The sequence below is a fragment of the Lissotriton vulgaris genome, chromosome 3_1 (assembly GCF_964263255.1).
Source record: "Lissotriton vulgaris chromosome 3_1, aLisVul1.2, whole genome shotgun sequence".
Lineage (NCBI taxonomy): Eukaryota > Metazoa > Chordata > Amphibia > Caudata > Salamandridae > Lissotriton > Lissotriton vulgaris.
The window spans coordinates 1,906,618,854-1,906,763,032 of NC_141689.1; positions in this window are offsets into that span (position 1 = coordinate 1,906,618,854).

Genomic DNA, 144,179 nt, shown 5'->3' on the forward strand with positions numbered 1-144,179 from the left:
CTCGCCCTCTGCTTCCCGCCGCTGCTCCCAGCTCCCTGCGGCCCGCCCCCGCCATTCCCATTCGCCACCCCGCTCCTGCCTCCCTGCTGCTCCTCCCTCCCTCAGCCCCTCATATGAAGGCCGCACGGCGAACGCGCAGCGGACGCGTGCAGCGGGCGTGCCGATTGTGCGCCATAGGCATGCCAAAGGCAAGCCCGTCTACGCCCGTCCGCTCCTGGACCGCACCCAGCACCAGGACCCCTGGCCCCCGCCGACGCCAGACCACACAACAGACCTACGGCGCCGTTACCCTCCACGCACTTAACACCGGCCGGAACCCCGCCTGCTACCGAGCCACCCGAGACGTACCCACAGACCCGTCACCTGCCAAGCCTGCCAATTCGCCTGCCTCCGAACCTGCTCCGCGCCCGCCAAACCGAGCACCAGCAACAACCACCTCAAGTGCATCCTGCTCAAAACCAGCTCCGTCCGCAGACACGTCGTCGAACTCTGGAACCTGCTCGACACAACATCACCTGACGTCGCCTTCCTCACAGAAACCTGGATGAACGCCTCCTCAGCGCCTGACATCGCCATAGCCATCCTGGACGGATAGAAGATCACCCGGAAGGACCGCGTCAACCAGACTGGAGGAGGCATTGCCATTGTACACAAGAACACCATCCGAAACACGACCAACCCCGACGACACCTTCACCGCCGCCGAACACCTCCACTTCCAGATACACACCGACCCCAAGACCACCCTCAGAGGCACCCTCATCTACAGACCCCTGGGACCACGCACCCAATTCAGCAAAGACATTGCTGACTTCATCAGCCCGCACGCCCTCCCCTCCGCCGACTACATCCTCCTTGGGGACCTCAACTTCCACCTGGAGAACAACAAGGACCGCAACACCGCCACCCTGCTGGACAACCTCGCCAACCTCGGACTCAAGCAACTGGTGAACACCCCCACCCACAACGCAGGCCACACGCTTGACCCCGTCTTCTCCTCCAGCAAGCACATCTCCTTCAGCGACTCCACCGGACTCCATTGGACTGACCACAGCTGCATCCACTTCAGCTTCAGAAAAACCACGACCCACCACCACCCGCAACAGGTTCCTCACAGGAGCTGGAACAAGATCACCGCCGAGCAGCTCACCACCTCCCTCCGTCAGAACCCTCCCGCCAGCACAATGAACCCCAATGAAGCAGCCAGCAACCTCATACAGTGGCTCACCAACTGCGCAGATGACCTGTCACCACTGAAGGACCCTCCCAGCATACCCGGAAGCAAGAAAGCCCCCTGGTTCACCAACGAACTCAAGACCTCCAAGAAGAACTGCCGCACTCTCGAGAAAGTCTGGCGCCACGACCAGACCATGGACAACATGACGGCCCTCAAGCACGCCACCCGCAAACACCACCAGCTGATCCACACCACCAAGAAGACAGCATTCAAAGAACGACTGGACAACAACACCCACAACAGCAAGGAACTCTTCAGCTTTGTTAAAGAGTTCTCCAACTCCAGCGCCAGAAACAACGACATCACTCCCTCGCTAAACCTTTGCTACTCACTCGCCTCGTTCTTCCACCGCAAGATCGCCGATATGCACAACAGCTTCAGCGCACAAACCACGCACCCAACCACCGAACCAAAGCCCCCCACCACCACCCTCTGCGCCTGGACCCCGATAAGCACAGAAGACACCACCCGCATGATGAATACCATTCACTCCGGATCACCAACCGACCCCTGCCCCCACCACATCTTCAACAAGGTCGACTCCATCGTCACACCCCATCTCCGGGACATCATCAACACCTCCTTCAACACCGCCACCTTCCTGGAGACCTGGAAGCACGCCAAGCTCAGCGCCCTCCTGAAGAAACCTACAGCGGACCCCACCGACCTCAAGAACTACCGCCCCATCTCGCTCCTCCCTTTTCCTGCCAAAGTCATCGAAAAGACCGTCAACAGACAGCTTGCCGCCTTCCTCGAGACGAACGGATCCCTCGACCATTCGCAGTCCGGTTTCGGAGCCCACCACAGCTCCGAGACCGCCCTCATTGCAGCCACTGATGACATCAGATCTCTGCTCGACAATGGAGAAACAGCGGCCCTCATCCTCCTGGACCTCTCGGCAGCGTTCGACACTGTCTGCCACCGCACCCTAGTACAGCGCCTCAGCATCATAAAATCCGAGAGAAGGCACTGGAGTGGATCATCTCGCTCCTCGCCAGAAGAACCCAGAGAGTCCACCTCCCCCCGTTCAGATCCGAGGCCACAAAGTCATCTGCAGCGTACCACAAGGGTCATCTCTCAGCCCTACCCTCTTCAACGTCCACATGAGCCCTCTCGCAGCCATCGCACGCAAACACAACCTCAACATCATCTCCTACGCCGACGACACCCAGTTAATCCTCTACCTCACCAATGACCCCGCTAGAACCAGCCTACACGAAGGGATGAAAGATGTCACCGAATGGATGAAGAACAGCCGCCTGAAACTGAACTCAAAAAAGACGGAAGTCCTCATCTTGGGATCATCGCCCTCCGCCTGGGATGACTCCTGGTGGCCCCCTGCCCTGGGGACCACCCCCAAACCAACGGACCATGCACGCAACCATGGCTTCATCCTGGACTCCTCCCTCTCGATGACCAGACAAGTCAACGCCGTCTCGTCATCATGCTTCAACACCCTGCGCATGCTCCGTAAGATCTTCCGATGGATCCCCACCGAAACCAGGAAGACGGTCACCCAGGCACTCATCACCAGCCTACTGGACTACGGAAACACCCTCTACGCCGGAACCACAGCCAAACTTCAGAAAAGACTCCAGCGCATCCAGAACGCCTCCGCACGACTCATCCTGGACATCCCCCGACACAGCCACATCTCCGGCCACCTGAGAGACCCGCACTGGCTCCCCGTCAGCAAGAGGATAACGTTCAGGCTCCTAACCCACGCACACAAAGCCTTCCATGACCTGGGCCCCAAGTACCTCAACAACCGCCTGACCTTCTACGCACCCACCCACCAGCTACGATCGACCAGCCTCACGCTTGCCGCCATACCACGCATCCGCAAAGCCACCGCCGGGGGAAGATCCTTCTCCTACCTGGTAGCCAAGACATGAAACTCCCTCCCGATCCACCTCCGGCTGACCCAGGATCATCTCTCCTTCAGGAAGCTCCTCAACACCTGGCTCTTTGAGCAGTAGCGGACTCCTCCCCCCCAGCGCCTTGAGACCCGTCCGAATGAGTAGCACACTTTACAAATGCCTATGATTGATTGATTGATTGATTGAGAGCCACGGTTTTTATCTGTTTGGCTTGCAGGCTCTGCACTGATGCAATTAATTTGTCAAGGCCACCAAACTAATTAAGAACTGTCTGACATGTCATCAGATACATTATCATTGTTGGACTCTACATTGTTGGTGTGTCCTGCGTACAGAAGAAGTTATGTTCCTGCTTTGTGTATGTTGCTCATCTCTTTCCTTAAAGTCTGGGAGTGTGTCAGGCTTGCTCTCCTAGTAGTTGGAATAGGAGAGATGGACATAGGACTAGCAACTGTACTGTCCCCTCTTTTTCCACTTGTGTGTTTCAATCCCTTTATCAGTCTCAATGGTTTAATACATGTTCTGGGTATGATCTGCGGAAATGTATGTTATATTCTTGAAAATGTAATTTGTCTTTTTGACATGAAGATTATAGACATATACATGTTGTTTAGCCTCGACACACAGTACACTTTGTAACTTAGTTGTAACACAACTTCCATAGTGCATTGCCAAATTAAAGTAAACACGGCTAAATTGAGTTTTGTTAGCTAAGATATTGTGCTTGAAGACCTACAAACAAAATGTTATGGAAAGTGTAATACAAGACAATAATTTACCTTGGCCAAAGCATGCAGGATTGAAGGTGTCAATGTCTGATATTCTCACCACACTTTTTCAGGTTCAAGTGTCCCATCAATAAGTGATTCCATTGGAGTAGGAGAAGGATGTTTGGCGGAGCCACCATCTGTGCCATGAGCCTCAGCCATCCTCTGGCCACCTTCCTTTTGGTACGGGAGCTTAGGTCATGCCAGCTTTTCCTTATTTCAGGTGTGGTCCTCTGGGCGGCACGAAAAACGTTTTGTTTTTATACAGGATGTTGTTCCAAATTTTGGGTTTCTGGGCATTAAGTACAGAAAATGATAATTTGATAAACAGATGGTCTATGTGTGCCCCACATCCTTGAGTCAACAGCTCTAGCTCTTATTAGAAAATGTAACTTTCCTCTTACTGATGCCAAGGTCCTTATCTCCATCATCAATTGACATGGTGTTGCAGTGAAAGGTGAATGTTACTACCAGTAGGCGCACAGGAAAACCCCTTCTTACCAGTACCTTCCTAATCTTTTAGATTGGTAGGCATGCCCTGTATTTAAAAACTTTCAGCTTCTTACATCATTATTCTGCCTCCAAAATGTGACTTTTCCTAACTGCATTTTCTTATTTCGAAATCACATCAATGCAATTTTCAAACAGAGAATTTCGTAATTCAGATAACAAATTTGTGGGAATCACTAATAGTGGAATACTCCCCTAAGTACATCTAATTGTGAAACTTCCAAATAGCAATTTTCTTAAATCGTTATTTGGAAATCGCAAACAATAGCTTTCGTACATATGGTCATAGGTTAGAATGTGGAAATCTTAAGTGTGACTTCATCCAGCGGCTCCACAACAGCAACGCCTCCTCTTGGTTGCACCGCCTAAAACCTTGCACTCACTGAATTTCTACCTTCTCAGAGATTTTTTGCTGGAATTTCTTCTTAGTCCGAAGGTAAGCATTGACCGGTTCTAAACCACTTTAATTCAGACCCGTGCTACAGTGCGTTCGGCCATATTTTTCAAATTTGACCCAGTCTCGGGCGACTCGATATCCGTGTTGGCACTTTGATCTTTTCGGTAGTAGTATGTAACTTAAACAGGGGTTGTGGATGCTGCTTGAGCAGGGTTATTATCCCTTCAACCATCAACCCAATTTCTCACAGGACACAACAATAGGCAAGATACTAGAGCTACGCTAATCAGACATGTAAAAGAGGTTCACCTCTTCTGCAAGTAAACATGGAAAGGACTGAGACTTATCTACATGTAGGACTGATAAACAACAACTACTATCTTGTTGTTCAAGGTCCATCACAACAGCTAATCCCACACCATGTACACCCCCCTATAACAACTGAAATAAGCTGAAATTCCATCCCAAACTTCAGTTATAGATAGCAAATCACTTCTAATGTTCTCAATTCCGGTGATGTGACTTTCTACATTACTGAGATAAAGATTGTGAGTTTTGAGAGACTAATTGTTCTGTAATATTAGAAATTGACTCCAATGACTATGTAGACTGAATGCATCTCTTTTTCCTCTGCGCAGCCTGAATAATGCCACTTATCCTCCAATTATTTATTTCTAAATGAATTGCATTAATGGTGTATGTAAGTGCTGGATATGTTGCAGTTTTCCAGTGAAAGATGGTGATTTTAAACTGTAGTCAGTGGTGTGGACAAAAAGCTTATGAACTATACTTCATGTTACTTAGATAGTCATTTTTAGGTCTTGGCCTCACACTGCTTTAGCTGTTTGTTGGCAAAAACTATTGTTTCCAATGAATCATATGTTTTTTCTGGGTTACATGTTTTCTGGTTAGCGAAGGACTTAGCCTGGCAGTCCAGTCTCTACTGTTCCAACTCAAGCAGGGTGAAGGCTGATTTGCATATGGCTGGGTGCATACTAAGGTGGCATGGTGGGCAAAAAGCGATGGTTTGGGATGCTGCCCAAGTGATCGCCAGTGGCTAAGATTAATTCAAACATTCCATCCATTATTATGTTTTTTGATACCCCAAGTGTGACGGGTATGCCCAGACGTGGGTCCTGTTCTCATTGTACCACTGGATTCAAGCCTGATGAGTCCATAATAAGAGCATAACCAATCCTAGGTTGCTTGTTTTCTATGCAGGGAGGACCTGATCTGATAATTCAGGCAGTACTATTCCCATTGGAGCAGGGTAAAGGATGATTTGCATGGGTGGTTCCAAACTGAAGTGACATGGTGGGAGAATAATTATGGATTGGGATGCTACTCTGGGCAATCACCAGTGGCTGAGATTAATTCAAGCATTCCATTGATCACTTTGTTTCATGATGCCCTGTCACCAGAGGTGCATGCAAACTGAAAGGAATAGGTTAGAAAATCATGTTTTCTTCCCAGTTATACATTATCCTAATGATGCTAAAAAGGGTTCATTTGGGTAGAAATTCAATCTTATTAGTAAAGTCATTCCCAACCACACTTTAAGTTTTAAATCCTAAGTTTCTTCTAAAATATACTGAGTACTAGTATTGATATCATGTGCCTCATATACTTTGTAGTCCTCTTTGTCCTATGTAACATTTCCTCAACACTGATTTGCACATGTATGATTGTTTTTGTTTAATATGTGTGAGAGGTACAGTGTTCTACCACCCTACAATGGTATGTGTAGCAAAATGAAATAAATGAAATATGCGGGAACATTGTTGCACCAGGTGCCACCAGCAACGAGGCTGGCCCTGAATAACAGTAAGTAACTTCACCAATGTCAGGGTTGTTTATAGTATTCAGATAAATGGTGTTTGTCACTGCCTATGACTGCATCAATTATTCACCACACCACCCCCAATGTTAAAAACTCAGACTCCTGCTGACTATGTCCATACACTTTTTAGCTTCTGCAGGTAACAGGGGGATATAGCAATGGCTGGAGTGTCACAAAGTGCATTTTCTTGATTTTCAGACATCATAGTTGGCAAACTGAATCCATATGTTTTTCCCAAACACTATCCAAAATATATATACAACACACAAGCTAATGTTTTATCATTTAGAACAGTTTCCAAACCTTATTGGTTTGTTGATGGCACACATAATGCCATATGTTTCCCCTCTGCAAAGGATTATATTTATAGAAAAAGGAAAAATACCCATTCACTCAATGTACAGGTAGTGTGTGATGCGTCATGCATCATAAATGACCTTGTAGCCAGGTTTCCAGGCAGCACACAGGATTCCTTTCAATCATGGGCATTTATGTTCCTACACAGTGAAATACATAACCATCTGGCTCTGGAAACATAAATGTATTTTCAGTTTTTTACAAATTCACAAACATTTCCTGGAGTACTCTTGAAAGCACACTTGAATATTCATGTACACACATATAGCGGCTTATTCAAAAAGGTTAGTTATGTTTCAAATTTACATTTATGACTGAATTAATCTTTTTTTTACAAAGGTATTCTTTGAAGGTAACTATATTTAAGGATATGTAGCACTACCCCATAAGTGTTGAGATCTCTACAGCTATTAAGCCTACTCAAGGGGTGGGAAAGGGGACATGCCAAGGCATTATTTGCATTAGCAATTTGAGAACGACCACAAACATATTCTCTTGAAAGCATTCTCATACTCTGACCCATCGCCCACAACCACACCTGACTATAGGTTGGAAATTAACTCACAGCGCAGGGCACATGTAAATACTCTTCCCATTGAACCCCCCTCAGATTTGATGGAAGTGTAAGGATAGGGCTTTCAGCGTGCCCCAAAGAGAAAATAAATTAAACACTGGAGATCATATTTATCTTTGCTGCACTGCATAAAAGGCCAGAACTTTACTGTATCTATTACGATATGGCATATTCCTCCTCTCTCCTTGTGCTTGGGCTCTTTCGGCTGCCTAGAGCACCATGGTAAAAGGGAGCCTTATTTGCAGACAGGATTGTTGTGTGCAATCCTTTAAAGCTGTTTTTTCTTTCTACTTGTGCTGCAGGATGCAGCATATGTAGAAAGAGTTATACGACCAGGAGAAACAAATATATTCATCTTCTTTGCTCCTCCTCGGAGAAGGCATAGCATTTTGACACATTCCATGTTCCACTACTCATAATAAATCTGGGAGTGGAACAAGATCCAAGGCAGCAACTTGCCCTACCTTCTGTTACTTCAGATTTAGCAAGCACTGCTGAGCCACAGAAGATGTCTCTGCGTGGCTTGGTAAATCTCACCTAGGTTTTGTGTTGCCATTCCATTACCTTGCACAGCTCAAAATGCCCCCCAGTATGTGTGTTGGTACTACAATACTACTACTAACGTATTAACAAAATCAAATTCCCTAGCCTAGGAGTGGAAATCTCCACCCCTCCTATCTCATCCACCCTGATTGCGGAGATTTCAGGGCACGTATGCCTATATTTTAGTAGTATATGTGATATTGACAGGAGGAAAGACTAGAAAATATGTCTACGTACTACAAAATGTGAGGAGTTAAGGGATTAGTTAGGAGTGGTCTAGTAAGAGTCTGAAGGAGGGAGATGTACTCAAAAGAATATGCACATTGCTTTTCACAAACTGGACTTCTAAAGTTGCTGCAGTCAAAGAGGATAAGAAATATTCATAAATGTACTGTAGTTCAGACCTGAAGTAAGCCCAATGCCCCATGTTGCTAAACGCTGGTACTGCAACACCCACATATAGAAAATAATGAAGATAAGGAATTAAAACAAAACCCAACAGGAAATAATGACAAAATAAATTATTTATTTTTACTTTTTTAAAATACATAAAAATGCAATTTCACGTAAAATATTTATGAAGAAAAAAGAAATATTAGTTGACTTGATACACTTCTCTAATTTTAGCATAACTTTATATTGGTTAAATACTTAAATTAAGCAAAATGATTTTGATACATAACAATACAATTTTTAAATGGGGATTTTTATTACATTTTAAATTAAAATGAACATTTATTTTTTGGTGTTTGTTAAATACATCTTTAAAAACTATTTTAAATTAGTTCAATAGTTGTAAAATACGTGTTTTATTTAAAAGTAAGTGAAAAGTGCTGCTTTTTTTTAATTTTGTTTTAAATTTAAATATAAATATATAAAGTATATTTCCTTTAATTTATAACACACATAAATATTTTTTAAGTTCAATGAACATTTTATAATTTCCCACCAGTGATCTCCACCCAAGTAGCAGTGACCTCCATTTACTGTGACATACGTGTGAAAAGTTACTAGTTGTAATGTTACACTCATAATATAGGCTAAACCCCCTGATTTTTTTGGGGGGGGGGGCGGAGACATGCAAGTCTACACTTTGTGGTGGGTTTGTACTCATAAATAGTGAAAAGCCAAAAGTTAGAAATGCATGCAGATTTCGAGGTTGGGAGCCCGTTGCGGGACCCCAGGAAGTTGGGGGTTTGGGGGGCACATTGGGGGTACCTATGGTACACCCCTACAAGTGCATGCAACTCCTCCCTTGTGGCAGGCGCATCCTAGTGTCACCCACGGGACCACCGCACATATGGCGGACGGTCCCTTTCACCGTCAGGATGGTGGGCGCACAAAGTCTGCCCACCATCCTAATCATGCCCTAAGTATTTTCAGCAACCTTACATCTACTTCAAGAGTTCACAATATAAGGTGTCCATAGCACAACTGAAATGGGGAATATAGAAAAAATGTGTATTATACATCCAGTGTACATGAAATGTTTTTATCTATAAAGAACTGCATTCTTAGGGGTCTTGTACAACATTTTCATGTATAGATTATTGTACTCTACAACAGAGTTAACAATCAAGCTCTTAAACTGTAAATTTAGTAGTTTACCTTAAAGTATGCCTGCATGAAAAATATTGTTTCCAAAATGGTTGATAATACAGATTTACACAAGAGATTATTAGTAGTACATTGCTCAATTCTCGGTGTTGGGGATCCAAACGACAGAGAGGACATATCCTAATGAATTGACCTGATGAAATCAACAACTCACTACTGCAAACATCTACATTTCCAAATCATTCACTCTTTTCTTTAGTTGGCTCTTCAACTCAATATTCATAATGACAGCACATTAACATCCGAATATCAAATTGCAAAACCTCTTTGTGCGTCAGGGAACGGAATGAGAATCCTTTAATATGCACTAAGAACCTCCAGCTATTTTCAACACTTAGGCTATCATGTTATCAGCACAGATTCTAGAGTATTCTGTTTGATCATACACTCCATATAATTCTATCTGATTATATAATCTCCAGCTTCATCTTGAAAGCAGTCCTAAGTTACAAAATATATAGTAATGTTGACCCTCTGGGCCTTTGCTCGAAATTCGTTATAAAGTCAAATCAGATCCAATCAAGCTTTGTTTGGCTAATCAGAAATTACAATTGAAGCATAATAAATAATACATACCATAAAAAGAGCCAAATATATGTACATGCAATTAGGAGAGGGAATTGCATTACAGCTTTACAGACTGAATATGGGTTTGCCTTTTTAAAAGAAAATTCAATAAAAAAATAAAATAAAGGAAATTGGCAAGTAAGGATCATAAAATTGTAACTTAATATGATTACGATAGTGTACAGCGGATTTTTAACTGGCATACATTTGAGAGACACTGCAAGAAACATAAAACTTTTATCCATAGATAAAAACCTTGCAATTTGAAAACTGGCTTTAAATATCACTTATTGAACTGCTTGTTGTGCCCACAGAAAAATACAAAGTGCAACAGAGTCTGAATTGAATATTCATTACAAGCACAGGTTAAATAGAAGAATCATATTGACCCAACGTAAAATATAAAAACAACCTTGCTCTGCTGAGCTAAAATCTCGTCAGGAGGATTCTCTCCCTAATTTTATTAACCTGGTGAACTTAAGACTCATTTGAGGGGGGAGAGTGAATATTAACAAAATCTCTTAATGAGGGTTTCATAAGTTCAACACTCTCTCTATCACATTTTCTCCTCTCTCAGTAATATTTAGTCACCCATTTTTAGGTTGAGCTTAGATATTGCTTGTGCTGTTGCTTAGCAACCTATTGTATGTCTTTGCAGAGTTAAACTTCGCCTTTTGCTCGCCATTGCTTTTTGTTTGTCTACGTCTGTGTCCTTTAAAAATCCTTTCTTGCTAGTGGTCAGTCCTGCCTCTTTGTCCCTCCTTGTTCTCTTCTGTTCCTCCCATGGTGCAGGGGCTTAATATGGTATCAATACACTATAGTTATTAATCTCTTCTTTGGAGGCTATTTTATTTCTTGATTTCCTGCTTTGTTACTGTTTGCCTGTGCTTGCATGGTAATGCAGCATTTGTTGAGACTCCTGTCAGACTCAAACCCTATTCTCCAACTTCAACACCTTCCCCTGCTCCATTCTATATACATCCGCCATCCGTACTTGTTTTTGTACTCTTTTTGCAATTTTTGAAGTTGATCGTTAGTTGGGCTTTTTTAGTAGGGTATTGGTTTGGGGTTGGGCTTTCTTTTAAGAGGGTTGGGCTTGTTTTGCTTTGACACTGATATCGCCCATCGCCTCCCAAAAGCATGCCACTTACAGTAGCGCATGTATGAGTTGCATTACATTATTTATATTTGATTTGTTTTTATTTCTGATGTCCCTGCATCCATCAGGCTGTAGTATTGCGTAGCGATGAGGGCATGGTGAGGGGTGGTCCTGTGCTTGACATGAACCACAGTGTTTCCGCTTATACTGAGAGCACCTGTTACATCCCCCAGTGAGATGCTAAATAAACAACAATGGTGCATTTGTAAAATGCATGTTGACACAAATCTCCCTTCCAATAAAAACAAATGGAAACATAAGCTCAGCTGCAGTCTTTCTCTTTATAACTACATTAAGGATGCAGTACATTATGTGGCTAATAGAGGTACCTTTACAACTCCACAAAGACACCTAGTAACAGCCTGTGGTATTGCACCCTTTCCTTGCTTTGTGCTTTTTCTTTTATTACTTATGCTACTGATGGGGCTTTTTTTGACAAAAAAATCTAACAATCATTATCATTTACACCGCCATAGTTCAAACTTTCACTAATGCAAGACCTGTTGCATTGCAAATGCTTGTTTCTCCCTATTGGTCATTTTTTCAGGTACAAGAAGAGTCTTCTAGCTCAGCTGTCAACTGTTTAATAAAGTTCACCCTACGTATGATAACTATAGGCACAAATCCAACAACCCCTATGGAGGATGAATTTTCTGTTAGTCGAGACTAATAATCAGAGCCTTAACTGTGCCAGCATAATGTGATGTGTGACATAATTAAGCCCCAACTCTTAAATGATAATAAAATGGGAGCTACAGAGGAGTAGCCCTCACAATCTTCAGCAAAGCCTCTTTTCCTTGATGAAATCCAATTGAGCATCAACCCCAAATTTGTGTCTCATATGTCAGAATAGGGAGGCACATGTGTATATATATTTCCAACAAGACAGGAACAGGCTTAGATCCAATTCTATTGGCAGGTTGAAAAACAGCCCGGTCTAATACTAGATGGGCACTTACCCACTGCCCTATAATGTGTTTTGGAAAAATATGTATACAAATTTCGACCATCCATGAATTACACAAACTTATCAATATGATTTTCTAGGCCAGCAGGAGTCCGTGCAATCAAAACAACATCATCGGCATTCAAAAAAGCTGCCACAGGTCAATTCTTAATTTTAAGAGGGTCTCAACCATGGGACGTAAAATATTCATGCAACATATTCAGTTTTAAAAGAAATAAAATAGGGGCAAGCACACAGCGTTGCCTCATACCTCCATCCAGACCAAAAAAGTGTATTCACTGTGACCCAGGACCATATCTATCAGAAGCTGATTTTTCAACAGAAAATGTAGCAAATCAGTCATTTTGAAATGTGAGCCTGTAGCCATGACAATAAATACAACTATTCTTCCTTCTAGCAAATTCCCTCAGATGAGCAGTGTCTATTATCGCCTGTTATTACAGCAGCATGTTAAATAGAACAATTAGTTGTCTGCTTTGCTTTGATTTTTGTATGGCTGTATCTATTCTTTTAAACCTTGTCTTACAGATTAGGCTATGATGTTGTTACTAAAATGCAATGTGGGTATGTTTAAAACACTGTCTTCTACCTTGAATACATACTATTCTGCAATTTGAACTCTAGTGTGCACAAATCTAAATCAAAAGGGATAAACAAAACCTAATTAATCCAAAGAAAGCCCAGTGATTGGAGCCTCACACAATAGGTATCACTACACACAAATAACACCAATCAATTCCACATTTTGAAGACAAATTGCTGAGGACACCATTTCATAGTACTAATCAAATGCTCCCAATTGTAGTGAACAGCTGATTTTATTCTGCTTTCTTTTTTTCATAGGACCATGTTATTCAACAAGTAGGATTTCAATATGTTTCCAATATTACTAACCATATTTTTCTTACTGGTCCAGCATTGCACAGTACATTTTTTAAGGGCAGGCTAGCATGTGCTTCATGACTACTGCAGCAATTATGGGCGGACTCTTAGCATTAAAGGGAAGATCTGTACAGATTTGCATAAGGCGGGCCTTTGTGTAGAGAGGCATGGTGGGAGCCAGGTAATTTCCAGTGGCTGAAGATAATTCAGCATTCCATTACCTTGTTGTTATTGCATTTGATGCATATTTGAAGCACTGTGCTCACTGTGACATAGGAGATAATTTACACTGAGCCCCAAATATGGCAAAACCAGTTCAGGATTGCTTGTGGTCCCTTCTGGGGGGTCTCGTCTGGCTGTTTGGGACTGTTCTCTTGAGAAGCAGTGTGGGTACTAATTTGCAAATGGCAAGACTATGTCTTAAGTAGCATGGTAGGTGGCTTCGTAAGATCATTTGGATGCTTCCTGCCTTAACCCAACGCACAGTAGTCAAGGCACTCATCACCTCTCCCCTTGATTACGGCAATGTTCTCTATCTCGGTAGCTGCCAAATGGTACGGAGAAAGCTACAGGTAGTTCAGAACTCTGCAGTACGCCTCCTTCGTCAAGTTCCTAGACAGGCTACCATCTCGCCGTATTGACGTGACCTTCACTGGCTTCGAATTGATCAAAGAATTACATTTAAAACCCTGTCTTACATCTTTAAAATCAAACAAGGTGTGGCACCAGCGTATCTGCAAGAGCTCATCCATCCTTACATTCCTTCTCGTCCCCTGCGCTCTACAGCCCGCGGAGACTTTGTGATTCCCAGATTTAAACTTGCAAGAATGGGAGGCCGTTCCTTTTCTTGTCCTTGCCCCAAAATCTGGAATTCTCATCCGGTGTCCTTTAACCACATTGCTGCGGCGGTAATTTTTCCGCTGTGCGTCAATTTACAAAAATCCGCGTTACATGACGAGCTCAGCTCGTCATCAGCACACGACCACCGTGGCTGATGACGAGCTGAGCTCGTCATCAGCAGCAAAGGGGTTAAGAATGACCCGTCCTATCTCAGCTTTTGAAGAAATCTTAAAACGTAACTTTTTTAGTAGCAAATGGTTCTTGACTGCTCCTTTTCCAGCAATGTGTGTGCTAGGCGCCGGGAAACCCTTTTTGGGTAGGTGCGCTTGTTACAAAACTAATTTAATAATAATAATTTTCATAATGGTTGGTGAAAAACAATGGTCTTGAAATAGGCCCACAGTGATAGCCTGTGGCTGAGATTAATTCAAGCAGTCCATCCATCACTTTCTTGTTTTTGCAGCTGATGCCTTACGTGATCCTGGCCCGGGTTTGCTGATGGCCCTTTTTGTAGAGGCCCCTCCTAGCAGTTTAGGATAGACAGTTCCCATAAGGAGCAGGGCCAATGCCAATTTGCATATGGCAGGGTGTATTCTAGAGTGGTAAGGTGTATGAAAAACAATGGACTTCAATGTGGATCCAAGTGCTTGCCAGTAGCTGAGATTAATTTGAGCATTCGATCAATTACCCTGTTGTTATTGCAGTTAATGCTCTAAATGTGACGGTTACACCCAGATGTCAGTCATGTGCCCAATGTGCCATAACACTGTATTCCTACTAATGAGCCCCAAGCAGAGTGAAACTGGATTGGGGTTTCCTATCCTCCCTTCTGGAGGGGGCCTTGCTCGGCAGTTAGGTGCATGCTGTTTCCATGAGTAGCAGGGTCAGTACCGATTTCAAGATGGGCCTTTTCTAGACTGGTAAAGTGTGTAAAATATAATTGACTGGAATGGGACCTTACTGATTGCCAGCAGCTAATATTAATTTAAGCATTTCATCTATCACCTTGTTGTTGTTGCAATCTTTATGCTTTAGGCCCCATCATTCTTGTGCCTCTATCCGGTAGTGCAGTCCATTTCAAGAACCACTCCATCAGTCCCTCAATGCAGCTTCAAATGTGCTTAGTCAGCAACATACAATTGGAACATGGCTATCAGCAAGCTAGTGCTAGTTTCTATAATTTATTTTTATTTATTTATTTTATTTATTTTATTTATATAGTGCGTAATCACCCCGGGGTCTCTAAGCGCTTTACCAGGCATATACCAACCAAGTTCTACAGCCGATCATCAAATTACAGCACACCCCATGCTTGCTGAAAAAGCACTGTTTTTATTTTTTTCCGAAAAGGCAACAAGTTGGATTCTTTGCGCAGTTCGGTAGGTAAATTATTCCAGACAGCTGGGAAGATGTTAGAAAAGGTACGACCACCCAGGGTGGATAATTTGAAACGCGGTTGAGTTAGCAAGGTGGCATCTGAAGAGCGCAGCCGTCTACCAGGTTTGTGTGGGGCCAGACGGGCTTTGATGTAGCTTGGCGCCTTTCCAAACAGGACTTTATGCGTGATGCAGAGCCCTTTGAACAAAACCCTCTGTTTGACCGGTAGCCAGTGGAGTTCACGCAATAGAGGAGAAGCATGCGTTCTCCGAGGTTTCTTGAAAATCAATCTAGCAGCATCGTTCATAACAATTTGCAGAAGGTTCCGATGTTTTTGAGGGAGCCCTGCATAAAGTGAGTTACCATAGTCCATCCTGGCTAGGATCATGGCAGAAACAGCACGTCTTAGGGTGGCAAAGGACAGGAGTGAGGACATTTTCCTGAGTTGTCAAAGGAGGCCTACACAGGTGCCCACCACCCCAGAGACTTGCCTTTGCATCGTCAGACTCCCATCTAAGGAGATGCCCAGGCATTTCACTACTGCTGCAGGTTCTGGAGGCGCTCCTAGTTCTAATGGCCAGAACAGATCATTCCAGGGGTTCCCCGTGATGGTAATTGGCAACACCTCTGTCTTGTCTGGATTGATTTTCAACGAGTTCAGAGACATCCAATTAGCAGTGTATCTTAGGATGTTCTGAATTCTTGCGTGTGCATCCGAACAATCCTCCATTTGGATGACAATTTGGGTGTTGTCAGCATAGTTGTAGATTTGACAGTCCATCTGGTTAAGGGCCGAAATCAGGGGTTGGAAATAAACAATAAATAAAAGAGGGGAAAGGGCAGAGCCTTGTGGTACACCACAGGTGATTGGCACTGTGGTTAAAGATAGGTCCGGCAGTTGAATTTTTTGAAATTTTTGAATTTAGGAGCAAAGTATGAAATTTTAAGTTCACTTGAGTTGACACAAAACACAGAATGCATTTTTACCTTTCTTTGTAACCATGATTCAAAACTTTGAGATTGATTTAGAGTTTGGTGGACGGGTTATCCTATATCACTTACAATATGGTGAACGAGATATCCTCACACTAGTAACAAAGTACCCATCAAAGAACTCTAAAATAGGCCCTATGTTTTTAGCCAATTTCTGCCATTTCAAATGGAAATCACAGTCCTGGCTTCAACCCAACCTGTGACCAACAACCTTTCAAAAATAACTTTGTCTATGAGGATAATACAAAATATCTGGCGAGAAGTAAACAACAAACTTGGCCCAGATGCCTACATAAACTGGTTTAGCTCCTGGAGGTATTGTTAATCCAAATTATACATAATATTAAGGAAAAGTACATTCATGGAATAACAATTCTGAGAAACCATTTCACTTGAACTTATTACCTGCTGTGTAAGAAATTATTGTAATTTGCTTTTACATACTTACTTGAAATTATGGAAAAATTACATATAAGTATGCGAAATGGAAAACTATCACTCCACGCTATATTTTAGGGCAAAATGTGTCCACGCTTCAATAGATGGCACAAAGCCACATTAAATTAGAGAGCCTTGAACAACTCTTTATATTGTTCCCATACATTTGGAGGTGCACAGTCTAAATTTCGACCTACAGTAATATCGAGTTGGAAATATCAAAGGCGAAGAATATCAAGATCAAGAATATCGTTGGACAGAATATCGACCCTAGGGTAAGTAATATCAATTTTTTTTATATCGATGTAAGTATTATCGAAGTTAGTAATATCGATATCAAATATATAGATGTTACTAACTCTGATGTTACTAATATCGATATTGGTTTATTGTTATGTATTTTATAATGCATTTTGTATGTATTTGTTATATGTTTTTTGTTAAGTATTGTATTTGTTTTAAATTATATGTGTACTATTTTTTATATATTAATAATGTTATTTTTAAGTTATTTTTATGTTTTAGTAGTGGAGCTGGTTGTGGGTTATAGGGGAATAGGGTGGGAAGTAATTTAATTATAGTAAGTTAATCATTAATTTTTAGTGATTGTAAATTAATTTAAATTAATTTTTGCTTTTAAGTTCTGTAGCGGGTTGTGGGTTTATAGGGGAATTGGGTGAGAAGTAATTTAATTGTAATTAAGTAACAATTTTTTTAATTGGTATTGATAAATATTTTATTTTTAATTAATTATTAATTGGTAATTAATTATTTTATTTGGTAATTAACTTTTGTTATTGGTAATTAATGTTTATAATTGCTAATTACATTTTTTAATTGGCAATTAATTTTCTAATCATTGATTACATTTTTTTAATTGGCAATTAAGATTTTTTATTGTTAATTACTTTTTATTATTTGGAAATTATTTTTTATTAATTGGTAATTATTGTTTCATAAAAATATTTTCGGATTTAAAAATAAATGTATTTTGTACTATATTTTATTTGTTAATTCGTTTTTAATTATTAATAAGTTTTTTGTTTTGAAAAATATGTTAGTGTTCATTATTTATTATTTGGTAACTAATATTTATTAATTATTATGTATTGGTATTTATTGTTAATTTATTGTTAATTAAATATTTAATTATAATTGTGTTTTTAGATTTGAAAAATATTGTAGTGTTCAATATGTATTTGGTAATTAATATTTATTAATTAATATTTATTAGCATTTATTGTTATTCAATTGTAATTATGTGTTTAATAATTATTAATGGGTATTTGCAAATGATGTAGAGTTATTTAAAAATGTAATTATTAATTATTTTATTTACAACAATTATTTATAAGTATGTTATATTTAACTTCTACGCTATCCAACACTTTCCCTACTGTTGCACTCTCTGGAGTTGGAATAGTAATTTTTACCCCTAGCTATCAAATGCTTTCCCTACTGTTGCAATCTCTGGAGTTGGAATAGTAATTTTTACCCCTACGCTATCAAACGCTTTCCATACTGTTGCACTCTCTGGAGTGGGAATAGTAATTTTTACATCTACGCTATCCAACGCTTTTCCTACTGCTGCACTCTCTAGAGTTGGAATGGTAATTGTTACCCCTAAGCTATGCAACGCTTTCCCTACTGTTGCACTCTCTGGAGTTAGAATAGTAATTTCTACCCCTACGCTATCCAACGCTTTCCCTACTGTTGCACTCTCTGGAGTGGGAATTGTAATTTTTACCCCTACGCTATCCAAAGCTTTCCCTACTGTTGCACTCTGGAGTTAGAATAGTAATTTGTACCCCTACGCTATCCAAAGCTTTCTCTACTGTTGCACTCTGGAGTTAGAATAGTAATTTTTACCCCTACGCTATCCAGCGCTTTCCCTTCTGTTGCACACTCTGGAGTTAGAATAGTAATTTTTACCCCTACGCTATCCAACGCTTTCCCTACTGTTGCACTCTCTGGAGTGGGAATAGTAATTTTGACCCCAACGCTATCCAACACTTTCCCTACTTTTGCACTCTCTGGAGTTAGAATAGTAATTTTTACCCCTACGCATTCCAACGCTTTCCCTATTGTTGCACTCTCTGGAGTGGGAATAGTAATTTTTACCCCTACACTATCCAACGCTTTCCCTACTGTTGCACCCTCTGGAGTCGGAATAGTAATGTTTACCTCTACGCTATCCAATGGTTTCTCTACTGTTGCGCTCTCTGGAGTGGGAATGGTAATTTCAAGTTCAACATGTTTATTACTGTATTTTTTTTGTTATGGGTGTTGAATAATATTTTTATTTATTTAGCTATTTAATATTGTTTGCATAATTTTTTATAATGCAGCAAATAATTAATTTTAAAAATATTAAAAATATATTTAATTTTTTTAATGTATGAATAATAATGATTTACTTTTTATTTATGTTTTTGTTTTATGTTTGTACTGTATTTGTGATTCATATTATGTGTTATTAATTTATAAATTATTAAAATATTTATTAAAACGTATTGTTAAGTAAGTATATATTATATAATATATATTGTCTGTATATGTTTATTTAATTGAATTATTATGATATATGTATTATTTATTCATTTTAAACATTATTAGATATTTTTAACTATGTTTATTTTATTTATTAGTGTTATTTACTTTATCATTTATATTTTTACAGAAAAAAACACTATTTTTAACATCATTATTTTTAACATCTATATTTTTATTTCGATATTTTTGTACTTACCATGTTGCAGATGGTATGTCGATATTCTTGCCTTCGATATTTCAGCATCGATGTTTCTGTAGGTCGATATTTTCTAGGTCAATATTTTGTCAGTGATTCACATTTGGAGTAAAGTTTTACAGTGAATTTGACTGAAATGTTTTTATTGCAAAAGGCGCATAACACACACAAATGACATGATGACTTAATTTGAGGATTTTCGTAAAAGAAGTGTTTAGTGATATTCCTGGATTACATGCATTACATCAGCAGAATTTTAATTTCACCCAAGCCTACTATTTATTCAAATTGATCAGAAACCACTTTATAAAAAGTCTTTTCTTTCCAGGTTTCACATGCATGTTTTAAAGCGCAAATTACATTAATCCTGAAAATGACTTCTCTCTTTTGTTTTTTCTTAAAGATTTACATATGCACGTTTCTCTTTAAATACCCTTCTCACATCATGGTCTTATTATAAAGTTCTGTTATTGTAATGTAAGTTACATTAATATGCAATAATGTCCCATTATTTAAATTAGGATTATAGGTCATGTTAGCATGACTTTTATTAATTGAAAGTCACTTAATCAATGCTTTTTAAAGTTTGTGTTAGGATTCATGTTACAAAACGTTGATTTTTATTTTAAATATATTCAAATTAATTCAATAACATTTTCAATTTAGCCATGTTAACTGATAATATAAATTAATGCACTTAAAATGAAACTGCATGTGAAAAAATATTTGTAGGACTTTTGGGGTGCCACTGGGTTATAATAAGTTGATAATTCATTGAATATAATTTAGAGGTATTACATGAATGAATGTAATCAAATAAAAGTGAATGCCATTCCATGTATGCATTTAAATGCAAATATTTAAAGGGATTGAGATAGGTTTAGCATTAGGAATATAATGAGCACACAGTTTGTTTTTATTTTTTGCAATTTGATTTATTAAAAAGGATAAAGAAAATCATTACTTTATTAAAATAAGAAATAGTCGTATTTCATATAATTAGTTCTAGATTGTGGAGAAGGTCCGTCATAAACTAATGTACACTATTATTTTAGCTCCTTTTAAATAAATACATTTAATTAAATTACAATTAGGGTTATCATATGTACAGTATGTGTTACAAAAACAGGGAAAAGATTTGCATTTTGGTTACATTTTGAATTAATAATGGGGACAAAGTAAACTTAACACAAAACAAAGTTGCCAAGTTAAAGGCCATTTCACTGTATGGGATAAGTAAAACACGAGCGAAAAAATGCAGGTAAAGTAACAGTATCAGAGGAAGAGGCAGCTGAACTATTGAAGTAATGACACGCTTCTGAAATAGGTCAGTACCTTGAAATGATATAACTCCCTCAAAACACAAACCTGTTTGGTCTATCCAGGAGTGAAATCTAGCTGTGTTTATTCCCTCATTTGCCATTCCATATCAAGCGTGTTATAACAGGATAAAAAGCTTGACAAAAACAGTTCCTTTGAAAGTTATCAAAAAATACTTGTTTCATGGTCGCTGTAGTAAATGAATTGTATCATCTCAATTACAATGACAATCTTATACAGTATATTGGAATTTTGTCATCACCTCTACACTTGTCAGATGAGTGTTGGAGGTATAAGGAGTCTAATACTAGTAATTGAAATGTATCCAGAGAACGGCATTCTCCTGAATCGCAATGGCCTTGAAGTCGTAGGTATTATCTGCTAGGACAGCTGCATAATTAATACTAAAATTAGACATGATGCAAAAGAATCTTGGTCACCAATTCTTTGCCAGATAAGATAAATCATCCTGGGTTGGTAGCAGTTGATTTATAGATATTTGAAAGGAGATAACATATAAGCAAATCGTTAAATGGTGCAAGTAAGAGCCTTAATTTCTTCCTACTTAATCTTTTTTCTAGATTTTTTTAATCTGTTTTGTAAAGAGCTTTACATTTGGGTTCCTTAAGAGCAGTGAGGGTCAAATGAACAGTTCAGGTACAGGAGGGTACATTGAAGCCAATTTGGGGGGTACAGCAGTGGGTGTTGAAAATTGTATCAGGTATTTTTCATGTCAATCCGTCTTCCGTTAAAAGCAAATCAGTACAGTTAATTTTTCAGGAGTTTTTAGTTCCAATTGTGCTCAGATCCCAAGCTCAAATTCAGCTTATTCCAAAGTCTGAAACCATGAGCTCCCAAGAGGGGGGATGATAGCTAGCCAAAGCAGCTGCTACTGCATGAAGGATTCTGGCTGAGTTGGAGTGATTCCCATTTATTCAAATATTCTGGGTCTTTACCCCAATAGGCTGTATGATTGAGGTAGCAAAAATTTAATTTTAAAGAAGCATCTAGCAGAATCCAAAAGAGAGCTTCAGTGAATGTTTAATTTCAATTTTATGAATAAAGAGTATAGGAATAGATAACACCCCTTGAGTGAACATCCTAGATTGTACATTTGCACAGAGGAAACTAGATTTTCGCAAACAGCTTATTTTATTTCGCATTACATCATTCTCATGCTACATACAATTTTCCAAGCAATATTGTATGTATAGGCATAGCACCAGTGCAAGTGTTTCCAGCTGTTCTCTCAGCTCTTCCTCAGGGTTCTACATGTAGGAATGATGTGAAAGGACCTGCATGAAAAACAACTTTATCAAATATTTAATTTCTAAACAATTTTTTTTGTAGTGTTTAAAGATACTTACAATTTCTCATAGATTGCCGGGCAGATCATTGTATATAAACCATTTGATATACATCTAATTTATTAGATCACAATGTCCCTTTTTTGATAATATCTCTCTTCCTAGTAGATATCACTAGAAATTCCATGATTACTATTTTCAAACTGATAAGATTCTGTCAAATACTCGGCACTGTCATAATGAGGATGTCAAGACCAATCCCTCTCTTTTCCTCTCTGAGGTTGTATCATCCACTCTAAATAGGTCAAGGCTGGTAATGAAGATCCAGGATAAGGGGAAAGAGGGCAAGAGATGGAGAGCGAGAGACTCATGTAGGTTATTAGCTGGAAGATCTAGATAGATTCCTTTGGAAAAGTGTCTCAAGTGCAAAAGTAAGAAGGCTAGGTACCTACCTGTGGCCAAGAGAACACAATTATTATTAAGTTAAACCACAAGAGAGAGGTAAGACATACAACTACCCAGTGCAAGCATATGGTAGGTTCTAACGAGCCCTCAGTGTATCATGACACCAACACTGGAGTCAAAGATAAAGACCACTGCAGAACTGGGAAGAAGGAATACTGAAAGGAGAATAAAACTCAACAAAAGGGTTAGAAGGCAGGCAAAATGTCATAGTAATATTAAGAGTGGCTGAGGGGCACCAAATGGGGAAAAAACGAAAAGGTGATTTAAAAATTACCAAACTTTAATAATTTTTCTAATTGTTTCCCAAAGGAAATCTTCACCAAGGAGGTTGACAGCTCTGGTGATGTGTGAAAAGTTTCAATTAGGAACATTACCACTCCTAAATGTGGCTCTTGGTTTTAGGTTCAAAGTACATTTACATTTGGAAATGGTAAATAGTAGAACATTTACTCCAAGGTGTAGGAGTAAATTTACATGTGTAGATTTACTCATGTTTAAATATAATTTTGTGATTTAAACATATCTCAGTGTGCTGATCCTCTAGTGGCTTTTGATGTGACTCTGGGAAATGTAGTTTCTGAGTGAAATTGTAATTTCAACAATTTTGTGTGCCTTTTCTTATGCCTCAATGTGCCATGTAACATGGCACATTAAATCTACTCAATTTGCATGCTGTAATGTTTAGTACGTGTAGCACTTTGATTCAGAGAGGTCCTACAATAGTTCAGACTCTCCTTAGTGCAAATGTATATATTTCCTGCTTGTCCTACTAGCATTAAGTTTACTTCCCTAACAAAGTTGATTATTAGTAATGAACTGTACCCAAAAGCAAATGATCTTCATTCAATCTAAATGAATGCCAAAACTTCCATCACATCTATGTAGCAAATAATTACACATGTTTGACTATTAAGTTTTATTGTTTTAAAAGCAGAGTCTATGGTTTTACATAGTTTTTTTCAGAGTAAATAGCAACTGATAAAAATAGCCTACTCTTTGTGAGTGCCATGTTTTCTTTAGTAGAATTTTAATAGAGGCTTTCAGTCCGTCATACCGAGCTCAGCTCACTTATGCACTCTTGATTCAACTTAGAAAAAAAGGAGGTTATCTCAAAACTACAATTCATTCTGCTTAGGATTTTCAAGTAAAACCGATACAACCTTTTTTATTTAAATTGTCTCTATTTATCCCTGTTTAATAACTTTGTCCAACTTGTAAATTGACTGTTGGTTGTGAATCTGAGTTAGTTTACGGAGTCATAATGTGAGTATGGCTGATGAGTGTGAGAGGTTCTTGTGGGGTGAGTCAATGTATTTTATAGAAGAACTTTTGAATCTTATGTACTGAATTTCTTGTTCAAAGTGGATTTGTTGTATAAATAATGACTTTTTATAATTGGATAATGATTGCTAACAATTGATTTGTAAATAAAATGTGTGTCAAAAATTGAACCACATTAGTTTTTGAGCAGCTAATATGGGTTTTGTGGGTTTTTTCTGTTTGTGCTTGTAGAAAATGTATTGTCTGTCTCCACTTGTTGGAAACAAATTGTAGGATATTCTTGATGTTGCACTTAGAGTACTGCTTCATTACCATTATCTGCAGTCTTTTGTGTCCACAGGCACACCTGCACTACCACCTATGCCTTCTCTAGGTGACCCTAAGCTCCTGCTACATGTATGCCTTCTTCTCTCTAAGATTTTAACAGTCCACACTTATTCAGTGCCTTTAATAACAGCACTTTCTGCAAGATGCATTCTGTCATTCTTACCTACAGGTGTCCTAAACCGCTTGCCTTGAGCTAGAAATGTGTCAGTCATCCTCAACAGCTACAATAGACAATCGTCCTTCAACATATCAATGGATACAACAATCCGATTCCACCCCTTCTAAATCTGCAGGATAAAACATTATCAACCCAATAGTTCTGAGCAAATGTTTCTATTGAAATAGCATCATCATCAGATTTTCAGATTATTCATCCACCCCTCCTTGACAATTTACCATTTTCATGACATGCATGCGCCTCTGACTTTGACTATCATCACCAGGTTGGCTTGTTCTTAGCATATACAACTCTGTTTACATTACTTTCTACATACTCACAGCATTCCAGAAATTCTCAGCCATTATTTATTTTTGTGTGATAGACTTGGACACCTCTACAGGGTCACCCCCAAACTTTTTGCCTTCACCCTTCCTGTTTTCTGAATTTTGTTTCTATGTACTTTACTACTGCTAACCAGAGCTAAAGTGCTTGTGCTCTGCCTCAAGCATGTAAAATTACCTTCCATTTGATTAGCATATTTAATTCACTCATAAGTCTGTAGTATATATTGTACTACATGTACCCATGGCCTTTAAATTAAATACTTTGAGTGGATTGTGAGCCTATAGCAATCATTGTGCTACAGGCTCACAATGGGTGCACTCATTGTGCACCCATTTCAGCCCTGTAGGGCAGTTTAAAAACTGTGTTTCTACCTGGCAAAGTAACCATTTGCCAGGCCTAGTCCGTTCTTTTTAATACACATACATCACTCCTATGGTAGGCCCTAAAAGCCCATGGTGCAGGGTGCATTGTGTTTACAAAGTAGAACAGGTGTTTTTTTAAGTTTTACATATCCTGATAGTGAAAATCTCGCACATTTGTTTTTTATTTAATTCAATTCAATTCAAATATTCTTTATTTCGATCATAAAAGATCATAAAAGAGTACAAATAAATGCCACCATTAAAATCATTAAGAAATAAACTCAGGGTTTTAAGACAAACAATTCATAATTACAGTCTAATTAAAATAGATGAATTTTGATTTAAGATCCAGGAGTTCATACAGCATTAGAGTCCCTTATAATTCTTGCACGTAATCTCCACATTGCCTCCAGAAATTTCACCATTACAAACACAGTTGGGGCTGTTAAGTCTGTTTTGAGTACTCTATAAGCTGGGGCATAAGTTCGGAAACCCAGGTTCCTTAAATAGGGGACCAGCCAATAGCTCCTGATTTTTCTGTAAGCTCTGCAAAACAGGACCACGTGAAGATCACTTTCCAGTTTATAGTTACATGCTGGACAGTTCCCCGAGTCCAAGTTGCCGTCCCAAGATTTAGTAAGGGACCTCAGGGGAAGAGAACCGTACCTCCATTGCATGAAGATCTTCCTAACAAACACTGGCGTCATGCCCTCTAAGACGTACTCAGGACTGTAGGAGTCTTTTGCCTTGGTAAATGTATCGGTTAAGGATCCTTCCCAGATAGAACTCAAAGATTTCTGGAGCATAAAGCTGTAAAACACTTTGGAGAGTTCTTTCCTCGTGAGCCTTACGGACATTGCTTCCGGATTGGACCATAGCTCTGGGACTCCGAGGGTCGTGCACATGTCCCTGATATACTTTAGCCATTGGATTTTAGCCACGTGGATTCATCTGAGAAGCTACTGCAGTTCACTTCTATAGTGTACCAGATCCTGGCTGCTCCACAAACGCCTCCAGTAAGTCAAGGGATTAAGGCCCAGTTCCTCCGTAATTGGTCGTAATGCAAAGTCCATTCTTAAAGGGAGAAGGGGAGTGCTCGGTGGAAGAGCTGCCAATTGTCTAATGAAGTTGTTTTCTGCAACCTGTATGGTCTGTAGCGGTGTGTGTCCCCATAACTCTGCCCCATAAATAATACCTCCCCGAGCCTGTGCTTTATAGATATTTATGGCAGGAACCAGTGGGCGAAGAGGAGATTTTCTGGCGATTCTTGTAATGGCACCAGCCCTCTGAATTAGTTTTGTGGTTGGTTTTGTTTTGTGTGGCAACCAGGTCAGATTCTGATTGAGGGTTATGCCAAGATACTCAATTACATAGACTCTTTCTAGGAGTGTGGATCCCAGGCGGGGATTTGGGCAGCTTTTGGGTTTGTGATTGAGAATCATGAACTTGGTCTTGGAGGGGTTTATTTCTAATCCCCTTTCATTGCAGAACCCCAAGAACCCATTCAAGACTCTCTGCAGCCCCATTGGTGTTTTTGACAGCAGCAGGGTGTCATCCGCGAACATAATCGCTGGCACCCTGCTGCTGTTCAGTTGTGGCGCGTCGATGTTAGGGATCCTGCTCAAGTGCTCTATCACCCCATTCGTGAATAGGCAGGACAGGGTCGGCGCCAACACACAGCCCTGCCTTACCCCTCTTCGGACAGGGAACCTATCTGTCAGCCTACCGCCCTTTCCATATCTTACTCGGGCGTAGTTGTCTGTGTGTAGCCTGATTAGAATCTGGAGGATATCTCCGGGGACACCCAGATCAACCAGCACCGCCCACAATTTGGCCCTAGGGACCAAATCGAAGGCGGCGCGAAGGTCCACGAAGACCGCATACAGTGACCCACCTTCTAGATGCACCGTCTTCCAGTACAAAATTTTCAATCTGAGTATTTGGTCGACTGTTGAGACTCCTTTTCTGAATCCCGCCTGAAGAGGGCTTAAAATATCAGTCTCCTCCATCCAGTTTTGGAGCCTATCAAGAATTAATCTACCAAACAGCTTCTGGGATATATCAATGAGGCTGATTGGGCAATAGTTGGCGGGGAGCAGGGGCGACCCCTTTTTAAATATCGAGACCACCTCCGCTCCCAGCCAAGTATCCGGTATTTTCATTCCCCCCAGCACTGCATTGAATAAGACCATGAAGTAAAGTGCCCAAATCCCGGGTTCCTGCTTGAATAGGTCGCCCGGCACCCCATCCAAGCCCGGCGCCTTTCCAGAGGAAAGCCAGCTATTGCCACCCTGATGTCTTTTATGGTAAATAGGTCAGAGGTATGTGTGTCATAAATAGTGGGTAGTGTTGGTTCTGTCTCCTCATTTTCGGGGGAATATAGCTGCTGGAAGTGTTCTTGCCAGACATTTGCGGCAATGTTGGGTTCAATTGCCGTGGGAAGGTCCCCGCTTCCATGGTTAATTATTCTCCAGAATCTACGGGAGTCCCATTAGCTAGGGACTCCGATAGATTCTCCCAGTGCTGTACATCCCACTCTATTTTAGCATTCGCTATAAGTTTTTTGTAAGCCCTCCTTTTAGAGCCGATCTCTTCCCTAGGGCCTCCTTCTTTTATGGTGGATAGGAGGTCTCGTTTTGCCTGTCGACAAGTTCTATTAAACCAAGTGTTTTTGGTCGGTCCCTGGGTTCTAGGTCGTCTGGTGCTAAAGAGATCAACTTCAAGCTTCCTGATTAGGTGTTTGTGTTCGTGTGCTAAATCCTCGCTAGTATCTTTTAGGGAGTCTAGATTCCATAGGCCAAAGGCCTCCTTGAGGATAGGGGTAATTCCAGCATAGAGAGAGGCTAGCTTCTCTTCACTTGAGGCAAGCCTTTCCCATCTTATCCTCCTGCTGTTGTTATCCAAGAGGTGTCCCTCTCAAAATTCTAGCTCACTTGAACCATTCACCTCCGAGCAAGGGATAGCGTACTCTAATTCCAAAGCGTTGTGGTCACTGTCCTGCCTAGGTATTATTTTAAAATCCACTACCCTTTTCCATACCTGCATCTGTACCAGGAAGTAATCTAACCTTGATTCCCTCCCTACTTTGTTAAATGTACATTTACTCGGGATGTCTGACCTAGTGCGGCCGTTACAGGCTCTCAAACCGTAGGTGAGATTTAGTGTGTTTATTTGAACGGCCAGCGGTGTCCATGCTCTAGGAGGGGGTGCTTCTGTTGGAGGAACCTGCCAACTTGAATCCTCTCCTAGAGAGGGTCCATCAAGTAGTCCAGGTAAAGGTTCAAAATGTGAGTTGAAGTCCCCCCCTATTAGGTATGACATATCCCCTGGGATGGTTTCTAGGAGTCGGGACAGTGCCTCTATGGTTTTAGAAGTAGTCGCTATTGGGACTGGCCTGGAGTAAATATTTATAACTAGTAATTTGAAGGGGCCCGGCCATTCGAGTAGAACGGCCAGTATATCTTCCGAGTCTACTATATATCGTGAAGCTAGACAGCCTAAGTCAGAAGCCACCCAGGTTGCCAAGCCTCCGGATGGTCGGCCTCTCCCCCCCCAGGTAGCTGGAATTGAGAATGTCTGGAAACCCCTGAAGGAGGTCTCGTCCCTTGTCCAAGTCTCTTGAAGGAGACAAACGCTTTTTGGATGTATTAGCTCGGCCCATAAGTCCGAGTCTATTTTATTGGCCAGGCCTGCCACATCGCAAGAAAGCAATTTTAAGGTTTGTGGGACAGTCTGCGTGCCAGATTGATTAACCGTTTGACTTGTGTGGGCTGATCGTAATGCCCTATCAGTATGCCCTTCAGCCATGAGTGGACCCTCTACAATAGTTTCCTTTTCTTTTGCCTCTTGGGGTGGATCTAGATTCCCAGTAATAGATATATCCTCCCTAGAATTAAGGGTGTCAAAGTTGCCTTCATCAAACCCTAGTGTTAGCCCGTATACCCCTTCTTCGGCGGCCAGATGTCAGTCCACCATTTCAAGGCAGTCATATCGGTTTGACAGCGGTAGAAATGGTGGCTGATAGAATCTTGGGGGCCATGGCACCTCTCTTTCAAATCCACCCATTCCCATTCCTCTTCTCTTAACAGTCTCCCAGCCCTGGAAGTTGTTGTATATAATCGGATGGTCAGGGGGTATTCGCATTGGGTTAAAGGGGAGTCTCCTCCTTCCCTGTTTACCCTCCCAATTTCCCTGTGAGTACTGGTGGTATCCTCGTCTCTGGTCATTGGTTGTATGTTCGTTTGCTGGGTAAAAGAACGAGAGCGGGACTGGGTAGATGGTACTCCTCTCGTCCTCCAGTGAGGAACTACAGATAAATGAGACTGTTCCTGGTTCTTTAAAACTCACCAGTATACAGTCACCACTAATTGTTTTAGGTCTCTTACCTACCCACGAGACTCTTCTTACCATGCGAATGTCGCTGGTCATACCTCTGGAAAGAGGTCTGTATGTTGAAAGCCAATTGATCACTTTGTTTTTTAGTGACTCCCCTGTCTCATTTGTATTCGATTTTAATTCAGGAACTCCAACTAGAATAACTGTGTATGGAGCTACCTCAGGCGGGAGATTAACAGTAACTGTTATTTGTGGTTTTGCCGCTAGATTATTGAGGTCTTGAACATTTTGGTTGATGATCGAGGGGGGTTTGGGAGGGCTTTTGGGTTATGAATTGAGCTGCGTATTATCATTAACTAAAGATGATTGCTGTTGTGCCGTAGGAGGATGCTTTTTAAGGGCATCTGCAGTAGTCGCTGTCATTGATAATTTAGCTTTTGGGTTTGGTGGTTGGTTACTATGTGATTTGGCGTTTTTAGCACCCGATGAAATTGTTACGGCCTCAGTATTTTTTACGAGTTTTAGAGGATCAGGGTTGTTTTTATGTTTTGGAACAGTGTTAGAGAGTGTGGGGTCGGAAGCCCCAGGTTTCCAACAGTCCATAAACTGTAATGCGGTTTTCTCAATTTTAATTAGTCTCGCCTCCATTTTCATCAGGCGGGCTTCCAGGGGGCTTAAGATTGACTTAAAGAGATTTCCTATGTCAGCTAATCTTATGTCCTCTTCAGCTGACTCAGAATTGTGTTCAGTAGTGGGAGGTGGTATGTCAGTGAGCGTGTCACTGGGTGTTTCCTGGGAATGGTCAATCGATATTACGGGTGAAATTCTATTCTGGATAGTATGGTCTGTACTGGGTGTGTTATGTGCTGCCCCTGTCTTTTGCCTCACTATTTTGCCTTCCTTTCCTTGTTGCTCTGTTTCCCTATTTTCCTTTTTTGTATGGCACCCTCCCTTAGACCCAGATCTACATTAGATGGCCCTGCTAGGTTTGGGGTGTCAATTGTTGAGGGAGGTTCTTCCCTCGGTGGAATAGGGCTTTGGGTGATTAGATCAGTATCCTCTCCCATATTTGTTGTATTTGGTGGTTGAGTGATTTGTGTCAATGGCAGTGAGAGAAGGCTCATGTCCTCTAGATCACTTAGAGTTCCCTGAGAGAGGTCTATGCTAGTGGATTGTTGGGCCCCACCACAGGCACCGAGCTGTGAACTATCTATATTCCGCCTATCCTCGGGAGTTTTTGCCATCGCTATAACGCCCATCGATGACCTCCTGACCCACTCTATTTCTTGCGAAATACATCTTTCTAAAAGAGTGATATCATCTATCAAGAGGGATCCTGCCTTCAAAAAAAAGTTGTCAATTATACCTTGTTTAGGGGCGGTTGTCGTAGGTCCATTAGCTGCCGAATTGGCTTTGCTCCTCGTCTCCATTTTGCTCATAATGAGTAATATGGCTAGAGGATGCCGGGACAGGACAGATAGCCTAGTAGAAATGAAAGGGGGAAATTTCTGATGTTAGTGGGGTGGCCCAGTCCAGTCTCTAACGTTCTCGAACGGCCTCAAACGGCCCGCTCTTTGCCCGGTCTTCGCCCCGAGCTTCGCCCCCGCGTGCGTCCCGCGTGCGCGGGCTTCTATGATGTTATATAGGCAGGGGGAGGAGAGAGGAGAGAGGGCGTGAAGAGTCGCAGGTGCGCTGGTGGCAGGAGCGCTACTCCTGCTGGGACTCGCAGTCCCGCCCTCGTTTACCGGCACAGGCTTGAGCTACTCCCCAAACGATGATCCGTGCTTAGAGGAAAAATCCGCCTTTACTCGCGTTGTTTCCGGCAGTCCAAAGTCCAAAGTAACCAGGGAATCCACGTGCAGTGGCAGCTGCGAGCGGCTCCCGCGGAGCGGGGGCCGCGAGCTGTCTTAAAGCAGCAGGGGGAGGAGAGAGGGCGTGAAGAGTCGCAGGTGCGCTGGTGGCAGGAGCGCTACTCCTGCTGGGACTCGCAGTCCCGCCCTCGTTTACCGGCACAGGCTTGAGCTACTCCCCAAACGATGATCCGTGCTTAGAGGAACAATCCGCCTTTACTCGCGTTGTTTCCAGCAGTCCAAAGTCCAAAGTAACCAGGGAATCCATGTGCAGTGTTTTTTAGTACTGCAAGGCTTATCTCTCAAATTTAATAATATTGGGTTACCTAATTACATTGAATAAGTGCCAACTTTTGATTTAGAGCAGGGAGGAATTTCATGTTTGAATTAAATGAATGGTAAAGTCAGATTTCAAATCACATTTCTGTAATTGTGATTGATTGATTAAGCTTTATTTCGATATAAAAACATATCATAAAAGCTGCACTTCACAATGATAAAAAACAAAATTTAGCACATGCAATACAGTAAACAACATATTTCGCAATATACAGTATAAAAGACAATCCAATTAGCCAAATGATTTTTTTAAAAGGGGGGAAAGAGGAGGGGGAAAGCATACTACTGTATCAACAGTTTTTTTGCAGTTCTTAAGCGCCAGGCCCAGCCTAAGAATTTTGCCAGACAGCAGGCAAAAAAGGGTCTTGCGTCAGTGCACAATATGCGCAGGGCTTCTAAATGAGATCTTGTTCCCAAACTCCTACATAATGGTCTCAACCACAGCTTCCTAGGTGTTACATAGGTGTTACATTCGAACAACAAGTGTGCAACAGATTCAACCCTCATTTCGCAAAAGGGACAGAACGGCACAGTTTGTAGAGGCGGTTTCCAGGTTGAGGTAAATTGACCAAGAGGGAGTACACCTAACCTGAATTTAATGTACAGTGCTCTGTCACCAGAGTTGTGGATAGAGTCCAAATAGGGTTCCCTAAAAGGGAGTTCTTTAATTAACAAGAACTGGGCGACAGATTTACAGTGACTAGAATTACACATTCTTTCGTTGTCCACCCACGACCAGAAGGCTTTTTTTATTACTTGTTTTGAGGGAGCTGTTTTACTATCCCAAGCATCACCTAGCCCCAGTTTGTAGAGAAGGGACTTAACATCCCTAAGCCAGGTAATCTTGTGGCATCCTGGAAGGGACAGAAGATCTTCCAGAGCATCGGCGTAGCTGTGGAGTTCAGGGACGTTCCAGATTCTAGACCATAATAAAAGAGGGCGTAGTTTTGCTTGGTCACATATTGAGCGGGAACCCGCATCTAGCAAAATGGGGATTGTAGGAGTGCTGTGGGGCAGCCTCAAGAGATCTTTATGAAAATTATTATCAAGGGAGGCCAAGGTATCAATTTTCTGTGAGCCCCACAGTTCCGCGCCGTATAATGCTGCGCTTACAACCCTAGCCCTGTAGATATCTAGGACTGCCCCGATGGGTTTCAATGGCGATGCTCGCTGTTGTTTGAGCAGGGCTCCAGCTACCCTCTTGTGAGCAAGAAACACCTTCTGATGGTGTGCCCTCCAGCTCATAGAGTCGGATAGCCGTATACCCAGATAGTCAAATTCCTTGACTCTCTCTAGATGAACAGAGTCTAGAACGGGGGAAACAACTGTTTTTTTGGGGGGGTTAAGGACAAGGAACTTGGTCTTTCCTATATTTATGGCCAAGCCTTTATCATCACAAAAGGACTTGAAGCTAGATAGCAATTTTTGGATGCCCACTGGAGTCTTAGAAATTAGAAGGGTGTCATCCGCGAACAGGAGCGTCGGAATTTTCTTCCCCGCCAGGGTCGGCGCATCAGATGGATCTTGTGAAAGATGCTCCACCACTCCGTTAACATAGAGAGAGAACAGAGTGGGGGCAAGCACACAACCCTGGCGGACGCCCCTGTTCACCGGAATGCGAGGTGTTTTTTCGCCCTGTGAACCCCATCTAATTTGGGCGAAATTGCTATCGTGGAATGTTATCAGTAAGGCTAACAGGTAGGGTGGTAAGCCTAACTCATTAAGAACATTCCACAATAAAGCTCGTGGGACCAGATCGAACGCTGTGCGTAGGTCAATAAAGACCAAGTACAAACTGCCCCCCCCCAACACCACAACTTTCCAATAGAGCATAAGGAGGCAAAATGTCTGCTCAATAGTGCCAGTCCCCGTTCTGAAGCCTGCTTGGAGGTTGGACAGTATCTGATTTTCCTCTGCCCACTGCAATATCCTGGTCAGAACAACTTTGCCCGCCACCTTTTGAGTTGAGTCCAGCAGGCTGATGGGGCGATAATTTGCCGGATCGTCTCTGGAGCCCCTCTTAAAGATAGGGACCACTTCCGCTCCCCTCCAGGAATCAGGAAAAGAGCCTCCTAGCAGTGCCTCATTTAGGAGGGAAGTGATCAGTCTGCTCCACCACGCCGGGTAGGTTTTTAGCAAATCGCCCGGGATCCCATCAGGGCCAGCAGCTTTGTTGGAAACAATACCCTTAATTGCCTTTTCTACCTCCTGTCTAGAAAGTGGACCATCACTGCTCATGAGGACAGTTGTAGGGCAAGGTAAAGGAGCCAAGATATGATGGCAAGCCCCCAGTGGGATGGAATACAGCTTGGAGAAATGTTCCAACCATACAGCTCCGGAGATGTTACAGGTTATTTGCCGATCAATGGGCTTTTCCCTGGCTCTTAGCAGATCCCAAAACTCCTTAGCGTTTTTCTTTTTACTTGCTTCGGCCACGTCCCGCCAGAAGTTTAGATCATATGCCTCCTTTGCTTCGATCACAACTTTTTTATAAGTCTTCCTTGCAGCCCTTACATTATCTGGCTCATTATTTTTTACTGCCAAGATAAGAGCCCCCTTCGCTGCCCGGCATTTCGAGGAGTACCACTTGGTTCTGGACGTGGAAGCACCTTTTGGGGCCACCTTGGTGCTCGGTTGAGAGATAATAAACAAATCACTCAAAGCCTCTATGGTCTTTGTAAACAAATGTAGGGTCTTGTTACCCGTTGGGCTTAGTGTGTCGAGCTTGGAATCAGCCTCTAGCAGAATAGACCCAGCTTGTAATAGCCTCTCTTCGTCCGCCGAGACTCTTGCCCACTTTAAGCGCCTACTACAGTTAGATGGAGCGATTTCACGTGAGGTTTTCCACTTGTGGTCTGAGCTAGCATAGGTCCCATCTTGCCATGGACTGGTGATCGAAAGAGAAAGTGGATTGTGATCACTGTCACTGGATACAATAACCTCCATATCTTGGTGGAAAGTCCACAGATTAAAATTGAGCATGACAAAGTCAATTCTGGAAGTTCGCCCAGTCCTGTTATATGTATGGGCTCCCATAGGGTCCGATTTGGATCGGCCGTTGGCTGGTCGCAGATTATGTTCCAGACAAAGGGCATTGAGATCTATTGCGCTTTGTGTCCATTTGGGAATCGGATCGATGGTTAGGATAGGGATACCTCTCCTTGAGTCCTCTTCAAAGGTATCCAGAATGTCCTCCCTAGACAATGGCTCAAAGCAACAGTTAAAATCACCCGCAAGAAGGACATAAGAATCAATGTTGCAAGAGGCTAGTTCATTGCTTAGGCCTGTTGATGATAAGCGTGAAGGCCCACCATTGGAGCCCCTCAGATAAATGTTAAAGACTTCTAGGGTCCTCCCTCCATTGTGGTGCAGTGATAACCATTGTAGGTCAGGAGATTTAGTAGACCTTTGGGTAACACCTAGCCTTAAGGCAATACTAATCCAAATCAATAGACCGCCTGAAGGGCGACCTTTAGAGCCAGGTTGTTGTACGGCTGGAACAAAGTAGGTCGTGAACCCCACTCTGTGCCTTGGTTCTTGGCACCAGGTTTCCTGTAAAAGGCAGATACTATAGGGTTCTAGGAGGGCAATCCAATCTGGATTCTCAAGATTGCGGACAAGCCCAGCCACATTCCAGCTCAGGATCTTTATTAACGGTGTGCCAGAGGTGTACTGTGAGAAGGAATAGATAGGTGGAGTAATTTCGGGTGCAGCCTCTCTGAAAGCATTTACACAGGAGTCAGAATGCTGCGGTGAAGGAGCCTTGGTTGTATCAATCCTGTTCGCCTCTGCTGCGCCCCCTTGGATTAATGGTTGGGGAGTCGTAGTAGGTGAAACTGAGCAGCCTTCCGAGACAAGTGGGTCAGAAATAACAGGGGACATCAACCCTTCCTTAGTGTCTAAGCCATTTGTAGATCCCACTAGGTCCATTGGGAGATCTGGGGGTACGTGCTCAGGTGGACTTCGGGTGTGCGGGGAAAAAGATCTTTCAGGGTTATGTTGAGTGTGTTGGCTAGAAAGTCAATCCACCTCCTCCAGGCCACCATATCTGTTTGAGGTAGGAAAGCCGTTCCAAAGTGGTTGGAATAGGTTATAGGCTTTAGGGTGGCTCTTCCAAGGTTGGTGCTGAACTAAGGACCAATCATCCACCGGGGTATGCTGGACACGGGGTGGATAAAAGAAAGACAGAGGTCTGGGTATGACCGGGGACCCTTCAGAACCAGGCCAGGAGCAGATGAATTGTGCCGTATGCGGGTCCTCAAAGGTCACCACTATACAGTCCCCTGGACTGGATTTCTTTGTTGGGCCCACCCAGCGAGTTCTTCGAACCATCAGGACTCTGCTTCTCCGGCCATTGGGGATAGGTCTATTAATATTTAACCAATACATTATTTTATTTTTCAACGACCAGTGGTTCTCATGCTGGTCTACACCAATCTGGGGAACACCCGTTAGTACCACCACATAGTCGTTGGCCTCGGGGGGAAGGTCAATGTACCCCCCTCTGAAGTTGTCCTTTGAAGGAGGATCCTGTACGGTACTCAGACTAGGTTTGGACTGGGCGCCAGGTTTAGGCTTTCCTAATTGGGAATTTGGGGCTCGTTGGGGAGCCTTAGGTTTAGCAGCAAGGGGAATTTGGTTCACCGCCACAGACCTTGGCTTGGGTATCGGCCGTGAGGGGGCTGGGGCTGAGGGTGGGACATCCTGCCGTGAAGTGGCGAGGGTTGAGGGTGGAACATCCTGCACTTGAATGGTGGGAGTTGGTGGTGTTATATCTGGCGCAGGGTGCCCCTGGTTTTCAAGAGTTCTCAAACCAAGAGTGGCCAGAGCAATAATACTTTTTTCCATCTCGAGCAAGTTGTTCTCTACTCTCGAGAGTCTAAGGTCAAGAGGGGAAAGAAGTTTCTTTAGGGATGACCAGACCAGATCTATAAATTCCCTTTCATTATTGCCCAACCCTTCAGTCTGCAAGCCCTCGATCTTTTGGTCGATACTAGGTGGGGTGACGTCGGAATCCACTCTACCTCCCTCCCTCGGGAGTTGAGACCCCGTGCTTTTTTCTTGAATCACATTAGGTGACACGTTGGGTGACGGTGCTCTTGTGGAGGTTAGGTTTTGGGGAAGCACAATTTTCGCTTTTTTGCGTGCGTAAGCAGTGCCTGTTCGACGCTTCCTTTTAGGTGGTTTACCAGTAGTGGGGTTTGAGGATAACTGAGGGATAGGGGTCGGGTTCTGGGCGCAAAATGCAACTGGGAGGTTGGCTTCATCTACGTTGGAATATCGCTCTAGCGATGGAGAGGGGTTGGAGTTGGTAGAGATCCGATGGACATCAGCCTGTGTAACTACACATTGAGGGATGGCAGGGCGTTCCGGAGTAACCGAAGTGGCTATGTGGCCTAGGGAGGATTTTTTTGAGAGCGCTATCACTTGTGACAGTCTTCTGGCAGCACCCAGTTCTAAGGACACCCGGGTTTGTAGTTTGGATATTTCATTATCAATGGCCATGTTAGTACGGGTGATAAAATCGTCCATGGGGCCGCTGATTTGCGCGGCTGCCTTGGAGGTCTTGCTCCGAGTTGCCCTGGTACTCATATCTTATGGAACAAGGGATGTTTGCCTGTAAGGAAAAAGCGATGGAGGGTAGGCCAGTCCAGTCCTCTCCGTCCTCGAACGGCCTCAAACGGTCACGCCCTTGTCCCGGGCTTCTCCCGGCGCCCTCCCGCGCGCTCCCGCGCAGCGGATACACTGCCTTGAGATATAGGGTAGGGCAGTGGGCGTTGCCGGCAGGGAGAGCGGCCACAGGTGTTGCACGCAGGGACTCCTGGGCAATGGAGTCCCTGCTCGCCTGCTCGCAGCCCTGCCGGTGTCCGAGATGCCTGGTGGGTTGAGGCTCCCCCGCAGAGTGACCTTCTCCACAGCGGGACCCGCGCAGCGGGTCCGGCAAGACGTGGGGTGAAGGTCCCAAGCCTGTTCCTGACTTTCAAAGTCGCCTCCTGCAATCCTCCAAGTCCGATGACAGGAAAAGGTATCCCACTTTAGCACGGGAAACGCTGCAGTTTTGAGCCGCTGTCAGGGGGCGTTGCCGGCAGGGAGAGCGGCCACAGGTGTTGCACGCAGGGACTCCTGGGCAATGGAGTCCCTGCTCGCCTGCTCGCAGCCCTGCCGGTGTCCGAGATGCCTGGTGGGTTGAGGCTCCCCCGCAGAGTGACCTTCTCTGCAGCGGGACCCGCGCAGCGGGTCCAGCAAGACGTGGGGTGAAGGTCCCAAGCCTGTTCCTGACTTTCAAAGTCGCCTCCTGCAATCCTCCAAGTCCGATGACAGGAAAAGGTATCCTGTAATTGTAAGCTTTAGAAAGTTGGCATTTTCCTGCCCTAACTGTTTGGGGCATGCAGTCAGTGTCCTGGATCACATGATGTAGAATAGTTTAGCTGCCGGTCTTTGTGTATTCCTCCTAGACAGTTGACAGGATAGGCCACCCTTCAAGGATGGTGGGGGTGGAGCTGTTACCTGCCAGAAGCTTACAATTCAAAAGGACTGCCTCCAGCAAACACAACAGAACCTGATGCTAGTTTTTTGTCAACTGAGACTCCTTGAAGTCTTGGTAGTGGAAGGTAAGATTTTTCCAGAACCAGTTGTGGGGGTAGCCAGGATACCCGCCACTTCTAATAAGAACAACTCTTCAATACACTCCTGGGTGGTTTGGAAAAATTCATAAGTGCTCCCTAGACCCCCAGAGACTGCCCTGCTGCTTGCGGCCTGCTGGGTTCTCCAGAGGACTGCCATTCTGCTGCCAGATCACTGCCCTGCTGCTTGAGGTCTGCCTTGCTTCCCAGAGGACTATCCTGCTACTGGAGACCTGATTTGCCGCTTGAACCCAGGACTACAAGAGTGATTCCGGATGCTAGTTTGCTGGACTCTTCTGTGAGCTACAGGGACATAAGAGGCTCCAGAAACTCTGAACACTGGACCTGGCCTTAGTTGAAATTAGCCCTAACCCCCTAAATGGTGCCTGCCAAGTCGTGTTAGAGAACTCCTACCTAACCTTAAATGCTGGTGCTTAAGAGGTTTCAACCAAAAATGCCTGAAGAACCAATATAAGGTCTGTATCTATCTGCCAGCCTATCCGCCTATGGTGCATCACCATTTGGCCTTACTTTGTGATAGCTAAGTTCTTCTATATAGCAGCAAATCCTTTTCTGAACAATGGTATCTAGCCTCATGGAACCCTCTTTGGCTACAGCTTGTAGCTTTGTCCTGCTGGAAGTTTTCATCAAGACCTCATCCAGAGCTTCACAATGAGAATGAATTGGCTCCTACTCCAGCACAGCTTGCTGCCTTGCGCCACTGAACTCTAGCTTTCCTTCTGTTGTGTTGTCACTTTATTACTGTTTCAATACCGTATAAATACTTTACACTTTGTCTCTAAGTTAAGCCTGACTGCTTTTGTGGCAAGCTACAAATGGGTTAGGCCCAGGTTAATTTAATGACTTTTGTGGTCCAACCTGACAAAGATTGTGGTTGTTGCTTGAGTAGGGTTCTCACTCCACTCAATTAATAAGCTATTCTTTACAATGTGCTTATAAATGTTGCTACAACTACTCTCTTATACTAAAAGCTTTACTTGCACATAATATGTAATATATATACCACTAACTTCATTTGTAACTTTATTAACCTTCACTTTATATATAAAGTGTATTCTTCTGATGTGTAAAGACTTAGTAAATTTGTACTGTTCACAAAAGCTTTGCAGACCAATAACCTAGTTTATGTCTGATAAAATCCATTAAAAATGTAATGAGACCTCAAGGGCCTCTTTCCAACATGCCTGATAATATTCAGCAAAATTAATTTAATGAAAGGGCAGTGCATCCATCAAATATCCTTTCTATTAATTTCCTCCTCTTCTAAAGTCACGATTTGCTTACCTACTCAGTTCAACTTTATGCTTGCAAAATACATATGTGGGTATGGAAACAGGATGAGGTACTGTTGATAAGAAATGTCTAATTCACAGTAGCATTCTCAAGGGGGTGACCTTTGAGACACCATTTTTTAGTGAGGCAGTTCTACATATCTGTTTTATTTTCAAGTGTTCGTCTTGCTTGAATTGCCTCATTTTTCTTAGGTACTGTTGAAGTGTCTCTCTTGTAGGTGTACTCTCCTCTTTAATGATGACGTCAGTTTTTAAGGTATTATTTAAAAAATGGCACTTTTAGAAAGTTTGAACTTTTCTGCCTAAACCTTTCTGCTAGTGCTTTGTGTTACATCACTATGAATGACTGTACAGTTGTGGGTTGTGCATTGCTTCCAGACAGTGAGACAAAGGAAGCCTATGTATGAGAGGGAATGCCTTTTTGACAGAGTTTCTGGGGAGGAGCTATGCCCTGCCCTGATTACACTTCAAAGTTACCTGCCTGCACTCACTCACACTTACATATCTGACCTGCCCTTGCCGTCGTCACCCAAGCAGTTTGGAGCAAATTCCCTGGTAAGGAGAAATTATTACAACTGGTTTGGGGTAGGTCAGGGAATTCCCCCACACAAAATCTGGCAACAGGTGTAAAAGTGTGACATTCATAACCTCTCATCAGACCACTACTGGACCTGGCAAAGATTCAGAAAAATGTCTGCTCTGTTGTATGAGGAAGAGAGACTACCCTGCTCAATGAAGAAGGATTGAACGAGCTAGATGGACACTCCATGCTCCCAAAGGCCCCTCTGCAACTACCCAGCTGACCAGCACCAACCTGATCTGCCTGGTTGTGCCTGAGCCCTACAGTTAGACTCAGCTGGTGGGAGTCCTGAGGTGCCCTCTTTATGCTGGGCCTTCGGCTGGCATCAGTGCCAACTCCTCATCAAGAAAAGGTTTAAGATGGGTAGGGTTCTTCGCAAGCACCAAGCAACCTCTTTGCAATGAGAATCGACCATCCATGATGTCTGTCAACATGAAGCTCCAGCAGAACCAACTCTTCTTGCTGACATTAATGGGCCAAGACGACCGACGACACGAGACCTGCACTTCATGCTGACAACAACTATATGCAATGATTAACCAACGCTATGCTTCCTTGATGATCAGCTCCTTGTGCTACAGCAACAACCTTCCGGAGCAATCGACCTGCTCCTCGCACCAACAGCCTCTACTTGGTGGCACCCACAAATACGATAGGCCATTTAGCCCAGACTTGAAGAGGCAACCCTTCAGCTGGACTAATCTTGACCCTGCATACGACCCCCGGTTGATCAAGGTGGGGCTGAACTTGTGGCATTCCCCAGAGGAGTGGACTCAGATAAGTGCAAGTGGCACTTTGTGCTTCTTGCCTATGTGTTCATCTTAAACACTAAACAATCATATCTCTAGTTCTACTGATTGGATTTTGACCTTTTTTGTGTAATTGTATTTGTTAAAGAAACTCCATTTTTTAAATGGGTTTATAATTTTTCTATTGCTTTGGTTCACTTTATTTCTGTTTGTGTACTGCATAAATACTTTACACATTGACTCTAAGTTAAGCCTGACTGCTTTGTACCTAGATACCAGAGAGTTTCCACCAATCTCTACTAACAATCCACTTTTCTTACAGGCATGTCATGTGTGATGTCATCAATATTGTGTCACGAGGAGGACATGACAGGAGTGTGGATTATAGTTGCCAGTTTACCTAACAATAACTGCACTTTACCAGTGTTTTACAATGCAGTCTTCTCACTATACTTGAAGTAACAGTATTGTGCCTAACTTGGAAAGATGAATTGGTAGAGATAAATAGCCACAATGATGAAAAACAAATTAGTGGTACTGTCAGTGATATTGGAACCTTTGTTACTACTGGTTGTGTGACATTGTTGACAATGAAAAATATTAACTCTAGGAAAACTAGCTCCCTATGGATCACACTGCTTTGTAAGTGAAAGGTCTGCTGAAACTGCTCCCGGGGGCTAGAGCTTGCCACCAGGAGCAAAATTAGCCCAGGAGTGTCCAGAATGGCCCAGAGGGCCCACATAAAGTCATTCTGAAAATTTGCAACCTCAGACCCCCATTACCGAGTGCCACGAGCAGCTCAGCTGTTTCTAAAACGAACCCCATTGTGGGCCACGCCTGTACTTCACTTTGTCAGGGAAAGGACATGCATGAGGCTCCCTTCTTAACCGCATCGCTGCTGCAGTGATTTTTGCGCTGTGCGGCTTTTTTTGCAAAACCTTTTTACATGACGAGCTCAGCTCGTCATCAGCACACGCCACCCGTGGCTGATGACGAGCTGAGCTCGTCATCAGCATCGAAGGGGTTAAACTCTTTACTTTGGCCTGGGTCATATTTGTAAAGGAGGGACTGGGACTCCATCCTGCAACCTGAATGCCAAGTAGGAGGGAGGAGTGCTGTTGTGCCCTCCTTGTAGTGGTGGACCTACCCCACTTCCTGTGCCTGTGTCTTGGGGAGCTGGCCACCACAAGAACAAGGGAGCACCCAGCCTGCAGCAGCAGCCTGGAAAAGAAAAGCTGCCAAAACCTGCAGCAGCATGCAGAAATGCCAACAGGGCAGCGAGGGGTGAGCCCCCTCATCTGCTCCCAATGTTGTGGAGGCATGGGGGAGACTAGGTGGGACCAGGCCCACCCAAAACAAAAGAAAAAAGGAGGAAAAGCCTTGCGGTTCGAGGCCACACACCAATGAAAAAGCAACAGCACCTCTCTCTAGTGCAGCGGGAGAGCCGCTCATCGAATATTCACTGCTCCAGCCTGGAGGGACCCATAATTGTCTGAGGGGCTTCCCAGTTAACATATTTTCATGCTTCTGGTGGCCTCAAATTAGACAAGGGACATCACCAATGTTAAAAAGGAGGCATGGGGTGGCTGCAGAAAAGCAGCAGCCCCACACCCCAAGAACTGTTTTAAAAAGGGCTGACCCTATTTTTTCAGGGACGTAGAAACCAGGATCCCTCGGGAAATTAAATGCTTCACAGGACTCCAAGGCTGGGGACTTGGCTCTACAGATGGGAGTGCAGCGCCCTCTAGCGACTTGCTTTGTGGTTGGATTCAATGTGGTCTGAAGGAATGTAAAGAATGTATACGTGGTGCAGTGCCCTGTAGGAGCTAACTCTATAGTTGCATGTTTTTTATCAAATTGTGATGCCCTCTAGGGTTTTTTTATGATTGCATTTTCATGCTTTGAAATTATATAAAAAACACACAGACACATGTTATCTTATTTTTCAAATGCTTTATAAATATAATAATGATGACAGTGGTTACTGATTGAAGTGCACTAAAACGGATTACTAATTGGTGCTCCGCCAAGCTAACTAAATGGTTCTTGAATAATATATAACACATTTAAGAACCATGAACAGACACATGAAAGTGTAAGGAATAAGAGTCCAATAAGGCTATATTACTGTACCCTAAAAAATCTATACGATCTGTAGTCAAGTTCTCTTGAAGCTATCTCCGTAGATAGGAAAAATGGTCTGTTCTATAAAAGATCTATTGACAACTTTGATGGACGTAGGTGACCCATGCTGAAAAGCAAGATTTGAAGAAAGTGGAAGATTTAGCAAATCATAAAATATTTGCTGCTTCTTTAGAGGACACCATTTAAATGTTTTAAAAAAATGTAAACCCACTCTTCTGGCCATCATATCCATTTCCTCAACAGATGGTGAGAGATGGCTATGAGGCCCAGGGCACATATAGAATGGCTATAGTAACTTTCTTCTTTAGTTTGGATGGGATTTAAGCCAACTTAAGAAGGCCTGGGTTCCTCCCTTCCTAAATAAAACCTTCTCTTGATACTTTATATTCGAAACACAAAGGGCCCGCTTCACAAAAGTAATCTGTGACAAAATCCTAACTTTGCGACTTTCGATATTCACAGAAGGCATTTATTTAGGAGTACTAAAGTTAGGATTTTGTCTCAGTTAAACTTAAGTTTTGGTTTTAAGTTACACTTAAGACAAACTTAAGTTTAACTGAGACAAAATCCTAGTCGGAAAGTTAGGATTTTGTCTCAGTTAAACTTACGTATGTCTTAAATAGAACTTAAGACCAAAATTTAAAATTAACTGAGACAACATTCTAACTTTAGTACTCCTAAATTCCTTCTGTGAATACCGAAAGTCGTAAAGTTAGGATTTTGTCTTAGATGACTTTTGTGAATAGGGCCCTACAGCCCTATCTTCAAAACCCTTAAAGTATTTTGTTGACAAGACAAATACTTTTCAGCTACAGGAGTTCTGGAAATATAATGGGGTCTAGGGGAATAGAAGTACAGATTTTTGCATTATAGGTTGCCTTCAACTGCCCTAATGGCTTCCAAAAGGTCTTGTTAAATATTTTTCAAAATAGCGATCCCATCTTGGTCTTGAAAACCTTAACTGCACCCCTTGTAGAAATTGGGGGAGGAATCGGTTGATTTGGATGATATTACCTGGATAATTTTTTAATTTTTCCCAGATTATTGAAAGACTAACATATACATCAGTGAATGGTGTCATAATAAATGTGGCATAAACTGCAGAATATGTGTTTAGACCACTGAAATCAGCTTATTTTTGCTTTTTTTCCAGACCTTTTCCTGCAAACAACTTTTGCATGTTGATTTGCCAGAATCTGTCAAAGGAAAACTGGGAAGATGTGATAACTGTCACATGAATCTGAGTTTAGCCCAGAACTTGAAATCAGGGTGTCAGCTTGGTATTGGCTGAATGTTTACCTAGTGATGATAACGTCAACGTGATTGCCATTATTGTTGGAAAATGGTCATCTCCGAAAGGGTCACCTCCTAGATTTTGCCTGCTTCTCCGTATTTTTCTGACTTTCTTTTTTTGGGTGATAGGACTGCTGACAAGTGCTAAAGTGCATGTGCTTCTCCCTTAAACATTGTCACATTGGTGTATACACAATTGGCATATTTAGTTCACTTGTAAATCCCTTGTAAAGGGGTACACCATATACTCAGGGCCTGTAACTTAAATGCTACAAGGGGGCTTGCAAGACTGATTGTGCCACCCACACACATAGCCTTTCAAACCTGTCTCCATACTGCCAATGCGGGGCCTTTGTGTGCAGTTGACTGCCACTTTGACTTAGCACAACTTGCCATACCTTAAATGAATGCCCCTATTATTACACATATGTCACTACTATGGTAGACCCTAGGTACCCCTTAGGGCAGGGTGCCATGTAATTAAAAGGTAGGACATGGACTGTTAAGTTTTGCATGTCCTGGTAGTGACAAACACCAAAATTCATTTTTCAGTAACGTGGGGCCTACTCTCTCATAGGCTGGCATTGGGAATTACTTAAGACACTTTAAAATTCCTGACCAGAAAGGAGTAGCTGCCTCGTGTTTTTTACATTTGTAATAGTAATGATGAATTCCCTTAAATTGTAAAGCTGAATTTCACATTAATATTTTAGAAATACCACTTTTAGAAAGTGAGCATTTCCCTGCTCTTACTGCTCTGTCTGCCTTGTAGCCTGTTTACAATTCACGTCTGACCAGAAGGTGACAGCTACACTTATGTACATTCTCTTTAGACAGCCACAAGCACAGGAAAGTTGGGTGTGACAGAGAACTCATTTGCATTCATGTGCATTCCTACAGCTGTTCCTGGGAAGGAAGAGGCGGGACCTGACACTTACACCTGACTAGGCAGCGTCCTATTGCCCACAGAAAGGGCTGATTGCCCCTTACTGACAGGCTGGAGCCTGGGCTGGTAAGAAAAGACATGTTTGCACTTCAAAGATGCTTCTTTGAATTCACCCCCACTTCAAAGCCACAAGTGGGTATTAGTATTGTGCCCCTGACACTACCAAGACAGTACACTACTGGAACTGTGAAGAACTCTGCCAGACTGCTGTGCTACAACGATTACTACTCTGCTCGATTGCTGCTTTTCTGTGCTGCCCTGCTGCCTGCTGGTCTCTGCCCTGCTGAGGATAAGGGCTTGACTCATCTCACTTGAACCCAGAGTAACTCCAAAGACTGGCTGGCTTGCCCTCTCTTCTGAAGTCCCAGGGAATCAAAGACTTTCTTCAAACCTGCAACAGCACCAAGACTCTGCCATCTGTGATTCCTGCCCTGCCAAGTGGTGCCCATCCAGTCCTAGGCCTTTTAAAGGTGGCTTCAGCTGTACAGAACAATCAAAATAGATGCAGTCACAGGTTTGAGCTGGTTGAAGCTATTTCCCTTTGAAGCAGGAGTTGATCGATGACAATTCTTTGACGTCCTATGCAGCTCGACAATGACAGGCAATGCAGCTCAATGATGAAACAGGGCCAGCATCATAAAGGTGTTTGTTTGTCGCTCAGTTAGGAATTTCCCTTGATAAAAAGAAAAGACAAGAGGGGTTTGCAAAACAGGACGTTGGGTTAATTAAATGCAGTAGTACGAAGAGCATCAACAGAGTCGCTTCTGAAGATTGTCTCAATGTACAGAAGTTTTGATTGATAATAAATGCAGTTTGTGAGGTGCAATAAACTGATTTTGCATTCTTATAGAGCATGTGGGTCCAGGTGTACTCATAAATAATAAATACTACAATCTGATAAAAGACACAGGTTGCTCTCTACCTCTGGGAGAGGTAGTGTGGGACAGTGTGTTTGCATCTTGAAGTCTGGCCTGTGGTGGTGTGTGATGTACATGCTGTGTCCTGATTGGCTGAGTGTTCATGACTACATGTGGTATCTTGCTTTGTGGTATTTTGGGAATATGTGCCTTTTGCCAAATGTGTTCTATTGGGCCAATTGTCTCTGGTCTGTTTGAAGTGCAACTGCCTATTTACGGGATCAATCAGGGTTTTCCCTGGTTGCGCATTTGTCTTCGGGCTGAGTGTAGCCCCACCTGTGACCTATCAATTGGTAGGCCTGGGTTTGGGTCACAGGGCCGGGCTGACCACCTATCTCTGATTCTGGGTTGATGGGGCGGTCATCTGGGTGAATTTGACAGCAATGATAAAAGTTTGTTATGGCATGTACATAGATCATGGCAGTCATTGATATATTTCTCATTATTATGCATCTCGAAGTCCGGCCTGTGGTGGTGTGTGATGTACATGCTATGTCCTGATTGGCTGAGTGTTCCTGACTACATGTGGTATCTTGCTTTGTGGTATTTTGGGAATGTGTGCCTTTTGCCAAATGTGCTCTATTGGGCCAATTTTCGCAGAATTTCAGTGTTTGCAATCGCAGTTTAGCCTAGTGCTATGTATGAAAGCACAACTGTCTCATAAATTAAGGAATCGCAAAATTTGGATTCCTTATTTTGCAAATACATTTACGGAATCGCAAATTGTGATTCCTTAAATGGAATGTATGAAGCACCCAAGTTGTGCGAATATGGCATAAGGAATCGCAAATTACCACCAACTACAGGTTGGTGGTAAATAGCGATTTCTTTTAAAAATGCAAATATTTTCATTTTTTAAAGTGACGAATGGCGCACACACATGCCTTTAGCGCAGGCATGTTTGCCACATGTACATCCATGCTCATTTCAGAGGGGCAACAAGGTGTCTTTTTGACACCCTGGCACTCTTGAAATTGCATTTTCAATTTGCGATTGTCTAATTGGGAATCACAAACTGAGAATGTCTTCCCATTCATTCCTATGGGCCTCTAGGCCCATAGGAGTGAATGGGGAGGTATTCCTTAATTGCAAATCACAATTTGCGATTCACAATCAAGGAATATGTAGGATTCGCAAAATTTATTGCAAATCCTGCACACATAGTGTTTTGCGATTCTCAAATAGCGATTCTCAAAAACTCTCTATTTGAGAATCTCAAAACCTAACATTGATACATATGGCCCAAAGACACAAATCCAATGATAAATATGGGCAGAGAGTGGGAGGGGCTGCTAGGGCATACCTTAATACAACATGCCTCGCAGAACAGGCAGCGCATGCGCACTGCAGTTAGGCTCGACCTAAAAAGACAGGTTTTCCCCATGAAACTCTTTTTCTGATGACCTGCAAACTACTGACCATGTCCTTCCGTTTAGGAAGCCTTTAGTCTAACATGTATTTAGGAATGATCTATTTCCCCATTACTTTACTATGAGGCCCCTCCAAGGTTAATGCTACAATATAAGCACTTGTGGTTAAAAGTCCGATTTTAGAGAACCTAATTTCCTCTAATGGGAAATGTATTACACAGTGCAAATTACGCTGGTGGTAATTCTATCAATGGCAGTATATGTGCAGTGATTTAATAGAGCCAATACGTCTGGAAAAAAAGGGATATTTTAATGATGGCAATATGCCACATTTACGGACAGTGGCTAAATGCAAATCTTTAAAGCATTAGAACTCTTCTAATCAAAATTCAGAGCTGCATCGGCTTTCTATTGTACATCTTGGGGCAGATTTATGATGCCCTTGCGCCGCAATTGCGTCACTTTATTTGACGCAACTGCGGCGCAAACAATGCGCCCTATTTACAACGTGACGCATCTAGGAGATGCGTCACGTTGTAAAGCCCTGCGCCATAAGGAGGCGTTCCTGCGCAGGGGGGGCGTTCCTGCGCAGGACCGCCTCCTGAAAGTGGCTGAGTGAAATCTATAAGATTTCACTCAGTCACTTTCTGGCCAATGCTGTGTCAAAACCCTGCGCCTGCTTGAAGCAGGCGTAGGTCTTGATGCAGCATTGTGTAGATGGGGCACCCCCGAGCCTTGCTGGAGCTGCGTCGCGCTTGCGACGTAACTCCAGCAATGCGTCACATTTCCGGCACAGATGCGTCACGCATCTGTGCTGTTTTTGCACCATTGTGCGCCGCTTTATAAATGCGGCGCACCATGGGTGGCGGAGCTGTGGCGCACTGTGGCGCACGTTAACTGGCGCATCCCTTGGGATGCGCCAGTTAACATAAATCTGCCCCCTTGTTTCTACCACCACCTAATGTAATCTCAGTATACCAATGGTACTATAACATCTTTTTGTAAGGATCCAATAGTGTGGTGTGTCGGTTTATAGAAAATAATCACTCTCTTGGAACACAAGAATTTGGACAGTAACAAATGCTAACTCATCTTTATTTAATCTTCTAGGCAAACTATTTGTCTTAAAGTAACAGAGCTGGCAATAATTATATTGAGCAAAACATCTCATCTCTTTGTAGAGCTAAATGCTGTCTTCTAATAGCTGTTGGGTCCTGAAGTAAAAGATGGCCTTGCAAATGATGATGAATGACCCATATGTAAGTGACATGATGTTATTTGCTGAAACACTTAGATGCACGAATTAGTTCAGTCAGCTTTAACTTTCTGCTTCCCACAGAGGCTTCGATTAATTTATTCTGGAACACAGTGGCTCACAGCAGAACATTGAGCAGATAGTTTTGTTTAGAAAGCAAGATATAATGTTTCAACCTTTAAGGGAGTTGTGATAATACAGAAAAATACATGTTTTGTCCAATTAAAGATGGGCAGAGGCCGGGCTAATTTGGTTGTGAATGGGTTGAGCTCTATCTTCTCTCTTCTTTCTCGGCTCTGCTTGTATCTGCAGGAGCATTTATGAATTACAATATCGTGCAGCTTCAAGATGTTTCTTGTGTTTTTCCTCTAAGTGAAGGAAAATGGACCTGTCAGCGGCATAGAAGTCAATATTGCCGAAGTATTTGACGAGGCTGCTTTTGCCCTCCATTAGGGATTGGATGGCGCCTCGGTGCATTGAGACAGCATTAGTAATTACCAGTGCTGTTTGAGTGATGATAATTGATCTATGGATTTTTAGAAGGCCCTCTAATTCGGCAGCTTGTGGCCTCATACAGAGAACTAATTAGAAATCCCATTCCTGGAGCCATGAATCTTGACAAGCATGTTGTGGCAGTCTGCCACCCAAAAACCTCTGTGTGTCACACATTCGAGGACCAGATGTGATGTGCAGGGGTTCAATCTTTGATAAACGAGTCCCGTGGGACCAATGATTCAAGGAGCGCTGTCACAGAGAAGACACAGGATTAACTCATTTGTCTGTCGAATAATGAATCCACGGGATTTTCTTTCACCGTGTTCTGTCTAGAAAATCTGAATTGCAAAATTACTTGAATGCAAAGTGCTGTTTTTTCACTTGTGTCGGTTTAGAAAAGCATACTTCTTTCTTCGAAGCATTTAATTAAAGTACAGGTTTAATTAGTTGCGGAAAAGAGACAGCAGCTTCAGATGAAATAATGAGGATTATAAAACACGTCTTTGAAAGGAAAGAGGCGTTTTAATGTAAAATATAAATATAAATACACAATTAAGCAACAGAGTTGTCACTCATACACCAAGCAAATACGTTAACTGAAAACGAGGATACAATACCATGCCACCCGAACTCATTAGCGTTGCCTTCATAGAATTCATAATCAGAAAGGCTCGCCAAATGATTTACATCAGCGATGGGCCCAGTCTCAATTGATTGCGAAGAATATGCACACTGATAAAATAGGCCCTTTTTGTATACCGAGAGATTCAGGCTACGGACAACAAATGAACATTAACTACCTTACACAAATAGTTGGATCGCGAATAGCTGGGGTTTGCAAGCCTTACACATTGTGTCCATTTGGGTGGTAGTACTGTGTAGTTCTTGTTGGCTAAAGTTCCCTAAACGTTTTGCTTTCCCCTTAGACTTTTTTCTGACCTAGTGTTGCCAACGTAGATGCTTGGGTCACTTTGCCACTGCTGACCAGTGTCAAAGTGCAAGTGCGCCCTGTGTAAAGTATAATGGTAATTGGTTGTCCATGATTGGTATGTTTGCCTTACAAGTAAAGTCCCTAGTAAAGTGCACTATGTGTGCCAGGGCAGGTAATGCAAATGCTACTAGTATGCCTGTAGCACTAATTGTGCTACCCACACGAGTAGCCTTCCTGAGAGAACTCAGGCCTGCCACTGCAGGGCCTGCGCGCAGTTTGGTAAACTGCCATGTTGTTCTGACAAGTGCACCCACTAACAAAGTAGATTGGTAGGACTCGCACAGCCCAAATACTCTGCTGTACTCTATAGTTATGATCTGTAGCGTGCTTCAGGGGAATCGCTGTCTAGTCCATACAGCGTAACAGTAACCACAACTATTGCAAAGCTACCCCAACATGGGGGAAGACTCCTCTGCGCACTGCTGTGATAGACGAAAAAAATGTTGGATTCAATCTTCCATAAAGTTAGCTGAGTTCAATAGTACTAATATCAAGTCTTGTTTTATTGATAAACTCATTATTTTCATGGTTGTATTCGATCAATCGATTATATCATAATTATTATCATCATGGTTTCGATTTCACCAATGTATAATCATCGCCGTTTTAATCATTCCTAATGCATTTCGGGCGCTATAAAGGCCCTTCATCAGGGGGTAACTCTACAAGTAAAGAAAGTAAGTGTCAATGACTGACTATTTCTGGTAGTCTTAATCCTAAAAAATGACATAGTGTAGTAAATCATGCAGTTACTAAATGTGTCAATATCATGCTATGGCATGAGCTGTGAATAATATTGTGGCTCCGGTTTCGGCATCATAATACATGCGAATGAAGTTGGAAGTCAGATCTATAGTCATGCTGAAGGTGCTCTCCTATATATCAATCGGCAGTGTTAAACGAATAGAGAATGGTGCTCGAGAAAGTGCGTGCTTCAAAGGTAAAGAATGCCATGCCCGTGTTAATTATTTACATCCGTGTGCTGGTTAATCTGTGCAAGTTACGTGGCGTATCTAAGTACTATACTCGTGGGCCAGACAGAGGTTCACTCACGTAAACTCTGGGTTAATCGGCAGCAAGCCTGAGGAAAAAAACAAGGTGAAACGCCTATCATTAAATGCCATAAGCGTTCACTACATAGTCGCCATTAGCGCGTCCTCATGCGGGGGTACTCACTGTGATAAAATGTTGCTACGCGAGGTATCCACGTGAATGTTAGTGCTTCCGCGTGTGTCCCGCAGTGTGTCGGAAGGTTAGCAAGAGAAAGACGTGTGGATTAAAGTCGGTGAGTGAAACGCTAGACAAAGAGGATGGACTATGAATTTGGTCGCCATCTTGGAGTGGTGAAGTCGGCCTGAAACGCTGGCAAATGAATGTGTAACTAAATTCCCAAACTATAGTTGGAGAACACATTGTGATGGATGTGAATTTCTACTGAGAACATATCATAAAATAAAATGCTGTAGACAATGAAAAATATAAATACAAATAGTGAGGATGAACTAGAAATATGCAGAATGCATGATATAAAACAGATGACTTAGTGGATCATGTAACCACTGAAGAGTATGTCATTTACAAGTAACATAGGAACTCCATCCTATCATTCAACCCGTTTGGTTGCATCGTTGCCATATACCGGATCCAATAGTTCTCCCTTTTCAAAAGAGTATTTTTATTGTTCCACATGGATAATAAATTATCCATGAAGGACCATGTAAACAACACCGTTGGCACCTGCTTTGGAATCATGCGAAGTCTACATAGAGTTTTCAAATGGATACCAAAGGAAGCACGCAGAATCCTAGTTCAGGGCCTTATAATAAATAGGTTAGATTATGGTAACTCTCTTCTGCTTGCCATAAATGAGTGCCATATCAGGAAATTACAAGTTGTTCAAAACACTGCTGCTCGTCTGATTCTGGGACTACCAAAACGATCTCCGTCCCTGCCATGCCTAAAAAGTCTACATTGGCTCCCAGTAAAAAAAAGAGCCATTTTTAAAACCATGTGTTTGGTTCATAAACATATGTACGGCACAGGACCAAAATACTGGAACCGGAAATTGACAGGGTACCAGACTGGTCGAGAATTGAGATCTAGCTCTAAGTTCCAGCTCACGCCATTTAGAGTTCAAACAGGTAGAAATGGCGGACGTGCTTTCTCCTACATGGCACCATCTTTATGGAACAAACTTCCTTTAAACATACGTACAACCATCGAACACATGAGTTTCCGAAAGTTGTTGAAAACATGGTTTTTTAGTTAGGCCTCCACTTCTAGGATCATTTACCTTCCTTTTCTGGAATTGCCCGCATGCGCCATGAGACTCCCTCTGGGGATGTGATATGTCTGCGCAATATAAATATCCGGACTAGACTAGACTAGACTTCCTGGTGGGTTTAATCTGCTCCAAAATGAGGAATTTCAACTGGGCTAAGGTGTGGTTCTTTTCCAAGAAATGTGCTGCAACAGTGGATTTGATGTTTTTAGTCCGAATGTTGCTCTTGTGCTCCAGTATGCGCACCTTGATTTACCTTTCGGTGTGTCCTATGTAGCACGAGCCACATGGGCACTTCAGCATGTAGATGACATTAGATGAATTGCAGGTGGCATTGACCTTGAGTTTGATTTGTTGGCCTTTCATGGGATGGTAGGTGTAATTCCCAGGTATTATGTTATGACAATTTCTGCAATTGTGACAAGGCATTAGTCCTTTGTAAGTAATTGTCTGTGGTGTGTCACTGCGTCTCGTAAGAATCTCTTTGAGATTGCGTCCTCTCGTGTATGCGAAGATCGGTTGTTGTGCAAATGCTCCTTGGAAGTCAGGTTCAGTGCTCAGAAGGGGCCAATCTTTCAAAATGATTCCTCTGAATTTATTGCTGATGGTCGTGTATTTGGACACAACCACCATGCGGGTGTTTTCCTTTTTTGGTTTATTGATCTTAATGCCTCTAGCTGCTGCTTTATCAAGTGTCTCTTGAGGATATCCGTGGTCTTTGAATCTTTTTTTAGCCACTGATTAGACTCTTGTTCACTCTCAGTGGCCGATGACACAATGCGCTTGACCCTTAATAGTTGGGTAAAAGGGTAGGTTCAATTTGAGACCTGGTCGGTGAAAACTATTAAAATGTAAAATAGAATTCCGATCTGTTGGTTTGCGAAAAATTGTAGTGGATGTTTTGCCTTCCTTTCTATGGATGGCTACATCCAAAAAGTGAATGCTGTGTTTGTCGTAACTCCAAGTAAATTGGATGCGATCGTTCATCTTGTTCCATTTGTTTAGAAACTCGAGGAGGTCTACGCTGGTACCTGACCATAAGATAAAAATGTCATCTATGAACCGTAGGTACAGTTTTCCATTAATCTGTCATGTTGGGTCATTCAAAATGTGTGTTTCCTCGAACATCTTCATGAACAAATTGGCATAAGATGGTGCTGCACAATTTCCCATGGAAGTTCCACATAGTTGGTGAAACCAGTTTTCATTGACGGTGAAATAGCTATGATACAATGTCAATATAATTAATTCCATCAATAGTACTTGCAGATCTGCTAAGTGTCTTTTCTATGGCTTCTATACCCATGTCATGGGGTATTGAAGTGTACAATGAGTTCACATTAACTGTGCATAGTAACAAGTCTTGGTCTTCCAACTGTTCTGTGCATGCGTTCAATTTCACAAAAAAATCGGTAGTGTCCCTGATGTAGGATCCAGATTCAGTAACAAAAGGCTAGAGATATTTGTCGATGAATTTGCCTGTAGTTTCATGTAAACTACCCTTAGTGGACACAATAGGTCGGAGAGGTAGTCTGGTCGGGTGTTTATGTACCTTGGGTACCATATACAATATCGGTGCAGATGGGTTATTCGGCACTAGATACCGCCTCGCTCTGTCTGTGATAGTGCCATTTTCAAATGCTTGGTTGACGATGTTGGTGAGTAAAGATGAGTATTCACGGGTGGGATCTGTAAGGAGTGGAGCATATGTGTTCTTATCCATTATATGGGCATTCACTAGTTCTTGATAGTATGAAACATCCATAATCACCAGTGCTCCACCATTATCAGCCGTGTGGCACACGATGGACTGGTTGTTGGCTAGTTTGCGTTGGATTTCTTCTCTTTTGTCGTGAGGTTCGCACGTTTTCAATGGTTGCTGGAATGGTAGGGTTGCTATCTCATGTGTTATTAGGTTTTCAAAAGTGTCTATGATTTTATGACTTTGTGGAGCATTGAAAGTACTTTTGGGACGGAGTCCTCTCAAGATATCATCCTCTCGCATGGGTGTTGGAACTACGTTTTAAAAGTAATGTCATAGACGAATGTTGCGGACCAGTTTAAAGGCACTGACTTCCAATTCCAGCGTGTTCGTTTGAGTCGTTGGGACAAAAGATTGTCCTTTTTGTAAAGTGCGTGTTTCCTCCTTTGACAGTTGGTAAGATGAGATGTTAATCACCAAGTTATTATGATCTGTTACTTCTTGCGAGTGCCTTTCTTGTTCTTGGGTTCTACTGGTGTTCTTTCTACCTCTGCGGGTTTTGCGCCGCCTAGGTCTAGTTGTTGTTCTTGGCCCGGCTCCAAAAAATTAACCACAGCCTTAGATGTGCTAGCCTGTTGATTTTCCGAGCGTGCTGTCCGAGATGTGGGCTGAGTTCTAGTGTCACCTTCCGATGACGATGTCTCGTTCTCCGAATATGGATTGTATGACCGGTTGGCGCGTCGGCGGGCATACACTTCTGCCCAAGTGTATACCTCGCCAAGCTTCTAGTCTATAGTGTCCCATTTAAATTTCCTGATTTTGCGCTCTTGGGTTTCCCGTGTATGTTTATCCAATTAAATATTGACATCTTCCAATATTTTGTCAAGTTCAGTGGCTTCCATGGCATTGGTCAGCTCCGTTTGAATGACCTTAATATCTACTGCCAGTTCCTCCAAGGTTTTAGACAGTTCTTTAATTATGAGCTTTCTTTACTTGTAGAGTTATTCCCTGATGAAGGGCCTTTATAGCGCCCGAAATGCATTGGGAATGATTAAAACGGCGATGATTATTCATTGGTGAAATCGAAACCATGATGATAATAATTATGATATAATCGATTGATCGAATACAACTATGAAAATAATGAGTTGATCAATAAAACAAGACTTGATATCAGTACTATTGAACTCAGCTAACTTTATGGAAGATTGAATCAGACGTTTTTTTCGTCTATCACAGCAGTGCACAGAGGAGTCTTCCCCCATGTTGGGGTAGCTTTGCAATAGAAGTGCACCCACTTGCCAGTCCTTACCCTTCTCATTCTATGCACATCAGCACCCCTTTGGCAGGCCCAACATCCCACTGGGCAGGGTGCATGTATGTAAAAGGTAGGACATGCACTAAGGTGTGTCCCATGTACTGACAGTGAAATAATCTCTATTTCGTTTTTCACTGTTGAGAGGCCATCCTGCCCATAGGACAGACTAGGGAATCTGTGTAATATGTTTTCCAGCCTATCTTCCCACAGGCTTAAGATGGAGAGGTGAAGTTTAGTATGCCTGAACTCACAATGTAATAACACAACTTTTTATAAGGGAGGTTTTTGCATTGTGTGTTTAGAAGCCACTCTTTTAGAAGTGGCTGGGTTTTTGTGCTCTAACGTTTCTGTTTGTCTATGCCTGGTTGTGGATTCACTGTCTGGATTTGAAAGCCATAGCACCTTGAGCTCCTGGGGGCCACAGTTGTTTTCACCAGCGCGCCGTGAGGGTAACGGCACTTCATCGCCATTCACGCCGTCAGCCACACCTCGGGGACCCGGGATCCTGCTTGCCTGCCTGCGCGGAGCACCGCGCCACCCCTGGGCAAAAACTACATTACGCAGCTGCCCCGGGCTGCAGACGCGAGCGTGAGGTCATCCACGCACCCGAAGGCACCTTAACAGAAGGGAGCGCCTTGAGCTTCTGGGGGCCACAGTTGTTTTCACCAGCGCGCTGTGAGGGTAACGGCACTTCATCGACATTTACGCCGTCAGCCAAACCTCGGGGACCCAGTACCCTGCTTGCCTGCCTGCACCGAGCACCGCGCCGCCGCTAGGCAAAACTACATTACCCAGCTGCCCCAGGCTGCAGGCGCGAGCGTGAGGTCATCCACGCGCCCGGAGGCGCCTCAACATGAGGGAGCGCCTCTCGCTCCTCGAGTCGCGTGCGGGAGCAGCCGGGAGAAGCCCGGGACAAGGGCGGGGCCATCTGTGGGCATCAGAGGGAAGAGGAGGCTGGGCTGGGCCAACTCCCTAAGAAGTCACAATGGGTAAGCGCAAACAGATGAGTAATGAGAGCCTTGGGGGAAAAGACGCAAAAGTAGCACGTAAGTCAGAGTCCATTATCTCTTACTTAACATCAGCAGTGGGGGCCATTAATCAAGAAATTGCCAATGACGAGAAAGAGTTGGGGCTAGAAAAGTTGGTTACAGAAGAGGCAACGGTCGGTCTGAACAATACGATCACACCTGATCCCCATCCAGCTCCCATAGAGGCACTGTTACATTGCCTACCCACGAGACTAACATGGCAGCAGAGCCCTTGAATACTCTGTCTTCTACTCCTCAGCCATTGTCAGAAGAGGTACCAGGCCCCAGCAGATCACAGTTTTCGGACAGGCGTAATAGCGCCAAGAAATGCGCACCCAAGGCTAAACAGTCCAACAAAGACCCAGCTCATGATATCGTAAATAACCTGGGGGACAAGATGGAAGAGTTGTTTAATGCACGTATTGAACCCTTGCTGGTTGGTATTGCCAATGACATTGTTGACTCTCTGAATACATGTGTGGCAGGTTTACTCAAAAGGTGCAAGACTATTGATGTGTTCATAAAGAATTACTGCAACCAAAATCAACATACTGTCCCACATTATAACACTGTTGATAATTGTGGTTGTAAGAACATGGAAACAGTGGAGTCCAATGCGCCCTCCATAACTCCTCAAATCATTGTGCCCCAGACCCAACCTCCATCAGCTGCTAACTCGGGGACATTGGAAAATAACATGGGGAAGGTTACATCACATTTTAGCCTGGCTGCCACTACCAAGAATTCTAATAAGAAACATGTTTTACAGGTTAATACGAGGAAAATCGCATCCTCACCTATTGATATTAAATTGAATCTTCCCCCAGAGGTTGCCCCTTTTGTAGCAGTATTGACAGGGGTTCCCCCTTTAGAATCTAACTGCAGCGAGTCCACTGAAGATTTGTTAGGCACAACCAGGAAATGGTGTATGCAGTATTCAAATGGGGTGGATGACATCTCACCCTTCATCAACATGGTTAGAAGGGTGGGCTGGGTAGGACAACATCCCAAAACCTTGACGGGGGACTGTATCATTGTAAATTTCAGCTAAAAGGATTCAGCTGATAGAATGTTTTGGGACGGGTCTGAGCTCAGAAATACCGTTAATAGACCTGTACCCTTGGGTTATTTCTACCCCCGAGAAACAACAACCAGGTAATTACTGTCCCCCCAGCCCGACGGGCCTCAGCAAGGAAAGTACACCTTAATTGGGGGCGCGGTGAATTCCTCGGGCACCGCCCGTCGGATTTCAGCACCTCTCATCACCTTCCTTTACAACATGGTGCCTGGCAGGGGCAGGAACTAGGGAATTCACAGAGTGGGGGTTTAAATCTGTCTTATCGTTTTTCCCCTCGGAGCTCTTTGGAGGAGATCGACTGACTAGACAAACCGAATGATATACAAGAGGTGATTGACTCCAACCCCCCCAAAGATAATATCTGCAGAATCCTTAGGTGGAACATCACTGGAATCAGATCTAAACTGCAAGATGAGAACTGGTTGGCCCTTGTTAAATCGTACGATATTATAGCATTCCAAGAAACCTGGGATACAATACATAGTTTTATCTTCGATGGATATGTCCATTTCAGTATCCTGGCTACTCCAGGATTGACAGGTAGACCAAAGGGAGGTTTGGCTCTTTTAGTGTCATTGAATATGAATGGAGTGTTAAAGCAGCTGGACTCAGGTTCCCAAAACTGTCTAATTGTAGAATTGTCAGTCATTAATTTCCCTACTGTGTTATTCATTATTTTTTATAATTCCCCTGATAGTTCTGGTCTAAATCAACACCTAGTGTCCCTTGAGGATTTCTTTGAAAATTACAGAAGTAAACAGAACATCTTTGAGGTTTTCCTCAGGGGCGACTTTAACATTCATCCCTGTAGTCTAGAGTGTACTCTGGAAAGACAGCGAGGGGCCCCACAACTCGCTATCAACACACTTCCAACACACGAAGCAAGGTGAAGCTCTGGAGGACCTCTTGGCCTCCCTGAATCTATATGAATCAGGATGTAGTGTTGGTGGACCAAGACCAATTACATTTAAGGGCGGTCATACAGGAACAGTCATTGACTATATTTTCTTGTCATCTTTAATTTTGTCAGAGGTTTTAAATTTTAGGGTAGTAGACACAGTTATTAGCGACCACAACCCTGTGACACTAGAGGTGGTTTCAGGGGGGTTTCTGAGTTTTAAAGACACGCACGTTCAAACGACAACGGATTTGTTACCTAAAGATCAGGGCAGAAGATTGAAATGGGCTAACTTGATTCCGCAAAATGATTTACATGACGTTCTGGGCAAGGTTGAATTGGAGGTGGAAATATGTTTGAACAATTTAGCGGCTAACACCGAGATAGTTGAAGCTTTTACTGGAATATGTCAACAAGTAAATAATGACTTGAGGGCTAAAAATAATAATGGTAGTCAAAGAGGTAAAAAATGGTTCGACCATAACTGTTCTAAAGCACACTCCGTCCTCCATAAAGCTCTGAAAGAAGTGCCCAGAGATAGAGCACAAATAGCAACACTACGGAAAATATATAAACAAGCTATTTATGCTCCTAAATGCCAAATTAAAAGTGAAGCCTGGACTGATTTGCTATCAGAAGAGGCCTTGCAGGATAGGGCTAAGTTCTGGGCCATTATTAATCAGCCTTTTTTTTAGGGGGGGGGGGGGAGAATCAAATTTTGGAATGTTCCATCCCAGATGAGTTTTGGCTCACCCACTTTGGCAGCATTTATTCCCAGCCGAGTCATGAGCCCCCCCAAGTGACCCAAGTGTCGTGTCAACTAGGGCCTATAATGGCTTTTGGGGAGGCAAATTGTTGAAAAAGCAATTAATGGAACACACCGGAACCAGACGGGGTCCCAGCGGACCTGTATAAGAGTGCCCCGAAATTCTGGGCCAAGATCCTTACAAATGTCTTCAATGCCTCTAGAGAAAATAATTTCCCGGAGTCTTGGGCTAAGTCTATTATAATACCAATCTTTAAAAAATGACAACGTGGAGAACCGGCCTGTTACAGGCCCATCTCCCTAATTGACTCTGCCGTCAAAATCTTAGGCAGAGTCATATTGGGCAGGCTCACAGACTGGCTAGAGGACAGTGGAATCATGTCTAATGCCCAGTACGGCTTTAGGGCCGGGAGAAGCACTGCCTGAATCTCCAACTTTTAATCAGCAAATATACAATTGCTAAGGAGGGGTCCTTATACATGCCTTTTATGGACCTCTCCTCAGCTTTCGATTTAGTCAATAGGTCAAAGCTGTGGAAGGTCCTCTTAGGAATAGGAATTGATCCTCCCTTAGTTGGATTTTTAGCCGACCTCCACTGTGGTCTCCTAGCCTCAGTCAGAGTTACCCAAGCGGGGAGGTGCACAAGTTACTTTAAGTCGGAGAGGGGGGTCAGACAAGGATGCATCCTGGCCCCCCTTCTCTTTACATTATACATAATTGCCTTAGAGCCAGCATTAGCAGAGGCCACTGTTGAAGTACCGCGTTTAGGAGTAACCAATATTCCGGTCCTCCTATACGCGGACGACGCAGTCCTTTTAGCCCGATCGGGCGTTGCCCTAGATAGACTGTTAGCCTCTTTTGGCGATTTTATGAGATCATTAGACTTGAAAATGAACGCCGCTAAATTCCAGGTTATGGTGGTGGGAGCCTGTAGCAGGAAAAGGAAATGTAGATCCTTCTTTTGTAAGGGGGAAGAAGTAAAGAGGGTTCCTATCTTTTCGTATTTGGGTGTCATCTTTGATGATAAAGGAACGCAGTAGCCAGGTCGTCTGCGGCCTTGTTGGAATTCGCCAAACGGCTGGGAGCCAGACCAATGGAGGCTATACTTAAAGTATATAAAGCCAAATGCTTGGCAATAGCCACCTACAGCTCTGCTATTTGGGGATATACAAATCAGGATAACATCCAGAAGGTGGAGAATACATTTTTAAGATCTCTCCTCTCCGTTCCACAGTCCACCCCCACCTTCTCAACTCATTCAGAGTTAGGGCTGGGTTTTGTTACAAGATCTATTGAAATCCGCCCCTGTAATCAGCTGGATTAAAACCTGGCTTAACCAGGAAATCTCCCTAAACCACCTGATTCTCAAGGATTGCCTTGCTCTGGATAAAGCTCATAAGATCCCCTGGCTGGCCTATATTAAGGTTATGCCCACGAAATTAGGCAGACCGGAGCTTTTTCATTCCCCAGGATGTATAAAAAGAGAAGATGTGAGGGAGATTAAAATTGTCCTGCTAAATTTATTTACTGTTGAGCGGGAGGCAAAGGAGATGGAGAAACCACTTGTAAGAAGAAACTATGCACCATTAACTGCCCCCGGTCTTGAACCCTATCTTATTCTGGTATCAAGACCATTCCACCGGTTTCTTTTAACTAGATTTCATTTTAATCTAATACATTTTATGCTTGGCTCCTTTCCTACTTGGGACACTCCAGATAAGGCTAAACCCTGTGACTGTGACAATTTCTCAACACAGGACACGCTACATTTCATGATGTTTTGTGACCACTATGCAGAAATTAGGAAAAAATATCTGTTGTCAATTCTGAGGGAGGCGGGTTTCATCCAGGTGAGGCCCGCTCTATTCTTTTTGCAACTCCTATCTAGCGCACGTGTCACTTTCCATGTAGCAAGTTACCTGGTAGCGTTTGTCCGTGTTAACAAAAGTCGTCACAGGTTTCAGGGCATTCCCCCCTAGCACATGAATTAATTGTACATTAGCTGTTTTTAAATGTAATACTGAGAAATATTTTAATTGTGTTTTAAAGTATGTGTTATTTATACTAATTGTAAATCAGTTTGTTGAGGCAAACGCACAGCTAATTTAGTTAATGTTTTTGAATTTGGTTTATTCAGGTTTAGGGTGCCACACAGGAAACGTCCAACGTCCCGGGACGTCAATATATAACTGAAATTCGTGTTTCTAGTGAATCACTAGACCCATCCCTGTAAGCACACCTTTGTTCCCCTCAGTGCAAAATGAGGGTTCCATCGCAGTTTTAGTTCAAGTTCTTCAGTGTTTTTATTTTTTCACACTTTTGATTATTTGAACATTATATTTAGTTTCATCCAGAATCATTTAATTTGCATATATGTAACATTCGACATTGTTAAATGATATATCCAATGCATTTCGGGCCATTTGTTTAGCCCTTAAGAACTTGAACTAAAACTGCGTTGGAACCCTCATTTTGCACTGAGGGGAACAAAGGTGTGCTTACAGGGATGGGTCTAGTGATTCACTAGAAACACGACTTTCAGTTATTTATACTAATGTCATATTTGTTCCCATTGGACTGCTGCTGTTTATTCCCTGTGATGTATTTGTATTCATATCTTTTTTTGATTTTTATTAATCGAATAAAAGTATTTTGACTGACTGACTGACTGAAAGCAATAGGATCTGAAGAATGTCTTGACCCAGGAGAGGAGGTGAGACAGCAACAGGCTGACCTGCATCTGGAGTGTAGGATGAGGAGTAGCCCCTAGAGGTGAAGAGGCCTTGGTTGCTGCCATAAAAGAATTGTCTCATCTCCTGCTGAGTGATGAGAATTCAGACCCCCACTAGTCAAAGGAAGAAGATGTCACTGGCAGGGAGGCACCCAGAACTGGTTTGAACAGGGGTCAGTCGCCGCCTGAACACAAAGACTTCAAAGAAATTTAGGGGTATAACTATGAGAGCTGAAGCCCCTGAAATTTGGAGAAATGGATTGATCAAGATTAAACAAGACTGAAGCTACTTCATGGTCAAGAGGAACCTTTGCCAAGGAAGAAACAACTGAAGACACTGAAGGAAAGGACTAGCCCTTGCTGTGTTTTCTGGGGCTGGCCTGCAGTTTGCTTTTTTAACCAAGGAGAGGGTAAATGGACGTTGCTGTTGTCTGTGTCCCCCTGCTTGAAAGGACTTTGCTGTGCTGTGTCCTGAAGTAATTTATCCCCAAGGGCCCGAGTTGAGCTGGCTCCCTGTTGCTGAAACTTAGGAACACAAATGTTTCCAGGAGAGTCTCAGCGATGCTGTGTGCATGTGCTTTGTGCAGCCCGAGACCCTATTAAGGAGTGCCCTGTGATCGTGGGAAACAGGAGTCCAAGCGAGGCCCAGCGACTCTATGTGTGTGTGCTTTTTGCAGCCTGAGCTCTTTGTGAGGATTGTCCTGTGATAGTGTGTACCGGAGTCCAAGTGAGTCTCAGCGATGCTATGTGCGTGTGCTTTGTGCAGCCTGAGACCTTCGTGAGGATTGCCTTGTTATTGTGCTCCCGGAATCCAAGTGAGTCTCAGCGATGCTGTGTGCTTCAAGCAGCCTGAGACCCTCATGTGGAGTGCCCTGTGATCATGCCCCTGAAGCTCAAGGTAGTCTCAGCGACGCTGTGTGTGTGTGCCCTGTGGCAGATAAGATCTTTGTATCAGTAGCGGCCGGGACGGGCAGCCCCAGAGGAGCTGAGCTGCCAGCCTGAGCTTGCCGTTGCCAGAGCAGGACCTCGAGCCAACCTAGTCGGGGGAGGGCCCGAGTCCCACTGCCCAGAATTCACAAAGATTGCATTGGAGGCCCAAGTCGCTGGAAGAGGAGAGGAGAGTGAGGTCACGCCTCCCCAGGTAACGTGTGTCAACACCTGGGGTGGGGTGCGGGTTCGGAGGCAGACGCTCTTGGCCTCTCTCATTCCAGCAGCCCGAGCCTCTGCTTCAGCTCGCATCGCGGCCTGTACTTGCCAAGGAAGTGGCAGTACCAGGGCTGGAGTGTGGAGCTGCACTTTTCATTACACCATACCCGTGTTAGGGGCAACTGTTGACAGAGGCCGACTGCGAGTCAGCAGGAGTAGCGGTGACCCCGCCTAAGGCACCGTGATCGGTGCTGGAGTGTATTAAGCATTGCATTATTCCTGTATAATGAAGTACCTGATTGTGGTATTACACATTGCATAATTTCTGCATGTAAACTACCTGATTAGTGTATTACGCATTGCATTATTCCTGCATAAAGGACTACCTGATTAGTGTATTACGCATTGCATTGTTTCTGCATAACAAACTACCTGATTAGCGCATTACGTATTGCATCATTCCTGCATAACAAACTACTTAATTAGTGTGTTAAGCATTGCATTATTCTTACATTGCAGAGTGCCTGATTGTTGCGTTACACATTGCATTATGCTTACATTGCAGAGTGCCTGGTTATTGCGTTACCCATTGCATTATTTTTACATTGCAATGTGCCTGATTCTAGCATTACAAACTGCATAACATTGTATTAGGACTACAGTGGAGTGTTTAGAAGTGCTCATTAATATCGCCAGAACTTATAAGGACGGGCTGGCCTAGCAATTGGCCAGGAGGAATATCACAAATATGCATAAACTGGATTTATATTGTGTGTTGGAATTATTTCATGTGGTCTTATCGTATATCTTTTATATCTTTTATATAAATGTATACTTGTTTTTATGAAACTCATGTGTAGTCCATTTGCAGTGTCATCATTGGGTTGCTGTGAGCGTGGTTGCATATACTTTACACATTTGCCTTAAAGATAAGCCTGGCTGCTCGTGGAAAGCTAACAAGGGGGCGAGCGGTGGCTATCTGAGAAGGTATCCTTCCTTTTCCTGACGTGGAAATGAGGGTCCCTATTTAGCCTAAGGTACCTACCTCAGCGAACCAGGGATCCCGGTTCTAACAAACTGCTTTCCTCCATTTTTCATTTTTGTTATGTTAATCATAAAGAGTGGTTGGCCAACATTAATGTGAATTACATTGATGTTGTGCTTTGTTTTCTCTTCCATGATTCTTCTGATGTTCAGAATAATTATACTATATTCTCATTGGTCAATATGCCCGATTTTCATTGAAGTCTGGTTATGCATTCCCACATTACTCTATATAGAGCTTTTGTACCGTTTGGTCATTGATTACCATTTCTTCTACAATACATTCACATATGTGGAAACATTACAGTGCCGCCAAATCACAACTACAGCTGAACATTCACATTCTCATCATAACTATGATAAAGTGTCCAATGTACCTCACCTCTCCCTCCACCACTTCCCTTTAACATGGCCCCGACTGCACATCCAAGTCTACCGGAGAGGCGAGGATGCTTAAAAGTTCAGCTTTCCATTGTGAACCGATTCCATTGAGTCCCAGTCAGCAAAAAGAAAATAACACTATAATCATTGGTTGGCCTTGTGACTGCAAAATCCTAGGAAAATCCTGAAAGCCACCAAACCTTAATCACATCTCCTTCTTACCCTCCTTGTGTGCAAACTTTAGGGTGAAAAATGTAGTCCGAGGTGGAATGCCACAATTTTTCATGTTTGAACCTGTCAGTTTATTGCCGTTGAAGACTGTGAATACAAAGAAACATGTCCCGAGCAATGTGAAATTTTAATTTGAAATGGGTAATTTGATTAAAAAAAGAAACAAAATATCCTAATAGCTTTATAACAGAGTGTTCTCATGGTAGAAAAATTACAAGCATTAGCATGGGTTTCTTCCCAAAAGGGGAAAAGAGTTTATTTCAAATAACAGATTCAAATTGTGCTGATTGTGGGCTAATTAAAGTAAAACTGGTACAAACAGCATAAAAGACTATTCATCTATGATATATTTTGCCTATATGTCTTTTGTTTTCTCCGGGAAGGTGAACATGGCAATTGAGATTAAACAAGGTGGTGAGTATATGGCTGATTCTGGCTTCATCTAGGTTGAAGATGTGGTGAAGGTATGGGTTGATTGGGGCCCCTGAGTAAACTGAGTTCATGATGGAGGTGGTGTCCTGTGGTGCAAGATGGCTCCATTCAGTTGGTCGGATGTCTGTTGTGGTGGAGGGGTTGTTGTGTTGCTTGAGAAAACTAGTGGCCTTGGGATGGGAATTGAAGTTTCAGTAGATGTTTGCGATCTTGTCATGGAAGAAGTTTGCAAGGTTGTGGCAGAGTCCCTGTGAGGTGGCACTGTTGATTGTTGCAGCTGAGGAGTTGTAGAATTCTTTGACAATGTTCTTTGCAGTTGCAAAGGCCTTTTTATTTGATTCTCTCAACTGTCTGTGGTAGAAGATGGAGCTGTCTTGAAGGCAGTCTTGACGTTCGTGTCCTTACTGGTGCACCATGTACAGCATGTACAGTTGTTGAAAATGTTGTTTAGCGGTTCTGAAGTCTTCAGTGTACCAGCTAGCTTGCTTGGTGGACCTTCTGTGGGTGTTGTTACTGATAGGAGTTATTATGTTGGCGCAGTTGGTGATCAAATTGTCTATGTTTCTGACATTCTGGTCTAGGTTGTTTGAGGATATGGGGAGGGCGGTGTTGACGGCATTGATCCATGTGTTCTTTGAGACTTTGCTCTAGCTACAGTGGGGGGCATTGGGTAGACTAGGGGTGGAAGTCCATGACATGGTGATGTAGAAGATAATGCTGGAGTGGTCGGTTCAGGTGAGTTCTGAAGAACCGGGTTTTAGAACCCAGCGGCGCCAGGGATAACGCCCGATGTCTTCGGATTCCCCTGCCTCGGCAAACAGAGACATGAGACACTTCTTGATGATGTCAAAGACCAAATCTATTGGCTGCAACCAGGAACAGAGGTCTATGAAGCACAACACGGGTGGTTCGCTAGAGACTGCACATATTCATGGAGCGGAGCATCGTCTTTTATGCTAAAAATCACATTCCTGGCTTGCATCAATTACATACTAACTGACCAATAGAAAGGTGACATTTCAAACATATCGCATGACGACAATCCTACTTTCCATTGTCCAGCCCACCAGAAGTTCAACATTCCTGTTCGAACGGGCCGGACAAACCCATCGTAAAGACCTCAACCCATATCAATAATTAAGCCATAAAGGAAGGAACAGAAGCAGATGAGAAGCAAGATAGAAGGGTGTGTGCATGTACCATAAACTCAGCAATGTCCTGCTCTTTGATCTCTATCTGACCAGCTGAATAACATGGAACTGGCTCAACGAGGTCAGCCTCAGGCAAGGGATTCAGTTCGGCCAGGTCACACAGAAGTCAGTTAAGGTGTACGTGTCCCAAGGACTCGTTCAGCCATAGTCATCGGCCTATGTGAGGGCAACCACACAAAATGGCTGCCACACACAAAATGGAACCCGAGGGTTCAAACAAAATCCCTGAATACGTAGTGTTCTCATTGATTGATTACGACGAAAACACTCATACACACTGAACTCATCATTTGCGGTCCGCTGACACCAAAATCGTATATATCCGACGACCTTCATTGAACGGGTTCAGAAACTCTGAACCACAGACCCTCAGAATCACAGAACCACAGACCTCCTTTTGCCCTTACATAGGCAACAAACCCAAACCCATGACAATCTGAATCCAAGTCTATATTCATCAGATCATCAAGATGTTGCTGTAGCATCATCCTAGTACTTAGCAACTCGCTCTGGACAGGTCTCCTCGCGCACAAAGTAGCACAGAGGCCACATATAGTAGGAGCACACTGTACACAGAGACAGGACAGGAAAAGGATAGCTAAGATCATCCCAACGACCATCAGAAACTTCCATCCCCACGTGGCTATCAATCCCCAGAACCATCCCATCAACGACCAATCTCACTTGTCTATATGTACAGACTCGGAGATCTTATGTAGCTTGGAAATGACCTGGAAGACTGTTGGAGCGTTGTCTGGAATGAAAACACAGCAGCTTGATTGAATCAGTTTACACACTCCACCTCTGTCTGCAAGTATGACATCAAGAGCAACTCTGTTCTGAAGTGTCATAAGTCGATCCGACTGGAGCTCAGCAGTCAAGTTACTAAGGGCACCGGCAGTTTCGACTATGGTGGACTCAACCACTCTCATCAACTGTCGAATGTTCCTGCTGTTAGCCATAGGTCCCCAGAACGGCAGAAAACCCTTAAAGAAATCTCCCAAGTCTTGCCCTGCGGTATCTTCCTTACTGAAGACACCTCTAGCAACTCTCGTCTTATGGTAATCTGCCGCAGCTGTAAAAGTGGGAGGCAACAGAAACGAAACAAAACATGTGCCCGAGAAGTCAGGGGGCAACCATGTGTACGCTTTGTCGTAACAGATGAAATAGGTACCCTTAGCTGCTAGGAACGCTGGGGAAGTCTGAGATGCAAATACGTAAGTCTCAGTGCAGACACTCTTCCCTAACTGAGCTCTCGGATTCTTGCCATTTCCTTGCAGACAATAATGACCCTGATGGGGCACTATCCAAATCGGTGGAGAACTTTTCGCTCGCTGGTTAACACTCAGACTAACTCCATATCCAGTAACGTTCCAACCTATGTATGCTTGTATCTCATCTCTCGGGATAGTCTCATAGGAACTAATTCCTCTAATCATGTCGACTATACCCTTGACCAGAGCACTAGTCTTCGGACTATCTTTCACGGAACGTTGGGGATAGACACCATGAGCATAAATGAACATCGTTCTGTATGCCCAAATAGAGCCATTGTAGCTGAAAGGCAAAACCAGGTAAGGAATACCTTTATCGGTCGTATGGGGCATTAGGCCACAAACCCAACAACTTGTTGTGTTCATAACTAGCTGGTGTTGGTGCAGGAGTTGAACAAAGGAATTGTTAGCAAATTCCAGTCTTCTAACGATTTCATGTTCGGGCAGAGGGTGAAAAGAATGGGAAGAAATAGTAGGAGGAGGTATAGGTTGCGTAGTGGGCATGAACGTCACTTGAAAAGAGAATGTCACATATCCAATTAAAAAAATCATTAAGCTAAGCAACCTAAATAAACACAATATTAAAAATCTTTTTCGGGTCATCAATTTACAGATTTTGCTCTTAAAGCTTATTCTTTTAACAGGTCTCTCTATCTCGAAAAACTCCATCCTCTCTAATTGCTGCTCGCGGTGGTAGGGTGTTCTATGCTAAGGAATGCTTCTGTCAGCCCAGGGCAACTCCCTTAGGCCAACCAGAACTGTCAACCTAACGTCTTCGGCTTGCACTCCAAAGACTTCGGCAACAGCGACCCTACAGCTGAACCCGGATGGCGGTTCGAAAAACAAAAATCAAAGTAGTTCCTCAGAGGAGAGTTAACCTGCAAAAATCAGAAAAAGAAAACTTTATCTTTTTATTTGTCCCGCGACTCTCGGTCGCAAATTATAACGCTCTTTGCCAGGCAATGTCTGTTCACGGAACAATAAGGCAGGTTCAACAGTGTTCAAATAGTTCAATGGAGGCACAGCTTCTTGGAGAAGATCATCACTTTCTTGCTCAGTGTTCGTTCCAATAAACGGGCATCGCTGAAAGGCAGAAAACGAGGCACAGTCTCAATCTCAGAATCAGGAACTCCTTTCTGGACCCACCGGTCGTACGGCAGAGGCAAAGGGGCCCTCTTACAATGTACACCGTGGATCCAGTTCTTTTTACCGTGCACTCGTACTGCAGAACGGGTAGATAACAACACTAGATATGGTCCTGTCCAGCGGGGCTGCTCATTCTTAGTTCGCTGAAAATTCTTCACGAGCACCCACGCGCCAGGTTCAATGGCGTGCCCTGGGTCTTCAGAAGCTTGTGGCAATGAATTGTGAACCTGTTGATGCAAAACACGCAATTTAGCCGTCAATTCATACAGGTAATCAAGCAACACAGGATGTTCTATTTCACTGAATTTTGTCAGCCTCGGCACTCCCCAAATGTTTGCCGGGCAACCAAACACGGTCCCATACGGACTCAAACCCATTCGTGAATGCACAGTCATTCTAGTGGACAAAAGGGCAAGAGGCAAGGCATCTGGCCATTGTAAACCAGAACTTGCTTGAATTTTCAGTTTTAGAGTACCATTGTAGCACTCGACTAGACCAGCTGATTGGGGGTGATTTGCAGCGTGAAACTTCCACCTGATACCTAACCCATCACATACTCTCTTCATCACTTGACCCACAAATTCACTCCCATTGTTCATCCAGATCATTCTCGGCAAACCGTACCTAGGGAAGAACTCCTTAATAAGGGCTTTCGCTGTGGACAAGGCAGTATTGTCCTTCAAAGGGTAAGCTTCCACCCATCTACAAAAGGAGCAAACAACCACTAACACATACTTTAGGTTGTTGCACCTCTCCATGTGCTTGAAATCTAGCTGCAAAGCCTCAAACGAATACGTTGGAGGAGCAAAATGACCAGCTGGAGTTGGATGTCCCTTGCCAGGATTGTACATCAAACACACCATACAGTTCTTAACCAGATTCTCTGCACACTTAGGAATTCCAGCATTCTGCCATACTGGAGCCAACAACTTGCAAATCCCTTTCACGCTAATGTGAGCCAAACCATGAGCCATTGTAACTACTGGAAGCACATACGCATAGGGTAACAACCATCTCTGATGCTCTGACAATCAATCCAACAACCATTCGAATCCAATTTACCCTTTGCTCTCTCTCCATTCATTCAACTCTTTCTCTGTAGCTTCAGCTTGAATGGATTTCACACTCTCAATCGTATCTTCACACATACTTCCATCTGGAATCCATCTCGCAGGACCTGCAACATAAATTCGACTCATCACATTTCTCGCAGTTTCTTTCGCAACTTCATCTGCAAATGTATTACCACGACCAACATCATCGGTAACTTTCTTATGCGCACTGCATTTCACAATCGCTACTTGCAACGGCAAAGTAAGTGATTCAAGAAGTTCATTCACCAATTGACCATGCTGGATCTTGGTCCCATGCGAAGTCAGGGACCCACGCTCTCTCCACAAACGTCCAAAACTATGAGCCACACAAATGCATACTGGCTGTCAGTATACACAGTCACTCGTTTTCCTTTCGCCAACACACACGCTCTTGTTAATGCAATCAACTCTGCTGCTTGCGCTGAATTATGTGGGATACGTGCAGCTTCAACAATCGTATGCAAAGTCGTAACAGCATATGCCGCAGTCGTATCACCATTCGGAAGCTTGAAGCACGAACCATCAACCCATAAGGTACCATCACATTCTGAAAGAGGAGTATCCCTAAGATCTATCCTCCCTTTCGTTTCTTCCTCAGTCCTAAGGAAACAATCATGTTGTTCGATATTGTCTGACTCAATTGAAATCGGCAACAACGTTGCTGGATTCAACGTGTTGCATCTCTTTATATGCATATGACTCGCTAACAAGGTCAATTCGTAACCTGACAACCGAACACTAGTTAAGTGCTGTGTCTTGGTACGGTTCAACAAGGTATCCACTGCATGTGGAACCATCACAATCAGTGTATTGTCCATCACCAAACCAGCAGACTGTCGAATCAAGACAGCCGCTGCCGCTGTAGCTCTCAAACAACTCGGCAATGCTCTAGCTACCGGGTCCAAAGTCGACGAAAAATAAGCACATGGACGCTGCTTATCGCCAAATTGTCAACACTGACAATGCACATCCCTCTCTCTCGTGGACATACAATGTGAAAGGCTTACTGTAGTCGGGGGTACCCAACACAGGAGCCAAACACAACGCATCGCGTAATTCTGAAAAGCTCTTCTCACATTCGTCAGTCCAAGGAATAGGATTAGGAGTATCCTTAACCGTAAGAGCTATCAAAGGCTTCGCAAGCAACGAAAAATTAGGGATCCACTGTCTACAGTTCGATGTAATACCTAAGAAAGCACGTACTTCTCTCTGTGTCGTAGGCACACTCATTTTCGCAATCGCTTGAATTCTTTCTGGGGTCAGTTTCCTTCCCTCCTTCGATAAGAGGAGACCTAAGTAGGTAACTTCTTGTCGACAATATTGCAACTTCGAAAGAGAAACCTTATGATGGAAATCAGACAAGTGACGTAACAACGACAAAGTATCCTCTCTACAGATCTCTTCATTGTCAGCAGCAACTAACAGATCGTAAACATACTGAATAAGAGCAGCACCATCAGGTAAAACCAACAAATCAAGTTGCATCTTCAAAGCCTGACTATAGATTGATGGACTCTCACAATAGCCTTGAGGAGCGCACTTAAAGCGGAAACTTCGTCCTCCTAAAGAGAAACCAAAAATATCTCTACTTTCCACGGCAATTAGGATGCTGAAAAAAGCATTCTTCATGTCCATCACCGAAAACCATGTGGCTGTAGCCGGGATCAAAGTCAGTAAAGCGGTGATATCAGGTACAACAGGAAATTGCGGAACTACGATCTTATTCACCTCGCGAAGATCGATCATGAACCTATATACAGGAGGCTGTGAAGAATCAGTTCTTTTCAGAACAGGCAAAACCGGACTATTGCACACATTACCTCTCGTTTCCTCAATCACGCCTTTCTCAATCAGATCATAGATGATCGCCAAAAGTGCTCTTTCACCATCACTTGAAATGCGATATTGCGAAATGTGTGGTAATCTAGCAATCGCTTTCAACGTCACAACATATGGTGGAATCTCTAAAAGACCCACATCGTTCAGCCCAGTAGCCCAAAGAGTAGCCCAAGGAGAATCAGGGAGAGAAGACAATTCAGGTGGAAGTTGATCTTTAGATAAATACATCGGAGAGATCACTCTCTTACCCAATGCAAGGTGTGACGGAGAACAATATAGCGTCGCATACAATCTCTTTAACAAATCCAACCCCAACAATTTCTCACCACAACCTGTCGTCAGAATAAGGGGTGCTTCGAATTCACAAGGTCCAACAGAAATAGACAACGGACTAGAAATCGGATTCGTAACCAGTGCGCCAAAAAAATCTACTGAAACATTCTTTAAGCCAGACAAAGGTGCGCCAGGGAGTTTAGAGTGCATAATATAACTCTTCGCAGCACCAGTATCCAACAGAAAAGGCTCTGACACTCCTGATGCAATCACTTCAACATAGGGTCCACTCTGATCTACTGGAACTGAAACAACTCCCTCTCTTTGTCCATGGCTGTCCTAGCAATCATTACCATCCACATCCTCACCTTCGGCATAGTAATCGTCCGCATAGTACTGTGGCGTCCTACCAGACGCACCATTCTGCTGATCAAAGCTATTCATAGAATTCTGTGGAGGCAAGGGACGCGCATTCTGACCACGACCTCTACCTCTAGTAGCTTGTTGAACACCTCGACCTCTCACACCAGAAGCACCATTCGTACGTTGTAACAGAACCGGACAACTACTCTTGAAATGACCCTTTTCTTTGCAATACGCACACTGATTAGGACCTACAGGAAAACGCTGTTGAGAAGACCCAAACCTTTGCGAGTTTCTCGGATATTGCTGAGGTTGCTGATAATCGCGCTGATTATTACGGGGTGGATAAGCTTGCTGTAGAAGAACTTTAGTCTTCAATTCCTTAGTCTTCCTATCCGCTTTCTCTATCTCATCCTTGTTTCTAGTCTCATAGAACTGGGCAGTAGCCAAAATCTGTGCTGACGTAGAAACAGCCCAAGCACTCTCAGAATCCTTCAACCTATTGCATGATTCTGGAAGCAAATTATGAACAAACTTGTCAACGAACAACCGTTGACCACCTTCTGTGCTCATGTCCTGACCACTGTGGTCTACAAATGTCTCTTCAAACCTAGTGAAAAAGTCGGACACAGTTTCGTCTTTCTTCTGCTAGCAAGCAGACAACTTGTCCCAATTAACACGCAAAGCTGGCATCAAATTCAATAATTCTACCAGGGAGTTCAGCAATCAAAGCCTCAGGTTTATCCCCACCTAGTTGTCTATCATCTGCAGCTCTAAGATTATTCCATGTCTCACCTAATTCCTGTGCATGATCCGTATGGCGAATCTTTCCCCAAATAGGCTGTGGAACAACATTCCCAAACAGCATATCTATGTCGGCTAGATTCATAATACATGAAACCGCTGTTTGAGATAGCTCCTTATAGTACCCTGCAGGATTTTTACGTGGATCAGGCAAAGTCTGCTTAAGGGCTAAAACTTCATCACGCTTCCATGGAACATGTACCCAAACTCGCTGAAAGTGTGGGGGAATAGCTGGATTAGCAGATGCATCACCAGGTCTCCAAACTGGAGGAACCTCTCGCATCGGATATTGACGTGCCTTTCTCCTAACCGACAAATCAGGCTCAAACAGTTGCTGAGAAGGAGATTCACTCCTAAATGACAACAACATTGCAACTGCTTTCTCAACCTCGAGACCCACAACAGTCCCTTTCGCAAACTCAGAACGTATACGGTACAACTCAGGCGGAGTTTGTACTACCTCACCATCTTCCCATTGTTCATGAAGGAAGGAACACATCATATCGAAAACATATCTTTGTTTCGGTGCTTCCCACTGATGGAAAACATCCATAACACCCTCAAGGTCATAGTGCGAAGGATACGTAACCCATTTACGTGCAAAGTGATCTAACACAGTCCGTTCATTAGCATCAAGCAATTGGCTACGCAATTGCTTACGCTCGACAACAGGAGATATACCCAAAGAACCCAACAGAGGAGAAAAGAGACTAGCAACAGCATCAGTCATTCTCTGTTGAGCAGAAGGAGAAGTTGACAAAAGAACAGGAGATGGAACAGAATGAGAAGAAACCAAAGTCGGAACGGTAACAGAAGAAACAGACAACACAGGTGTAGGAGTAGCAGACGAAGGAGGTAGCAAAGTTTGCGGCCCATGAGAAGGCTGCACCAAAGGAATAGGAGTCAACGGAAGAGGAGCTGGCTGTTGAGGAATCACAGGTGGCAAAGCAACTGGAGGTTGCGCAACCACAACTTGTGGCGGTGCCGTAGCACTCTGCACATAAGGGGGTGGCGAACTCAATAGATGCAACATTAAAGGATCTTTCACAAGATCTTTCTTCTCTTCTTGTTGTTGAGGTGGCAAAGCTGGATAGCACTTATCTACCGCTAGTTTACGCTGCGTAAGCATCTGTTTGCTTTCTTGTTCTTCTTCATTATCCCTAAACTGTATAGCAGCTTGCACCATTGACATACCTCGTTCTCGTTTATTTTTCTTCGCTAACTTAATTTCTTCCTGTTTGGCTTCCTTTCGCCATAAGCGGAAAGAGTCAAACATCGATGGCCGGGCTTTCTTCTTAAAGAGTTGAACTTCGAGATTGTCTAAAATCTCTGTTTCAAAGCTATCATAACAGGGCCACTGTAGGACACTGTCTTTCCTGGTATATTTAACCCATATTTCATTATACGCGATGTGGCCCACTCCATGTTTCACGTAGAACTCATAGGTCGGAGTTCCAAACGGAGGAACCGGACACGAATCCTCCAATCAGGAACTCCTAGTACAACCACAACCAAATATCTTTCCAAGTCTGCTAAGACCAGGCATCTTCGCTCACTAGTCTAGCTTCAAACTTCAAAGGGAAATCTCAAAACGATAGTCTCGTGAATACACGAGTCCCTCTGCTTTGGGGCCTGCTGGTACCAAATCAAAGCGATCCAAAAAGGGATACCAAAACAAAACTAAGGACTGGGAGACGCTCCACTCATACTTAACTGAAATGTCGATGGCGTCACCAGAAGACCCGTCTAGTGTCTTGCTCTACAAATCATCTAATGGCTCCAAGACAGGGCGACAGTCAGGGCAGCAGTCCTTCGTAGCCCTCGGAAAGCGGGGAACCTCGCAGCAAAGACTTTCGGACCACGTCGACATACAGGGTCGATGAAGTGGCAGGCCTTCCTACAGAATTTCCACACGAAGCTCCTCATGATCTTCGGGCTTGGACCGGTACAGCTGAAGTCGCCCCACGTTGGACCCCAACTTAAGAACCGGGTTTTAGAACCCAGCGGCACCAGGGATAACGCCCGATGTCTTCGGATTCCCCTGCTGCGGCAAACAGAGACACGGGACACTTCTTGATGACGTCAAAGAACAAATTTATTGGCTGCAACCAGGAACAGAGGTCTACGAAGCACAACACGGGTGGTTCGTTAGAGACTGCACAAATTCATGGAGCGGAGCATCGTCTTTTATGCTAAAAATCACAATCCTGGCTAGCATCAATTACATACAAACTGACCAATAGAAAGGTGACATTTCAAACATATCGCATGACGACAATCCCACTTTCCGTTGTCCAGCCCACCAGAAGTGACCAAGCTAAATTCAACATTCCTGTTTGAAAGGGCGGGACAAACCCATCGTAAAGACCTCAATCCATATCAATAATTAAGCCATAAAGGAAGGAACAGAAGCAGATGAGAAGCAAGATAGAAGGGTGTGTGCATGTACCATAAACTCAGCAATGTCCTGCTCTTTGATCTCTATCTGACCAGCTGCTTAACAAGGAACTGGCTCAACGAGGTCAGCCATGGGCAAGGGAGTCAGTTCGGCCAGGTCACACAGAAGTCAGTTAAGGTGTACGTGTCCCAAGGACTCGTTCGGCCATAGTCATCGGCCTATGTGAGGGCAACCACACAAAATGGCTGCCGCACACAAAATGAAACCCAAGGGTTCAAACGAAATCCCTGAATACGTAGTGTTCTCATTGATCGATTACGGCGAAAACACTCGTACACACGGCACTCGTCATTTGCGGTCCGCTGACACCAAAATCGTCTATATCCGACGACCTTCATTGAACGGGTTCAGAAACTCCGAACCACAGACCCTCAGAATCACAGAACCACAGTTCCGTGGTGTGGCTGTACCTGATGAAGTCACTGGTAGTGATGATGGATTCTAGCCTGAGGGCTGTAGTGTACTTGAATTGAATTGAATTGAATTGAAAGAATATTTATGTAGCACCTAACTACCCGGAGGCCTCGCAGCACTTCAGAACCAAGAGTGTCAATTCAGAGAAGACTGCTAGTTGAAAAGATGTGTCTTCTGGTGTTTACGGAAGGCAGTCAGGCTACGTATCTCTCTTAAAGACTGGGGAAGGGCATTCCACAATTTAGCCGCTGAATGTGAGAAAGAGTGGCCCCCCATCTTGCTTTCTTTATCTTTCTGGTAGAGGCTAAGAATTGGTTGCTGGATCGGAGCAACCTAGATGGTAGGTAGAGTGGTATTAAGGGGTGAAGAATGTTAGGGCCTGTTTGCCAAATAGCTTTATAGGCTATGCATAGTGTTTTAAATTGAATTCTGGCATTCATTGGTAGCCAATGCAGCTGACGGAGGACTTGTTTGGCCGATTGTCTCCTGGGGACCAGGAGGAGCAGTCTAGCTGCACTGTTTTGTACCACCTGTAATTTGTTAATGGTGGACAGTGGAGCTCCCAAGTATAGGGAGTTCCCATAATCTAGCCAGGAAAGGATTAGAGCCTGAATCATAATCCTTCGTGCTACAGAAGGGAGGAGAGGGAGAATTTTTCGTATCATCCTTAACAGGCTGTAGCATGTTGATGATAGTATTGTGGCTTGGTGACTGAAGGTCAATTTGTCATCAAGCCAAACTCCCAAACTCTTTATGTGCGGTTTGGGTAGCGGGGCTGGACCCAGACATGTGGGCCAAGGGGGCATAATGGAAGCAGGGACGGCATTGCCTAACAACATGATTTCAGTTTTTTCCCTGTTAAGACGGAGGTAGGAGTCCTTCATCCATCCGGCCACTGCTTCAAGGCAGGGTGTCAGCTCATCAGACGAGCCCACGTCTTGTCCCAGCGATACCACTAGTTGGGTATCGTCTGCGTAGCTGACAATCTTAATGCCGAATGGATGTACTACAGCTGCCAACGGCTTCATATAAACATTGAAGAGCGTTGGGCTCAATGCCGAACCCTGTGGAACCCCACATTCCAGCAACTGAGTAGATGAAACTACATCTCCCTCAAAGACTTGGAAATGGCGATTACTGAGGAAGGAGGTAATCCAATTCAGTACAGCGCCCGACACCCTGCTCATTCTGAGACGGTTGATCAAGATGGAATGTTTGACCGTGTCGAACGCTGCACTGAGGTCCAACAAGATGATAGCCGCCCTTCCTCCCTCATCTACCAATGTCCTTGCCTCTTCTGTTACTAACAACAATGCAGTCTCCATTCCATGGTTTGGTCGAAACCCAGTCTGGGTGTATTCCAACAGACTGTTCGATTCAAGATGATTGGTGAGAATGTTATTTACGTGTTTCTCCACCAATTTACTAAGCCATGGCAGGAGGGAAATTGGTCGATAATTAGATAGAATGGAAGGATCCAGACTGGGCTTTTTGATTAGTGCTTTCACCATTGCACACTTCCATGATAAAGGGACTATACCTGTCAACATGGAGAGATTTAATATCTCCATTATGGTAGTTTGGACGGATTTAATTATTGCTTTTAACTGTTTGGGCGGCGCAGCATCTGTCAGAGAACCTGAGACTACTTTACAAATGATTGTATCAAGTGTCTCTAACGTCAAAGGGTCCAAGTGATCTAAAATGAGCACTCCGGTTAAATCAGTGAGATGCTGGCCATCTATGTCGGTTTGATTAGAGGGAAAGGTGTTATATATAATCTCAATTTTTTCTTTGAAGAACACTGCAAGTTTGTTACAGCGTTCCAGGGCTCCTTCCCTGGAAGGGGGTGTTTGTGCGGGGTGATCAGAGTTTTCGCTATTCGAAAGATCTCTTTGGGAGAGTTAGCAGCAGAGGCTATTTCTTCCTCATAAAATTTAGTCTGCGTTTCTTTTATCTCCTTTTTATAGCTCCTGATAGCTTGTCTATATGTATCTTTTGTGTCTTTCGAGGGAGTAATTCTCCAGGTTCTTTCAAGTCTACGGCATATTTGTTTTAGCAATCTTAGTTGAGGGCTATACCAGGGTGCAGTGTTTTTCGGGTTGCATTTCTGTGTGATGACTTTGGGAAGAGTGGAATCCAACATGTTTTGGATCCAGGTGTTAAAGTTGGTATTTGCCTCTTCAATGTTAGTTCCTATTACAGGCTGGGTAGCTTTAAGAGAGGCCTGACAGTTATCCAAGGTAACTTGCCCCACTTTCGGTCGTATGTTACATTGGGGGGAGGTGCCCCTCGCTTATTTTCAGTGACCCAGAACAGGTGAATTAAGAAATGGTCGGTCCAGGGTAGAGGGATAGGATCTCCTGAAGTAAGATTTTGCAAGTTACTGAATACGGGATCCAGTAGGTGGACTTTACAGTGGACACTTTTGGTAAAGACCTGCTGGGAGGCCTGATAGAAGATTATTGGTGGTGGACAAAGAGGAGTCATCTAGATGAATATTAAAGTCTCCTAAGGTGGTATAATTAACCATGGCTATCACTTGTTCTGAGGCTAGATCAATCAATTTTGGAACAAAATCATTTAGCGCCTCAGGGGGACGATATATCAGAGTGACCGATAAACAGTCAGTAGGAGATAGCTCTAGAGAAAAGGGGAGGTTTTCTCCTTCTTTAAAGGTTGAAGGCAGGAGGCGACAGCTATACTTGTCCTTGTAAATAATGGCTAGCCCTCCACCTCTTCCTGTACTACGGTCTATTTTACAGATATTGTACCCTGGAGGAAGGGCACAAACAATATCGGGTTCATTTCCTGTTTGAAGCCAGGTTTCAGTCAGTAATATGGCGTCCAATTTATGTTCTTCTATTGGAAGTCCTATTTTTGGGCAATGTTTTGGCAGGGATCTACAATTTAGAAGCGCCAAATTGTATTGTGTGGTGGACGTGTGGTCTCTATCCCGGTGGTCGTACTTTTTAAAATGCCTATGACAGTGTTGGCATAATAATAGAGGCTTAGCAGGATCCAATGTATGTTGACATTTCGCCATCTCAATAGGTCGTAACAGGTGTAATGTGGTGTTATTGTAGCTTGTAGGATCTTTGTTTAAAGTGCTAGGAGTAATGACCCCTTGCCCCGTCCGGCCGCGGACGGGCGCAAATGGGCAGGACTCTGGCACAATTCCGGCGCAGGTCCGGCGCGTCCGCTGACCACGTCCGCTGCGCGGAGGCATGACCGTAGCCTTTTATCTGCAGCTGGAGCGCGTCACCGCACTCGCCCACACCCAATAAGGCCGCTAATTTGGGATCCGCTACCCGAGAACGGCTCTCAGCGTCGGTACTCGGCTGAGAGTGGCCCGGTAGCGAGGGGGGGGGGGGAGAGAGATCTCTAGGAGGTCTCCACAGAGTGTCCTCAATTAAAAACGCTTATTAGTCAAGCTGAAACACGCAAGGTTCAAGGAACTCAAATGTCTTTTTAAAATAGGCAAATATAACAAAATTAAAAAGGGAAAGAGAGACCTCCCGGCTATTGCCTCAAGAGGGTGAAAAGCACAATTCTTGTGGGGTCGTGGATGAGTTGGGTGAGTCCGATGTTGTTCATGCTGTCCAGGAGGTTGGTTGTGTTGATGTCATTGTGGTCATCGAGATGGAATTTGAGGTTGCCAAGGACAATGTATTTTTTTAAGTCTATGGCTAGAGAGGCAACTAAGTCCGTGATGAAGTTTCAGAAGGCTGTACGTGGTCCCTGAGGATTGTAGGCGAGGGTACCCCTTTTGGAGGTTTTGTTGTCTGTTTGGGGTCAGAAGATGAGGTGTTCCTTGGCTGGGAATATGTTGTCATTTGTGGTGGTGCATTCAACTGATTTCTTTTGTATGATGTTGATTCCTCTACCAGGCTTATTAATGCAGTTGCTGTAGGTGATATTGTATCATTTGGCGATGTGGGGCACAGAAGTGCGGTTGAGCCAGTTCTCAATGAGGAAGAGGATGCCGGGTGCTAGGGTGGAGATGAGGTTGCATTACTCATTGGCGTGTTTTCATAATGAGCGTGTGTTGAGAAGTAAACATGCAAGTTGGTGTTTTTGTACAGGTGGCATCTGCGGTGTGTTTGGGGTGGGGCTGGTCACGGGCTGGTGTGTGGGCTGTGGCAGGCGATGTACCTGTGAGTGCAGGTGAAAAGTCCTACCGTGGGAAGTGGGTCATCGTGGTGGCAGTGGTTGTTGCGGTGTCCGGGTTTGAGGGTACAGACCTTGGTGATGGTTTAGCTGCAGGGGACTAGAGGGCCAGGGGCAGCCTCTGGGCAAGGTGCAGGTGCGAAGGGTACAGTGCCTTTGTCGTGCTGGCAGTGCATCCACTGGGCTTGCTGCTGCACAGTCACACTGCTGCCTGCATTAAGTAGGTCTTGGGTGGGTGAGGCTTCTGTTGGCAGGAAGAACGGTGAGCGTGAAAAACCTGTTGGGAAAACCCATGCAGTGGTAGTGTCACATGATCAAACAGTAGGCACTGTATCAGACTGGTACAAGCAGGAACTGGAGGCCACAGGCAAGTGGACGGCTAGGTGCCTAGCTTGTGAATAGGTAGAACAATGATTCAAGGGCTCAAATGAATTATTAGTAAATTAAAATCCTATCCAAAGGTCAATCTAGATTTTAAATTACTATTTTGAAAGTTGCACTTTTAGAAAATGTACATTTTCCTACCTTGGCCAAATGTGCGGTTCTTCCTCTGTCCAGTGTAATTTTACTTTTCATGCCTCTCCTAGAGTCGGATGTGTATTGCTCCCAGATAGAGTACAAACGTCTAGGGTGTTTTGGAGATGCTTTCCCCTCTGACAGGATGGCCATCTGGGCTGTGCTCAGGAACCTAATTAAACTTGCAATGGTGTGTAACCTGTCACAAGTTGATGTAACTCACACCTAGGCCTCCCCCCATGCACTATACTGCTAGCCAACCAGGCACGAATGTCTGTGGAAGAGGGATTGCCCCAAGAATCAGTTTAAAGTGACAACAAGGGAGGGTTTGCCCATTACCTTAGCTTCCCACTGTGTGGGCACAGGGAGCTCTGAAAGTGGGAAGAAAGTTTTTGCCATATTGGTTTATTATTATTATTATTATTGTGTTTCTTATATAGCGCCAGAATTAACCCCCGAAGGGGTATCTCCGCGCTTGCCTTGGGAACCCGTCCTGGCTTTTCCCTGTGAGATAGCCCCTACAGGGCATCCCCAAGGTGAAAGCCAGGCATCCCGCCGCGGGGGGCCGTTGTGGAGATTAAGTAAGCTTAATGCCCAGAGTTGCAGAGTGTGAACCCATGATTAGGTCAGGCACCGAAGCGAGAATTATCGAGTCCATGGACATTTGAGCTCAAGACCCTGCCGCGTCGGGAATTGAACCCTGGTCACGGGTCTGACCTCTGCTTCAGGGTCTGCCTGCTCTAACCAGTGAGCCACACTTCTCCACAAGGAGTTTAAGGTAGACAGGGGTACTGTGGTACTGTTTTGAAAGTGGCACCTTTAGAACATTGGCATTATTCTGCCAAAGTCAAATGTTTTATTTTGCCAGTCTTCATTGTAATTTGATTTTAATTGCTCTCCTGGGGTGAGATGGGTATTTTTCCCAGACAGTGGACAAAATACTAGGATGTTTTGGGGATACTTCACCCCCTGACAGGTTGGCATTTGGGCTGTGCTCAGGAATATAATTAAAGTTCAAACACTGTTTCTTTAATGTATAGAGGGTCTGTGTGGTATAGTTAACTGTAAAACACACAGGAAGTACTGCAATCGTGAGTATGGTCACCCCTGGGAACAGTTACTCCATTGGTTAGGTAGTGGCTAAGAGTTTCCCCCATCCCCTCCCTGGCTTCTGGGAACAAAAGTGGCATACCCAATACCTTCTTCAGTACATCTGTGGAACTATGGCAGACAGAAGAAGGACTGTACCTGCTTTTGAACCTGTGGAGAGAAACTCTAAGGGCTGGACCTGCTCCCAACATGTACCCAGGACTAAAACATTGACTTCAAAGGCTAGTTGATTAGCATCCTGTAAAGCTCCAGGAATACAATCGCAGCAAGAACCTCATATCTCTGCTGAGCCCAGTTAACCAGTTCCAATTGGATTTGCATCAACCCTGCTGGTGGCTTCTCGGAGATTGAGTCCTAACACCATGGGTGGTGCCCCAAATGTGTTAGATCCTTTGCTGTTGTTAGAGTGTACTCTTCACCTCTTCAAAATGTCAGGACTGGACACTTATACGCATTTTCTGGACTTTTCTGCAACAGAACCAATGGCTACCACTGGCCTGCCACCAAGCTGCAGCCTTCGATGTTGTGCTGCTGGTGTGATTCAACTTGTGATTTACCCGCTGAAAGTATCCTGACTTCCATTAAAGTTTCTAAGTCTGGACATAGAAGTCTTCACGAAGCCCAATGCTGAGCTACAACCAAATGACAACAATCCCTTTCTGGGCCCGACTTCAGACTTCGCCCACTCAGAGTTTACCAGCCTTTGACATTGAGAGCCTCATACTTCCTGCTGGAAATGAGGCTCAAATGAAGGTCATGCACTTCAGCTGACTCCCATCAGCTAGTTCTTCTTGGGATCCAACCTGCAGGCCAAACCACTGTCAACCTCATTAAGGAGAATTTTTTTTACAGAAAAACGACTACGTCTGAAGGTAAACTTTCTAGCAAGATGAACCTGGTCTCTGAATTCGACCAGCACTCCATTGTGGTCGGCTTAACTTTTGACTTAGACCCAATCTAGCATGATCAGGTTCCTGCGATTGTCACTTTGTGTTTTGTGATGTTAGATTCATCTAAAACCTCTGAAAATCATATCTCCAGTTTCCTACAACCAATTTTGTCATTTTGGCGTTTGTTTGTTCATTAAAATGTACTCCATGTATCTAAATTGGATTGGGATTTTTATTGTGCTGTGTTTTAATAGTGATAATTGCTTTATACATTTCTACTAAGTAAAACCTGCTTGCTATGTACTACAGCTGCCAAGGATTGAGCTCCAGTTGAAACCATTCAGCCCTAACTGGACCTTGCACAGAATTGTGACATTATTACTTGGTGAGGACTCACATAGTCTTCAGCTAATAATCCAGTTTCTCACAAACTGCAACCTATACTCAGAATACAAGAATTGTTAGAATACCAGCAGGCAATGTCACATACTCCTCACATACTATGCATATTTGAGTACAAGGGCGTATTCTGCATTGGGGGCTCTGCGCAAGCTGCAGTTGGCACTAAACAAAAATGCTCTGAGGTTTGTGTTGCAGTGCAAGAAGGCTTTTAAATGCTCTATGGTTTGTGTGGCAGTGTGAGCTCAAGTATCAGGTTATTCCACTACATAGATAGTTGAGATTTGAAGAGTCCTTCAGAAAACTGATCTGTTATTTCATATACTTATAGGGTTGGATTCTGGTTATTTTGTCCAAGTTTATAATATTGACGTAGTCCATAGGTGCATAAATGGAGGTACAGTTTCAGAAGGTAAATTGTTAAATGCTGAACATCTCTGCGGAAAGGTGGCGGCCAAGAGTAAAGGGTTTCACAATAAAGGGGACTAAACATTGTTTATCTACAAGGACAGCTGTCCAAACCTGTAAGGTTCCTGTAGTTAAATGATCTCAAACCGATAATTAATGCAGTACATTGATTCTAGTAATACATGCAATATTAAAATAAGTTAACCCTCCTAAAGTATTTCCTCTTAAATAGTCCTACAGTTTTACTGAGGATACAATTCCTATGGTGTGTATATTAAGAATTGAAAATAGACATCTCCCCAATCAAGACTTTAGGTTAGACTTCATAAAAGCAGCACACAAGGACATACAATCTGCTCATGCAGGCTTCAATTCCACAATATTAATGCCACATCAATGATATCAGTGGCCGTATATGCCTAACACTACACAGAAATAGGTAGAGCAATGTAACAATAGAAATCTCTTAATGCTGCGGAGGACAACGTCTACTCTTTTAAGAATATCTGATAGGGAGTACAGGCAATGCCCAAGTGAAGCATTCTGCTAAAAACAATGCTAGATTTTATTAAGAAAACAGAGCAGCAGTGAGTTAATGGTCTGCACACATAAGCCTTGATTATTAGGGTGCTGGACACAGGATTATCATAACCCTTTACCTAATATCAAGCTCAGCGAGCACTCAACATGTAGAGGAGAGCACAAAATCGATGTACACCGTACAAACTACTCGAAATATATATTGCTTGTGGAAAGTGTGTGCTCTAGATCAGAACTCTTCAATCTATGGGCGGTCGTGATGTGATCATAGGGAGGCCAGGTACTAGCCTACAGGGACATGAGCTGAATACAATGTTGTATTTTAGAGAGATAAGCAGGGCAACAGTCCGTCAATCAGTAATATGCCATCATTACATCTTGTGTGACCCATGTTCTGGCTGCAGTAGGTGTCAAAGGAACAGGCAGCTCGAATTACCCCTCAAAGTTCCACCCCCTCATTTTTGATAAAGGAGCATTTTGTAGATACTTTTACACTTTAGGGAGACCAGGCTCTCCGTAGCATGCTGGCAATCATGTACTTGATAGCATTTTTAAGAGGGATAAATTAGTATCCCTGCAATGTCTGTACTATTGAACAAGTTTAGAGTTGCCAATATTACTGAATATTTGTAAAAAATTATATTTGCCATTCTGAAAGCTTCTTTTTTTTTTTTTTACATGGGCAGAGGCAGAGCATAACAAGCATTTTCAATGCAATCTGCTTGCCTTTAGGACCTTATATGTATTGACCTAAGCAGCACACTAGCCTTTTCTTTAACATCGAGGGAAAGTAAGCACCAAACTGACTGACACGCCAGGTATTGGTACATAGGGATAAATATAGCCTTTCAGCAGGGAAAATTCTAGCCCTTAGCTCTGTTTTTGATTTAAAACCAGGGCCGTCGGTGGTCATATCACTGAAAATACAAGATTTGAAAAAAACACTATTGTCTACGGGTGCTTGTGGAACACACTTTCTATGGACTGGAATGTAGAGAATGCTAAAGTGATTCCGGAATTTTACTGACCTCTGCTGGTCATTTTCTATCAAGAAGGTTAAATGGAGGCAGTTGCCAGAAAAATTTTAAAAAAAGAAAGTCTCTCAGCAGAAAGCAATTCTGGTATTTGACTGACCTCTGCTGGTCGTTTTCTATCATAACAGGTAAATAGAGCTGTTGAACAGAAAAAAAAGACCCTAAGCGGAAGCAGACAAGTCCAAGAGCTGATCTCCAGAGCCCACAAAGTGCATACACATAAAGTATATAATAAGTATATACTAAAGTATAAACAAGAGATCATGAATGCTCGACCTAAAAAAGTTTAAAGACCACTGTTCTAGATCCCTATGGGTAGGGTGACAAAAGATTGCCACTGCCCAGATGAGCATAAAAGACTTGAAGTGTCTAGAAATGATGGAAGCAGTCCGTACCTTTCATACAAGCAATGATTCGGCATCAGAATTAAAACGTTTTCAGATGCTATCTCTGTTCTTGGATAAACCTGTCATTCTCATACTCCATCAATCTGGAGTGAAGCTGAATCATCAAGCAAGATAATTAAATAAGCTTTGACGGGTAAAGTGCTAGACAAAAGATGATCATAACACTGCAAACTTTAGAAGGCTTAACGAGCACTTGCAGAGGACAGCACAAAAGGGCTGTAAATTATACAAAAAACTCTCTTTGATATAAAAATGTATGACCTTATTTACTGAGAACTTGAAAGACGAAGATGCCAAATGATTCATTTTCAGTTTAATTTATTTTGTTTGATAGTTTGCCGATGAGGCAATACAAGCATAACCATGATTATCAACGTCACTCAACATTGTATAAGAATTATACACAATTATATAGTCTAAAAACCTAAGACACAATTCATCATTATGTGTGAACATTAATTAAACCCCAGTGTCAATGCTCTTCTTATAAAATCTAAAGTTACTGAAGTATCATATATTTTAGTAAAACTCGTATTCTACCTATTCTAGCTATTTTAAATAATTCTAATCAATGTTCAAGTCAGGATTAACTAAGTGGGAGAAGGTCCAAGGTGCCATTATTGTTAACTCAGTCAGTTCTTGAAAAACTACGAAGTATGTAAGACAATAATAAATCTTTCGGCTATATTTTCTAAAATCTCTCATACTTTCCCACAAAGTTTGTTGTGGTAGGACACTTCAAATGTGAGGAATGCATCCAAAAAACAAATATCACCCTTCTGTTCTTAAAGTGCTCGTTATTACCGCCCTTCTAGCATACTGACTACTAAAATTATAGGCAAGAGGTATTATAAAACTGCACATATCTCACCAACCAGAAAATGTACAAAAGAATGTACCTAAAATATATATTAAAAACGTTTTACATTTCTCTTATTCAATAGGTTCAAAACAATTTTCAAGAAGGAAGTGTGATTTGATTATTTTCTAAGAATCCAGAGTAGCAATGTTTTCCTCAATAGACAATCTGCCCCAGCCAATTTAAACCGTAAAATATCAAAGTATTTCCCCAATCCACAGAATACACATACATTGTTACATTTTATGATGTATGACATCAAGTCATTAAATTGACAAATGTTAATTTCACGGAATACTGGCAAAAACATTTTCTTTCAACAAATCAAGTAACACAGAATACAATGAGGTGAACCAGTGTAAGATCACAGTCAAGGCAGAAGGGACAACTGTTACCATTAACTCCCACTATTCCGTTATCCTTATTATGCATTATCCATTTAAAACAAGCTCCGTCTCAGCTTCACCATCCATCTATGTGCTTTGCTTTTCTGCCTTTTAAATACTATGGTCGGAGCACTATATAATCCATGGCTATCAGATGTGGCAGGTATACTCTCTCCTGACAGTCCTTCAAATCTCTTTCAATAGATTTTTCTCTGAGCAACTGTTTTAACATATTGTTCTTGCACATTACAGAACGATCCGCCATATTAACAAGCCGTAGCAGGTCAAAACATTTAGGGGGTCATTATGATGGTGGACAGATCACCACCGCCCGGCCGAAGGTGGCGATCCACCCACCATCGGAACACAATTTACCCAAGCCATATTACTATGACTGGTGTACCGCGGCGGACGGAAAGTCCATCCGCAACATTTCTGCTGGCCGTCAATCGTTGCGATTGCTGGCTGGGCGGAAATGCCCACAATATGATGGCAGTGCCTTGCAGGCACAGCCATCCATATTATGATGGTTGCAGTGGGTATGCCTTTCAATGGTGAGACTCCGCCATGGAAAGGAATGTGGGAAATGACATTGGGAGCCCATTGCAGGCCCCTGGGGAGGTGGGGGGCTGCAATAAGTACCCCCCGACATTGCCATGCACAAGGTGGCAGACATCGCGCAGTGCCTGCCACGTTGTGCATGGCAATGCAGAACTTGGGATTTTAACATTGCGTACAGTATGGTGGGCGCATCCTAATAGGGCGGGTGGGACCGACGCACCTATGGCGGACGGTCCCAGCTCCGCAAGGATGGCGGGCTGACGAAAGTCTGCCCGCAATCCTATTAGGCCCCTTTCTTATATTAACCAGATAAGCTAGCCAAGAAGCATATGTATTAAGCTGCTGATGACCTTTAATGAAGAACCTTAATTTCCCTTCCTCAGCTTTTAAAAAACTGAAGCAATAACTAATGGCCCTTTACTGGCCCTTCGTTTTGATATTCTGAAGTGTGGATAGTCCTTTCTCAGAGACTATTTTGCAGCCATAGAGTAACAGGCTCTTTATTTTTAAGTTATATTTGATCCTCAAAACATCCAACAACCTTCTTTGAATCGAGGCTCAGCATAGAACCCTTAGCAGCTTGGGTTTTTAATGCTGTTTGGCAACTGGAGGTTTAAAACGGAGATTATTTGGAAAAAGGGGGCCAAGGTACCTATACTCCTTAATGTTTTCCACTTGATCACCCCTTAGCCATCATTTTATCCTACTATTCTGACCTTGGGCCAGATGTAGGTAGGCAAATTTGGTAATTTCGACATTTACCGACCGGTATTCGGAAAATGAGATGTAGGTGCCAAAAATGTACCGAATCGGTAACTAAAAGTCGGTATAATTCCGAATCGGAATACTCCAAATCCTTATTTACTGAGTTCTTATTTACCGAATCGGTAAATAAGAAATCGTAAAAAAGGACCATCAAGATGTAGGGAAGTGAAAAAATACCGAATTCACTGAAATTCGGTATTTAAGAGTCGGTATTTACCATGGAATGAAAGCAGGTGGTAACCAGGTGCAGCCTATAAAAAGGGGCCCAAAATACAACAGTTCTGCAAGAATGGCGGCATTCTATGTGATTGCGAGGTGTCAACGGCTACAGGCAGCAGGAGAGAGGGTTTGTAGAAGGGAGGAGCTTGGTCTACAGGCAGAGGATCACCCTATTCCAACTGACTGAGACAGAGATACTGCAAAGGTACAGGCTACACCCCATGACCATCCTGGACTTGATTAGGGACCTCCCCCCATACCTGGATCACCCAACACCCAGGGCCCACGCCATCCCACTCCATGTGCAGGTGCTCTGTTGCCTACACCTGCTCGCCTCTGGGAGCTACTAGAGTGTGATTGCTGCAGTTGGTGGTGTATCCCAGAGCTGCCTATCACAATTCTTCCGGAAGTTCCTGGAGGCCATGACGCAGAGAATGGAACATTTCATCCGGTTCCCTGACACACCTGTGGAACTTGCAAAAACAAAAACTGATTTCTATCAACTGAAACACTTCCCTCACATGATAGTCTGCATAGATGGCACCCACATTCCACTCTGTCCACCTGCAGCCACTGAACACATCTACAGAAACCGTAAGTCAACGCACTCCATCAATGTACAGGTGATATGCAATGCTGCCAACATCATCACAGACATAGTGGCCAAATTTCCAGGTAGTACCCATGACTCCTACATCTTCCAGAACAGTGGCTTGTTGCTGGAGATTTTGGCGACGGATATCTGCTAGGTAAACCACAGTGACACACCCTGATAGACACGGCAGATGTATGCGTGATGCATATGTAACTAATGGTGCTCTGTCTCTCCCCATAGGCGATAGTGCATATGCCCTGCGTTCCTTTGTGCTCACACCCTACCTCAATCCAACTAACAGAAGTGAGAGGCGTTATAATGTGGCTCACAGGTCAACTCGCAACGTAGTGGAGCGCATATTTGGACTCCTCAAGAGCAGGTTCCGCTGCCTCCACAAGATTGGAGGTGCAAGGCAGTACAAACCCATCCTGCGTTGCAAGATAATAGTGACCTGTGCCATGTTGCACAATCTTGCCACCAAAGAAGGCACAGAGGTGGAGGTGACACATCACGAGGACATTGATGATGACCAAGAACAGGCAGAGCCCCAAGCAACAGGAGCAGCAGCAACAGATGGTAGATTGAGACGGGCAGAGACCACACATCGATATTTCTAGGTAATGTATGACACACAGACAGGTATAGTCTTTGAAGAGTGTAGTTTAATATTCACTACATCATGTAAAAAAATAAAAGCCATTGTCCATCAATGTCCGTGTCGATGACGGCGTGTGCTCAGTTGCCGTCACTGTGAGCAGTCCTATGGAGTTTAGGCAATGTTCAATGCTTACGGCCACGCACTACATTGTGCGATTTACGTGGCTGGGTTCCCATATCTTGGCTGGGGCCTGAATCAGCATTGCTGCGCCTGAAGCTCCTGTGCACCTTTGGTACAGGGGTGCTGGAGCCACTCCTGCTGGGGACCCTTCCGTCTCCTCCACACCTGTGTCACCAGCAGTGCCTGTTTTAGTGGTGAGCATCTGCTCCATCGCAGAGGTCACTCTTCCCATGCCCCTGTCAAGTCTGTGCAGAAGTGCACTATTGCATCCTGCATGGTTATTGAGCGGCGGCACAGTAGTGATGTTGTTGTTGCAAATCGGTTAAGTGCCTTGGACTGCTGCCGCATACACTGCCGCTCCCTGCGACGCTCTAGATGGTCCCTGTCCAACTTATCAGACAGTACACCCATGTATGTTGAGATGTCTGACATCCCATAGGCAATTGCCTCCAAGCTACCAGCAATGTTGCCTATTCTCAGGTCTATGTGTGACACTTTGTAGTTCATGCTGCGCAGCTGCCTGTGCATGGCCAACATTGCTTTAGCCTGCAGGCGCTGTACTTTCACATTTGCGGCCTCCAGGCCACAGAGGACGCTCTCTCCTTCCTACCCCTCACTGCCCTCACGTGCCCTCCTGCCAAGGAGACTGGTCCGCACAGCGCCTGCTGTACTCTGCGGCCTGGCCTTGTCAGCCACAGGTGCAATGGTTTGAATTTCACCCTCCTCATCCTCCTCATCTAAGGTTTCCAGGATCCTCAGAGGGGGCACATCAAGCCTACTTGCCGTTCCCTGCATGGACGACCTGGACATTGGTGTTGGTGTAAGTGGTGTGGGTTCCAACTCAGGGGTTCCAAACAATAGAGGGGATTGAGGCACAGGTGTTGTGGCTCGCTCAGGTGTGGAGGCTTCCCGGGATGTGGTGTTGCCTCCTTCTACAGCGCTCTGACCTGCACTTTGTTTCTCTTTTTCTTTTCTTTTAGTTGATGGTGCCCTCTCCTCCCTTGCCGGTGCTGTACTGGACTCTCCTGTGAAAACATATGGACATAGGGTCAAAGGTGTTGTTCACCTGTGAGTAGTTTTTAAATAAATTGTTTACACACATTTGCCTAGTGTACATTGTGTGCTTGGAGATGTGTGTGGCATGCCTTACTGAATTGTATGGTGTATGCATTGCATATATGTAACTATGACTACGTCTCCCATGAGGCATTGCTGGCCCCGTTAAAAGCTGTTCAGGAGTGTAATGATTATACACAGTGGGGAACGGGTTCAGGGTAATGGGTCTGGATTGGGGTCCAAGCATCTTACCTTGTTTCATTGTTGCTCTTGCTGAACTGTCCAAGTCAACTATCCCATGAATGCATTCTGGCTCCAGGGTTGATTCCACGAGCTCCTCCAGCTCAGTCAGTTTTGGTGCTTTGTTTCTACCACCTCCTGTCACACTAGCCTACTTTGTTTGGGCAGCAATCTTCTTCTTGGTCATGATGCGCAGGTCGTACCATCGTTTCTTTATGTCGTCAATCTCCCTGTGCGTCACCCCAATGGCATTGACCTTTGCCTGCATGCCAAGCCATATATTTCTCTTAACAGACTCTGCAACATGCAGAGACTGTTTGCCAAAAAATTGGGTGTTGTGACTCACAATTTCTTCCACAAGAACCTGCAGTTCTGCGAGGCTGAACGTAATTTTTTTTGCGCTCTTCACCATCGTTTTGCCCTTCCTGAGACTCCATTCTGTTGAACAGCTTTGCTCTGGATAGTCAGCTCCTCTCACCTCTGCTCTCTTGTTTGTTTATTTGCTCTGCACCTGCATGGGTGTGGCCCCTCCCAGGTACTGGGGAGGGGTGCTTCATTCTGATTGGTTGGTTACTCTGGGCCTTGGTTGTGGGTTGTGCAGGGTGTCCTTGATTGGTTAGCAGGCTCACATGTCAATTTTCAAACTGCTGATTCGGAATTTACCGATTCGGTATTCACCAAATCGGTATTTACCGAATCGGAAAATGCTGAATCGGTAAATCCCATTCATTCCTATGGGCCTGAAGGCCTATAGGAATAAATATGTTTTACCGATTCGGTATTTCCCAAATCGGTAAATACCGATTGGATATTTCGAATGATACCGAATTGGTAACATTTACCGAAATGTTACCTACATCCCGTTTTCCGATTCTGAAATACCAGTTTTGGTATGAGTCGGTATTTAAGAGTCGGAAAAAAAGATTTACCTACATCTGGCCCCTTGTCTTTTGGAACACCATCACTTTAATCTTTAAGACGTTTATTATCGGATCGTTTGTATTGTAGTAAAAGGCAAATGTGCTTAATTGCTCTGCAAACCCACAGGGGTTAGATCCTTTATCACTGTGCATTTGCATCACAAATTCAGGATATAGATTCACTGGCTGATTTAGGTAGGAAGAGACGAGGCAGGGAGGAAAAATAGGTTGCCCACTAAATAGATAGCAAACAACAGTTGTCTCAGCCCATTTGGGTTGTTTATTTTACCTTACAGAGCACCATTACTCAATGAATTTTCTTTTGTCCATTATACATTTCATTAGGCCAGGTGAGACTTTCAAATTTGCCATTTTAGCCCAGGGAAGGGAGTGATTGATAGTAATGAATGCTAAAGATAAGTCTATTTATACAACGTAGAGGGTCTGACATATTTTCCAAAACATACTAATCCACAATTTGTTAGAGTGCAAACATCCATTACCTCTTCTAAACCATGGGTGAGTGGAATTGGAGTAATTTTTTCAATTCTGCATTACTCTTGTAACACAGAATTTCTAATGCATTTTTCCATTCCACTTGTGGAAGCAAATTAGCACTGTAATTGTACTTAAACAGGGTTGAGAGGGAGCAGTCCCTCAAATTTTTAAAAACACTGAAGATTAAACTTTTGTCTGCAGTACATTTTAAAAAAAGAGGGCTGCACCCTCTTCCAGGCATGTTTAAGTACCACTGCAGTGCACAGCCCCTTCGGTGTTCTTACACAAGTATGTAATGAGGCACCAAGGAGTATGCACTGGCGTGGATACCCCTTTGGTGCCCTTACATACCCATGTCAGGGCACAGAGTGATAGGCACTGCACTGGTGTGCGCTTCATACCCCTTGGTGCCCTTACATAAGTATGTAAGGACACCAAGGAGGTATGTGCTGCACTATGTTTCTCTTACATAAGTATGTAAGGGTGCTAAGGATATTCACTGCACTGGAATGCACTTAACAAACTTCAGTGCCCTTACATAAGTATGCAGGGGGCAGAGTGGTATGTACTGGATTGCATACCCCTCAGTGCCCTTACATGAATATGTAAGGGCACAAAGGGGTATGTACTGTACATTGTGGTGTCCATTTGCTCCCTTGCAGAATTCCACAGAATTTTAACGTGATTAACCTCGACCAATTTTGCCCACCAATATTCTAACCTAAGTTGTGTCTTAGGACCAACTGCCTCCTTGTCCATCCATTCTTCTAATGCATTCTATTTTACGGAATATATCTAGAAGAGTTTTCATTCTTTAGTTCTAATGTAGCAATTCAGAGCCCTTTATATAAAAAAGGACCATAATACTCTTATAACGGAGGTGAATACAGGGGTGAGAACTTGGGCCCGCAGTTTAGAATCTAGTGTTAATATATTGGCAGTGGCCTTGCACCCGCAAACATTTTGGAAACTTTGTATTTTTCTCATTTCTGATACTGAAGGAATAAAATGCTTCACTATGAAAGATAAACCATCCAATGGATAGGGCCTTATTACGAGTCCATGAACTGCTGTACCCACGGTGGTGGTCAGGCCGCCGCAAACTCAGTGGTCCGAACAGCCATATTACGAGATGGGTGGATTTCAGTTTGAAAGACCGCCAGCGAACTTCCGACACCGCTTGCCAACCCCAACCATGGTGGCAGCAGAATGGGCCAATTAGGCTGTGTGATCAGACCGCCAATGAAACCACCGGCACAATTATGAGTTGCTTTATAGCTGGCATGACAATGGTGGTCCAACCACCACATCTGAGACTGCGTAAAGGGAGGTATATCAGGCCAAAACTAAACTCTACACATCTTCTGCCATGATAAAGTCCACCTGACACATCCTGCACCTTTTGTACCTGCTCAATCAGGTCCAAAACTCACTCTGTCCTGGATGAAATCGGCAGTACGTCATACCACTACTAGTTTCCATGGACTCTTCAGCAAAAAGCTGCCCCTCCATGGACCAGGCAAGAGAGTTGGGGTCCTTAAGTAATTTACCTGTTTACAGGGACCCTGTCCGGGATTGTTTCATAAGAATAATCAAAAATACATCTGTAGAATGCCCTTCTCGGGCAAAACACAGGAACTACACAGGCATATTGTACACAAATGGATATGTGTTTGCAAATTAAACTCAGTGATAGTGGTGTGTACATTATTTTGTGTTCCACAACATCACCTCTGCATCAATATCACAGCTATTAATGTCTGTCACACATATTGTTTGCACATTTCTCACTTCTATGTCATGTTACGACTTATCTTCACATATCATGCAGCTTACCGTTTGTCAAGTGTTAGTAGAGATTGGAGTGACTTCAAGTACCATGACGCCCTGTCACTGCAACTCTAATCACAATGCTAGACTGCTTTTGCCCCTTCTCATGTGTCTGCTATTTCACTAGTGATCTTCACACATCATGCAGCTTACTATTTCTCAAGTGTTGGTAAAGTGAGATTGAAGTGACAACAACTACCATGAGGCCCTTTCACCACGACTACAACCAATATGATGGACTCCTTTTTCCCTTTCTCACTTGTCTGCTATGTTACAACTGATCTTCACACATCATGCAGTTTACAATTTCTCAAGTGTTGGTAAGTTGAGATTGAAGTGACTACAACAACAATGTGGCCCTGTCACTGCAACTCTAACCAAGATTCTAAACTCATTTTGCCTCTTCTCACTTGTCTGCCATGTCACTACTGATCGTCACACACCATCGAGCTTACCATTTCTTAAGTGTTGGTAAAGTGAGATTGAAGTGAATACAACTAGCATAAAGTCCTGTCACCACACCTCTAACGAAGATGCTTTATTGAATCTGACACAGTCACATTGCACACATTCCAGGTCTTTTCAATGTCAAATAAACATCTGTATAGATGTGTCATTAAAGTGAAACACAACTTCCATACTACAACTCTGTATTGGACTCTCACACATCCACCACATGAGCAGGCAATATCAGTCAAAGGGCTGACAAAGAATCAGTGTGAGAAGCATTCTAAGAGCATAATGTAAACACTCTCTGCAGAATAGCTATGCCTCTATCAGGTGGAACACTGAAAGGCTGGGGCTCTCGGGCGCAATACATTTTGTAAATGCCTGACAAACTCAATGTGTACTGGGACTGGAAATTGAAGTATACTAGGGACAACCAATAACATAACCAAGTGCCATGCATGTGTAGGGAATGTGTAAGTGCAACTCATGAAAGCAAACACAGCACTAACAGAGTGTGACACACATCTAGATAAAGTAGCTCTAAGGTACACAGGAAAACTCCACAAATACAGGACAAGGCTACACCCGTAGGAATTTGTTTTCAGCTTTTTGAAGGTGGCTCAGGCTATTAAATCCCCATAACTCCGCTCCATAAAGGGCAGAGCTAATCACTTTGATGTTATATATTTCCAAAACTGGAGTGACTGGTTTGGTGAAGGAGGATTTATATTTGGGGGTTAATAAGCCTACAAGCTGATGGTATTTTAAAATAGTCATGTCTATGCGGCTTCTCCATCCCATGTTATTCTGAAGCATAATACCTAGGTAGGTAAAAGCATCCACCTGCTCTAAAGAGATGTTATTCAGAAGGATTTTGCCATTAAAGGGTTTATTCTGGTTAAAGGACATAAACGTTGTTTTTGCGGTGTTGATCTCGAGCCCTCGAGAAGCGCATATTCCCCGAATGCATTAACAGCCTTCTGCAGACCAATCGGGTCCTGGAGATGATCAGGGTGTCGTCTGCAAACATGAGAACAGGCACACGAACCCCAGCCAGGACTGGGGCATCAGTGGGGGATCTACAAAGATGGTCCACAATTCCATTGATGTATAAGGAAAATAGGTTGGAGGGCAAAACACATCCCTGCCGAACACCATGCTCGACAGGGAACAAATCGGTAACCACGCCCTGTGCCCCCCATCTTATCCTCGCAAAGTTGTTCTCATGTAAGCGGACGAGTTCCTAAAACACCTCCTCTCCACGCTGGATAGAGTGCCTCCACCAATCGTTAGTGAGGCGCCCTGCATAAATCAGTGGACATTGAGCATGAGATCTAAGAAGGCATCTGAAGAAAGCACACAATGCTGAAACGCGTCATGCCGCTCATCGCTGCTGAAGTGAAATAAAGGATGCCGCGTTTGTCAAAATCCGAGGTGGCTCAGTTCTTTTCTTTGAAAAGAGTTTGGTGGGAATATATATATATATATATATATATATATATATATATATATATATATATATATATATATATATATATTACCTACTGGCGGTCGCCAGTAGGTAGTTATAGTTAGGATAATTTTCAATGTTAAATCTCAACATTCTATTTTGAATAACTTTGGCGCCGGTTGACGAATCTGCCTGAAATTTTCAGGAAAATGGTCTCATGGCGGTCCGGTCCTTCCCTGAAAGTTTGGGGGGGATTCGTCAAGCAGGGGCCGAGATAAAAGGGGGGTCCCAAAACGCGTTTTCCCCATGTTAATTTCCATAGGGCGGTCGATTTCACTTTTAGCCCGAACGGCTGAATGGATTTCCACCAAACTTGGCAAAATTGTAGGGACTGGTAGCCCGATGTGCCTTTGCTATGTCTCAAGATATGTGCTCCAGTGGATTTTGAGTAATTTAGGTTCAAAAAAATATATATATCTGTAGCCGCGCTCCGGTACGCGCACCAGTGAGCGCTCCAGGCGCGACACGCGACTTGCGCGCAGAAAGCTGGTTGGCTCTCAGTTGTCTGTAAACATTCTAAACAGTCCGGAGCGGCCGCCATCTTGTCTATCGGTAAAATCTAGTCATAAGAGGTGGCAAAAACAAAGGGTGGAATTCACCATAAGGGGGCAGGGTAGACCCCCCCTGACCCCCTAGGTTTGATATGGGGGCCATTAAAGGGCCCCGCGGGGCCTCAAAAAAATTTTTTTTTTTTTTGATTTTCGCGGGGGAAGCGCCTGGTGCGCGCACCGGGGAGCGTATCGGGGAGGGTACTATGGAAAAATAATCACTTCAAAAATTGTATGTTTATGAATTGTTTTATTTTTTATTTTTTTATTTTATGTAAGTACCTACATGTAGGTACTAATGAAGAGACTTAAATTTAATGTTCACCATCTTCTTTGTAGACATCTTGCATGTTGTTATTGTATTTTTTGTGGTATATGGAATTCATAATATAGTCTGTCTGGAAAGGAGAAACAGATCTTTTAAGCACTCCCTGAGAATTTCTAGGGGATCATGAGTAGTCTATCCTGTTCACTTATGAAAATGAGGTGTAAAATATTCATATGAGATAATATAGTGGGAGAAAGGTAGTAACTATGAGTAAACTTACTATGTAACAGAAAAATAGTTGAACAGTATACTATAAGTCTCACTTTATATTTTAAACATTTTTGGTAATACTTCATGAATTACATATAAAAAAGAATATTGTCTGAAACAATTGAAATTATTAAAGATAAATTTATTCCTCTGATTCTTTTTCATAATTTAATAAAATTTCTAACATAATATTGTCCGGAATTTCCTCATAATTATATGTACATGATTCAATTTCTTCCAAACATTCTATAAACTGTTCATCCAAAGAGTCATCCATGAAATCAACTTCTTTTTTTTCATCTTCTGGTTTTTCCACCTTTACTTTGATAGAAGTATCATTTGCCTTATTTTCTCCTTCCATTTTCTTTCTGAAAATTGCATATAAATTAACTATATTAGTAGAGCTAGTATACCAGAGAAGCCTAACTCAATCCATAACTATTACAGAGAAGTCTATCTCTATCTCTAACTATTAAAGAGGGATAGCATATCACTAACAGAATATTTTTTAAGAAATAAACTTAACGTGTACAATATACTTCCATAATTAGAAGTTACCTTAGAGAAATTAGTTGAAGTTGTCAGTGAAATTTGTTTTCAAGTGTACTTCAGGAAGCAGTAGTCAAAATGGCTGTGTTTCCCTCTCTTCTTTTATATATATTGTTGTACTTAACCAATCAAACGTCAGGAAATAATCGTAGAAAATGAGAGATACTTTTTAATTGGTTGTAAATTCTAACATTACAAGTGTGTTTTTGTCATGTAATTTACCTCAGGATATTTAGACAGGCCTGTAGCCTAAATGTCTCAATGGAATTTCACCAAATTTGGGCAAATGGTAGGGACTGCTATGTAGTAGGGCGTATTCTATATTTGATGAAAGTGTCTCCATTGGGTTTTCCGTAAATTACTTTCCCACCTTTTTTTAACGAGCGCTTACTGGTGCGCGCTCCTGTACGCGCACTGGCAGCGTTACGGGAGTCCTCCATTTTGTGTTTCGGAACAATCGAGACACAAGATGGAGGGTAAACAATGTTCGGAATGGATAGAAGGGGGAACTGTAGAGACTTCTTGACCCTCTAGGTTTTCTGAGGGGGGCTTAGGAGGCTCATAAACGTGAAAAAAAAAAAATTCTTTAATTTTTCGCGGGGGTAGCGCCCGGTGCGCGCACCGTTAAGCATTCCCGAAAGCGTACTTTGGTGAAAAATAGTGAAAAAAGTTAGAAAAAAATAAACGCTTTGAATGATCAGAGTTAGGGTAGCTCTGAAAAGAGCTTTTGGGTTCTGTGGTTGATTTAGGTACCTACAAGTAGGTTCCAATACACATTCTTAAATTCAGGAGGAATATTCTATTCCCCTCATCTGAGAAGTGCACTCCATCTCCTCTGTAGATGTCTTGCATGTTGTAACGCAAGTTATTATTGTATAATGAACCCATTCCATAGTCTCTCATGTAAGCAGAAACAGATTTATTTACATGTTTCCGTGCTTTCTCAAATTGTGGACCAAATTGGTTGGACCAGTTCCATTTCTGTCTTTGGCATATATTGGAATATACCAAGGCAGTGTGGGGAAAAAGTATCATCAATTGATGAAAGGTGTCCTTTAATAGCATTTCCAGACCTACCCCAGTTAATGTGCCTAGATCGTTTCCACCACAGTGCACAATTATAAGGTCAGGTTCTGGCAGATGCAAAAAGGTTTTCACCAATGGTATCAATTGGTGACATTTTAATCCTCTGTGGCCAATCCACTTGATTTCCACATTTGATAAATCAAGGTTATGAAAATTTCTGCTAGCTGCATACCTTTGAGCCCAGTGGATGTAGCTATGTCCAATAACCCAAACAGAGTACATGATGTGAGAAGGTTCTGGTCCAGTCAGATGAAGTGTGGGAATGAAATGGCAGTTGGAACAGTAGGAGTTCACAAAAAAATAATTGTGGAGTTTCTGTGCTCTTGAATCACTAGCAATGATTGGTGGATTCAGATAGTTGAAAACTGAAAGTTAGGGTGTATGGTTATGTTGTGTGAAAGAAGCAATTTGAATGGTTTAAAAAAAGTCACCAAAAGCAAAAATACCCTGTATAGGCTGCTGTATTGACAGGTCAAACATCCTTGCTGAGTTAATTTGCAACATTGTAAGATAAACTTTTGAACCTTACAGTTCAGTTAGGAGGGAGTTGCTATGGTAACAGATAGAAAGGTTTGAGAGGGGGATGGGTGTTGGTTTGAAAATAGTGAGGGAAGAGTTTTCATTGGTTGAATTAAGGCATATGTGTACAAAGATAGAGATTTTCTATGCCAGTCTTGGTTTCAGTGTATTGAGAGCACACCTTTTCCTCTGCTAAAGAAAAATTGGTGTGTGTGTCTGACACTGTTTTCAATCTCCAAAAGCATTTCTAAAGGTAAGTAATGATTCATTTAATTTAGATAGAGATTTATTTTCTCTATGGAGAATATTTGGAAGCAGATAGTTATGTTTTAGAAGTGAAATTGTATGTTAGTATATAAGTCCTGCGCAGTGTTTTTTACATGTTATTTAAAAATCGATTTTGGGTGCAAATGAATGGTATTTTTATTTGGCCTTTTTTATGATTGCCATGTGCAGTTGATGCATGACTTTAAACATGGGTAATAAGTGATGCACTGGTGGCGCCAGGCTTTTATAAATGAGGCCCTGACTTTGTTTGATGATATTGAGTGGTTGTAGTTAGGTTCTGTGCAGTGTTTCTTACATGTTATTGAAAAATCGATTTTTGGGTGCAATTGATTGGTATATGTATTTGGCCCTTATTTATGAATGCCATGTGCAGCTGATGCATGACTTTAAACATGGGTAATAAGTGACGCACTGGTGGCGCAAGGCTTTCATAAATAAGGCCCTGACTTTGTTTGATGATATTGAGTGGTTGTACTTAGGTTCTGTGCAGTGTTCCTTACATGTTATTCAAAAATCGATTTTTGGGTGCAATTGATTGGTATATGTATTTGGCCCTTATTTATGAATGCCATGTGCAGCTGATGCATGACTTTAAACATGGGTAATAAGTGACGCACTGGTGGCGCAAGGCTTTCATAAATAAGGCCCTGACTTTGTTTGATGATATTGATTGGTTGTACTTAGGTTCTGCGCCGTGTTTCTTACATGTTATTGAAAAATCGATTTTTGGGTGCAATTGATTAGTATATGTATTTTGCCCTAATTTATGATTGCCATGTGCAACTGATGCATAACTTTAAACATGGGTAATAAGTGACGCACTGGTGGCGCAAGGCTTTCATAAATAAGGCCTGACTTTGATGATATTGAGTGGTTGTACTTAGGTTCTGTGCAGTGTTCCTTACATGTTATTCAAAAATCGATTTTTGGGTGCAATTGATTGGTATATGTATTTGGCCCTTATTTATGATTGCCATGTGAAACTGATGCATGATTTTAAACATGGGTAATAAGTGACGCACTGGTGGCGCAAGGCTTTCATAAATAAGGCCCTGACTTTGTTTGATGATATTGATTGGTTGTACTTAGGTTCTGCGCCGTGTTTCTTACATGTTATTGAAAAATCGATTTTTGGGTGCAATTGATTGGTATATGTATTTTGCCCTAATTTATGATTGCCATGTGCAACTGATGCATGACTTTAAACATGGGTAATAAGTGACGCACTGGTGGCGCAAGGCTTTCATAAATAAGGCCCTGACTTTGTTTGATGATATTGAGTGGTTGTACTTAGGTTCAGCGCCGTGTTTCTTACATGTTATTGAAAAATCGATTTTTGGGTGCAATTGATTGGTATATGTATTTGGCCCTTATTTATGAATGCCATGTGCAACTGATGCATGATTTTAAACATGGGTAATAAGTGACCCACTGGTGGCGCAAGGCTTTCATAAATAAGGCCCTGACTTTGTTTGATGATATTGAGTGGTTGTACTTAGGTTCTGCGCCGTGTTTCTTACATGTTATTGAAAAATCGATTTTTGGGTGCAATTGATTGGTATATGTATTTGGCCCTTATTTATGATTGCCATGTGCAGCTGATGCATGACTTTAAACATGGGTAATAAGTGACGCACTGGTGGCGCAAGGCTTTCATAAATAAGGCTCTGACTTTGTTTGATGATATTGATTGGTTGTACATAGGTTCTGCACAGTGTTTCTTACATGTTATTCAAAAATCGATTTTTGGGTGCAATTGATTGGTATATGTATTTGGCCCTTATTTATGATTGCCATGTGCAGCTGATGCATGACTTTAAACATGGGTAATAAGTGACGCACTGGTGGCGCAAGGCTTTCATAAATAAGGCCCTGACTTTGTTTGATGATATTGATTGGTTGTACATAGGTTCTGCGCAGTGTTTCTTACATGTTATTCAAAAATCGATTTTTGGGTGCAATTGATTGGTATATGTATTTGGCCCTTATTTATGATTGCCATGTGCAGCTGATGCATGACTTTAAACATGGGTAATACGTGACGCACTGGTGGCGCAAGGCTTTCATAAATAAGGCCCTGACTTTGTTTGATGATATTGAGTGGTTGTACTTAGGTTTTGCGCAGTGTTTCTTACATGTTATTGAAAAATCGATTTTTGGGTGCAATTGATTGGTATATGTATTTGGCCCTTATTTATGATTGCCATGTGCAGCTGATGCATGACTTTAAACATGGGTAATAAGTGACGCACTGGTGGCGCAAGGCTTTCATAAATAAGGCCCTGACTTTGTTTGATGATATTGATTGGTTGTACATAGGTTCTGCGCAGTGTTTCTTACAAGTTATTCAAAAATCGATTTTTGGGTGCAATTGATTGGTATATGTATTTTGCCCTAATTTATGATTGCCATGTGCAGCTGATGCATGACTTTAAACATGGGTAATACGTGACGCACTGGTGGCGCAAGGCTTTCATAAATAAGGCCCTGACTTTGTTTGATGATATTGATTGGTTGTACATAGGTTCTGCGCAGTGTTTCTTACATGTTATTCAAAAATCGATTTTTGGGTGCAATTGATTGGTATATGTATTTTGCCCTTATTTATGATTGCCATGTGCAACTGATGCATGACTTTAAACATGGGTAATAAGTGACGCACTGGTGGCGCAAGGCTTTCATAAATAAGGCCCTGACTTTGTTTGATGATATTGAGTGGTTGTACTTAGGTTCTGCGCCGTGTTTCTTACATGTTATTGAAAAATCGATTTTTGGGTGCAATTGATTGGTATATGTATTTGGCCCTTATTTATGATTGCCATGTGCAGCTGATGCATGACTTTAAACATGTGTAATAAGTGACGCACTGGTGGCGCAAGGCTTTCATAAATAAGGCTCTGACTTTGTTTGATGATATTGATTGGTTGTACATAGGTTCTGCGCAGTGTTTCTTACATGTTATTCAAAAATCGATTTTTGGGTGCAATTGATTGGTATATGTATTTTGCCCTTATTTATGATTGCCATGTGCAACTGATGCATGACTTTAAACATGGGTAATAAGTGACGCACTAGTGGCGCAAGGCTTTCATAAATAAGGCCCTGACTTTGTTTGATGATATTGAGTGGTTGTACTTAGGTTCTGCGCCGTGTTTCTTACATGTTATTGAAAAATCGATTTTTGGGTGCAATTGATTGGTATATGTATTTTGCCCTAATTTATGATTGCCATGTGCAACTGATGCATGACTTTAAACATGGGTAATAAGTGACGCACTGGTGGCGCAAGGCTTTCATAAATAAGGCCCTGACTTTGTTTGATGATATTGAGTGGTTGTACTTAGGTTCAGCGCCGTGTTTCTTACATGTTATTGAAAAATCGATTTTTGGGTGCAATTGATTGGTATATGTATTTGGCCCTTATTTATGATTGCCATGTGCAACTGATGCATGATTTTAAACATGGGTAATAAGTGACCCACTGGTGGCGCAAGGCTTTCATAAATAAGGCCCTGACTTTGTTTGATGATATTGAGTGGTTGTACTTAGGTTCTGCGCCGTGTTTCTTACATGTTATTGAAAAATCGATTTTTGGGTGCAATTGATTGGTATATGTATTTGGCCCTTATTTATGATTGCCATGTGCAGCTGATGCATGACTTTAAACATGGGTAATAAGTGACGCACTGGTGGCGCAAGGCTTTCATAAATAAGGCCCTGACTTTGTTTGATGATATTGATTGGTTGTACATAGGTTCTGCGCCGTGTTTCTTACATGTTATTGAAAAATCGATTTTTGGGTGCAATTGATTGGTATATGTATTTGGCCCTTATTTATGATTGCCATGTGCAACTGATGCATGACTTTAAACATGGGTAATAAGTGACACACTGGTGGCGCAAGGCTTTCATAAATAAGGCCCTGACTTTGTTTGATGATATTGATTGGTTGTACATAGGTTCTGCACAGTGTTTCTTACATGTTATTCAAAAATCGATTTTTGGGTGCAATTGATTGGTATATGTATTTGGCCCTTATTTATGATTGCCATGTGCAGCCGATGCAAAACTTTAAACATGGGTAATAAGTGACGCACTGGTGGCGCAAGGCCTTTATAAATCAGACCCTGACTTTGTTTGATGATATTGAGTGGTTGTACTTAGGTTTTGCGCAGTGTTTCTTACATGTTATTGAAAAATCGATTTTTGGGTGCAATTGATTGGTATTTGCATTTGGCCCTTATTTATGAATGCCATGTGCAGCTGATGCTTGACTTTAAACATGGGTAATAAGTGACGCACTGGTGGCGCAAGGCCTTTAAAAATAAAGCCATGAGTTGCTATTGTATAAACTTAAATATGTTGCAATTTATTGTTTATATTGTTTGCTTTTTAACATTACTTTGTTGTTTGCTAATAGTGGTTTTTCATGTGTTTTTTTAACAGAACAACAGATTCAAATCAACTTCTGAAAAGGAAGCAAAAATGCCTTCAAGGCAAAGAAATATCAAAAATACCATACGGAAAAGGAGAACATCAACAACAGAGTTTATGGAATCCTCTTCAACAACTACTTCAAAAAACACCAGAAAAGCTTCTGGTAAGCCAATTAAGTCTTTTCTTCGCAACATATGTCGTAGGAAAAAAAATGAAATTGCTAATGTGAATATACAGAAAAAGTCAACAAATCTAAAAAGGAAAGAGAAGCCCACAAAAAATGTTTCCATTGGACCAGGAGAGAAGAGAATGGTTAGCAATAGAAGGGTAAATGTTTTTAGGGACATTCGTAGGCGAATGTTTCGCAATAGGGTAGTTTTAAATTTGCTAAAAAATGAAAAGAAAAGTAAACTAAAAGCTGCTTTTTACAAGAAAAAGAAAAGTGTAGAAAAGATTGTTGATCAGGCTTTTGAAGTTAAGAAAAAATTATTTATTTTAATAATCAATAGAATTAGGATACTTAATAAGGCAATGGATGTTTTCAAATCGAACAGTAGATGGAAAAGAATTATTAATCGGAGTAATTTTTGTGAAGTATTTTCTGGTGAATGGATGCATAGTTCAAGTTCTGAGCCTTTTTTTAATGAGGAGAGTTACTTTCAGGAAAATGATTTGGTGCATGCAGTTGACACCAGTGGTCGTGCATATGAGGTGAAAGATAGTTGTGTGATTGAAAAAGAGAAACTTGTATCTAGAGATGCAGAAGAGGTGTTAGCTGATGAAGTTTTAGGGAGACGTACTAAGGGTCCAGTGTACACATGGAAATGCAGTAGTATTTGTAGTGTGCGACAGGAATCAATTGATTTGCTTCGAAATTTCTTACGTACATATAGTAAAAAAAGTCTCAAACAAAAAATGAAGATCCTGCAAGAGTTAGATCCTTGCAGAGTGAGAGAAAGCACAGGTTTGCAAGGGCATTCACTAGCATGTCTTTCTAGAAAAGTTTGTCGGAGTGTTTTTCATCATTTTAGGATGTTAGCAGTGCATCATAATAACGTAAGGAAATTAGTGAGGAAGTTGTATTATGCAAAAAGTCCTGCACTTAAGCTTAAACAGTTAAATAGTGCTCTTTTGCATGGATCTGAAGTGGATGTGAAGACTATTTGTGAAGAAATTGAGTTTTGTTATTTTGGGAACAAAGAGGACAGTGTAGAAATAGATATAGTAATGGATGGTAATGCAGAAGATAATGGACAAATTTCAAGTATTGAAAAGTTTGATGAGGAAATTATCAAGTTTAAGGTGAAATCAAGTGAGAGGCCTAATGTAACTTGTGTGTGTTGTCGACGGACTCATTATAAAATTCAGACTAGGTTAGTTGATTTATATGCAAAAAGTGAATTGGAAAATAATAGTGAATGGGAGGATTTTGTAAGTTATTTGTTGGTGGAGAATTCTTTTGATTTGAATTTGGATCAGCGTATTTGCACTTATTGTTTGAAAAAATTAAATGAAAATAGAATGCCTGCAAGAGCAGTTTATAATAATCTTCAGTTGATAGATATTCCTTCTGAATTGATGGATCTAAATACTTATGAATCTATTTTGATTCAATGTGTCCATCCTTTTCAGGCTATTGTACGCATGGAGCCTAAGACAGGGAAATTGCCTCCATCAGATTTACTGAGAGGATTAAAGGGAAGAGTTGTTTATTTGCCTCTAGATGTAAAGAAAAATATTAATACAATTGGTGTAGAAAGAGTAGAAGAAGATCCTTTAGTTATTCTAGTTAATGGGGTTCCAACAAAGAGTAAGAAAATTTGGCAAGATTTAGTGGATGTTAAAAAAGTCAAGAAGGCAACGTTGTATTTAGTTAAAAACAATGAGTACTACAAACATGTAAGTGTTGGAGTAGAGGAAACAGCTACAGAAGAAGATAGTGATTCTTCAGTTGGTCAAATTGAAAAAGTTGATGTGTCTAGAACTGAAGAAATATATGAACATTATACTGTTCATCCTTTGCATTCCAAAGAAGTAATGGGAAATGCAATTGACTTGTTTCAAATGAAGGCAGCAAAAGGAAGTCCCATTAGTGTATGGGAAGAAAGTTTGGAAGCTCGTTGTTTTCCACAATTATTTCCAACAGGTTGTGGTGGACGATATGATGATCGACCAGTTCAAATTCCTGCAGCTGAATACCGGACTCTAAGATTATATGCAGAAGATCCAAGGTTTCGTCAATGCATTCCATATTTATTTCATCTACTGTTTGAAAGTGATTTGTCTGGGCTTTCTTATGCAGTTAATCATATATTAAAAAGTGGACCTCATTTGCAAAATGTTTGTGCAAGGGACTTTATGGAGAAAGTTAATCTGCAAGACAGTATTTTGGAATCTCAGCTAATCAATCTCATGGCATGTCAACGTGGAACCAACGAGTATTGGTTTCGTCGTCATGGAGAATTGAAATGTATGCTAAGAAACTTAGGAACTCCTACATGGTTCCTCACTCTTAGCTGTGCTGAGTATGCATGGGACGATTTACTTCAATTTCTACGAGAGGCAAATGAAAACATACCAAATATAGAATTGAAAACACCAGGAGAACTGTGTTCTTTAGATCCAGTGAATGTTTGCAGATATTTTAATCATAGATTTGAAGCTATGATGTCTTTTATTACCAACAAAAAAAATCCTCCCCTTGGAGAGGTTTTGGATTTCTTTTGGAGGAAGGAATATCAAGCGAGAGGTGCTCCTCATATACATATGTTGTTGTGGATTAAAGATGCACCCAAATTTGGATCAGATTCAGATGAAACAGTGATGAGTTTCATTGAAGAGTATTCAACATGTGCTGTTCCAAAATCTACTGAAGAAAACAATTTAAGGCAACAAGTTTTACGTTTTCAATCTCATCGTTGTGGAAAGTACTGTCGTCGAAAATTTAAAAACAAGGAAAAGTACTACACGAAATGTCGTTTTGCATTTCCTCGACCAGTGATTTCTAAGGGAAGAGTAAATAATTTGATGTCATCTCTACGACATACTGTGACGAGAAAATCTCCCAAAAACACATATAATTTGAAAAGAAATGAAGAATCTAAGTACATCAACGATTACAACCCAGTGATTTTGTCCATGTGGAATGCTAACATGGATATTCAGTTCGTTGCTGACAACTCTATTGCTGTGGCTCGATATGTGACATCTTACATCACCAAAAAAGAAAAGACAGAACTGAAGGAAATGTGGGAGGACATTTCACATGAAAAGAGTCTAAGCAAGAAATTATACAGTTTCAGTCTGAAGATGTTGTCGCATCGAGAAATTGGAGCATATGAATGTTCTGATCGGTTATCATCAGCAAGTCTCTATGCCAAATCAAGAACAATCATTTGGGTGAGTCTTGGTCTTGCTGCAACACGAAACCGAGTTTTGAAATCTGTACAAGAAATTGAATATTTGGCGGAAAAAGAACCAAACAGTACAGATATTTTGAAGACAAATATGTTGGATACATACTATCCAAATAGAAGTACTCACCTTGAGAACACATGTTTGTATGAAGTTCTTCAAAACTACAGTTATAAGAGGAACATCACAGAAGATATCAATAATGGAAAATATGCACTCATTGGCTATGAAGGATGTCTAGTGAAGCAGAAAAAAGGCCATTTGATTAATCATCGAAAATTGAGTTGTGAAGTTCCAGACAAAAGAGAATTTTACTATTTAGCTCTTTTGCAACTCTTTAAGCCATGGCGTACAGAAGAGGAACTACTTGGAGATTTTCTCTGTTATGAAGACTCTTTTAATGCAACTAAGGATACCATAGAATGTCCTATTTTTCTAAATTATCTGCAAATGTTGAATGAAGAAATGGAGCAAGAAACCACAATTGCTGAAGAGATAGCTAGAAACAGTTCTCAAGATAGTCAGAGTTCTACTTCATTGAGCCAGGATCCACTAGGAGGACCAATTATCCAAAATGAAGCTGCCACTGCCATGGATGAGGTGGAAAGAGCTATGGAACAAGCTCAAGAGGATGGAGTTAACTTAGAAGATTTGGTAACGCAACTAAACATTGAGCAGAAAAAGATATATGATGAAGTCACAGAGCAGATTGAACATGGATTCAGACATGAGAAAAAAGAGTGCTCATGTATATTATTTGACCCTGTCCGACTGTATGTAAGTGGAGAAGCGGGGACAGGAAAAAGTTTTCTAATTAAAGCTGTTGCAAGTTATCTGCAGAAAAGGACTGATTCACCACTGTCTTGTGTTGTAACTGCTCCAACTGGTCTGGCAGCACATAACATTAAAGGGATTACTCTACATCGTTTATTGATGCTGCCAGTTGAACATGATAATAAATTGCATTACAACAAGCTATCTGGAGATGCGTGTTCTGAAGTTTCAAGAGTCTTGAAGAAAATGAAACTTCTTATCATAGATGAAGTAAGCATGGTCTCAAATCTAATGCTTGCTTTTGTGCATTTGAGAATGCAAGAAATTCTTAAAACAGACTATGATGTGTTATTTGGAGGAAAACACATTATTGTTTTTGGAGATCTATTGCAGTTGACTCCAGTAAAAGGACAACCAGTGTTTAAAATGCTCACGCATGAAGATACCAGGAAGTCCCTTGGAATCATTGGAAATGTTAATATATGGCTAAATTTTAAATATGCTGAACTGCTTCAAAATATGCGACAGGCCAAGGATGAAGATTATAAAAATATTCTACAAGATGTAAGAATTGGAAAAATGACTGAGAAAGGGAAAAAAGCTTTGCATAGTCGATTAATTTCAAATTTGTATCCAAATGAAAACATTCTTCCAGAGAATATTTTTAAAAAAATGACTGAGAAGAAATCTGGGATATGTTTGATGCCAACTCTGCAAGAATGTTCCATCTTCAACCAAAAAATGTTAGACTTAGAAAATGAAGAGATTGTGAAACTGGAAGCAATAGATAAAATAGAGCATATGGGTGCAACAATTGTTTTGTCTGAAAATTTGAAAACTAAATTGCATTCATTGGAGAAAAGTATTTCAAAAACAGCTGGTTTTGAAAAGACTCTGAATGTGTGTTTAAATTGTCGTATCATTTTGAGAAGGAATTTAAATGTTGAAAGCGGTCTGGTAAATGGAGCAATGGGTTATGTTGTTGATTTTGTGAATTACAGAAATAGAGATGGAATTGAATTTTTAAAAATAAAATTTGATGGCATTGAACAAGTACAACAAATAAGTCGTTGTTCTGCTAGATTTTTACTTGTAAAAGACTTATATGTTCGCCGAAAACAGTTTCCTGTTTGTTTGGCGTATGCGGTGACAATTCATAAATCTCAAGGTTTAAGTGTAGATAGTGCATTGGTGAACATTGGAAGATCTGTGTTTAAAGAGGGTATGGCATATGTGGCATTATCTCGAGTCAGAACTTTATCAGGATTGTACTTGATTGCGTGTGATGAGACAAAGATTTCTGCCGATCTAGATTGTGTTAAAGAATACAATAGGTTAAGAAGAGAGTATGCTCCACATTTGCCTCAATATCCTCTGTTTGAAAAACGTGTGGTAGGCCGAAAAAGAAGAAATGAGGATAATTGTAGTGAGGTAGTTGCAAAAAGACAAAAAGTAGAGAAAACTATAATTGAAAACAGGAAGAAAAAGAATTGTGGAGAAAATGTTGTTGGATTTCAGTTTGAAAATAGTTCTGGTGTCAACTGCTATGCTAATGTAGTGGTTAATGTTGTTTTTTTTCTTAAAAGTTTACAAGAACAGATTGTTGAAAATCGGGATCAAAGATTGTGTGGTTTAATGAATTCTGTGTTTCAGAAATGTAGCAGTGGTACAGCACAAATAGAAAGTGTAACAGAAATTCGAAATATTTTAGATTTGTGTTCTGGTCAAGATAAATTTTCACAGAACATTCAGCAGGATTGTCAGGAATTTTTAATGTATATGTTTGGTGTTTTGGAAGATGAAGGTGTAGATGTAGATAATCTTTTCAGTCTTTCTTATCAATGGCAGCATGACTGCCACAATTGTAGTTTATCAAGTACTACTAGAATAGACACTGAAAGATTTATATATTTGACTTTACCAGACTGTAAATCAGTGTCTTTTAAAAATCTAGTTAAAGCAGCAGATCATAATATGGTGTGTACCCAATGTAACTGTACAATGCTGTCCTCATTATTTATACAAAGTTATGGGCAGTATATTATTTTAGTTTTCCAACGATGTAGACCTGATGGAACTAAATTGACAACTTCTATCAAAAATTTTGTGGCTTCTCAGTTATCAATTTCTGGAAGGACCTTTACAACTGAAGCTATTATTTATCATGATGGATCTTCGACCACCTCAGGACATTATACATGCTACTTAAAATCTGAAAATGGATGGAGTTACTGCAATGATTCTCATTTAACTTATAAACAACGTTTGCCTTATGACTCTACAAATTCTTATCTAGTGTTTTTAAAACCAAAGTTTTAGTAAAGGGAATTGGCCTTTGAAGACGGGAATAGTTAATAAAAGTTAGTTAGTTAGTTAGTTAATCTAATATTTTAAATTATTTATCTCATGTAGATACTTTAAGTGGATCTCAAAGTAAAAAATACTGATATATCTGACACAAATTGGCCGTGAGGATTGTGTAAGGTATGATGTTTTCAGATCTTTTTTCAAAGGAAGTCGATGAAATGGAACTTATAAGGAACAGCAGACTTTTTTTCCACCAAAAGGACCTTCACTATCTTCTATTTGGCCTCATGGAAAAGTAAGTGAATCAAAGATTAGTGTACATATATGAGATGTATGTTTGAATGGGTTTTTTTAAACACAATCTTTTAGATTGTGTTTTTTTTTTCCCGCTGTTATATGATGAAGACTTTGAACTCACTAATTTAAGTGGAATTCAATATATTCTGAGAACAGCAAAAATAAATAATGTAACATATTGTAGAAGTTATTGTGTAGTTTGCATTGTGTAATTTATATTGTGTTCACATTGTTATACACTCATTTTCTTTTTCACCCTTATTTAACTCTCTTTACTAATTTACACTCTTTTTTCATCGCTGTTTCTTTACTGCACTTCATTCACAACTTCTTAATCTGATAGGAACTATCTGCATTTCCTCTGTTCCTTCCACCACTTTTTATCTTTTTCATATTCTCTTAGTACCTCTGCTTTAGTTTCCTAACACTCTTTCTCTTTCTCCATTTTTTTTTCTTTCACACTCATTGTACTGTAGTTCAGTTAGTTCTTCCTTTTGTCTTTCTGTGTACTTACTCTCTCACTCCTGTTTTATCCATCGTTCTATAATAACTTCATTTCTTTCATCCCTTCACTCTGTGACTTCACTTCACTCACTCTCAATCATCTTCTATTCCTCTATTTTATTTATAGTTTATCAATCTGACTTCTCTGCTTTTCAATCATTTTTCTTTTAGTTTCTTATCTTTACTCATTTTGTTTTGATATTTTACATTCTTTTAGTATCTTTTTTACCTTTAGGAATTTGTTCTCCAACTATTTCTTTTTCCTTTTTTTTTTCTTTCTACATTACTTTCTTTCTGTTTTTGTATCCTTCACTATTGCTTCATTTCTAAGTAAACTTTTGTAGATTTTTAAACCTCATGAACTGTTTCTTCTATTTTATTATACATTTTTATATAATTATAACATGTTTTTTCCTTTATCTTTCACAGATACAAATTTGCATAGATTATATGGTAAGTGTGTTTGTAAAATGTTTTTTGTTATCACCTTTTGTTTTATTTTCACTATTTTTCTGTCACCCTACCGCACACCTATTTCCTTACTTTGCTTCCCTCACTTATTCTTTTGTTCCATGTTTACTTCCGACCACATTCAATTTTTTTCAGTACTTCTGCCTATGCACACTCCTTCACTTACCTTTTTTACTGGTTCACTTAGTCCCTTTGTGACAGTCCTTCTTTTACTCTCTCTCTTCTTTGTCTCTATTACTCCCCATGTGTTACCCTTATTCACTTACATGTACCCTCTTTCACCCCTCTTTACTTATATTCACTGATATTTACTTTCCCTCAATCACTGCTATTCTTTTCCTCTGATTCCGTCACTACCTGACATTCTCATACTTAACTGTCCTTTTTTTTACTTTCAACATCCATTTACAATCTCCCTTAACCTCTGCTTTAGTCTTCTTCCTATTTCTTCTTTCTTTTGCTCCCTTATTCATTTTTCTTTTCTCAGTTACTTCCTTTAACACTTTTTATCTGTCTTACTATCTATTACACAGTCCCTCCTTCATTTTTTTTTTCTTTTTTTTGTTAGTGCGCTGACGGTACGCGCACCGGTGCGCGCACCGAAAGCGAAATATAAAAAAAAATATTTTAAATTAAAAATATTATCTCAATATACATTATAGTGTTCATTTTTACAAAAACATACTTTAGCAATTCACTAAAAAACACATAGGTATGAGTATGAATAAAAAGTTAAGAATTAGCATTAAAAAAACCTATGAAATTCACTGAAAAAACCATAGGTTTCACACCAGTTATAGTTAGGAATTAGCATTTAAAAAACCTATGAAATTCACTGAAAAAACCATAGGTTTCACACCAGTTATAGTTAGGAATTAGCATTTAAAAAACCTATTAAATTCACTGAAAAAACCATAGGTTTCACACCAGTTATAGTTAGCTGGAAATTTTACTGATATAAAACCATTGAAATTCCCACGTTATAGTTAGTCGGACTCACTATAACTTGCGCGTGCAATGCACTGCTGATGACATCACATATTACATCACTCATGACATGGTCAGTGACATCACTCATGACATCACTGATGACATCTCAAATGACATCACTGATGACATCGTCCAGTGAATGTGTATCTTTCTGAAAAATAAATATATTTTATATATGTATATGTTAAGGTCGATGGAAGAATAAATGTTTAAATAAGTGTCTAAATGGATGTTTTTTAAAAAAAAATTGATTGGTTAACTGGCTTATTAAGTGTATCTTAGTGAATGCATATATTAGCGAGTAATGTTTAAATATTTAAATATATGTATCAGTGTTTTACTTTGTGTACAAGTGGCTGCATGGGTTGGTGAGTAGCTACATGTGTGTGTATATGGGTTATTAGATGTTTTTTTTTGTATCAGTATGAGTGTCTGTATGATTTGGTGGGGTGTTACTTACCACATAGATGCATGAATGCAAAACTCATTATTTATATGTGTTTTGAAGACAGCATATGTGCAGGACTGTATGGGTGGATGAGTGTGTATATGTGTGTGTTAGTGAGTGAATGCCTCTCTCACTAGTGTCTTTATGACTAACTACATATGTTTTAATCTTGTATATATGAGCATTGATGTATATAAATAAGTATATGTGAGAGTGAGAGATTGAAAGAGTTCCTGTTTAAATAAGTATGTGTTTCTGTAAGTCATTGTTTAAGAGAGTAAGTATGTGTAAGTTTCCTTAGAAGTAATGTGCTAATGTGTGTATAGTTGTATATGCAAATAAATGGATGTTTATTAGTTTATTTGCATGTGTGAGTATATGTATGAGTAAGTTTTTGATGACTGTCGGTGTGTAACAGAATGAATAGGGGTATCACTACATATGATGAATGAGTATATGTATGAGTGAATACATAAAACTGTTGGTGAATGTGTGAATTTGTATATAGATGGTGAAATTACTGAATTGGTTGTTGTAACTGGTATGGGTATATGCAATTTTTTGAAAATGTTAGTTTCTATTTTTGAATATGTGTTTCATGGGTTACATTACACTGAAAGGAGGTCTGTCACTCTGTCTCAAGGATGATGTCATCAGTGATGTCATGAGTGATGTCACTGACCATGTCATGAGTGATGTAATATGTGATGTCATCAGCAGTGCATTGCACGCGCAAGTTATAGTGAGTCCGACTAACTATAACGTGGGAATTTCAATGGTTTTATATCAGTAAAATTTCCAGCTAACTATAACTGGTGTGAAACCTATGGTTTTTTCAGTGAATTTAATAGGTTTTTTAAATGCTAATTCCTAACTATAACTGGTGTGAAACCTATGGTTTTTTCAGTGAATTTCATAGGTTTTTTAAATGCTAATTCCTAACTATAACTGGTGTGAAACCTATGGTTTTTTCAGTGAATATATATATATATATATTTATTTGTTACATTTGCATATCATTTCCAAAATATAGACAACACTTTTTTGTTATAGTTTATTATTTCTTTTAAAGTAAATATATAAATTGTAATTTTGCTGGTTGGATATTTATCTTCCTATTCCCGATATTAGAATGTACTTTAATACATTGTGAGAGTATTAAGGCCTTTTTGCAAAAATGTGATGTTAAGACAAACACGCAATATAAATATAACGCGTTTGTAATATGATGTTAAATTGCAATCTATTGTGCTCAAGATTAATGATCACGTATATTTAGTTACATCTTTCATGACAAACACGTTTTAAATAAATGAATGAATATAAGGCAACCCCCTAGAGAGCGAAGGACTGGTACGTCAGGGAAAAGGGGGAAAAAGAAACAATATCATGTAGAAAAATCCCTCTTGACCTATATTACTTTACTTGCAGCTAATGTTAGCTCATAGCTTGGGGAAAACAACAATGCACAACTACTCAAAAAGTTATTTTTAAAAAATATTTCACATATTATTTTATTTTTTTTCTCTTTTTTCAATTATCAGCTGCAATTCATATTACATTTTCTTTTCCACTGTACAGATAATTCTTTACATTATTTACATTTATACATCCGTCTAAATTTCCTTTTGGTGCATAGTCTAAAAAAAAGTGAGAGTGTTAGACAATTGCTTTTCAACAATACTGTAAGTACTTTGTCGGATATCGAAATCGCTTCACTACTATTTATACTGTGCATCCTAATTTTAGAGACTACATATTTACAAACCCCCAAAGGAACTCAATCATACGTCTACACACAATACTACCATATCTCTTAGACTCCTTTCTTTCATACTATCTGTCCCTCCTCCCACCTTTTGAGTAGTAGTGCATTGTTGTTTTCCCCAAACTATGAGCTAACGTTAGCCGCAAGTAAAGTAATATAGGTCAAGAGGGATTTTCTACATGAAAAACTTTTTAAATAGACATTTAAGTATGGTGCTTACCATCACATGTAATTCTTTTACAATCTAGTGATCTAGCCAATCTAGCCATCTAGCAATCTAGCCACATTAAATCTGGTCAATCCTCGCATTAAATTTACCTACACTCTGCATGAAGAAACTATCTCATTCTTGGATGTACACATCACCTTAGTAAATCAACAGATCCAAACCAAAGTTTACAAAAAAACGACTGATCGCAATTCAAGTTTGCTTTTCCAAAGCTTCCACCATGAAACTCTGAAAAAACATTTGCCAACCTCACAATTCATTCGTCTCAAAAGAATCACGTAAAATGATAACATTCTAGAACATTCTTTTCAAGAGTAAAAAGAACAATCTCTAGCAAGAGGATATCCCAAAGAAATTCTGGATGAATCCTTAAAAAAAGTGACCAAATTATCAAGAGAAGACCTATTGAAACCTGCAAAACAAACCACAGAGCAAAAAAAAGTATGTGTTCTGAAATTTTCAACAGAAGCACAAAAAATTAAAAAAAGCCATCAATCGCCATTGGTTTCTAATAAAAACAGAACCTGACTTACAGAATCTATACAGTGAACGAGTAACTTTTGCTTTTAAAAGATCTAAAAACATGAAAGAAATCCTTTCCACCAGAAATGCAATAAAACCTGATCATAAAGGAATGGCAATTGTTCCAACTGCACACATTGCAATAATGTGATAACAGGAAACACCTTTCTGCATCCCACCAAAGGTGATAAGATTAACCTACAATATACAGGGACATGTGACTCTAAAAACATCATCCACGCGATCAAGTGTCCATGAGGAAAAACATATTTAGGTCAAACTGAACGGAAAGTCAAAATTAGAATGACAGAACATAAGAGCAATATTCGCAACATGAACAGCAAATCCACCGTTGTCACACATTGGCTTGAAGCTCATCATCAAATTTCTCAATTAAGATTTACGATACTTGAGATACTACCACAATGCTGCGATATGGATCCAGTAAAACAACGATTACAAGCTGAATTCTTTTGGATCAAAAAATTACAGTCCCTCCAACCAATCGGAATGAATGACAGAATCAAACTATCATGTTTCCTATAAATCCGAATGATGGTGTCACAAATCAGGCACTAGGATCACTTTTCTCCCCCTGCATAAGTCAACATACTTTTAACTAACACTTTCAGAAATCCTGTTTCGATTATTATTTTGGTACATGTCAACTATGTAAATACTCATGTAATATTCATATCACTATTTCCTTAAATTTGACTATTATTTAAAATGTGATTAATTGATGAGTAATATATAAGGGAGTTGTTGTATGTATTTGCGATTTTCTTTACCGCTCATTTTCACTTCACACAACCATTTTAGACTATTTTTACCCAACCACTTCAGGTACACTTCACTATGTCCTTCACACGTGATCGGACTATTAACCTATCACAAAGCCAAATTGCCTGACGTGTTTCTACACGGTTTATTCATGATCGGACTCCTGTCCAATCACATAACAGCATGTACGTAACTATGGCTACTGCCAAACTCGAACAGTTCATTCACAATATTATATAGCTCTTGCATTTTATTTATTCTTTATTTGCAATAAGCAACATCTTATCCCGCTCCGGGGTTTAATAAATCATGTCTAGCCATAGCTATATTTTGAAATTGCCAATTCCGACTAACACGTGACTATTTCTCCACATTAAAAACCTCCCCATAGGCTACCAACACACCCACGGGACCCGGAACTCTAATCCGAATTTACAGTCCGACACAGCACGTAAGTTTACCTCTACGTTTTAATATTGAAATACTTTTTACTAAAACCCCGGACCTCTTTTGTTGAAACAAGCTATCCTCTGCAGATATTATCGCAACAACCAGCGCATAGGTTTTTGCACACAGTCACCTTATTCCCGATTAAACTAGCCCGCATTAGGTGGGATTTTCAGTTTCTCTTTCAGGAAAACACGTTAGCTAAAGGTTTTCTTTGTTGACAACCACACAAACATCATTGTATCTATCAGCAAGAATACGTTAATTGCAGATTACATATGTGATATTCGTGAACTGTTGCTTTTTACTGAATGCTAAGGTCCTGAATGTTTTCTTATCATTATTTCTCAACAGACCGCTGACAAAGGGTTATTTTTCTTTAACCCGAAATGCATTGGGCATGATACAAACGGGCATGATTTCCTCAATGATGTTGAATTTTCAAACAAGATGAATTAATAAATGAAATCGTGAAACTGATGAACTTTGCCCTCGTAATGTTATAACTCAATGGAATGCAATGAAAATTGATAAAACATATGAACAAATAAGTGAAGAAACCCAGTAGTTTCATTTAAAAAGGAGTGCATTCTTTGTGGTTAGTCAACCACATTTTGCATGGAATTGTTTTAAGGCACTGCAGACACAGTGCGACAAGGATTGCGCCAACACAAACTGTTTAAAATATTTGGTTCAGAAACAGGTGTGCACGAAGATATTATTGCTTCTAACTTTGTGGCTGTCAGGTAGTAGGATATGAAGCTGTGTAATTCATTGTTGCACTTCTGTCTGTCTTCTATCTAGGAAACTCAGTGTTGCCCAACCGCCCATGTTTCTTGGCATCGCCGAGGAATCCTATTACAGGAGAGGTAGTCCACGGCAATGAATCCTATGGGAGAACACTGCAGCCAGTGGAGCGGGCTTTTGGGTTCCAGTAAGCCAGATTCAGATATCTGGACAAGACTGGGGAGCCCTCCTCTACTCACCTAGGAAGTGTGTGAAATTGCTGTGGCCTGCTGAATGCTCCACAGCTTTGCCCTGCAATGGAACATCCCTTATATCGCATTGAATAAAGGCCATGAAGTGTCACTGTGTGTCACAATCTCATCCGGAACCAGTTCTCCTGAGTGTATGTATGGTGTGAGATGTGAGTACTTTGACTTTTATTGCAACCCTTGTAGTGAAGTTTTGAGGAGGATGTTAATGCTACATTCTAGGAATATATGGGTTAGGAAATGTTTGGGGAAAGGTGTTTGTATTGGAAGTATAGTTTTTTCAGCTCTAACTGTTGTCTTGGACTGTGTTCTTGATAAAATGACAATGTGATGTGTGCCGTATGTATGGTTCCTTAGCTAATCTCTCTGTCCTAGCCTGTTTCAAGTACATTTACAATGGCATCTTCATTTTGACATTTTAGAGTTGTGACATTAGCAGGTATATGATGCAGTTCAGACATACACAGTGTACATGGGTTGGTCCTGGGACTGTCTGTCTCAGAGTTTGGGTGTAAAAGCTGGTACCAAGACAGCTCGCACAGTGATAGGATGAAAGTTACCTAGCTTTCATTGGAATTGTTCCTTGTAATGGGTTGATACTAATGCAATATGTGTGCCATCCTGTGATCCAACACAATATTCTGTTGGGCCCAATTCATGCTATTCTGCCTTCACAATGGCTAATTCCTCATTGTGTATGATTGTATGTTCTGTTGGTGTGTCTCCTCGTTGTAGGCCAAAGTGCCTGTGGCACATCACTGACATTTTTTTTTTTACATTCCACTAGATGCAAGCAACACTGGATTGAAGTGACCCTGTGGTCAGAAACTATTGTACTGACATGTGTCTGTGTATTTGTTTATTTGATGTAGGATTCATTTTGTGAGGTTGGAAATATGGCTCTAGCTGATGACAGAGACCTAATCTTTTATTGCCTATTGTGTAGGATATTGTCAGATTTATTCCCTCCTTCCATTTTGTGAATGTCTGTAACTGATTATGAGATCACTGACACATAATAAATGAGTCATGCCTTACTTGCTATGTTTCTGACATCATGTCAGCCTTTGATTTCAAAATTGGAGTGAAGATGTTATCAGACCAGGCACTTGAATGTATGTGGTGTTGTGACACGGTAGTGATCCTGAGTTGAACATTGTTTACATAGAACATATACGTGCTTCCAGAAGCCACTAGTTCTAACATTGCAATGTTGACATTGTAGTACATTAACATTGATATATGTGAGAATTACAACAGGAGACAATGATTTGCTGATGTGTGTTTTAAATGAAAGGAACAAGAAATTGACTAAAAATTCAAGTCCAACATATTCCTCCCATCCTATATGGAAAAGTAGATATGCAGCACACAGAGGAAGACATTAGGGGCAAGGCTTCTTCCTGGCAGTGGTGGGGGTCTTGTCATCCCTACCTCCTGGATATTTGGGTAGACGTCCCTTCTTGTTGCCAGAGGGGGGATCTGAAGCTTCTGAGAATGGCAAGTGTGCAGGGGCAGCTTCTGATAGGGCCTCCCTTTCTCTTGCTTGGGCAGATTTTGTCAGCCAGGATGTTCTTGGTATACAGGAAGGGGTAGATGCAGGTTTGAAAAGCCCTTCAGAGGGTGGTGTTGATGTCCCACAGACTCCAAGCAGGGAGGCAATATTTGTGTTGATGCGAGCCACCTCGGTGTGCATGTTGGCCACCTCGGTGTGTATGCTGGCAGCCTCCTGGTAAGTGTCCCTCTTCAGCTCATTAATTTCCCAGATTTCAGTCAGTATCTAGTCCATGACACTTCAGGAGTACTGGTAGACTCACTCTGTGGGCTCAGTTGCCTACAGTTACCCTCACACTATGCCTACCCCCATAGTTATGTGACCATGGCACTGACTGCACCATCCCACTGGGTACTGGTTCCTGGGTGACTTGGGTGGTGATAGTGGCTCAGAATCCAGGACTGGGGAGCACAGGATGGTTCTGACTGTGCTAGGTGCACAGGTTGGGGGTGCAGTGGTTGACTGTGTAGTTGCAGCTGAAGTAGGAGCTGTTGTTGTGGGCACTGTGAACCCCACTGTTGCTGTCTGCCCAGAATGACCAGATGGGCCAGAACCGTCATCTACTTCCACCTCCTCAGGAGCATTGTCATCACTGAGGCCTTCATCGTTGGGTGGAGAAGAACTCTGTTCGGTTCCCAACCTCTGTGCATGTGCATTGTTATTGGTGGAAGTGAAGTATCTACATTCACGTTGGTTGTGTCAAAGTATATGGGGACCTAGAATAAAAGAAAATAGATAGAGATTAGTACTGTCATCTATTTGCATGGATTTGAAGTTGGTTACTATACATTTGATTGCATTCAATAGATGTAGTAGATTTCATCAGCTCATTAGATGTGCAGATATGTGGCATTTGGCAAACGACCTTTACAACGCGGTTGTTACACCGCAATACATTTACAACGCGGTCATTACAACGCAAGTTTTTACAATGACTTGCACTAGATGGCGCTCTACACTAAGGAATAGTATAATTTATAATTCCAACACCTTCCCTACTGTTACCCAAACTGGAGTTGGAATAGTAAATCAAACTATTCCTAAGTCCAGCGCCTTTAGCTCAAGTCGTTGTAACTACTTACGTTGTAATAACCGCGATGTAACGTACCCCAATGTAAATGATCGCGTTGTAACGTCACATATTCATGGCATTTTGGCTTTTGATATAGACATTACATCTCCAAACCTCTGCTACAAACACAGAGTACTCATAAGGTGTATTTGTCCATTCCAAGGCCTAGTTGTGTATAATGCAGTCAAACACACAGCTTGCTTGTATATTTAGCATTGTTCATCATGTGAGCAGTGGAGAATCAAGGGGTCCCCTGGCACTGCTAATCAGCTGAGTTTCTTTTATGGCTTACATACATTAGAGGTACAATGGTTTTAGTTGATGAGACCAGGCCACCACCAAATAAAGTATTCAGATAAATCTCTGAGTGGAGCAATGTCTTTATATCGAACACTCCATGATGGGTGAAGATCAGTTTTTTAGAGTTAAAGTGACAGGGCCTCATGGTAGGTGTAGTCCCTTAAATCTCATTTTACCAACACTTTACAATTGGTAACCTGCATGATGAGTGAGGATCAGTAGAAACATGGCAGACAAGTGAGAAAGGACAAGCCGAGTCTAACATTCTGGTTAGAGTTGAAGTGACAGGGCCTCATGGTAGTTATAGTCACTTCAATCTCACTATACCCAGTTGGTAAATGTTAGAGTACATAGCTGTTGACAACATTCATTTGGGATGGACCATGCTTTTAAATATTCATATCATGGGTTGATATTTTTATGGTAATCCACTCACGGGCAGCATTGCATCATGCAGCATGTCAGGCAGTTGGATACATGTGATCTTATATGACGCAATACACATTGACGAATCTCTGACAGAATATCGAGAGACAGGATATCGACAATCAAAATATCGAGGTTGGAATATCTAAAGCAAGTATATCGACGCCTTATCTACAACATGGTAAGTACAAAAATATCAAAAATAAAATATCGATGTTAAAAATATCGTAAGTAAATATATCGGTTTTTTTTATTGTAAAAAATACTTTTATATAATTTAAACTTACGTAAAAATATTTTAGAATGTTTAAAAGGATTAAATAATACATATTTAATGTTAAACATTTAATTAAAATTAAACGTACAATATGAAATATATATTTAATTAATTATAATATTTATTATTTTTTTAATACATTTAAAAATATTAACAAATGCTATAAATTACAAATACATCAACACTCATAAAATAATAACATACATAATAATACATATTTATATTTAATACATAAAACAATGAAATATACTTTAATTATGTAAAAAATTATTTAAACACAACATTATGTAACATGATAAAAATATTATAAAATACATAAATAATTATAAATTATGTTGGATAGCATAAGGCTAAAAATTACTATTCAAACTCAATAGGGTGCAACAGTAGGTAAAGGGTTAGATAGCAAATAGGTAAAAATTACTATTCCCACTCCAATTAGTGCAACATTAGGGTAAGCGTTGGATAGCGTAAGAGTAGAAATTACTATTCCAACTCCAAAGGGTGCAACAGTAGGGAAAGCGTTGGATAGTGTAGGGGGTAAAATTACTATTCCCACTCCAGAGAGTGCAACAGTAGGGAAAGCGTTGGATAGCGGGTGCGTAAAAATTACTATTCCCACTCCAGTCAGTGCAACAGTAGGGAGAGCATTGGATAGCGTACGGGTAAAAATTACTATTCCCACTCCAGTGTGTGCAACAGTAGGGAAAGTGTTGGATAGCGAGTAGGTTAAAATAACTATTCACACTCCAATGAGTGCAACATTAGGGAAATAGTTGGATAGCGTGAGGGTAAAAATTACTATTCCAACTCCAAAGGGTGCAACAGTAAGGAAAGTGTTGGATAGCGTAAGAGTAAAAATTACTATTCCCATTCCAGAGAGTGCAACAGTAGGGAAAGCGTTGGATAGCGGATGGGTAAAATTACTATTCCCACTCCAGTGAGTGCAACAGTAGGGAAAGCGTTGGAATTGCGAACGGGTAAAAATTACTATTCCAACTCCAGTGAGTGCAACAGTAGGGAAAGCATTGGATAGCGTAAGGGTAAAAATTACTATTCCAACTCCAAAGGATGCAACAGTAGGGAAAGCGTTGGATAGCGGGTGGGTAAAAAATACTATTCCCACTCCAGTGAGTGCAACGGTAGGGAAAGGGTTGGATAGCGTACGGGTAAATATTACTATTCCAACTCCAGTGAGTGCAACAGTAGGGAAAGCGTTGGATAGCGTAAAGGTAAAAATTACTATTCCAACTCCAAAGGGTGCAACAGTAGGGAAAGCGTTGGATAGTGTAGGCAGTAAAATTACTATTCCCACTCCAGAGAGTGCAACAGAAGGGAAAGCATTGGATAGCGGGTGGGTAAAAATTAATATTCCAACTCCAGTGAGTGCAACAGTAGAGAAAGCGTTGGATAGCGTAGGGGTTAAAATTACTATTCCAACTCCAAAGGGTGCAACAGTAGGGAAAGCGTTGGATAGCGTACGGGTAAAAAGTACTATTCCCACTCTAGTGAGTGCAACAGTAGGGAATGTGTTGGATAGTGTAGGGGTTAAAATTACTATTCCCACTCCAGACAGTGCAACAGTAGGGAAAGCTTTGGATAGCGTAGGGGGAAAAATTACTATTCCAACTCCAAAGGGTGCAACAGTAGGGAAAGCGTTTAATAACATAGATTTTTATTGTCACATACGTCTAAATAATGTTTATATTTGAAATAATGTATAATTATTTTTTCAAATACATCAACATCAATAAAAACAATTAATGTTTAATAAAACCAATTAGATTTTAATAATTTATTGACTATAAATTAACAAACACCAATAAATAATAATTATTAAATATTAATCACCAAAGAATACATATTAAAGAATAATGTATTTATCATAACAGTAAAATAATATTTAAATTTAAATCAATATTGAAAATTAAAAAACATTATACAAATTAATATCTTTAGAAACAATAATATTTAACAATTATTTAATTATTTATTCTAGTTATTAAAACATATTTACGAATTACAAATGTTAATTGACAATTTAAAAAATAATTATCTATTAAAATAAATAATTACCAAAGAATAATTTTTTAATACATTAATTATCCATAACTAAAAATGTATAAATAATTAAATATTTAAAATAAAATTACTTTCCACCCAATACCCCTATAAACCCACAACACGCTCACGTACTAAAACATAACATTTAATTAAAATTAACATTAATTACCAATTATATAATTAATTTATCAATTAAAATAATTAATTGCCAATTAATAATTAATTACAAAATAAAGTATACATAATTTATTTTATTAATTACAATTAAATTACTTCCCACCCTATTCCCCTATAAACCCACAACCCGCTCCAGTACTAAAACATAACATTTCATTAAAATTAACATTAATGACCAATTATATAATTAATTTATCAATTAAAATAATTAATTACCAATTAATATTTAATTACAAAATAAATTATACCTCAATAAATATTTTATTAATTACAATTAAATTACTTCCCACCCTATTCCCCTATAAACCCTCAACCCGCTCCAGTACTAAAACAAAACATTTAATTAACATTAATTACCAATTATATAACTAATTTATCAATTAAGATAATTAATTGCCAATTAATAATTAATTACAAAATAAATTATACCTCAATAAATATTTTATTATTACAATTAAATCACGTCCCACCCTATTCCCCTATAAACCCACAAACCACTCCGGTACTAAAACATAACATTTAATGAAAATTAACATTAATTACCAATTATATAATTAATTTATCAATTACAATAATTAATTACCAATTAATAATTAATTACAAAATAAATTATACATAAAAAAATATTTTATTAATTACAATTAAATTACTTCACACCCTATTCCCCTATAAACCCACTACCAGCTCCTGTACTAAAACATATAATTTACTTATACATTTTTTATTAATATATAAAATTAATACACATATAATATTATTTATTTTAAATACTTAACTAAAAGATATAACACATAATAATAAAAAAAATATATCGATATTAGTGTCATCGAAACTAGTTACATCGATATATATGCTATCGATATTACTAACTTCGATATTACTTACATCGATATAAATAATTTTGATATTACTTACCTTAGGGTCCATATTCTGTCCAACGATATTCTTGACATCGATATTCTGCACCTTCGATATTTCAAACACAATATTTTGGTAGGTCGAAATTTAAAACTCGATATTTTGACTGTGTACCCACATTAACACAGACACACTGAGGGGCATATTATCAAGGAACAGTGTTAAAATTATTGCCGCTTTAGCGGCAAGAAACTGCCGCTAAAACTACGATAATGGGCTTCATAATATGCCGTAGAGAATTCCAATAGAAGCCAATGTAACACCAGAACATTGGCCTGTATTGGAATTCTCAAGGGCATATTATCAAGCCCATTATCGACGCTTTAGCGACAGTTTCCTGCCGCTAAAGCGGGGATCATTTTAACGCCGTTCCTTGATACTATGCCCCCAAGATCTCAAATACTTGAGTATTGCATGTTAGGAAAGTAGTTAAAGAACACCATAGAAAAAGCAGAGTTGAGAGCAAACAGGGACTTGCGATATTGTGACAGTTATTGATGTGTAAATTACCAGAGTCCACTCCCCAAGGTATTCCTGTCAAGCCCTCAGAATGCAGGATGGCCAAGACCATCTCCTCCTAGAGACAGAATTGTAATGGTGCGCTGGGAGGGCAACCGCCAGTCCTCCGAGCCTTCAGGTGGTGTTGTTTTACCGGATTCGCACCATCAACCTGAGGTTGTTCAACCTCTTCCTAATGTTGGCCTGCGTGAAGAGGGTGGTACCAGCAGCATTCACTCTGTTGATTATCCTGTCTCACATTTCAGTTTTCCTACTAGAGGGGTATGCTGGACCTGGGAACTAAAAATGTGCGTCTCTACTCTAATGATTTCATCCACCATGACTGTCACCTCAAGCTCAGTTAAGCATTTTCTTTTTTGCAGGGAATGAGTAAAAAATAAAATGTGATTGACAAGCAAAAACAACTGACAAAGAAAATCAAACAAGTGATACAGATAAAAAGGTACACAACTATAATTACAGTTGTGGACAGTGGTAAATGAGTAGTGCCTTATCTCAAAATGCACAAAACGTTGCTGCCCTTTTTTGGGCTGCAGTTGGGAAGCAAAGGATGCTGGCCTGGGATAGAGTGTGTGTTATAGTGTGCTTTTTATGAGTGTCCACTCGGCCGAAGCAAATCAGCTGTGTAGTTTTTAACTCCATTCAAAGGTCAATGTTGTGATTTTTTTTGTGCACCTACCATGGTGGTGTATCGCTGTTGGGCAACCTCCATTCGTTAACCACCGATGGGAGACCATCAGTACAATTGTGTAGACGTAAGCTCATCTGGTAGATCTGGGACCTGCAGCATCGGAGGATGCAACGTCAACATAGCAACTGCTGTGGTCCCAGCGAAAAGAGTGATGTGGCCATGGTCGACATTCCAGACAGCACAACTTGTAATTCGGCAGGCAGTAGACCGGGGTTGCAGCAGTGTCGTAGATAGCACAGTGTTCGGGCAGGCAGACAGCCAAACTCATAGTCAGGCCTATTCATCCATTGAGTTCTTTTTTTGCCAACTCGTTTTGGGAGCTAATTCTGGCCTTAACCAAGCTTACTTGATACATGGCAAATGACTAATAAAACAGAGGGTCTACTGAGATTTTATTATCTGGCATTAATATTGGCTAAATGATGCATCAGTATGGCTGTAAATCAGCTGCAGCACACCAGCTGGGGGGCTGTCAGGCAGACCTGCTTCAGTGGTCACCCGCCGAACTAATGGTACACAGACAACTGGACTTGAGGGAGATGGGCCAGATCTACTGAACTGTTGGGACACTTACCCGGAACAGTTTGAAGAGAAGACAGATGACAGCCCCCCTTTGAGAGCCTTGTCTCTAACTCTGGGCGATGGTATGTAGCTGTATTCTACCTCTCATCCGTCACCACCAGGCACCTCACCTAGGGCCCCATTAGGATGGTGGGCGAATCGCCCCCGCCGGTCCGGCGGTAGTCACCGCTGGCCGGGCGATTGGAAAGATCGCCCGCCGCTTTTACGCCTGGTCGACAAGTTGACCGGGCGTAAAAGGGTTCAATATGGTGGCGCTGTCTGTTAGACACCGCCAGCCATATTAAGATGTGTGCTGGGACATGCTGCCACGGAAAGGCATGCAGAGTCTGCCAGCGGGGACTCCAGGGGGTGGGGCTGCACATGGGGGGTACCTATGGTATCCCCCGCAGTTCCATGCACAACATGGCAGGCACCGCGCGATGTCGCAATATTGGGAATGCAGGATGTGCCCGCCAGTGTGGCGGGCGCATCCTAATCTCTGCCACGGGACCCCCGCACCTATGGCAGAGGTCCCATTCCACGGGAGGATGGCTGCGGACAAAGTCCGCCCGCCATCCAAATGACCCCCTTAGTTTGGAGGGTCGGGCAACTGGGGGGTAGAAGACAACTTGGGGACATCATCGAGGTGATCACTCATGATGAACTATTCGCCCACTGTGAAGCAATCAGTGAAAACGGAAATTGTTACAGGAGATTCAGAAGTATTAGAGTGTATCATGATCGTACACACAGGTTTGGTGTTGTTTTTATATGTTTCTTGATTGATATAGTTTGTTTTAAAATATGACTACACTGTGGCATTTGTTGAAATGTTAGTAAAAGTATTGAGTATCAGAGTGCTTTACATGCGCACCAGTCACATTACACAAGGACACATCTTTAATCCAGCTATGTCCCACAAGAAGATGTTAGAGCTTCTTTGTTAGGATCTCCAACATAGGGATTTACACATCTGCTTTCTTAATTTAATCATACTGGCTATTCCATTTCAATTGATCTCTTTCTTTCCAACAAACACTCTGTAATTTGTGTACATTTCTCTGCACATCTGTTCCTGGTGTCCAATTATTCCAACCACCAGACAGATATAATTGAGACATCTTTTTGGTATTGATTTGTCTTAAATGAATTAAGATTGTTTATATAGATGTCATACTGCATCCGTCAGAAAATTGTCTGGTTCAGAACTTTTTCTTCTGAACTTTAGATGTGAAGATGTTTCCCGTTCCAGGTCTTTAGGGTTCTGGTTTGTCCATGTTAGGGGCAACCCTTTCTGGTAGCCACGGTGCTGCTTACAATTTAACGTCAGGGCAGACAGTGACTTCCCAAAGGAGTCCCCGAGAGGAAAAAACCCAAAGGAAAAAACCTCCGGTGAAAGTGGTGACTCCTAGAATCCATGCTGCTGGACACGTCAACGATGATAGGAAGCAAGGTGATGACAGACCTGAGAAAGAGAGAATGGAGGAAGGAGGAGCCCACTGGAAAACACCAAACTGGAGCAAGAATCCCAATAGAAGCAAAACAGGAGTGAAGAGTGCCAATAAGGGTGAAGATTCACCATTAGGAGCAAAGACAACCAACAGGAATGAAGAGTGTTGCAACGCAAGAAAGATGAGGATCAAGTCCCTTAAATACCCGAGGACAGGAAGCGATGTAACAGGAAGGAAAACTACCATCTTGATTTAGATAGAAAAAGAAAAAAAGATGGAGAAGCCACCATCTTGGAATGGTGATGAAAAACACGCCCAAGGCATTCTGTGAACCGGGCAGAGAAAATGGAAAAGGATCAAGGAAAGATGGCCCCTGGACAAGACTGCAGGCAGTTATGGATGATATCAGGTGACTGTAGTGTGGCCATAGGCAGACCGCTGTTTATATTGGCGGCATTCCCCTAAAGGAAAAAATTGCAGCAAGGCGCGTCTTATTGCCCAGAAAATAAACAGTGGGCCCTGAGCTGTGGTGGGCCTGGTGTCCAGTAATAGGTGTGTGGGTTGATTTTTGGCCTGTGGCAGTGAGGCGGGTAGAGCCGAGGGCCGATTAACTGGCCACAGCAGTGAGGGGGAAGAAGCCGCGGGTTGAGTTATGACCTGCGGTGTAAAAGGAAATATCTGTGTGGTTAACAACGGCGGCTGGTAACATTAAAATATGGTGAGTCGAATTCCTCAAAACACTCACCATATATGTTGGACTGGCTGGCACGCAGGCTCTGGATGCGGTCTCCTTCATCCTTGTGGTGTTCTCCTCAAGGCTAACTTGGGCGAAAAGTGAAGTACTTGCTTCCTTGTACAACTTGAAATCAACCAAACGGATTGGTTGAGCCAGGCTAACCCAGCTCTAATTTTGAGCCTTTGGGCCTGCAGCTGCAATCCCACAGCTTTTACTTATCCCTCGGATTGCAGGCTCTGAAATGCGCATGTCAGATTGACAGCCAGTTAATCTGCCACTCGCAGTGGCAGGGGGCTGCATTATTAGTCCAATTGTTGTAACTGCGCGAGCCTGGGACACGTTATAAAAAATTGTATTTATTACCATTTTATTAATGTGTGTACCTGCTGCACTTGCAGTAGACGGGGTGACGCTCCTCCACCATAACGGAGGAGCCACCACTGATGGTTAAGGACTACATCTGCAATGACCCCTGACCTAACTCACTGGTTTTGCTATTTGTTGTCTTTTCCTCAGATTGAGTTATTAGACCATTCAAGCACACTGTTTCACAACTCACCCCTTCAGCCTTAATTTCTTGTTGTGGATTTACCCTCAGAGCTACACCCTTCCAGGAAAAAGTACCCTCAATATAGACTTCTTGTGCAATAATTATGTTAGTGGATTAAATATCCATACTTAATTTCCTTCGCCCTATCCTTGGTATTCTCCGGTTTTGCTTTTTTTGTATTTTTTAACAAGTGATAGTAAGTATTGATAGTTTATTCTTTTAAAATTCATCTTTGTAAGATCTTTGACGATTGAGATTTTTTCTGCTTTACTGTCTGAGGGTGTTGATTTCATAGTAGAATCACAACAACACTGGTTGGGGAGACAACGTTGTCTATTTCATAGTTCCAATTATTTCTGATTATTGCAAAAGCAGATCAATTATCACTATCATTAACTGTAGGCATTATTTTCATGAGGCTGCCTAACTGGATCTTTAACTTTAACTCATGTTAACTTAAATGACTGAGTCAGATTGACTCGTATTCTATTTGTGGGTTTACTTTCTCCTTTACCATTGTTTATGTTGCATGTGCCTCCTCCTTCTGGGTCGCTTTATTGAAAAGGAGGTGCACTTGCGTCCAACGATCCATAGCTATACTTTCTGGCCCCATCTCTTGGTGTTTTGCTTCATTCATATCACCTCTCCTCACTGAACCCCAGCTTTCTCATCAGCTAACTATTGTAATATTTCAAAGGCTAATATCAGCATTGTTTTCAATGTCTTTCACCAGTTTATCTAATAATGGAGCAATTGAGAGACCCAAATGGTGTGAGCGAATTTGAGTGGGCAGGGTGAACCCTTCCACATTTGCTGTAACATCTTACTTTGCAATATGAACACTGTTTTCATGAGTAAGACTACTTGTGTAGATGAAGGGCGAATTATACAGGCAATGAAAATCGTCTTGGTATGGGTTATGTAAGAAGATCCTCTTCTAGTTGTTTTTTATTTTCTGATTCAGAGATAGGGCTGGGTGACTGTTTAATGTCCAAGATCATAGCATGGAGCAAAGAGGTATATAGATCTTTGACTTAAATATTACCTGATTCAAATTCCGAATTAGCTTATCATTTAGAGTATTGCATTCGACTGGATTCATTTTTGAGTGCCTAGATACCCTAACATTAGCCACACCCTGAAAACGAATTGAGCTCTGTAATACCTCATTTAATTTAATTATAGATTTCTCTACTGCTTTAAATGCATCATCATCATCATGCAAGCCAATATTCATATCCAGCTCATCTCAACCCTACAGGGCAGTGTCTCCTTCTTGCCCTACACATGCAGTATGGATTTCTGCCATCATTGTCATCTCGTGTTCTTTTTTAAGTCAGATGGCATGGGTTAAGGGTCATATTTTGTAATTGTCTGGCCTATGACCCAGAAAGTCATCCTTTGGGCAAGGTCCCTCAATAAAGTATGTAATCACATCAATTGGGCACCTTTTAAATCAGCATCACATGCTATACTCCTATTCAGACATTCTAGAGACACTAAAGATACATCTGCTAAATCTGTTAAGTCAAATAAATCTGTTTGGTTTTCTTGAGTGACACACAGATTTGATGATTTGAGTGGAACTACATCATTCACTTTCAATTTCATGTAATCTTCAATTGTTTTGAAGTTTGATTCTTTTTCAAGCTTTGGCGCCCTTGTCTTTGATCTTTTTCTTTCACAACCCTTGATCGTAATATCCTCATAAGACTCTTAATAATTTGGTCATCATGTATGTTCTTGCTTATAATATTTGTTGTATTATTTCCATACAGAGTGTCAGTATCAGTGACGTTTTCTAGTAAGGTAGCAATGAATTATTCAATGGTGGTCCTGCTATCTGAGACCTTTTTTTGAGAATTTTTTTTTTACCAATGAGAACCCAGCTATCCTGAAGATTCTATATGTAGATGTACTTTGCTAAATCTGTAGCAGTTCAGTAGCATCAGATGCCCCAGCTTAAGCATAATTCAACCAATATAAAGTGATCCTGTTGCAGGGATTCTGCTCATACACAGAACTGTGCCCAGAGACCCAGGACATCAGTGAATTTTGGTGGACCAAAAAACTCACCTCAGTACCTAGAACCCCTAACACGCTGGCATCAGTGTCCCATTAGCTCTTCGTCATGTAGCAAAGGTACCAATGATTAGACAACCCAGAACATGCAACTTAAGTTACTCTCAGGAACGGTGGGACTCAAGAACACTCTTTCGTTATATTCTCATACCAGTCTACAACATGGGTAAAGAAAGAGATATGATTAAGTTTAAACTATTTATTTTAACGACATGCTCTAAGATGCAGTATTTTTGCGAGCATAAGCAGCCATTTGATTAAAAATAATATGATCAGCATTGCTACAATTCCATAAAACACAAAAGAAGAAATCATATTATAATGATGGTGGGAACAGGTAATATAGCACCTCGTATGCCACCCTCCATAGCTAGGAACTATGGTTTATAAAATATAAAAGGTCTCCTAGGCTTGAATGGGGAACCAAGATCAGCAGAAGTATATCACATCAGGATTTGCATTAGCTCTCTATCTCTCTGGAAACGACTTTCTTCAGAGTGTCTAAATCATGCATGCAGTGTGATACTAAAGATGCTAAAATTTCAGCTAGCTGCTGCTGCGGGCATGGTCTTTCTAGCGCATGAGCTGATCAGCCCGAACAACACCTAACATTGTTTTGATGACCTTGGAGGCTTCAGCACTCACTGTGCAGACTAAGGTCGAGCTGTAAGCCTAGGGACGTTGAAAACAGGTCATTCTTATGTGAAGCAATTCATGCAGCCTAACTTACAACAACAGTTACATGTAGTGATGTGTGAAAAAGCAGCAAAAAGGTAAAATGGTGTTTAAACTTCTCATAAGCCTATGCTAACATAGCAATGTGTGGAAGTAAGGCCCTGCCTTCACTACAATCCTTGGTTGGCTGAGCCTTAGAAGATCGGAGCAATCAGGTGACAGCTGGCTTCAGTGTCACAACATCCACAACCACGAGTTGTACTGAGCTTCCAGCCACTGTTTGGCAACCTTCAGCCCCCTGGGCACTTGAACCCTATGCCAGGATCACTCAACCCCATTAATTGCACTTAACATCCCTGTCACACACTGGCACCCACCTTGCCTACCCTGCCCCCAGACACTCACTATCAGGCAAATATCTGGATGATGCCAATGGCTGGACAAGAGGCAGGGAAGACAGGGGCTGTGTGATGGGGCCCAGGAGCCAGCAAAGGACTGGCCACACAGGTTAGCCCTTTGAGTATGGCATGAGCACCAAGCCACCTCCATGGCTGATTAGCAGACAAAAGTTAATCCATAACCGCATGAGGAGTGCAGCACACAGCAGCAGGCTACAGGATCATGAAACCTGAGACCCAAGGGGACACAGGATAATGGACAAAACGTCTCCACCAGCTCCTTGTCTCTTAGTGCCTCAGTTTTCTACAAGATTGCATACTGTCGCATGAATGGCACAGAACTGAGCCTCTGACTGCTGCTGCTAAATGTTGGGCTCAGTTGGTCACAAGCTTGAAATCGACTATATGGACAAGAAGTGTGGCCCTGGGTCAACTATGTCTGGCCTGGCAGATTATGATCTGTGCAGCAGTGTTTTCAGATGAAGCATAAGTCTATGGGTGATAAACACAGCAGGTATGGCGCTGCAGCTTTTGCTTCACTCAGGGTGCTGCTCACCGTTCAGTGTGTCTTCGGCATTCCGCCTGCTTTCACCATTTACATGTCACCTCGTCACGGGTACTAAGCGCTATATAAATGCAATTACAATACAATACAATACAATCCTCACATCATGAGGCAACAAGCAAGCCAAACGATCCATGTAACTGAATGCCAATCTGTTGCAAAATCTCTAAATTTTGAGATGGAACCTTCTAAACAAGACTTTGTGTGGATCCTCCACCCTCAAAATTTCCCTCGCTGCTAAGGGTGGCAAAAGTGGGTGAACTAGTCCAAGAAACAATTATTGAGAAAGTGCCATTTGAACCTTCATACTTACCACCTGAACCAATTCGTTGGGTAGAAGGACTTGCACAGTAATCCTGTACAACATGTCCTCTAACACTTGTGCTGTTACCCCGAGCGAAGATCAGCCAAACGAAGATAGTCTCCTCTATTTCAAAGATTGCCGAGTCTCCAGCTTTACACCTGACAAGCCCAACATATCCAGTCAATCCTGATTTGGTGCAAGCAGCCACTTCATTGGCCATACCTCTTTTAACAGCAACTGCCTCCACAAGGGGGGTCTCACTAACAGCCGTGAGGTGAACGGCCAGCGTGTCTACAACTAGCGCTCCAGCACTGCTGTGAGGGAAACGGCCAGCGCTCCTGAACTCCCATTGATGCCGCAGGACTACACTACCCAGGTGCCCCGGCGGCGGGAGTGACGCCACACGAGCGCCCGGAGGCGCTTTAAAGCACGGAACGCCCCTCGCACCCGCGAGTCGCGCGCGGGAGCTGCCCGGGAGAAGCCCGGGACAAGGGCGGGACAGTCCTAGACAGTCAGAGACAGAAGTAGACAGGGCAGGGCCACGGACCCTGCATCCGGGATGATACAGGAGATAAATAAAAGGTACTGAACCCCTACAACTGACTATTTTTTATTTATTTATTTATACGATTTGTAGAGCGCATACGTTTGCCCTTGGGCGTCTTGGCGCTAAGATTACTAAAAGGATCTCTGAGTAATGGCAGCGTTTTAGGCGGAAGATACATTACTGGTTGAATAACCAAGTCTTCACCAGCTTCCTAAACTGAAGGAGAGACTGTGCCGATCTGATAGTCAGCGGAAGCGAATTCCAGAGTCTGGCTGCAGACACTGTAAAGCGCCTGTCTCCCCAAGTAACCGTTCTGGTACGGGGTACTGCTAACTGATGTAACTGCATCGATCTCAGTTGTCTTGATGGGCAGTAGATGGAAAGCTGCTCTTGCAGAAACCTTGGGCCTTGGTTGTGAGTAGCTTTGAAAGTTAGACACAGGGATTTGAATTTAATGCGGTTTTTAATTGTTAGCCAGTGATAACTCTTAATTATGTGACTGACTGATTTGAATTTAGGAGTTCTGGATAACAATCTGGCTGCCGCATTTTGGATCATTTGGAGTTTGGAGATTACCCGGGATTGTGCATTGGCAAACAAGCCATTACAGTAGTCCAAGGAGGAGAGCACAAGTGTGCTCACCACTGTTTTACCCGCGCTGTCAGAAAGAAATGGGAGAATTTTCCTTATCAATTTAAGTTTGTGGTGAGCATTTGCTACTGTCTGGTTGGCGTGTGCTGCAAAATTAAGTTTCTCATCAAAAACTATGCCCAAGTTTCTGACCTTAGCTGACGGTGTTGGTAGAGTTCCCAAAGACGGAGGCCACCACTCAGGAGACCATTGTGGGGCGATCTTACCAAAGATAACTACCTCCGTCTTTTCGGAGTTCAACCTCAAGCAGTTGGCCTGCATCCAGTCTTTAATAGCCAGCATACCCTCTTGAAACAGTGCCGCTACCTGCTCCCCGTCATTATTGATAGCGAGCACCAGCTGGGTGTCATCAGCATAGGAGGTAAGGCTCATATGGTAGGTTTTAATCACTCTCGCCAAGTCCAACACATAGATATTAAACAGTGTTGGACTTAGCGATGAGCCCTGAGGAACTCCACAAGGTAAGGCAAGCTCTGGTGATTTGAAAGGACCCAGCGTGACTGCTTGAGTTCTGCTGGAAAGAAACGAGGTGAGTAGTTCTTTAGCGCTGGATCGGATGCCCAAATTTCCGACACGGTCAATCAAGATGGAGTGATTGACCGTGTCGAAGGCGGCCGACAAATTCAGCATAATAAGCACTGCTGTCCCTCCATGATCTCTGATTGTTCTAATGTCGTCTGCGGCTTTAATGAGAGCCGTCTCAGTGCCATGGAGCTTTCGAAACCCGAACTGCGTATCATCCAGCAGTTTGTTTTGCTCGAGATAATCAGCCAGCTGAATGTTCATTACCTTTTCAAGCACTTTGGCAAGAAATGGGAGGCTGGCGATAGGTCTATAGTTTTTCAACAGCTCCTTATCTAAAGATGGTTTTTTTAGGAGCGGTTTTAGCAGAGTATTCTTTAGCATGTTCGGATATATCCCTGACCTGAGGATCATGTTACAAACTTGTGTGATGGTGGTGCTGATAACGTCAATCACTGGTAGGTAGACTTTAGGAGGGCATGGGTCTAGAGCCGAACCTGTTTTTATGGACATCATAATGTCCCTAATCTGATCCTCCTCAAATCCTTCAAATTGGGTCAATAAGCAAGTGGGAGGGTTAATTTGAGTAGGTGGAGAAACATGAGTGTCTTTAATTGAGAACTCAGAATAGATGTCGTTAACTTTGGTGAAAAAGAAGTTGGCCAAAGAATCACAAAGGGCCTGTGAAGGAGAAGGGGCTGTATCTGTAAGCTTCCCAGCTAGTTGCTTCACTACTTCAAATAGCTGTTTGCTGGAGTTTTTAGAGGAATCAATTTGATTCTCAAAAAACTTCTTCTTAGTTTCAATGATCAGTTTTTTGTAGATAAGTTGGGTATCTTTATATCGTAGTTTACTGTTTTGATCATAAGACTTTCGCCAGAGCCTTTCATGCCTTCGACATTCTTGTTTTTGTTTTCTGAGTTCTTCTGTGAACCAAGGAGAGGATGGTGTCTTTCTATTGCTGGATATGGTCTTAAGAGGAACTAGTAGATTAGTAGCATTCCCTATCCACTCAGTGAATTGTTTGGCAGCTAGGTTGGGTTCCATAGATATAATAGGGCAGGACTTAATCAGCAGCTCAGCAAAGGCTACATTGTCTATATCTTTCCATACTCTAAAAGGCTCCTGAGTCTTATAGGCCTGTTTCATAGGGGGAGTATCAGTGATAGGCAAGGCACATAGAATGACAAAGTGATCGGACCATGTTAAAGGTAAAATGTCCTGAACGGTGATGCCATGTATATTGGAAAAAATACAATCCAACGTGTGGCCAGCCTCATGTGTCGGGGCATTGACGAGCTGAACCAACCCCAAGCTCTCGAGGTCTCCAATTAGTGCTTGGGAGTCAGCATCCTCCTGTTTCTCTAAATGAAAATTCAGATCTCCCAATACTATAAAGGAATCCTCAGTCACCAAGGATTCGATCAGTGAGTTAAGATTGGCCAGGAAAGCGGAGCGGGGACCAGGCGGTCTGTACATAAGTACTCCTTTAAGGCTGTATGAGGGTGTCATCTTAATGGCGAATTGAAATGCTTCACAGCATTTAGACAGAATAGGGAATATTCTGACTGAGAAGCAGTGTCGTGTAATGACCGCTAATCCTCCTCCTTTCTTTCCCTGTCTATCAAGTCGATGTGTTGTATATCCCTGTGGGATAGCAACTACCAAGTCTGGGTCTGATTCGGCATCCATCCATGTTTCAGTAATGAATAGCGTATCTATATTATTGTCTACAATCAGCTCGTGTATTTCCTGCCTGTGCTTTCCCAGAGATCTTGCATTAATAAGTGCAATAACAATATTTTTTGTTTTATTATTAGAGCCTTGTTTGGTGCGAGCGTTGTTAGTAATGAACGGTAGAGGAGAGATACAACCGGGGCAAACGATAACTCCTATTTGAGAGATGTGCTCAGGGTTATATCGATGGCAGCTGTTACACGGGACTGACCTTAGATGTAACAGATCATCGCTGGAGTAAATTAAACGCTCGGCAGTCCCATCCAAACCAAGAGTCGTGGCCCTCAGCCCGGTCTTGGCGCGGACGGGCGCAGACGGGCTCGCCTTTGGCGCGCCTTCGGCGCGCCGTCGGCGCGCCCGCTGCGCCCGCCCGCTGCGCGGACGAGATGACGTCTTCCTTATATCCAGTGTGGAGGAGGGTGGGATGCGTCCAGCAACTCGACCGCCACCCTTTCCCCCACCCAGTATGGCAGCTGAGATAAGTGTTTCCCCAGCGTCAGCATGTAATCTGCTGCGCTGTGGGCTACGATGTGGCAGGGATAAGGCTGCTTGCTTCAGAGGTAAAATAAAACTACAAATGAATTGCGCAAAGAAAATAAACAGCACACTTTTAAAATTTCTAGCCTCCGGCTTCCGCCTCAGAGGTGAGCCTAATGATAATCAACCCGGTTTATGCTGGGCGGTGATTTAAATACCTTTAGGAGGGCGGGATGCGTCCAGCAACTCGACCGCCACCCTTTCCCCCACCCAGTATGGCAGCTGAGATAAGTGTTTCCCCAGCGTCAGCATGTAATCTGCTGCGCTGTGGGCTACGATGTGGCAGGGATAAGGCTGCTTGCTTCAGAGGTAAAATAAAACTACAAATGAATTGCGCAAAGAAAATAAACAGCACACTTTTAAAATTTCTAGCCTCCGGCTTCCGCCTCAGAGGTGAGCCTAATGATAATCAACCCGGTTTATGCTGGGCGGTGATTTAAATACCTTTAGGAGGGCGGGATGCGTCCAGCAACTCGACCGCCACCCTTTCCCCCACCCAGTATGGCAGCTGAGATAAGTGTTTCCCCAGCGTCAGCATGTAATCTGCTGCGCTGTGGGCTACGATGTGGCAGGGATAAGGCTGCTTGCTTCAGAGGTAAAATAAAACTACAAATGAATTGCGCAAAGAAAATAAACAGCACACTTTTAAAATTTCTAGCCTCCGGCTTCCGCCTCAGAGGTGAGCCTAATGATAATCAACCTGGTTTATGCTGGGCGGTGATTTAAATACCTTTAGGAGGGCGGGATGCGTCCAGCAACTCGACCGCCACCCTTTCCCCCACCCAGTATGGCAGCTGAGATAAGTGTTTCCCCAGCGTCAGCATGTAATCTGCTGCGCTGTGGGCTACGATGTGGCAGGGATAAGGCTGCTTGCTTCAGAGGTAAAATAAAACTACAAATGAATTGCGCAAAGAAAATAAACAGCACACTTTTAAAATTTCTAGCCTCCGGCTTCCGCCTCAGAGGTGAGCCTAATGATAATCAACCCGGTTTATGCTGGGCGGTGACTAAAGAACTATTGTGACTGATCCCCCCCCGTGCTGGGGCCCCTATCCTAAATTGTTTACTATTGCGGATATTCCACTAGTATTCACTAAGGCTTATATTCGTTTTTAATATATTTGTGTGATTTAGTGTGTAATTATGTCGAAAGAGAGCAGTGTAAACACCCTTGATAGCTACCTTATCAAGGTAGTGGATAAAATGAATAAAGAGCGGCGACTCTGCCTGGGACGTGGCTCTTTACCAGTGCCTCTATTAAAATCCCCCTTACCAACGCCGGTATCAACTACCCTAGTTGATGTTAGTTGTGATCCAGACCCCCCCTGTAGCATTCCTAATTAATGCAATAACTGGGGATGAGTCAAATTTGGCTAGCGTAACCAACACAATAACGGGGGATGAGTCTAATCTGGTCAGCTCTGAGTGCCCTCCCAATGATATAGCACCTGTTTCGCCGGCTGTTTCTGATTTAAGTGTATTTGATTCTCCAGCCACCAGAATACAGAGAACATTAAGATCAGGCAGAAGTTTTGGGAGGCCTAATTTACAAAAACGAGGAGGTAAACCGGCCAAGAAGAGATTAGCTCCAGTAGCTTATACCACTAGTTGTGACCCTACCATTATGGCCAACAGTCAGCAGATAACTTTAGACTCTGACCAGCTTCATCTGCTTATTAATATCATTGATGCCAAGGTTGAGACATTAATTAAACCATTAATGGATAAACTGGATTTTATTACAGGGGAGGTGGTGAGATTAGGGGGCTTACTGAAGGAATTTAACTCGGACCATGTTAGCCCTGAAGCTAGCAGGAAGTTTAGTGAATCACCTCCAGCGGTGATTCAGATGACCACCCCTGCTGAAAAAGCCATAGTCACAGAGGCTGCCCCTACTATCAGGCCTGTGTTAGTCCCAAATACAGTGACTGCCAACACCCCAGGGGCTAAACCAAAGTCAGGGACAGGGAAACCTAGGCGATATGGGTATTCCCAACCGGATTTACTGCCAGATTGTGCCCCGTATGTGGCAGTTCTGACCAACGTACCACCCGTGAATGAGTCAGGGCCTCCCGGTAACATGGAATCCCATGAGTCATTAAAGAACAAAACTGTGAGTTGGCTTAACCGGGAATGTGGTTTTCCATTAGATTTAACCGATCAGATCTTGGCTAAAACCAGGACTAAATGGATTGGTAAATCTGAGAAAAATATTAGTGGTGACTGTGTGATAGTGAATTTTAAGGACCCGCATCTAGCCACTACCTCTCTGATCAGAGCTACCTCACACCCACCTAGCGACCAAGGAATAACACTTAGACCCCTGGGATATTTTTATAGGCATTTATTTGCTCAGCCCAAACTAAGTCCAGGGGGGAGAGGAGGCTGGGGGGACTCTAGGCATAGGGGCCTGGAGGTACCAACGTTCAATCGATATCAAGCCCTGAGCGGTTTAGACTCAAATGACTGACTAAAGACTACTCAGCCATCCCAAAATTGTAATGGAGAGTCAACCATGTCTGAAAATGAATTGGTAAATAGTGTGACTATAGATTGTGTGTCCATTGGAGGAAATGACGAGACTTCTAGGCATAACACTCAGGTTTTTAATTCAAATGAGAACATGTCCATACTTAGTGATGGCCCACCAAATGTTAGCCATTGTAGGAAAAGTGGAACTTGCTATATCGCCAGCTGGAATGTTGCAGGCTTGATGGCCAAAGAGGATATTTTAGGATGGAAAGAATTTATTGGTCTTTTTGACATTATTTGCCTGCAGGAAACTTGGTGTAAAAATTTCAAGGGTAATGATGGATTTGTATCCTACGAACTTCCCGCCTTGGCATCGCCCTCTGGTAGGGCAAAAGGGGGGTTGTTGGTTTTCATTTCAATCAAGTTACCAATTTTGGTGAAAAAGCATGTATTAGTGGGGGCTCACTCCCAAATTCTATGGCTAGCACAAGAAGCGGGTAGAAATATCCTCTTGATTAATTTCTATAATAATATATTTGATGGTACCAGGCACACAGTAATTAACGACTTAGAAAATGCGTTAAGTAGTATTGTGAATAATTTTCATGTTGTTTATGAATTTTATTTTGTGGGGGATTTTAACATTTCAGTTTGCCCCTTATCCTATCAGAATTTATGTAGTGTCTTCGATCATTTAGGGGATGCCGATGTCCATTTTCCCCATAATCTGTATGGCTAATCTCTGAACAGTTTATTGGTAGCCCATGATATGGAAATTTTGGAAAATGGGAAGAATGACTTGGGAGAAAATTTACCGACTTTCATAGGGAGGGGGGCTAATACTGTCATTGATTTTATGTGCATGTCCTAACCTAATCCCCTTGTGCTCAGAACCAAAGGTGGTTGATGTTATGCTAAGTGACCGTAACTGCTTAACTATTGAAGCCATGATTTGGAAATCTGCCCCTGTTTCCCATTCGGGTACTGTTGTTAATATTGAACCCCATAGACCCAATGGTTTCAGGTTGAGGTGGAAAGGGGATAAAGCCGAAATAACATCTGATTCTATCATTAATAGTTGTATGACAGAAATTACGGCGATCCTCGAACAGGAAGCAATCACGGCTGAAAGTATTGATCACTTTGTTAGAATTAATGCAATCATCAACAAAAAGTTCACCAGAATAGCTGGGCACAAGAGTAGACAACAAAGGGGATGGTTTGACCATGCTTGTACTATCGCCCGGAAAGGTCTAAAAGAGGCCTTAGCAGTTAAACCCAGAGATAAGAGTCTGGTGACCCAACTTAGGCTGGATTACAACTTGACCCTTAAGCGCAGAAAGGCCGAACTCCAGCAGGAAGCTTGGGACAATGTTAGCCAAGCTGCTGAATTGAAAAATTGTACACTGTTTTGGGCCACTGTGAACTGCCCATTTCTTAAGGATGAGAAGGTACCGGAGCTAACATCAAATGTGAGCATGGAATCGTGGATCCAACATTTCTCCATTATTTTTGACTCAGGAAATGGACCGGTCTCCTTTGGAGATGGTTGGCCCATCGTTGCCCTAAATATCACCACACCTGAGGTCATGGGTAGCATCAGGGCTAGTAAGGGAGGAAAGGCCCAGGGACCAGATAGGGTGCCTATAGATGTGTACAAGACGGCCCCGGAGATATGGGGCCCATTGTTGGTTAAGACTTTTAAAGCAGCAGTTTGTTGTGAGATACCGTTAACATGGGCAGAATCAATAATTGTCCCCATCTTCAAGAAAGGTGATCGGGGTGATGCAAAAAATTACCGGCCAATATCCTTACTGGATTCGTCTGTAAAAGTTATGAGCCGGGTTCCTTTAGTCAGATTAGAGGAATGGGCAGAGACCAACGGGATTTTAACCAACAGTCAGTTTGGGTTTAGTAAGGGGCGTGGCACCATTGAGCAATGCTTAAAATTAGAACTTTTGGTAGGGAAATATACCCAGGCCAAACAAGGGTCTATATATTTATGTTTCGCTGACCTAAGCAGCGCTTTTGATATGGTAGACCACGCTATACTCTGGGCTAAACTGATTGAAATGGGAGCACCCGAAGGTATAGTCTATTTCCTGGCTCGCCTGTACGAAAAATTATGCACCAGTGTCCGGTATGGACCTAATGGGGAGTGTACTAGCAAGTTCAGGATCGGGAGGGGAATAAGGCAGGGGTGTGTTTTAGCACCCCTGCTTTTCACACTCTTCATTAACGAGGTGGATTCTGTTCTACAGACAGTTGCGGCAACTTTAACATCCCCGTGTTACTCTATGCGGATGATGCAGTGTTGCTGTCTAGGACCCCATTAGGCCTTCAACGTTTGATGGACAGGTTTGTACAGTTCATCAAATGCAGGAAACTGGTGATTAATAGAACTAAAACTTACGTTATGGAGTGTGGGACAGGGCGATCTAAAACAAAATCTAATTCTCATTATTTCATAGAAGGTGAACCGGTCCATAAAGTTGATAATTTTTGCTACCTGGGGATTACATTTTCCAAAAACGGCTGCTGGGATATAGAGCATAAGGCTGTTAAAACAAAGATGACGAGGAGTGCTAACGGGGTATTTGTTTTCACTAAGAAGTTGGGGAACAGGCGGATTAAAGACATGTTCAATATTTTCCAATCCAGATGTCTTTCCGCGGCCCTCTATGGGGCTGGAGTATGGGGTGTGTCACCAGCCGGGAGTCTGCAGGTAGAGGAGAATCATTTTTTGAAAAGGCTTCTGTGTTTACCCAAATCTACCTCTAATAACTTGGTCCACAAGGAACTGGGGATTCAATTTCTAAATGATATGATTATGTGAAGACCTCTACTATTGTGGCGCTCGGTATGGCTGAATGATGGTACCTCCCTGAATAGAGCCATTATCGATGATTGCCTCACTTTGGATCATCATTTAAAGATCTCATGGATCAAATATACGATTGACAGTTTTCAAAAGGTTTTTGGGCTTAATGTATCCAATGATTGACACTGTGCTTCTGACATTTCCAAGCCAAATTTGAAAGTCACCTTCTTGAATTATTGTGCAGAGAGGCATGCATTGGAGGAAGCAAATCTCTCTACCTGTATGCTGTATAACAGTATGAATGACTTTATTGGACTCCAATGGTATTTGACTCAGGTGACTAGAGTTTTGCATCAGTTTGTGCTGACCAGGATGAGGATGGGGACAGTGCATTACCTGGTTGCGTGCCCCACCGTAAAAATTCGTCCATCTGGACCCTGTGCTTGTGATAATAATCCTGAGCAGAGCACTATGCACTTCCTTTTATTGTGTCAACTGTATGGTGAACTGCGGAAAATTTTCCTAAAGCCTATGCTGAAAAGATTTGGAGTAAGAGCAAATAATGACTCTATGAAACTGCTTTTTAATTTGCACCACCCGGACATCTGCTTTTTTACTGCTACTTTCCTGCTTAAAGCAATTGGTGCCAGGAAAAGTATGTGCTTTAATTATTTATTCCATCCCCTTCTGGATAATAATGTACTATGTGTTTCTTTTTTAAATTGATCAAATGTACTGTATTTATAACTGTGTGTGCTTTTATGGACATGTTTTCTATGTTCCGAATAAAGCTTTCTGAATTGAATTGCCTCTACAAGGTCATCAAAAGAATCTCTACTAATTGAAATTAAGCATGGGCGGAAAATCCGTTTCGCTCGCGGATTTTGCGGATTTTCGGTAAATTCGCAATCCGCGAGATTCGCGAATCTCCCGCAAAATCCGCAAATCCGCGAGCAGCTGATTTCATGGCTTGCTCGCACTGTTCGCGTGAGTTCGCGGCTTCCCAGTACAACTTCGCGCCCCGCGAATAAGCGCAAAATTGCAGAAATACGATCTTAGCAAAACTGAAACTACTTACCAGGTTCAAAAGTTCAGGCTCATCATTAGTAGCCATTTCCTGTAGTGCTTCCTGAGGGGCCCCTC